Source organism: Amblyomma mixtum, chromosome 3 (genome assembly GCF_055824585.1).
Source record: "Amblyomma mixtum isolate Tamu chromosome 3, ASM5582458v1, whole genome shotgun sequence".
Lineage (NCBI taxonomy): Eukaryota > Metazoa > Arthropoda > Arachnida > Ixodida > Ixodidae > Amblyomma > Amblyomma mixtum.
Window position 1 is genome coordinate 233,133,850 of NC_143014.1, and position 129,167 is coordinate 233,263,016.

Sequence of the window (129,167 nt, forward strand, 5' to 3'; positions counted from 1 at the left end):
CGATGTTTCTTGCGCATGCCTTGAATTTTCCATATATTTGCTGGCTTTGCAGTAAATAAAATCAGATGAAGTTAGCGTGTGTCCTGTGTCAGTCTTTCTTGTGTACGTCTTACTGCAGGGCTATTACCATTTCTGTCTGTGAATAATTCAGAAGCCTAACAGTAAGAGTTAAAAGTAAAATATTCCATGTTAGTTAAGCAGCTTACCCGTTAGCACGTCTTAGCTGTATTTTAATGTACTACACTGCTCACAATGCTATGCAAACAAAAAGCGCTCTTCCCAATCAAAAACCCAATTTTAAAAATTGTGTAATATCTTAGGTGAAACACCCCGTATATCTCTGCGGTTTCCCCAATAGCTGTTCCTGGCCGCTGGCTGGCAACGATTAAAGCCGGGATTCATTGTTTGCGATGCTAAAGATCGGGAAGTTCAACGCCATTGCACAGCCGCTATAACCACTTGCATTCGTGATGGCGCAAGGAGATGACAGCCAAGAAGGGACAGGTGCAATCATGAACAATTTTTTTTCTTTTCGCCATGACTGAATTTTACATAACGAACTTCCTTTTTATTTCGCTCACGTTGTGATCGAAAAGGCATGCCGCGTCGACATGTGGGATTGGACACAAATGTGGAGGCATGAAAGAACAACCTAATCAGTGCGTATGTTTGCACCTTCAATGCCGGAGAATACATGAATACATTGAGTGTTTCAAATTCGATAGCGATTTGTCTTTTAGAAGGCGTGAAATATACATCGACGAGTTCGGTGCTTGTGGGCTGCACGGCAGTGCGGACATCAGTTGCAGGATAGAGTAATATAAACGTCCATTCATTTGTATAACAAAAATGAACTCATCGGCTTTTGCAGTTTTTAATTTAGGGGGCAAGATAACGCTGATAAATGCAAGGTCCTCAACTTCGAAAGGGAGCTCAGCTTTTATGATGTTGGAATCGACATTTTGGTTCCCGATATGGAAAGAGAAAAATACGCTTTTGAAACTCGTTATCCTGGGTTTCCCATATTGCCCCAATGATCAAATAGCGCCGATGAATGTTGAATGAAAGAAATGGTTATGCTGTTCATTTGCATCATTGCGTAGGAAATATTGACGTTGCAAGGCAGTGTAAATGCGGATTTCACGGAGAGCAACAAGAGCAAAAGAACAGTAAGAATAAATAAAATCCTGAGCTTCTGCGGTTATTTGCTTATTTTAACCGCTGCCTCACTGCGATGAGCATCGGCGTACGCACACTGACGCTCATGCAACACTTGTACCCAGACCACTGGGAACATTTCAGTGTCTGTGGCTTTTTTTTCTCGAGAACGCCTATACGGTGTGCTCATCAACAGATCTCATTTCTCCATGGCCGAGAGATATCCTCGCCGCATAGGTTAGTAGACGAGATGGAACTTCTTGCCCCAGAACAACTGGTTAAGATGCAGTCACTACCGATTATATTTGATTTTATGAAACCGTCTATTGTGATTACTCGGTTTAGAAACAGGCGCGAGCCAGGTGCATTGTGCCTTCGACTTGCTTATCACTTCGCTGTGCCGCACTCCGCGCTAATCATAATTGAAGTGCTATATGAAGTTCAATATCGAGGCAGTTACAGACATGGGGAAGCTCTTCATATGGTTCAAATTGGCTTACAGGAAGTGTATTCAAGTTTTGTACATATGTTTTGTGGATATGCCGTACTGTCACCTACAACAACTGGCTATCCGAGACAAGAGCATGGAGAAATGTTACATAAAGCAAAGTGGACAAGAGAGAGTGGCAGGTCTTCAGGCAAGTGCAATATCTATCATTGTCTTATCAACTGAAAAAAAAGCTGTTTTATGAGTTCACTGCAATAAAAATATATTACATGTTTGTTCACTTCATTGTTGAGGACCGAGCTGACCAAATCGCAACCCCTCGCGTTTTACACCAATTACGCCTAGACGACCTGTTCTAACGCTGTACCTATGCTCCACCGAGCTTTCATTTTTTACAGCGTGGTTATTGGACGTTCGACATTGTAAAAACACAATGCAAGAAATCTGCAGCCGAAAGAACAAAAGAATGGACCGAGAGGATTAGTGCTATTTATGGCGTTAATCCTTGCTGCTTTACATTAATGCGCCCCGCCGTATCTTTCACGCTTTTTAAGAGAAAAATCTTTTTAATAATATGAAACAACCTGTATACGAACCAGCCACCAATTGTCATATCGCTTGCGGCCTGGTATGGGGAAAGGCAAGCCATGCTCGCCTTCGCGTGTATATGGGAACCTATTGCTTCAGCTTGCCCCTGCTTGCCAAGAAGAGGCTGCGCCGGCAACGGGCTTATATTCTGTCCACTACATCTTCTTTATTTTTTTAACTCAATGTGGAGTGGTGTTGAACAGCCTACAAGATGTCACTCACGCTGCCGCTCAGCAGAAGTCGCAGCAGCTCTTAAGGAAACCGCGCCGCCCGGCGCTCAGTTCGCGGCGGCAGGACTGTTGCCGGCAATGCATTGGTACCAGCGCCACGACGGAGACGGCAGCCACCGCTCCCCAGGTTGCCAAGATGTCCGTAACCACTCCACCAGGTGGAGATGCGTGGAGCGCAACATCCCAGATCCCGGTCGCTGTCTGCACCAGAAACGCAATGAAACAACAGGCCCATCGGGACTGAACAAATCAAAATAGACTACCAAAGCTCAGGACATTCCTAACACAGACGTGAGTCACTCTGGATGCGCATTTTTGCGTATGGCGGCGTCATTCCCTCAACGCACGTTTTGGCAGTTTTCACTGCCTCTATACTGCAGTGTATTCTTCACTGCGCATCTTTACAATCCTGGCTCCATGTGATAGTCTTCATGTGGGGGAAAAACAACAGCGAATAGAATTTCGTGCTCATGCCAGTATCAGAATCAAAACAGCTCTCAGGCTTACTATGTGGTTCAAATATGATGAGATGTCGAGAGCGCACAATGAGAATGGTTCCACAAAACCATCACACCTAAAGCTGAAATACACGCTAAACTGTGCCACTTTGTTATTTTTATGCATGGGCGTGTTTTCTTCAGGGAACCACTTATGGACTGTGTTTTTGCTCCTAGTTCCGCCATTTCTGGGCAGCTTCATATAAAAGCACTACACATTGGCCAAAATGAGCTCGTTTCGTACAGGGCGTTCAGGTGAAATCTGAGGCGATCTGCTGCACACTGGACGCCCAACGCTCAGGAAACCCTCTCGAGCAAAGAGAGCGCATATGCACCTCGAGTCAAACTAAATATAAATTAACTGAAATGGCAAAGAGTGTACCGACACAACATTCATTTCACTTATTTTATTTCATACTGCTGATCGCATTAGAGATCCACGGAAAACAAATACAGAAGTACAAATCAGAGCTAAGAACATTGTGTAAAAATGGTCGTCTGAAAGTCGCATGCAGGATCACTATGCGCTATCAATCAGTGGCAGAGAATTCCACTCTCTTATGATCCGTGGGAGAAAGGAAAATTTGAACGTGTCAGTTCGAGCAATGCACGCTGTTAGTAAACGGGAAAAATGGCGACGTGTGAGGTGTATAGCTAAATATAGATGCAAACGTTGCAGAATTAAGTGGCAACTTGTTATTTATGCAAAGTAAGGAAAGTGTTGATGAATATTTTTTCTTCATGCCTAAAGCTAGTGTATTTCGTCACTCAAAACGGAGAAGTGAACGGTGAAAATTTGGAATAAATAACTCTTACTAGTTTCCTTTGGATACTTTTGAGTTTGTTATATTCGTTTTAGTATATGTATCCCACAGGACGCATACTTACCAAAACTTAAACCTGATTAGTGAATTATAGGCGAGAAGTTCAAATTGACTAAAGTATATTTCATAAGAAATATAGCTTGCGAAAGGCGGACGAGCACGTGTAGACGAGCAGATATAACAAAACCTTCTTTTTGGCATCTCTTTCTGCCTATGTTCCTTCTCATAGCAGCTTGCGTTCTTTAAGAGTTGATTAGTAATAATCTTTTTATAATGAAGGTACCAGACCCTTGGAGTTTCTTTACACTTTGTTGTACTGCTTTCTTGTGAGCAAATCCTTCGGATATATAGGATGACTGGACTTTCCAGCCTTGCTTTCCGAGCGTGTAGATGTGGCTGATAGACTACACTTACATATTAAATTCATCCTTTAAAGCTTCTTTATCAAGCCTTTATTTATAAAGCTGTTCGGTCTCATCGCGCATTTCATTAATAGCATAGATGACTAAATTTCAAAACCAGCTACAGCCCTCAAGAACTGTCACTTGTCTAGTTTCAAAGTTACACTTTTTCAATCGGCTGCAGGCTTGTCGGCTGCTCTCCGAAAACTGTGCAGTGCCGTCGAGCCGTTTTTCCTAAGGAGTTAACGTCAGCGTAAAGCTGCTGAATAATTGCAGAGCGAAAGCTCTACTCCTCGCGTACAAAGCCAAAGGATATGCGGCTATGAAATTTTACCTTCAAACTAGGAGGAGTGGAGGCTTGGCTCTGACGTCATGCTCGCCACAGCTGCGTGCGTTCAGCCGACGGCGCTCAATCGGCTCGCAACTATCGAATCCAGTGACTCGCTACGCCTCGCCACAGCGGCGTATGCGGAGCTGACGGCACCCTCCAAACGCCGGAAATCCCGTGTCACGCCCTTCGCTGTATAGGAGCGTGTGGCCTGTGCTTCCCTTCGCACAAAACAATAGGTGAGCAACGTGCCGGAACTAGTGCTTCAACGATGTATCGTCGCCGTCCGAACCAAGCCACAGATATGCAATAAACTTCCATCAGAGCTAAACGATGTATGACCAAGTTTCACAAAGCTTTCGCTCCTCCTACTAGCTTCAGCTGGCTTGGAGCACAGCTAATATTTTTCGACGTTCTGAAGTTGCCCTTTTAATTGGTTCATTCAATCATTCTTTTTCATCATCCGAATGTCATCTATTAATGAGTTCATCATCTTCTTATAGTTTCCAAACTGATCTCGTCTGCTTTGTCAAGGAGACATTGAGGACACCCTGCAACGTATTCATCTTCCTAAATTAAAATCTCACTGTTGTCACGGTGTATTATCCATGAACGTTTCGCCTTCAGCCTTCGACTTGCATAATACACATCTACTCAGAATGATTGCTTCTATCTGTGGTTCACAGAGCGCAGTAGAAGGTCCACGATGCCTCACATTTCTACCATAGCAACACCGCACAGCCAACGGGGCCAAAAATATCTACTTTTTTATCGAAGCACAATACACGCATATGACGTCCTAGAGTGAATCAGAGAGAGGAGAATTTTTATTTGTTTTTTTTTTGGAACGCCATTCGCTGCCGCGCCAAAAAAAAAATCGGCACGCTGTGTGCAGCAAACATCCTGCTCATATGACTTTGTCCGTCGCTTAACCCATTAACACAGACACTGCGCGGTACCTTCTTGGTGCGCGGATAAGAGCTATACCTACTCCATTCCAATATAGACTACTCTTTTGTCTGGCATGTGTGCTTCACCGCTGCGAAGCCGTGTGTTTGCGTGTAAGACATAGTAGTGAAGGGTTCTGGATTACTTTCCGCCACCTTTAGTTCTCGAGCGTCCATCAACATCCTAAGCATGCCGATATTTTCTCACGTCACCCCTACTAAAATGCGGCCGCCTCAGCCGGGACCTCGTGCGACCATGCATCTGCCGAGCATGCGCCCACAGGCAGAATGCTTTAGCTACTGCGTTTCCTGAGGGGTTCAAAACCGCTGAATTCTCTCTGCAAGTACTGTTACCCAAGCTATCTATAGCCATCCACCGGCGAGGTGCTTCTGTCTGCGGCGGCCACCGCCTAATGGGTCTCGGTCAAGGTAGTTATTCAAGGCAACTTTGGCTATTACTGTTAGAGTACATTAAAGAGAAAATACAGGTACTAGCAGCGGGCAATTTTAAACTGAAAATTGCGTTCGTTCATGACTGAAGGCTAGGCGGTATCTAAAAATGTTTATTTCCTTCCAAATGTAAAAAAAAAATTAAAGACTTAAAAAAATACGAGCGAAGAAATTCGGGGTATGCCGCTTTACTATGCATCACAATTATGAAAAGCACCATAAACCGTAGGAGGAGCAAGAGCGAAGACCATGCATTTACCAGAAATCAATAGGGGCAAAGTATTTCTAGCGTGCTCGATATGCTGCGGCGTGTTTAAGGGGAGGAAATACTATGCACAAAGGCAATGGCTAAGCATTAGAATCTTTGCAAGAGACGAGTGTCAGCCAGTGTGTGCGTGGACATCTGACCACGTTCCGTTCGCACTCCACTTCAGCCTTTCCTTTAATTCTCCTTTTCCCCGTGTGGAGTATCATACCGAGGTCATGTTTCCGCCTACCGATCTCTCCGCTTTCCACCTGATTAATATTTACTTTCCCTCTCAAGGAAAGGAAGGCCCGAGTGTTAAATTTTCCCCGTAAAAATCATGACAAGCCTTATTTGGACACCAGGAATCTTAAGGAGTTGCAGAGCGCAAATACGATTACCCCTCCAAGCGTTGCCCATAAATCTCCACCTGGCGCTAGTAACATTTTGCAGGCCATGTTCCCAAAACGTGGCGGCAGGCTAGTAAACTACAGGGGTAGTCAACCACGATCGAGGTGCCGAATCCACCGTACTCGTTAGTGGCGTATTATCCGTGCAAGAGATCTGGAACAGGTAAGAAAATTTAGTCCAGAGTTTGACGGAATATCGTCTGGCGAGGAGCGAACATAGCGTAAATAACAAACATACACTCGCCAAATTCTTCAAAAAAGGAAACGACGTTTCGGGGCCCGTACGGGTCCCCTTGATCACAAGAGCGCTGCGTGGAACGACAGTGGCTTATATATGTTTGTTATTTATGTTTATTTATTTATTTATTTATGTTATGTTTGTTATTTACGCTATGTTCCCTCCTCGCCAGACGGTATTCCGTCAAACTCTGCACTATATTGCCCTTCGCGCTAAATATGGAGTGGCAGCCATCAAAAGAATCCGACAGTTTGTAACCCTAAATTCCAGACTTGCATCTTCAGTGCCATCTGCAGTTCAACCTGCGCTGCAAGTCCCTCAGCCTAACCCTGAAGTTACTGAGGTTACCGCATCTTGTGCCTACACCGTTTAGAAGGCAAGTAACTGCCAAAGCCCAAAAGCTCCTCCTGCAAGCTCGAATCGCCGAAACGAAAGCCACGATCAAACGGTTGGAAGGGGATGTATTTGTCGCACATCGGTCACTCCAGCAGGACGTGGCAGATATCCATCCGGATGTTGTTCTGAATGCAAACAACGTCGCCTCCAGGACGAGAGACAAGAGAACGTCCGCTCAAGAAGGCAAGCTGGCATTACTCCAGCGAAGGAGCGGCCGCACGCGGTCGTCGCCAGGCATCTACAATTTCTCCTCGCACAAGGCAGAACCCGCTGAGCATCCCCTGGTCAGTCGTGGACTGAACTTCAACGTCGCTGCGGCCCCTAACCCTGCAAGAATGATCTGCGCCGTCGAACAGGCCGTTCGGCATGTTGAGCCTAGTCGGGGAGAAGAAGAATGTTCGCGTGCCATTGGAGCCCTTGGAAAACTATCACCGACGAAGATAGGCTCCCTACTGCTTCCAGAAAAGCAAGCCATCAAACGATTTCAGACCAACACCGAAATAGCAATCCTACCCGCCAACAAAGGCAATGCTACCGTCATTTTGGACTGATCCGATTACGTCGCGAAGATGTCTGCGCTCCTTGAAGATGCGGATACCTATATAAAAATCAACCGCGATCCAACAATAAAAATTTAATCGGAACTGCAGAAACTGCTGACTGAAGTGTTCACGTACGTACCTCCAGAAAGAAAACACTTGTACAATCAGCTTCTTTGCCACAACGATTCGGCTCCCGCGATCTACGGAGTTCCAAAGGTGCACAAGCCGGGTGTACAACTACGATCATTAGTAGACTACAGGCGTTCTCCACTGTACAGACTGTCCCGTCATCTGCATCAGGTCCTTGGCCCACTAGTTGGACAAACGACGACCTACATTAAGGACTCGCGCCACTTAGTGCAAAAACTAAACGAAGTTTCCATTGAAGACGAGGACATCATGGTTTCATTTGACGTGAAATCCATGTTTACGTGCGTGCCAGTGGACTTAGCAGTAAAGTGTTGCAAGGAAGCTCTATGCGCAGACGCCACATTGCCCTCAAGGACCCCGTTCGAAGTGGACGATCTGTGCCGCCTGTTGAGATTCTGTCTCGACAATACGTATTTTGTTTTCAACGGGACCTTCTACAGACAACGCTTCGGCACAGCAATGGGTGCATCTATTTCCATGGTCTGCGCTAACCTCGCATTGGAAGCTATTGAGAGCCGAGCCATTTCCGCGTTCAAACCTTCACCGAAGCTATTCCTGCGTTACGTGGATGACTGCTTCAGCATCATGCATCGCAACGACGTACAGCCTTTCCTGAGATATCTAAAGTCAATCCAGCCAACTGTAAAATTCACCGTGGAGAAGGAAATGAATGGACGAATCCCTTTCCTTGATGTCTTCGTCCAGAGGAACAACGCTAGGCTTGAATCCTCGGTGTATCGAAAACCGACGCACACCGGAAAGTACCTCAACTTTGAATCAGCACACCCCATTGGACACAAGTGTTCGGTCGCCAAATCACTGTTTAATCGCGCGTTCACCTTATGCTCGAGCCCGGAAAAGCGCCGCTGTGAAATCGCCAAAGTGAAAGCAGATCTCAAATGCAACGGATACCCCCAGCAGCTACTGAAAAGTCAGCAGCGCTCCGCCCAAGCATCCAGACTTGGCCAAAATGAGAAAAACAGGGAAACCAAGCGTGCAAGTATTCCGTACGCTGAGAGGGTGAGGGAAGCACTTGCACGCATTTTCAAAGGATATGACGTGCACATTGCTCATCAGCCTACCAGCAAGTTAAAACAGCAGCTGGTCCGAGTTAAGGACCGCCTAGAACGCTCAAGATACCCTGGTGTGGTGTACAAGATACCATGCCAGGGCTGTGACGCTGCCTACATTGGCGAAACTGGAAATTTCAGACGAAGGCTCATAGAGCTTCAGAATGACGTCATGAACGGCCGCTCTACATCTAATGCATTGGCGGAACACAACGCATCAACAGGGCACCCCATTGATTGGGACGAAGCATCTATCATTGCTACAGAGAAAAATTTGTCATCGCGCCTCCTTTTGGAATCACTCCACATACACAGCACAAAGCATGCTCTTAACAGGACACGTGGTAATCTGCCGGAAATCTATAATCACTCACTAGGAAATTTTAACCCTATACATAAGCCACTGTCGTTCCATGCAGCGCTCTTGTGTTTAAAGGGACCCGTACGGGCCCCGAAACGTCGTTTCCTTTTTTGAAGAATTTGGCGAGTGTATGTTTGTTATTTATGCTAGGTAAGAAAATCAGTTACCGTGCTGGGCGCTGGGAACACGGCTGATATATCTTCCAGGGGTATGTCTACCTGTTCGCAACTCACCGAGGCATCGGCAACCTTGGGCCTGGAGAGCGGTGGTGATGGCAGTCGCAAGCCCAGAGTTCTGAGAGAGCCTGCTCGGGGTGCCGAACCGAGACGAGGAGGGGCTTGGAGAAGTCGGCGATCCGGTCCCGTCGACAGGAACACGCAGCACGGGCCAAGGTGTGCGCGTTCCTCTCGCCTTAGGCGGCCACTGCTGATCTGATGGCATCAGTTCAACGCTGACGCAAAGGACCAAGGTCATGTCCGTGGTGGCAAGAAAATAGCCTGCCACTTAGGACCAAAGTTGAAGAAAGGTCTAGCAGCCAAGTCTGTTGCAGAAAGAGCGCCCCTTCTGATGCCTCTGCGAAGTTTCCGATCGCTGGGGCTGCAAACGTGAATGGAACGAAAAGCTCGAGCCATCCCTCTTTGTCTTTTGCCCTGTATTCTTTGTAGCTCGTGCAGGAGGAACTATGCTCCCAGGGATGACCAGAAGGCGTAGTTTTAACTACAAATACGTAACTGGCGGAAAATAATACTTCTTCAGACATTAAAGGGGAACTCCGGCGATTTTCTGCCCACCGAGATTTAACGGCTCATTTGTATTGCTGAAGGCTTTTTATCTCAGTATGCAACTTCATTTTTTACACTACGCAAATAATATTTTAGTGTAGCAAAAACCTTGAATCGGTAACGGAACTTCCGAGCTGGGCCCGGAGCTTGGCTTTTCTTGACGTCAGTGATGACGACACAGTCTGCCTAGTGAGCAGCATGCGCCCGCTGCCCAAATGCCGGGCTGCGCGAATAGCGTATTGCTGTGAGGACACCCTGTCGAAGGCTGCATGGAATATCAGCGATTCTTTCGAAATGTCATCAGGCTGTGCCTGCGACGATTCGTTGATAACGTTTAGCCTACGCGATTCCCGATTTGACGAAGACCCGCCGCGACGGCAGAGGGCTGATCATGGCAATGCTGAGCGAACGCAGCTCGTCGCGCCTCGACATGGCTTCCAAGGGTGACCCTCCCTGAAATTTCGAAGTATAAAACGGTCCAACGTATAGATTTAACAACACATGTGCAATAATTATGCACATGTGGCGAATGCCGCTCGTCGCTAAGAGACGAAATCAATCTACTGCCCAAGATTGGTTGGATCTGTAACAACCGTTAACCGGTTGTTCTCAATATTATTCCTTCACCGCAATATCGTGGACCTAAACGGACGCTAGGTACAATTTTACAACACCAGTTACGTGGTGCATCCTAATGAGAATAAGAATGCTCCGCGCCATGACGACTATATTACTGCTCCAGGATGCATACTCCGTAGAATTTTGAAGCAATTTATACGCTCTGACATGTTGATGGGTCTGGTATATCTCGTCAAACAACGACGCTGAAGTTACGATGCCGACCGATAGGTTATTGCTAGACAACATTCTATCTCTTGCGTCAATATAAACACGACTGCCTGAATTAATAAAATAATTTTGGCTGCGGTTCGCTTCTTGCAGTATTTTAGGAAGTGACGGTTAATGACCTAAAAGAACACGCATTCTAATATACTTATCTCTGCTCGCTTTCTCGTCATTCCTTCTCCTGACGCCGTATGGACGGTTTAACAGACATCATGCATGGGAACAGCGCAGCCACAGCATCCGACCTCAACCTCGGTCTGCTTTGACGTCATCAAAACTCCTCCATCAGAAGAATCCTGTCTTGGCAACGGATCCTAGCGAAATTTTCCCAGCTCAAAAGTGTTCGCAAATTCAGGGACAAATTGACGCGCTGAATAGCATTACTCTATTTGTCGCATCCTTCTTTGTCTTTCGCAATTTAGTGTTAAACGACTCTCTTGTTTTTCGCTGAGTCATTTGGATATCCCACAGGGCATCACCAGCTGCCACCCATTCCTCCAGGGACCTCAATGTACTAAACGAGAGCTAAAACTATCTGGTGAACTCACGAAGCCGGTCGCAAGCAGGCCGCCGCCAGTCTGTGCTTTGACATGCTGCTCCACATAGCGCCGCAGTCGTCCAGCCACGTATAAGGCTGTGCCAAGGATGAGCACTAATTGTAAGTGTACAGTCCAACCCACCTCTATTTCTTCGAGCTTTGCGGTCTTCAATGTTATCGGTAAAGGCGATGCCTAGATGGTTATGTGTATTGTCGCCGTCGTCTGCTCCACGCTGCTTCCAAACCTGTGGCGTCATAGAGCACAGGGTTGGCCGTAAAAAACCTCCTATTTGGTCGCATGAGTCGGGAGTGTGACAGCCTTTTTTAAAATTACATTTTGAAGAAACTACGGTGTTCTCCGCAGTGTTGTTTGCAACATACAGTGTTGACATCGAGAAGAACTTCTGACACCAATTTTATTGAGATCTGAACCATCGAAAAATCGCTGCAGTTGCCATTTTCCATCTTATCACCTGGAAAGAGACAAAAATCAGTAGTCTGGATGTCGAGAGTAGATGCAGGTGGTTCTGATGAAAAGCTAGTATTGTTGGGGACATAACCGGAAATTCCGGACTACAGCATTTTTCACCACTACGTTTCCCATGAACGTAATTTTTAAAAAAATATTGTAAGATTGCACTGCCACAGTCAGTATGTCCACAGATCTCTCCTCGAAACACTTGCATTTTTTTGCTACTGACGTTTCCTTTATCTTGAAAAACATTCCACAAGACGAAGACAAGTCCCCTTGTCGAAACGTTGGCTCCAGCAACCTGAGGTTTTCCCCTCCCTTGTTCATTTTGTGATCGCCAAGGACCATCTACCGCACCCTCTCTCTACCATGATTTCATATGACAGTTTTTACCATTCAGTGGTAGCAAAAGGACAGACTTGAAGAGAAATATACGTATCGCAAAACTGAACAGTCGGCTTCAATATCTCCATACGGTTCCTGACAATATTCTCCACTCACCTCACTATTAAAATTCATGCCCAAGGACCCTGGACTTTGGTTGGCTTTGAGACTGCGCCTAGTGTGGAAGCTCGACATAGACGAACCGCACGGAACGCGTTGCAGGTGCTAGAGCGCCACATTGATGGTGGCCGTACTCGAGTATTGGCTAAGTTTTTTCGGTGCTGGCTGGGCGGCAGCCTTCATATGCTTCCACTCATCGAATCGACCAGCCCTCATGGCCTCTCTGGCTGCTTCCAGGGCTTGAGGTGCACCGCCATCAGCGACTTCTCCTTCAGCTGAACGGCATGCCTTTGTCGCTGGCCGCAATGTCTCAGTGGTTACATAGTTTTTGTGCTCACCATGCAAGGAAGCCTATATTCAAAGGTACCGTACACTACAGTTAACCTGCTTTCATGCATAACGCTGCAAGCTGAACTGCCTAGGATCCCTGGCAATCTCAAAGAGCAATGCTGATGCTTCTACTGAAGTAATGGAGCACTTACCGACGACTGTTCGGAAATAGTAACTAATTAAAGGATGCACGGTTGTGCCAACGGAAATATTAGCGCGAACAGTTAGAAACACCCCTTTGGGACTAAAGGGACGCGCTAACATATCGTGCCCCACAAACTATATTTTCGCTTACAGGGCGTCGTGTCCGCTAAGTGTGCGCGCCTTTTCGGTCATGGCAGCGACGTTCAAATCCAGTGCACCGTCTCCTAGTTGACGTGGCGGAATGAAGGTCCACTTCTCGTCCAATTTTCGCGTGAATACAGAGCCACCCACGGTCTCATGCGTGCTTTGGGTCGCTTGCGCCTGGCCGTACGAAAAGTTTTAGTGGCATTGCTTTCCTTCGCTCGTTACCGATTGTACGCTTTAGAGAAGCCTCCATACGTGAACATTTTTCTTCAGCACCGGTGTTGCTTTTATGCTTGCATCTGTGCTGTGGCAATGTATGTGATAGGTGAGGTAGCTAACTGATCAATGTGTAATTTTCTGGAAGTCATACTGCTCTATTAAATCAACCTAATACTATATCCGCACTCATTAAATCCCGCTAATGGAGGGCTCTTTTCGGAGGGAATTTTCAATGCAGCCAGCCCAAGAGCCATAAACTCCGCTAGAAACACTGGTGTGTGATCCGGTACTCGAGCCGAAAAGCCACAGGAGAGAGACTCTAAAGAATACCAACCGCTGCCCTCTCACCGCCCTCAAACGCAGCTGTAGCATTGACACTATGGTGAGGGAAATTGTCAACGTGATCAGAGAGGAGACCATTTAGTGCCCTGGCAGGCAGACGCTTCACATTGGGTAGGAACAAATTATTAAAGGCAAAAATTTAAGGGGGCGCTTTGTTGACCTAAAGCGCGGAGAGGCGAAAGCCTTAAGCGCGGGGTTTGTGCTAATGTCCCAGATGTGTGGTGAAGATGTCAAGATTCACCTCTGAGTGTGAAACGCCATAGCGTCTTGCAACGCTGCCAGGGAGTCCACAGAACGCCGTCGCCCGTTCGGCTCGACGTCTTGCTTGGTAAATTAGTTTTTGAGGAAAGGAAATGTGTCTGCCTCGGTGGACACCTGAACCTCGCCTAAAGCGAAGGGAGGAACATGGGAGTCAACGAAGACTCCGTATTCACTAGTGACGCCTTTGTTCTTTCCAAACCATCGAGCCGGCATGGCGGAGTCTCCACATAAATGCAAAATAAAAGGGGGCTGAGGGGACAGCCCTGGCGCACCGAACGCTGCACGCTAATGGGGGCCCCCAGACTCTTGTTAACGATCAATCTCGTCGTGCAGTTCCGATACGCCAGGGCCACACCCTCGCGAATAACAGAACCAACATTAACATGGCGCAATACTGCAAACAAAAGTTCGTGGGCGACGCAGTCAAATGCCTTTTCTAAATCGATCTGGAGAAATGTCACCTGGCCACTAGTGTCATCACAGCATTCTAAGACACTGCGCGCCACGTGAATATTTGTAAAAATAGACCACCCTTTAATCCCGCAGGTCTGATGCGGACCAACTAAGTAATGAATCACGGTCTGCAACCTTCGCGCCAGAACCTTCATGTAAATTTTGTACTCGACGTTCGTGAGTGCTATCGGTCGGTATGCTGTGTGGGTTTCTACGTGGACACAGGCCACCACCCACCGCGGGTTCGAGCTTCGCGCGAGCCAAGGGCCCCGATCAGCCGTCACCACACACACACTGGGACACCGATGCGGTGCACTCAACCTCCGCTGGGAGGAGAGCGATTCGCCGCAAAGAAATAGGCCTCCAAGTTCACAAAGGAGACGTTTATTCACGCCGTCCTCCAGCTGATACACACACCCTCAATAGTCACCCCGTCCCGGGGGCGCGCGAGGAGCAAGGCTCCGCTGCGCGCACGAAGCGACTCGAGCAATGTGCGCCGCTAGCACGCCGCTGCAGGAGAATGTCCCCGCGGCAGTGCTGTGATCTCCCTCTCGTGTCGACCGTTGGGCCGGTTGCGAGAGAGAGTGGGCAATCAACGCAAGGTACGCCTGTCGGAGGTCGCTGGACCCCGGTGGACAGGCTCGAGCCGCTGCAGGTCAGAGGACACGTGCGGGCGAGCTCGAGTATGCACTGGTCCGAGCGGCAAAGCCGGCCGGGACAAACAGTAACGTACGCACCTTACGCTGTCTCGGAGGGATCTCTCTCTCTGGGCCCCGCTCGGACGGTCGCGGGGTGCGCGGCCGCCCAAAGCCGGTCCCAAATTCCCGCCAAAAGGCGCCAATGGCAAAGGCCCTTGGGGAGCCGGGGCGGAGCTGTGGCTAAATGACAGTGATTAGTCACCCAGCCGCCTCTCCACCGCCTGAGGCGGGAGCAAGGCAAAGAGGAGAAACAACGCGGGAGGCCGGCTAGCCGCGCAAAGGCGACGGCGGAAAGCCAGGATTCCCACATCCCCCTCTCCTTAAATGCCCTCCTACCCATCGGCAAAGCACGCGGCCAGAATAAAGAAATGAATAGAGAAAAAAAATAAGCTACACTTCAGTTCCAAAATAAAGAAATGAATACATACAAAAAAAAACTAGCTACACTTCAGTTCCAGCCACAACAACGTAAGAAAAAAAACAACACAAACAAAGGAAAACAAGGCAAACAAACAAACACTGGCATACGCTTCAGTAAATCAAAGCAGCCTGCAGATTATATACACGGTACACAAGGAGATGTGAATACCACTGTACAGCTGTGTTACAGGTGGATGCCAGCCTCAAAGTTCGATGGCGCGGCCCAGTGGGCCTGTCGGCGACTCACCGCTCGCAGACTTCAAGTTGAACGGGTTGGGAGGGCCGACGACTGATGGCGGTCTTCTTTCCGTTGATGACGAAGGGGCAGCGGCAGGGCACTGACCTCGCGCCCTTGGACACGACATCACGTTCGGGCACAAGACAGTTAGTACACCCCCCTTCACGCCGGCTGAAACGGGCGAGGACGTTCGGCGGGGTCCTGATGTGTAACCTTGGCCACAGCGAGGGGTCCTTCTCATCCTCGCGCTCACGCAGAAGCACACGGCACAACTCACAGGCGTCGCCTTGGCTCATGGTTACGCGCGCACACAGCCACAGCCACAAACACGCATACACCGGCACGTGCGCGGACGCTGGTCGGCGACAACGATTCCCTCATCAGAAGCGTCCAGAGGCGCCGCGGCGAGGGTCAAAGGGTGCACTTTCCGCCCCCTATCGCCTCAAACGCCCCGCCAACTTCCCCTCCATACGGGCCGCACAGAAACTCGCACCGCGACACACGGCTCCTTAACGAGCCCACCACCCACAGTCGGGCCGGAAATGAGAGGAGGCGCGCCGTACAAACGACACCCATCTTTTGCTTCTAGAAGATAAGAGCAAGCACGAGCGGGCTGAAGTTTGCCTATGTACATCTGGGTACGTTAGAACAAAAACAGACGAGCCAGCAGGAAACGAAAGTGGCTAGAAAACTGATTAAAACAAAACAAATAAATAAACTGATAAACCCACAAGGCTGGAACTGAGCATACTGCCAAAACAAAACAAAAAAATAACACACCGCGCTTTGCCTGGGTAGGGCCTGACGAGAAAGCTCGCCAGCTAGCTGAGGCTGCGTGCCTTCGGTTGCGGAAAAGTCCGCCGTCCGGCATCAATCACACCGGTGACCGTCGCCTCAGATTGTACCGGTGCTCCGTACGCTTGCGTTCCGCAGCACCAGTTGTGCCTTTGCGCTTGCCTTTGATACCAATGGGTACCGGCGCAAGCTCGTCAGACCGTGACGCGTAGGACTTCAGGTCTATGAACCCCTGCTTGCTCCTGGGGAAAGGCCCCATCAAATCGCAGGTGGCCATCTGCCACGGACGCACACTGTCAATCGGTTTCATCATTCCAGGCGGCTTGCCGCCCCGTGACTTCACCGCTTGACAGACATGGCAGGAACGGCAATAGCGGAAAATGTCACGCTTCATGCCGGGCTACGTCACCGATTGACTCAGTTTTGCAAAAACTTTGGAGTCACTCAGATGACCGGCCAGTGGTTCGTCATGAGAGAATCTCAACAGTGCGCCTCTCAGACTTTTGGGGATAACCACCTTGAACGGGTCGATGGACTCGTCATCGGTGGCTATGTATTTCAGCACGAGCCCGTCATGGTCCAGCAAATATGAATCCCCGGGGTTCGCCGCGACACACGCTGGCTTCTGCCCCCCTGCGCCCGCTACAATACAAGTAGCGTCACGGCGCTCCGTCTCCCTGAGACCGTCGCTCACCTCGCGACAAAACGGGTCATTTTGCTGGGCTTTCAGTAGCTCTTAGGGCTGAAAACGATTCCAGTCATCCCAGAGGGGAGCCTGGTCTCGTCCCCACTCAGGTTTGCAGCCAAAACTTCCGTTCGCGTCGGCAACTCCGAGGCGCTCACGAAGAGCTTTACCTCTCGTCCGCCTTGCGAAGCGCTGCTTGCCTGGTTAGCGGAATGGGTTAACCCGTTTGCGGGCTCCCCCTACTTGCCGCCCGGCGGCTCGTCCGCTGTTTCGCCCCCTCCGCCTACAGGCGTCAAGGCGCCGCTGGCGAGTGGGGCACGGGATAGCGCGTCAGCTACCACGTTTGTGCTCCCTTTTCGATACTGCACGGAAAAGTCGTAATGCTGTATCAGGAGAGCCCAGCGCGCCAGCCGACCCGCAGGCTCGCGGAGCCGCATCAGCCAACTGAGCGCACTGTGGTCTGTCTGCACCACGAATTGCGTTCCATCAAGGTAGACGTCAAATTTGCGCAGTGCAAACACGATGGCGAGGCACTCCTTCTCGGTCACGGAATAATTCCTCTCCGAGGGCAGCAAGGAGCGGCTGGCAAGGGCCAGCGGTTGCAGCACGCCATCGAATTCCTGTAGGAGAACTGCTCCTAAACCCAGATCGCTCGCGTCAGTCTGGACTACGAACTGTCTGGTCAGGTCGGGTAGCCTGAGCTGCGCTGTCTCGGCAATGGCACTAGACAGGAGGCGAAAGGATCGCTCTTGCTCGGGCTCCCATCGCCACGCGGCAGTCTTTCCCAAGAGCTCGGTCAAGGGTGCCTGCACGCGGGCACAGGACGATAATAGTTGGCCATTCCCACACCACGGCGCAGGCCGCGTACGTCCTTGGGCGCGGGAAATTCGAGTATGGCTCGAAGTTTCTCCGCATCTGGCTCAATGGAGCCCCGGCCTCAGCGACTGCGCCCCTGCCTCAGTGGAGGCTTGGGCGGGTTGCACGAACGAGGGAGGCAAGGCTCCTAGTTCGATGAGCGGCGCGGTTTCCGCAGGGAACCGGGCCAGCGCCTCGCCGTTTCCGGAGCAGAATTGACTGCTCGCGGGGCACGGCTGCTGCTGTTCGAAACTGCCGGTTGCGGCAGCGTGACACGAACTGCTTTCGCACTGGGCGGAAAGCGTGCACAGCTGAGGCATGCGACCAGCGGACGCAACGCAGGGTGCTTCCGATACAGCTCCAAAGGGAGCCGCGTGGTCGACATTTTGGGTTGTGTCGCCGTAAACCCCAATGGGGGCCGCGGCCAACCACGGTGTCTAGCTATTCGAAGGAACAGCAGCCAGCGGATCAAACGACGCTACAACTCCGTAGGGAGCCGACATGTAGCTGCCGAGTGCCCCGCTGTGGGTGGTAGACACGGTGCGCAAGCGTGATCGGCAAGGCGACCTGCTCGGCTAATGTGCCATCAAAGGCGTAAGCGCCAATGACTTAGCACGTTGGGCGCCAGTTGTGGGTTTCTACGTGGACACAGGCCACCATCCACCGCGGGTTCGAGCTTCGCGCGAGCCAAGGGCCCCGATCAGCCGTCACCACACATACACTGGGACACCGATGCGGTGCACTCAACCTCCGCTGGGAGGAGAGCGATTCGCCGCAAAGAAATAGGCCTCCAAGTTCACAAAGGAGACGTTTATTCACGTCGTCCTCCAGCTGATACACACACCCTCAATAGTCACCCCGTCCCGGGGGCGCGCGAGGAGCAAGGCTCCGCTGCGCGCACGAAGCGACTCGAGCAATGTGCGCCGCTAGCACGCCGCTGCAGGAGAATGTCCCCGCGGCAGTGCTGTGATCTCCCTCTCGTGTCGACCGTTGGGCCGGTTGCGAGAGAGAGTGGGCAATCAACGCAAGGTACGCCTGTCGGAGGTCGCTGGACCCCGGTGGACAGGCTCGAGCCGCTGCAGGTCAGAGGACACGTGCGGGCGAGCTCGAGTATGCACTGGTCCGAGCGGCAAAGCCGGCCGGGACAAACAGTAACGTACGCACCTTACGCTGTCTCGGAGGGATCTCTCTCTCTGGGCCCCGCTTGGACGGTCGCGGGGTGCGCGGCCGCCCAAAGCCGGTCCCAAATTCCCGCCAAAAGGCGCCAATGGCAAAGGCCCTTGGGGAGCCGGGGCGGAGCTGTGGCTAAATGACAGTGATTAGTCACCCAGCCGCCTCTCCACCGCCTGAGGCGGGAGCAAGGGAAAGAGGAGAAACAACGCGGGAGGCCGGCTAGCCGCGCAAAGGCGACGGCGGAAAGCCAGGATTCCCACAGCTGTTACTAATCGTAATCTGTCAATGTCGTCCGTTTTGGGAATCAGCACAGTGTGGGACGAACCATAGGATGGAGGCAATGCTTTTATTTTAAAGGCTTCATTAAAGATAACCTTCAAGACGGGGAAATTACAAGTTTAAATTCTTTGTAGAATGCCGCGCTGAACCCGTCGGGTCCAGGAGACCCTTTGTGGAGACCCTTTGTTTGAAAATACTGAAAAACAGGAGTATAAACGGATTCAGTTTGCAAGCAACCGAGGTTAAGCTCTTAGCGTACGCTGATGACATTGCAGTGTTTGCCGTGGACGAGGGAGGCATAAGAGAGACAGTTAAATGTGTACGCGATTTCAGCCAAGCTACGGGAAGCGGGTTTAACAGGTCGAAGTGCCTCGGGCTGTGGCATGGCGGGTGGGCGTCTACGCCTGAACGGTTCGCCAGTGTGCCTTGGACGACGACACCAGATAAGTACTTGGGCGTTCCGCTCGATGCGTACCGTGACAGCGAACAGTATTGGATAGGGCAGGTCAAAGAGATAAGGGAGAGAGCGGATAAGTGGAAAGGGACGACCTTGTCAGTTTTTGCCAGAGCCACTGTTTGCAACCTGTTCTTCATCAGCAGGCTCTGGTATGTCATGCAGGTGTTGCACTGTTCACGGTTAAGCATTCAAAAGCTGCACAGAATTTTCGCCGTCTTCATCTGGTCGTCTGACTGGGAGCGCTGCAGTCGGACCAACCTGTTCAGACGGGTACAGGAAGGTGGGCTGGGACTGGGCCATTTGTTTCTTCGGTAGCTGGTGAATCGTTTCTTGTTTTTTCGGGACACACGAGACCCGTTTTTGCGCACCGTATGCCAAGTTAGGCTGCGGCGCCTGCTGCCGGAGTACGTAGTCGGAACTGCTGAGGTTTACAGTAGGGTCAGCGGTTTTTACCGGGAAATCGTTGCCAGTGTAAGGTTTCTTTCCGCGCGGTTTTCGAATGACTTTTTGTCCACTGTGAAACGAAAGAAACTGTACCGTGCTTTGTGCGATGTAGTTTTCCCCGTGCCCTTGTACAGGGCCTTGTACAGTGGAGGCCCAGGCAAAGATGCTTTAAAGAGAGTGAAAAAAATGCAGGTGCCGCCAGGAACAAAAACCTTCTTTTTCAAGCTGCACACCGGAACCTTACCGGTTAAAAAATTTTTAGAGGGAAAGGAATTCTTTTTGCCCTGGGGATCTCACTGTTTGATTTGCAGGAAGCCGGAAACAATAGACCATGTTTTTTACAATGTTGGGAAGGGGTTTATTTTTGGAATGTGTTGCAGCGAACCTTAAAGAAAGAATTTCCGCTAGACCCGTACGGCATTCGGTACTTATCTGTTGAAAATGAGGATGGGGTGCCTTTCGACTTAATAATGCTTACAGGCCTCCACTGTATATGGCGCTCCAGAATGGCAGGCTACCATTGTGACCGAGACGCAAGACCTGCCAGGATTTACTTTCGAGAAAATATGGACATGTTTCTGGCCATTCAGAAGGCCGCTGCGGATCCTCCGGAGTGGCTCTCAAAACTAGAGCCGCTCTGTACATTGCCTGAATTTTAATTAGATGAAGCCAGATTTATGCTGGCTGACCACGAGTCGTATGTACATAGCGTTTATTGTGTTTTGTTGATTGTTTGGTTTGTCCAATTTTCTGTGTAAAAGACAAGCTATAAAGGAAAAAGAAGCCGGCATGGCGGAGTGGTTACCGTGCTCGTCTCGCGCTCCGGAGACCCTGGTTTGATTCCCGAACTGGACGAAATTCTTTTTCGATAATATTTTTTTATCTGGTCTGACTAGAAAGCTTAATTAAGCTAATCGGTTAATTAAGTAATGAACTACACTCAGTCCCACTTAGTTGGAGCATCACTATACGATACCTTTAATTAATTGCATGGTTACTAGCCAAAGTACAATTGGCCCCGTTTGAAACTCACGCACTATGACGTCACGATCATTTCGACCAATTGAAAAGCGTGAAATTTCTGTCAACAGCTTCTGCTTACAACAATGGGGCATTAAAGGCTTCCGCCTTAATATCCACAGGGGACGTTGAGTAACCAACTCTACGTACCAAGTTGAGATCGACACCAATGCCCGACAAAAAATTCTGAGTAAAAACAACTTAAGGGAGGCGGATTCTTCGCCAATGGTGAGTGAGAAAGAGGGTCGGGAGGGAGACAAAAATTGGTCTAGCCACACGAGGAGCAGACACAAATGCCCCCAAGAAAGTCTTGAATGTTGAAAGATGGAAACGGGAGTTAAGGTCGTGAATACGAGCCTCCAGGTGCAGAACTGAGGCGCAAACTGATTGAGAGAGACCTAGCCAGAAGCGCAGTTTGCACCTTTCTAACAGCAGCAACGGATGAAGCCTATTTTTAGGGGAGCGGGAAAAGAGTATGCAACCAAATTCACAAATTTGTACGACATAGGCTTTCTAAAGAAGAGGTAGCGTGTCCAGGCGCATGACAAATTTCCTATTACTTATCCATAGTAGCCTACCGAGTGCACGCACCCCTTTCTAACGGTAGTCTTGATGTGGGGCCGCCAATCCTTTGTAACATCGTGACTAATACCTAGATACCGCCGAGATTTTACCTGTGGTATGTTGTCGGAGCGATAGTGTAACGAGATATATAAAGGCATGTTGGATAGAAAAAATAGCATACTACTTTTGTGCACATTTAAAACCAGACTAATGTTTTCCAGCCAAACCTTGAGTGCACTGAGTTAAGCCTTTAGAGAACGATATAGCACATGAATATCTGTTGCAGAGGCAAAAAAGGTCATGTCGTCTGCGTAAATATAAACTACAACATTAGGGTGTACAGGAATATCGCACATCAGCATACTGAAAAGAAATGGCGAAAGCACAGAATCTTGTGGCACATCTCTGGTCTCTGCATGTTTCGGCTGTCAGCCCTCGTTGCGTTTTCTTCCTTATCCCTCGGTGTAGGTTTAGGTTTATGCGGTTTAACGTCCCAAAGCGACTAAGGCTATGAGAGACGCCGTAGTGAAGGGCTCCGGAAATTTCGACCACCTGGCGTTCTTTAACGTGCACTGACATCGCACAGTACACGGGCCTCTAGAATTTCTCCTCCAAAGAAATTCTAGCCGCCGCGGCCGGGATCGAACCCGCGTCTTTTGGGTCAGCAGCCGAGCACCATAGCCACTGAGCCACCGCGGCGGCGCTTCGTGTGTAACGTTGAATTGCAAGCGGTTAATGCATCAACAAGGCCATAATTTCTCTTAAAGATCGAGTGGTGCATTTGAGGTGTATTCATAGCTTTTTGTTTGCGACTCGTTATCTGCTCCCGAGTTTACGAGCAATGCATTGTGATTTAAAGAGACAGCAGAGGAAATTTTTATAAAAACCGGTTTATTAGTTAGAAAACAGTACACAATCTCAGGCTCAGAATAGTGACCCAATATGAAGTGGCTGAACTTACCCGCGAGACAAGTTACATGTTTTGCGACGGAACAGCGCAAAACACCAGGACATGAGACAAGCGTTGACTTACAACTGATTTTTATTTCGAAGAAACAGTGCTTCTTATACCTTCTTCGCACCATCAAAATACATGTGTCACCATTGTATTGTTCAAGCGATCTAAAATGACAATTTAAGACCTATAAACAGAGAGGTTTATAATCACATTTTTAACATGTCGAATTCTTTCTGTGTTAAAGCAACAGACGGCGTGCTGACACACGCACCGGACGGCTACTTGGCTCGAAAAAGACAGGTTCCTGAACTGAACGTAACCCTCGCTGGTACAAGTGTTAGAAAGGTTATTTAGGTACGTTGATGGCTACCTTGTTTTTTGTGATGGCCAACGCGCTAATAAGCTAGAAGCAGTAATGGAGGAAGTGGGTCGCTTTGCGCAGGCTTTGCAGCCACTTATTGTCACGCACGAGCTTCCTGCTCAAGAGTCTCTCAGATTTTTGGACCTGAGACTTCAATTCACTAGACGGCATGCCTGCTGGGCCTCTGAGCCCAGAGGGGAGAAAGCGCCAATGCCCTACCAATCAGCTCACTCAAAGCTGACAGAGAGGGGTATGGTGAACTTGTGGCTCCCAAATGTCTTGAGGAAGTCCTGTGTTCACAAAATGGAAGTGAGCATCCTTCGCCAGACAGAATGGCTTGGCAACTCGGGTTACCCCTCGCACCTGTTGGTATCTGTTTCCAAGCAGATGAAAAAGCACCTGATGCAGGCTAAGCCCGAGCAGCAAGATGAGGCAACGAAAAAGAAAGAAAGGAGGCTGGTGGTAGCAATACCCTACACTAACAACGTTTCCCATCGCCTGAAAAGCATTGGTCGAAAGCTGGCGTGAATGTAGTGATGACTACTCCTAATAAACTGAAAAGTCTGTGCAGACGAGTCAATTCCGACCCGACCAAAAAGAAGCAGGGATGCGCGATAAAGCGTCGAACCCCCTTTGTGGAGTGTACCGAAGGCGTTGTTTATTCGTTGCCAGTGACATGTGGGAAACAATACATAGGGCAGACTGGCAGGTGCATGAATGAAAGGCTACTAGAGCGCAAAACTTATTTCGAGCAAGCTTGCAGGAACCTGGGAATTCATTGCAGAGACTACCCTTCGAAAACTTGTGCTCCTGTTTTCCAAAAATGTTGAGCCTTGGCCAATCACAAAGAACACTTAGTTCGTGATATAATCGAGGCAGCTTCGATAGCGAGGCTGCGCGACGATTGTCGCAGCACGCCGTCTGTTGCTTTAACAAAGAAAGAATTCGACATATTAAAAATGTGATTATAAACCTCTCAGATTATAAGTCTTATATTGTCATTTTAGAACGCTTGAACGATATGGTTGTGACGGATGTGTTTTGAGGGTGTGAAGAAAATATAAGAAGCACTGTTTCTTCGATATAAAAATCAGTTGTAAGTCAGCGCTTGTCTCTTGTGCTGGTGTTTTGCGCTGTTCCGTCACAAATGAGTAACTAACATGCCCAAGCTGCTGTCCAGGCGAGTTACATGTGCAGTGGATATCCTAGTTCCTCGATGTGTATATGTGGCGTAAGATGGCTTCAAATAGCGCCGCATTTTCCTGCTGAAATCGCGGCTGCCTTTTAGAGCATATGGGGACGGTTATTTTCATCAATACTATCAAAACCTACGCAGACAAGATGAAACGTACATTGCAGCGTTCACACAATAGGAAAGCGAGGATAGGTACGGGAAAATGATCAAATGCGAAGAGAGACGCTGTGGGAATAGGAAACGTTCAAGCAATTATATCTTTCTGGATGCTACCAAGAAAGGCGAATAACACAAGTGACCTTATTACAGACTGCTCCATGCTTATCACACAAATAGAGATAGCCCCAAAGCATCCGAGATTTTGTACAGGGATAAGAGAAGTTACATTCAACAATCTCTTCTCATGTCTACAATAATAAGGCAATACATAAAGGCAGTATCCCATGAAAAACACATCAGTAAAACTCAGTGGGTACAAAATACTTTTCAGTTGCAATTTTGAGTGCTTAGCAGTATGTCTATAGCGTAAGGCTCATGTTTGCGACGGATATGGAGATAGACTTCCTCATTATCAAAGCGTTCCTAAATATTTAGAAGGTTATAAAGCATATCTATTCTTCAAATCACTCCCCAGTGCACGTTCATTGTAGTGGTTTCAGCACTAGAACTACAAATAACCCGCATGCACTATTTCACTCAGTACAGTCAACAAAAAGCATAATAATTTATTCCCACTGTAGGTGCCAGAAAACGAAAAAAAGAGAATTCACTACGGAACATCCATTTTCTTAGAAGATATCAGGCGATCATCAGAAAATAACATCCGACACTTCCCACAAAGGCGTTATAAGACACCTTTCTGGCTGGCATACACACTAAGTGGCAAGGGCATACCACACTACCAAAGCGACTGTAACACATTGCCGTTCCAGTGAGATATGAGCGGAGCAGTTTTCACTTTTCCGCTTAGGTATACGGAGCAGCGGTTCTTCGCGTGCTGCGGGCTCTGCGTGTTGAACCACAGCGTCTTTACGAATGCAGCAGCATGGAGAAAGGGATTCATAAAGAGCGGACACTCCTATAGAACCCAACTTCCGGTTTCGGTTTGAGGCGCGCGCAGTTTGGATGCTAAAATTCAGTACAGGAGACCTGTTCAGTAGGGTCTCCTATTGTTATACAATTATTTTCGCTCCAGAAAAACGAAAAATTACATTCCGAGCGGTACTGACTGGCCATGTACGCAGGTCCGCCTGGGCCCTCGTCAAACAGTGCCAATTCAGAAGACACCATGTGCTTTGCGAAATGAACATCTATTTTGCTCAATATAAATGTAATAACCAATCGATACCGTATCCGTCCTCATTTGGTAGATCAGTAAGCTCATTCCGCGCTTCTTGTGCGTCCATTGCTACCGCAACACGGACCGCAGCAGCGATGGTCGCTCCCTACGGCCACTGTCCGCTGAAAAATGCAAACTACAAGGAGCTGTCATCCTGATAAACCTTACAAAAACAGCAAAAAAAAGGACAACATGCTTTTACGCATCTCATATACGGAACGTTGATGCACCACACAAAAGATGACATATCCCAATGATTTACAGGCATTCCTCCATTCCCAGACGTTATTATTTGTCCTCTAAAAGCTATATGTCCCATTCCACGGCCAGCTGTGCGTTTTGTTCTACCGTGACCGTTACCACAGAGGCTACCAACCAATCGCTCGCTTTGGGTTGGATCACTAAGAATAAATGCGCGGGTGAGATTTACATGACATCAGAAGCGTAGAAGACTATTTCCGATACACCTGCTTATGGTTTTGAATCTTTTAGAAAGTCCTACAATTTTACTTTTTCCCTGTGGTTTTAAACAGCGCACTCCCTTGTCGTCACTGCACGTCTTCACGTTTTCACAGTAGAAGGCCGCGGAGTCTTAGATGCACAAGACTCTAGTCCTTGAGTTTTTAACGCCCTGCCTTTTTTTTTCCCCGGCAGTATTAAAAATTACGTGCCCGTACTAATAAAGGGAGGACGCTTGTTTTCAACTCGTTTGTTCATTTTCTTTCAAGTTGACCACATTTTACCCAACCGGCAACAAATATCACTTCGAAAGAAGTGTTGTAATTTTGAGGGCCATAAAAAAACTTCGAGTACCCGTAAAACTAAATGCGCAACCATGCGAAACTCAACAATAGGCAAAGCGCACAAGGCACAACGCGGGCGCGCCCTTCGCTGGCTGCGCAGCGACCGGCGTGCTGGCGCCATGGCGTGAGCAGGTAGGCGTGCCCTTCACTACTTCGCCGTATTGCGCCGACTGGAGAGCTTACAGAAACTGCTTGAAATGGAGCTCAGTTTGGGAAAAACTGGTTGGAATGGTTGGTTGGTTGGCCTCAAGCAAAGATGGCACATACCCACTACGGGGGAGTGGCCAAGACACAGGCGGTGAACTGCTGGAAATAGGAGCTTTTATTGAGGAGGAAATAGAAAAAAAAAACATTGCGCCATTCCTCTTTGTCTTGTGCCTTGTATTTTTAGTGGCTCGTGCGGGGTAAGCTTTGCTCACAGGGATAGGCAGGGGCCGTAGTTTGAGCTGCACAGAGACGTGTATTAATGTGGGCAGAGAAAAAGAAAGAAAAATAATGTTGCCCAGCCAGCACCGCCTGAGGCCCAGCGGGCGAATACGGCCTTCCAGGCCTGACCAATCAGCAGGCGCTGAAGGGGGAGCTCTATGTGAGCCAGCTTCGCCTCCCACTGCTCATAGCTGAGTTCCTGCTCATAGCTGCTAAGGCATTACTGGCGGAACTTAATACTTTTTCACTGCTTAACATCTCATCCTCCGGGAGCAGAAACAAAATTCGTCTCTCTCGTTGCCGTGAGTAGATGTAGGTGATGGTTGTGATAAGCTTGTACTGTCAGGAACATACCAGGAAAACGTGCACAAGCGTATGTTTAAACTAGAAGTGGCTTAGGAACGCAACTTTTTCATTTATCGTGCGATTCCGCTTTAACAATTATTGTATCCGAAGGTCTCCCTTTGGAATTCTTGCATTCTTTTTCCCGGGAACGTTTTTGCTCCCGTCAAAAACGTACCCTATTGCTATACAAAGGCAGTCCTAACTGCTTGATGCCAGCGATGGAGAAACTTTAAGCGAAAGGTTTTGCTACGCATCGCAAGAATGGGCCATTATCTTCTTTATTTTCATTACAGTACCTTACAATATTCTGCAGTTAGCTCACAATTGAAACTAATGTCCAGGAATCGTGGCCGTGGGGTGTCTGTAAAACTGTCCCTCTTGTGTAAGCATGAGATGCACCGCACAAAACGCGTTGCAGATTCTAGGACTCCACATAGACGATAGCCGTACTGGAGTTTCGGGAAGGACTTTTCACTGCTGGACGGGCCGCAGCTTTCATCTGCATCTACTCATCGAACCGCCCAGCGCGCATTGCCTCTCTGGCTGCTTTCAGGGTTTGAGGAACACAGCATCAGTCGCTTCTTTTGCAATTGAACAGTATATGTCGTTGGCCGCAGTGACTCAGTGGTTGGCGAGTTTGTGTCCTGAGCTCCGTATGCAGCATCAAACCGCTGCCGAGGTGGCCGCTTTTCGAGGAAAGTGAAATTCAAAGGGCGCCCTTGTGCGCTGAGCTGTCAATGCATCCTAAAGAACCACGGGCGGCCGAATTAGACTCGGAGCCCTCCGCTACGGCGCCTTTCTCTGCGTTCCTATTTTTACCTCCTTCTTCATCGCTCCTTCTCGTGGCGTGGCTTCCAACTTTCCTCACGGCCAATTTTCATTTCGGTGTGCAGCAGTAGAAAAGAAAATGATGAAAAGAGAGGGGACACTTCGCTTCGCTTTATAGTGCGAAGACATAGCGTTAATGGATTAGCACATATATATGCAGAATTGGTTATTCTCTGTTTTATATTCTTAGATCGCTCGAAGTCCTAGTCCACTCCTGGAGCCGTGGTGCAACGTTTAAGCGACGCGCCACTGCCCTGCGATGGCAGGTGCTGCCACCGGTGGGTCTTTTTAGACCCTGTTTGCTGTTCCCGAGCAACCTCTCGTCACTAGTCATTAAGTGACTGCCACCTGCCACGGCGGGCTGTTTGCTAAGAATCTGGTGGGTGGGTTGTGATGACGTCACAAGGTCACATGACCTAGGTGGCCCAGCTGCCGCCAAGGTCGATTCTCTGGGGAATTTTCGCGCATTGTTTATTCACGGTTAACGACGACGCCGGCTCTTCTGTGACACAGAGCCCTGACCGCTGTAACGTTAATAATGCTGTAGCACCACATATAGCGATTTATTTTGACTTTTGGAAGGAAACAGCGTGGCCGGATGAAAGAGAACGACAGGTAAACAGAGACGTGCACTGACTCGCAGCAACTACATGTTTGTTCAGAAAAAAAAACATTTTATAACTAACAACCACATCACCCAATAGCTCCAGCGCACATGCCCAGATTATAAAGCTTGCCCCGGGGCAGTAGATATTGAATTCAAAGGACACGCTCATTTTCATAACGAAGAAATTACCTACGTAATTTTGCCTCAGTGGTAATCTGAATCGCCTGGAATACGGGGTAAGCACCATGTAATAAAAGGCTGTTTCGTCTTGGTTCTCTCAGCGCACAGGATTGCAGTTTTCCATCTCTTCAAACTAGTATTTCTGCCTTTGGAGTCCGTGTTCACTAACGTGACAGTATTGTCAAGTTAGTGTAATGCGCAATATTGACTAAATAATACTGCCAAAATATTTTTTAAAAAGTCTCATTGCTAAATTGTGTTCTCTGTTCGGACAACTCACCGGTGAAGCCATCGATGTCAAAGCCTCGTGGTTGACGCCTGGAGAACGGCTCACTGCTCTGCCAACCTGGGCGCTCTTGCATTCACAGAGCCTAGGTGGGCAGTGACTTGCAGCTCGGCGACGTCCGTCAGCACCCCTTTGTCCTCCGTGTTTGCTATCACACTAGTGGACCGAGACGACGACACTCTGGCCGAATCGGATGACCGCTCGCCGTCCATGGGACGTCTATAGACATGTTTTTACTACTTTTATAAACGCCCGGTCGCGGTGGCTCAGTTGTTACGGTTCTCGGCTGCTGAACCGAAAGAAGCGGGTTCAATCCCAGCCGCGGCAGCCGAATTTCGATGAAGGCGAAATTCTAGAGGCCCGTGTGCTGTACGATGTCAGTGCCCGTTAAAGAACCCCAGGTGGTCGAAATTTCCGGAGCCCTTCACTTTGGCGTCCCTCATAGCCTGAGTTGCTTTGGGACGTTAAACCCCAATAAACCAAACCAATAAGTTAAACTTTTCCAAACAGGAGTACGGAGGATTAAGAATGCGCTTAAAGATAGAACTGGATAAAAAAGCGCGACAAATTAGCACCGCAACAATAAACTACCCAAATAATCACGTGATAACGCGACAATGCAAGACCTCAAAAACTTTAAGTACCTCTATACGCTTTCGAGTAATGCTGCGAGTGAGTTACGAAGGCTGTCGCAAAAGTGCTCTTCTCACTGTTCTCTCCATATTGGTTTAAAAGCAATCTTGTCGGGTGCGTAGCTTTCGCACCACTGTCAACGAGTCACGAGGCAGTGCAGAGCTAACGGTGCAGCGATAGTGCGGGACTGCGGAACACGAGTGGCCAAACGCGGGGTCATGACTCGTTAATCAGCCTAATGGACCAATGAAATTCTTTGGCCCTTGCACGACACGTGGCTTCTTCTTTGAGGCCACCTGCGTCGACGAGAAGATTGGTCATGTCGCCAGAGGGCTCGAGCACTTTTTGGTCTGAAGTTTCATCGCCTTTTGCGCTAAACTTTATCCGAATATTTTGCGAGGACGACTGCAGCCGCAATGCATGTGCTCTTTGCGCAAAATGTCAAAAACCTGGTCAGGGCCATTTAAACTGTTGCATTTTTTACGAACGCTTCCTCGAGCGCTCACGATTTGAGCCTTCTGGCTGTTACTCGTGGAATAAATTTTAGCTTTTGTTCATGACAACGAGAGCGAAAATATGGTAACACTAAACAATGAGCCTTCTCAGCCTAAACCTGGGAAGAATAAACTTAAAAATATTGACGTGCTCTTGTGTCGTGAATTTCTTTCAAGTTCGCGAATGACGTACTAAGAAACTTCTGGAATTCATGCGCATTTCCTTTGTCTAGGACCTCCTCCTCCTCCTAAAAACGCTCGGCGTATCCGAACCCAAACCTCGAGACCAATTGGTCTCAAATAACCTGGTGCACCAGCTGCGGTAGCTCAGTGATTCCAGCGCCCGGTTGCTGAGCACGACACGAGGATGCTGATCGAATGCTGGCCGCCGTGGCAGGGTTTCAGTGGACGCCAAATGCAGAAGGCACCCATGTGCTGCATTAAGGAATCGCAGGCGGTCGAAATTCACCTGCAGCAGTGCATTACGGCGCCTCTTTCACAATTCCTTCTTTTCCTCAGCGGTGGGTAAGAGTTCAATAACGGATTAGTGCACAATGAAATCTGCGTAGTAAAACAAAGTGCAATAGATAGTGTTAGATGCAATGAAGTGAAGTAGCAGTCACTGACCATAGTCGAAAAAAGAAAGACGTTCAGTGACTGCTACTTCACTTCATTGCATCACCTTGCCTGACCAGACGGATTTACGTCGAACTCTTGACTACATGAACTATCGGAGTATCTACGGACAAGACGTGGTCACCAAGATTCGTCGGTTTGTTTCACTAACTTCAAGAGTCGCAGCCTTCAAGACCCATCTAGACTTCAACCTGACATGCAAGTGGGAGAACCTGGTACCCAAGTCTCTCCGTCTCAAAACTCCCGTCCACTCCGTCTGGGGCCACCAGATCATTCAACACGCCGAAAGGAAAGTGGTACTTGCACGTGTTCAGGAATGCCGGCAGAAGATAAAGCGCCTCGAGACCGACTCGTTTTTCGCGCGGAGACAGCTCGAATACATTGTCCAAGAGCGCTTTCCGGACGTACAACTGCTCGCCAACTACACGGCAGCGGTAAGAGAACGGCATTGCAAGGCATCGCATGAGAAGAAGATTGATGCTGTTCGGATTCCAAGGAAAGAGAACAAAAGACAGGTTGTAGTGAACCTCTCCTCCTACAAGCCAAGCGCAGCAGAAACCTCTGTCCTCTGCCGCGGTTTGGACTTTAATACAGATCGCTCACCAGAAAAGAAAAAAAGGTAATCTGTGCGGTTGAGCGTGCGGTAAGCCTGCTACCTATGAACGTCCGAGATGAAGCCCGCACTCGCGCCATTGGCGTTCTCTCGAAGTGGCGGCATAAGCCCCTCTTCTCTGTGGCTGAGAAACGAGCCATACGCGACCTCAGAAGGAACCCGGAGATTGCCATCTTACCGGCAGACAAAGGGAATGCTACCGTCCTGCCCAACCGCAGTGAATACAATGACAAGATGATCGGTTTACTGAAAGACGGCACCTACTTGTCTGTACCACGCGATCCTACGGCCAGATTGCAAACAAAATTGCAAGAACTGCTGGCGGGCCTATTTAAGCTCGGGCCCCCGGATAACAAGAAACTTTACTACCGCCTCCTATGCACAAATGGTTCGGCTCCTGCTGTATACGGTCTACCGAAGATCCACAAGCCTGGAGTGCCCCTACGCCCGTTAGTGGACTTCACAAGGTCGCCACTGTATCGACTTTCGGGGTACCTCCACGAAGTGTTCAGCCCTTTATCCGGAAAGACTGGGACGTACATTGGGAATTCTTCAAATTTTGTTCAGAAACTGCATGATTTGGAATTGAACGCAGAGGACGTAATGGTCTCCTTCGACGTCACGGCACTCTTCACCAGTGTACCGGTTGACCTAGCCGTTTCCACGTGCGAGGAAGCTTTGGAGAAGGACCGCAATCTGGCAAGTCGTACGCCCTTCGACGTTCCAGAGCTGAGCACACTGCTACGGTTCTGCCTAAGCAATACGTATTTTTCCTTTAATTCAAAGTTCTACAGACAGACCCAAGGCACTGCGATGTGCGCTTCCATATCGGTCACCACAGCAAACCTCGTCATGGAAGCACTACAACACAAGGTATTGAATGCTTTCACTCCAGCACCCAAGGTCTTCTACCGGTATGTCGACGACTGTTTTTGCATATTAAGGAAAGAGGACCCGTCGCGGTTTCTGCATGAACTAAACAGTGTCGAACCAAGCTTGAAGTTCACGGCCGAGTTTGAGCAAGAAAACCGCCTTCCCTTCTTGGATGTCCTGGTCGAGCGGAGGGACAATCGCCTTTCGTTCTCTGTGTACAGAAAACCTACGCACACAGCCCAGTACTTAAATTTTCATTCAAATCATCCAGTTGCGCACAAAGCCTCCGTCGTCACATCACTGACCAAACGTGCGACACGTGTCTGCAAAGGCGAAGATGATCAAGAAAAGGAGTTGAAAAGAGTGCACGAAGAACTGTCACCCAACGGTTATCCGAGCCGCTTCATATCAAAGATACAAGAACGAGCTGCACATCCAGCTACCACTGATTGTAGGACGTATCGAACACGAGCAGGCATTCCATACATGCCTTTTATCAGCGAAGCGTTGCCTCGTGTGTTCTCAAAATACGACTTGCACGTGGCCCACATGCCTGTCAGCAAGCTGCGGAATCAGCTAATGAATGTGAAAGACCGACTACCAAATGAGCAGTTTCCAGGAGTCGTCTACAAAATACCATGCATGAACTGTAATCATGCCTACATCGGTGAGACAGGGAAGTTCTCAAGACGCATAAAGGACCACCAACGTGATGTGAAAAACAAAAAGCATGCCACAAATGCGCTGGCGGGTCATGCACACGACACTGGCCACCAGATTGACTGGGGCAATGCCTCCATCTTATCTAAGGAAAGAAACCTGACGACGCTCCTTCTGCTGGAATCGCTATTCATCCAAACAACACAAGCAACATTAAACAAGAACGCTGACCCCATGCCAGGCATCTACGCCCGATCTTTACGTCACATTCTCCGGATATAAATTCGCCACCGCTCTTGTCCTGCTCACTGTGAACAAGAAACCCGTACGGGTTTCGAAACGTCTTTCTTTTTTCGACTACGGTTTGGTTTGGTTTATGGGGTTTAACGTCCCAAAGCGACTGAGGCTATGAGAGACGCCGTAGTGGAGGGCTCCGGAAATTTCGACCACCTGGGGTTCTTTAACGTGCACTGACATCGCACAGTACACGGGCCTCGAATTTCTCCTCCAAAGAAATTCAACCGCCGCGGCCGGGACCGAACCCGCGTCTTTCGGGCCAGCAGCCGAGCACCATAGCCACTGAGCCACCGCGGCGGCTTTTTCGACTATGGTCAGTGACTGCTACTTCACTTCATTGCATCACCATGCCTGACCAGACGGATTTCCGTCGAACTCTGGACTACAGATAGTGTTAGAGGGAAAAGGTACACGGAAACCTAAATTGTGTCTAAAGATTTAAGCTTGTCTTTGAATTCAAGCGTGTATTCAATTATTGCAGTGGCATTGGGAAGGATGTTTCAATCTTTTGCTTCTCGGATGAAGAAAGAATGCGCAAATGTTTGTGTTTTTAGGCAAGGGTCTGACACCTGTTGACTGTTTCTGTGACGAGCTGAAAACGAGAAGGGTTTTGTGACATAATGCTTAACGAAAGTGAACAGTAGAAACGATGAAAGAGGGCTAAACTGGATAGTTTTTCACGGTGCTGTAATAATAGCAATCTGGATCGGTTCTTTAGATCGATTACAGTTCTCTAGGATAAATAATCGGAATAAACAATTCTAATGACGCGATTCTGCATAGTTTATGTGCTCTCAGAATGGTATTCGTGACGTGGGTTCCAAATGGCGGCGGCATATTCTACATCTCAGAGTATTAACGCGGTGTAGGCTCGTAATTTTACACGTGCTGGGGCGAAATTCATTGAGCGCTGAAGATAGCCAAGGGATCGGCTGGATGCTTCATGATGTGGTTGATGTGCGTTGACTACGTAAGGCCGTCAGACAGGTGTAATTCAAGATATCTGTACGTCTTAGTAGCATGTAAACAAGAACCGCAGAGAAAGTAGATATATGAAATTAAGTTGGAGCGTGAATGGAAATGCATGACCTTGCACTTAGGAATATTTAAAGACATTTGCCATTTTAACACCAATTTCCTACTGCTAGTAAGTCATGTTGTAAGCTAATGCTGTCTTCGTGATTAGTTATTTTAGCGTAAATTACACAGTCATCTGCAAAAAGCCGGAAGTTATTGTTTATGCTCTGGGGTACATGATTAATGAATATGAGAAGAAAATCTATGCGAGGACAAATGGGTCAAAATTTAAGTGATAGTTTGCGCATTAGTCGGCCATGAGAACTCTATATTGAGCTTTTTCGAAGTAAAAAAGATAGCATCAGATTGACAGATGGCATGGTGTGCGCCTGTCAATTTAATCCCAAAGTTGACCCCAATCCATACCCTTGGAGGAGCAGTGGGAGGCCATTCTGCTCTGCGCTGATCCTGACTACCGGCACTGGCTAGTGGGGAGGGCCAACGCGGTCACGATAACCAGTGAACTGCCGAAATTGGCGGCCCGCCCATATGGTCAAAGATTCTATCAATAAAGATATTTTCAATCAATGGGTCTTCACATTACTCATAGTCAATTTATCGCCCGTGTGCACAGTTTGGGCGAGTGATGAATTTTTATGAGTGATGATAGGGAGGTGACAGCTACGAAGGCTGTGATAGCGCCGTGCATTGAACTCGGTTTCCTTTTATTGCGAAAGCAATAGTGCTTGCACTTTTCTGCCATCGATGGTCGTGGCGCCTGCTTACACAGCGGCGCGTCACGTGACCGTTTGACGTCAGGACAGACCGAGAGACGGGGCCACAGCTCGCGCCATCGATGGTGGAGGTACAGCATTACACGCCGGCTGCGCGGCTGCCGTGAGAGGGCGCTCGCTACAGCGGGATAAAACAGGGGGGGGGGGGGGGAGGGGGGCTGCAGCTGCTCTCCTCTCAGTGCGCTATGTCGGATGATGTGTACAAGGCGAGGCTGGAACGATCTGCTGCGGCCAAGCGACGGCGCCGCGCCGAAGAAACAGACGAAGAACGGGAAGAACGGCTAGCTAAACAACGTGCGTATGCAGCAGCCTGGCGAGCACGCCGGTCAAGATCGCTTGATGCGGGTGAATCTACAAGTGCAGGGTCCAAGTTTAATGAGTGGTGTTCATCTTTCCTCATATCTTTCAACTCTCTTCTATCTGCACGTGGCAGCCGTGGTGGCTCGGCTGGAGCCAGTAGGCAGGCCCGTGCACTTTCCTTTTAATCCTTCTCTCAGTCGCAACCAACCAACCGTCGGCGCAGAGCGGCGGTAGACACGGCGGATGCGGGCTGAAAAAACGGATGAAGTTGCTTTCGCACTTTCCGGGCTTAACCAAGCTGAGCCTCTGCCAATTTTTTTGTTTGAAAATGAAATGCCCGGATCTTTTTTTTCTTGTATAAATCTTTACTCAATGGACATAAAGACCACGAGGTGGCTTGTAATCAAATTTTAGAGGTCAAAAAGCTGGGATTGTTGGTTACAGTCCTTACTGCAAAAGCGCAAAAGAAAAAGAACGAGGCCAGACACAGGGCGATGGTTGGTTGGTTGGTAGGCCTCAAATAAAATGACGTCGTTCTTTGTCTTCGTCTTTCGCGCTGTTGCAGCATAAATAGAAACTTTGGACCTGCTAATGAAATTTTTTAAACTTAAGTAAAGTTTCGCTTTTGTTTTCTAGCCCCTCTTTTCTATGGAGGCGAAATTCTAGAGGCCTGTGTACAGTGCGATGGCAGTGCACGTTAAACAACCCCATCTGGTTGAAATTTCCGGAGCCCTTCACTAAGGTGTCTCTCATAGCCTCAGTCGCTTTGGGACGTTAAGCCCCACAAAAGTAAACCAAACCATTTAGCCCCTCTTTTGTCGTTATGAGGCCTGCAGTGAATTTTAACAGTCGCTAATCATTAATACAGTGATAAATCTAGCGAATGTTATTTCTCGCGAACACGTGCCAAAAAGAGAAAACGAAGCCGATGAAAACGAACCCGCCCGTGGCCATAGGTCTGTGCAAGGCTGATCTCCCAGGTCTCCAGCGCTTTGCAAACACTGCGTCACAGTTGAAGCCGCTGATTCGAGAACCAGCTCTGCCGTGCTTCAAGGATGTGCCATCCGAACAACTACTGGGAGGATGAGTGCCACCCAGACGCTTCCCAAACCCGCAGGCGCAAAGGTTCTATCAATCCCCATGCGCAGTCTTCTCCTTCTGACCGGGCACTGGTCTTTCACCCCGTCCCGGAGGTCGAGCATATCCTTGTCCAGATCTTACGTCGCCGCAGCCAACGCTTGGCAGAGGGAACTGGTGGTGATTGCCGGCCCCAAGCTCTGGGTCGAGGAGCACAGGGCACAGGGTGGCGATCCCCGGCCCCAGTATCTGGTCTTACTGTAGAAGTGGGCTCACTTACGCTTGTGCGACGTCATGTTCTGGTCCGCCACCAATCGCCGAAAGCCTCATCGTGCTTGACTTCCAGTAACGGAGCACTTGGCTCTCCTGGCGGGGAGAGAGTGCAGTCGCTGTTTAGAAAAGTAATGCATCCAAACAGTGTGCTTATCAATATTTTGCAGGCAGTAATTGGTTGGAAACGTAGCGTAGATGTATTCCTGACTCACAACGCAGTGGACAGCACTCGAAAAGATGTAGACGTACACCCTTCCATAATAAGAAGGAAATCCACCCATCCACCCACGTGCCGCCATGGGGCTAAAGAAGAAAGCTATGCAGCTTCCACTGAAACTTCGTAGTGAAAGAAAAATTCCTCACCGTCGCGGGTTGGAACCCCAAACACGGACTAACTTTTCTTGAACCACGAAGTTTCTGTAGAAGCTGCATAGCTTTCTTTTGTAGCCGCATGGCTGTGGTTCGGTGGATGTCAGTAATTACTCCATTGCTAGATATCTACTCCATCTTAGGGGATTGCTTTGAACATTTGACCATGCACTCTTCAAGTGGTTCACGTGGCCTGTGTGCCGCAGGTATGAAGACCGGATTAAATTATTTATCTCATTTATTCCTTTCGGATCTCGAGCCATGATGGTCTTCAAACACTCCAAGCCTGGCAGCAAGGAGGCTGCGGTTGCCACCGTGGAGAGGAAGAAGGATGTCACGTCGCTTCTGGGGTATCAGGAAGGTAGCACAAAGCCAGGGGCGGCCAATCCTCCAGCTAAGGGGTTGCAGTGTGCGCTAGCAGCCAGATGCGAAGGACGAGGATATCTGCGGCGGGCCCCAGTGCAAACGAAACTGCTGGACTTGCTGCTGAGAGCCAAGGAACCACCCAAAAGAATGCCGAGGTGCTTTTTTTTTACAAGGTGTTTTTTTTAATTGACAGGTATACCGGCTACCTTGGATACAGTAAAGACATCTTGAAAAATGTCGTGTCTCTTCTGTTTTGTTCGCCCGTAGTCCTCTGCACTTATGCTATGCAGTTTCTAAATGTAATAATTTCTACTTCGCTAGCTGGCCCTCCAGCTCGCATTCCTCTCGTAGGACGGACTTCTTACGCCCATATTCACTGCTTTTATCAGCCCTAAGTTCCTGCCTGCTGGCTGCTATTGTTCTGCAGTATTATACGAAGCAAAATGTACAATCATGCAATACTACATCCGCTAGAAATATACTCGAAAGTTTATTTTCTTTTTATCCCGAGAGGCTCGAAGCATAAATATTTAGAGGTATTGCACGCCGCCCTTAGTTCGCTCTTTTGTGTTAGCATTCCGTTGCTTATGACCAGGCTTTCCGTGGCGTACAGAAAAATCTTTTTAATCATATATCCCATATTTTCCGTGTTAACCATGACGACAGATAAAAAAAACCTTCAAAGCCAGTCACACTGTGACCCCCTCGCATAGCCGCTAAGATATCCAGTTCTCTTTCTTTCGTCACGACAAGAAGAAGATGCTCTAACTCCCGCCGTCTATAGTTTTGCCATTCCTCTGGGCAGCTGATCCTCAGTGAACTGCAAAGATTGCAGTCAAGCTGCGCGAAAGGCGCAGCCTGAGTGTGAGCCCACAAGACAAGCGCCGACTAAACACAATTTTACCGGAAGGCACGCACAATATCCCACGCATTCCATCGAGGAGTTTCAAAAAGTGCCTAGATGTGGTGTACTCGAAACAAGTATTTTCATAAGAAAACTGTAAGCCGTGGCAAACGTAACATTTAAAGCAATGCTAATTACCTAGCTAAGAAACAATACTTACACTTTTTTGATAAGTCTCGCAGTTAGAGCCAATGGCGCGGGTTCGTGGTCACGATCGAGGCGACCGAAGCCTTACCTATTTTTGGCAAGAAGAAAAATTTGTTCCCTGCAGCGCGGGGAATTCCAGTGCTATTTTCCCAGACAACACCAGAAAGATGCACATGAGGCACACGTGCACCGGAAGTTCAGTGCAAACGTAGCGTCCGCTCACGGCGTGTTGCAACGCTCATGGCATCCTATTAGAACTTTCTGCATGAATTTGCTGAAGCATGGCGGTTGCCATTTTTGATTAGACTTTTACTTAGAGAGTGTTGCTCAGTTTTTACAGGGTTTACAGTTTTTACAAGCAGTATACTGCTTTAACTTTGATTTGGTTGTGTAACTGCCAGCAGTGCTAGTGGTAAGTAGAGTTTGACATCCGAAACATGCACGTTTGCGGCCTGAGACACCGTAGTGGACGACGCACAATTAATGTCGACCACTTCAGTTGCTTTATCGTGTCCTAACATGACACAGCACACCGGTGAGTTTTACAGGGCTAGATGTTAAAGCCAAGGTTCAAGGCCTCCGCGCCGTGGTCGTCGCCCTCATTCAGCATACTACGCGGCCACAGGATCATGTTAGGACGTGCCTACCCCGAGCGCATAGCCCGTTCCTCGCGCTTACTTCGTCCACTCATCTGATGGCGACTAAGCGTGAGGCGAAGGATGATTGCATGGCACGGCACCCTGCGCACCTGCGCAGTAGCAGCCGCCGCAGTTCTGACAAAGCCTCCAGCGGTGACGCACGCACCACTCGCTTTGCGGCAGAGCCATAGATGCAGGCCGGGCAAAGCGTGCCAATGCTGCAGGTATGCGGAAGGCCAGAGCGAAGAACCTGCGGTGGGTCGAACAGGGGACGAACGCTCTCGAGACGATGCCCGCATGCGCGCTGCACGAGGACAGGCTCAAGTCCGTGCCAACACATTTACCACACCATAAAGCACTCGGTATAACCTTCCCAAGAAGAACACAACCACACAACCCTCTCGCTTGACATCATCGTTCAAAAGAAGTGCAGCAATCGCAAAAGCACAATGGCGACCAGCTAGTGCTGATCATCCGCACCACCAGGGGTCGCTAATCACCATTATTTTAATGGTTAATCTTAATGTGAATTGCCAACACAGCAAACAATAAAATAATAAAGAAAAGCTGAGCATGGTGGCAATTGCCACCACCCCGTTTCAAAGGGGGCGCTCCTATCCATCCATCCATCCATCCATCCATCCATCCATCCACCCACCCACCCACCCACCCACCAACCCACCCACCCACCCATCCATCCATCCATCCATCCATCCATCCATCCATCCATCCATCCATCCATCCATCCATCCATCCATCCATCCATCCACCCATCCATCCATCCATCCACCCCCCCACCCACCCACCCATCCATCCATCCATCCATCCATCCATCCATCCATCCATCCATCCATCCATCCATCCATCCATCCATCCATCCATCCATCCATCCATCCATCCATCCATCCGTCCATCCGTCCATCCGTCCGTCCGTCCGTCCGTCCGTCCGTCCGTCCGTCCGCCCGTCCGTCCGCCCGTCCGCCCGCCCGTCCGCCCGCCCGCCCGTCCACCCGCCCGCCCGTCCGTCCGTCCGTCCGTCCGTCCGTCCGTCCGTCCGTCCGTCCATTTCTTTTTTTTTGCTGTTCGCCTTGCTAAATCTTATACAGTCCTTTGATAGCCGCATCAAGCACTTTCTCTCCCTACGCCGGCCCAGTATGCCACCATGTTTCCAGGTAGCTGTAGGTCTGACTGCGCCCTCCGCGGTCAACATGCCGACAGATGCAGCAAACTATGGGCTTACCCCGCTGATGTCCATAAACCAGAACCGCCACTCAGTACTTTTGAGCAGTGGGAGATCGCGCTTCTCGGCTCGGACATGGCTGTCCAACGCCGTGACATCAAGCGAGCCACCGAAGTCATATCACGAAGCAAGGTCTTTTGATCATCTAGCGTCGTGCCAAGTTTCGTTCTTATGTTTTTTTTGAACCAATAACATTTTTTCCTCATGCTGCATTTCACCTCCATCAAAATGCTGCTGCCATGGCCAGGATTTATTCCGGCGTTCTTGGACTCAGCAACCGAATGCTATAGCCACTAAGTCATCACGGCTAGAGGGTGCCGGCAGTAATAACTATGGAATGCCACATAAAAGATTTCATTCTTAGCTACGGAGCAGACTGACGATGTAAAGCGTTCTGCTGGCAGCTTATAAACTCACTGGGTAATAAAAACAAGTTCAGCTTTTCTTTCAGTTTCGAGAAAGAAATTTCATCTTATAATTCATACCGTTTGATTCGTTCATTACAGGAAAGCAAAATTATACGGCTTTCAAATGCACTTTTTTGTGCTTAAAAACGCGGCAACCACCTGCGCCACTTGGTCCAGTCATTGCTCTATTTTTTCCGAAAAAGGCTGCGGCGTGCCACAGCCATGCAAATCGACGGAGGCTCCCTGCACGCAATACCCGGACAAGCACTCCTCGATAGTATGAAATGGATCCCCCAACTTAAAGCGCTTTGGTTAAGGGACTTTTTTCGAGGAGCTTAGCAGTTAAAGCGTGTTCGCAGCACAGCGGTCTATTGCAGGATTTCGATATATTTTTTTAATTCTCAGTAAACATGCTAACCATGCCAGTCGGTCATCAAACTGTCACCAAAACCAGTATCATTTTCTTCTGCTACCCCGTCGCTGTGGCTCAGTGGTAATGGCACTGGGCTGCTGACCCGAAAGACGTGGGTTCGAACCAGGCCGGAGCGGGCGAATTACAATGGAGACGAAATTCTAGAGACGCGTGTGCTGTGCGATGTCAGTGCAGTGTAACGAACCGCAGGTGGCCGAAATTTCCAGAGCCTTTAACTAGAGCGTCCCCGTATACATAGCCTGAGTCGCTTTTGGATGTTAAACTCCCAAAGGCCATAAGCCATTTTTTATTCTGCACCATATATTGGTGGCCAAGTACAGGGTCCGTCAAAAGTTCCCAGGCCACATGGTCCGCTTTTCATCGGTATATCCTGGCACTTAAGATTCCGATAGAGCTATCGAGGTTCTCAGATGGTAGAACGATCCTTCTTCTATTCTCTACAGATATTTTGAGCTTCGAGCGTATCTCAACAGCCCGACTATGCTGCTCAAAAACAAACCCTGTGGCCTTGGAACTTTTGGCGGACCCTGTACATATGGCGTTTGGTTGCTGAGCCAGAGGTGACGGCATCGAACTGCGGCCCTGGCTACGCACCTTTTCGACGCGGGCGAATTGCAAAAATACGAACCTTTTATACGATGCCACGCTATCCCGAAGAACCTAGACAATGGAAATTAACTCGAAGGCCTTCAATACGGCGTGTCTAAATGTCCACGCATAGCTTCCGGTGGAAGAACCTCTTTAGCACACCGTACTATACCTCGCCTGATTCTTTATGCAGAAGCTCGCAACGCATTGCAAGGAGTGAGGCTATTACGAACCTTCTTGAGGTAGTAGTGCATGTAATGTTCTCTTCTCGTGTGAATCATCGGCAGCAGTTCCTTATTTTCTCTGGAAATTGCACAGAAGTTATGTCAACTATGCACAGGCCTCGCGTCTGATGTCGCTTGTTGTATCTTTTTTCCTGTTTCTTTTTCTGCCATAACCCAATGTACACCACGTGCGTGCCTGTTTGTTAATGCACTGTACTCTGCCAACTCCTGCTTTGGCCGCCAAAAGGTGGCTGGCAGTATTGTAAAATAATTATACTAATAACAATGTGTCACCTATTTGTAGAGCCTTTTGAATATTTAATGATATCGCTTGTCGGTCGACCATGCGTCTTGTCTGCGCCTTGTGACGGTGATAAGCGCTGAAATCGGAGAGAGTTCGCGCAAGCGCGCAAATGCCTCTACAAAGAGAGCATTTTACACTACGATGTTCCCTTCACGAAGACATACGCCCCGCCGCATTATCTGTTGTACACAAAGAAGAAAAAAAAAAGCTCGCGTGAAGTAAGAGCACGTGCATGACTAGCTAAAATGGACCGTTGCGACGAGCTTTCTCGTTTTTGTCGCCGCTGCATGTGTGGAGACCACTGTGTTCATCAAACGTATTTCCAATCAATTCTATTTTTCTCTCGTATGACTGTAGCCCGTGCATGTGGCAAGCAGCTCAGATAAAAAAAGATAACAAAAGAAATTCAGCTGCGTGCACGAATTATTGCCTGGAATGTGAACCCTTTGATATGCCATAGCGTGTTCCTATGTAGGGACACGATCACGAAGGCGTGCACCAGCTCTCTAGTCAGGGCTTTAGTCACTAGGAGGTCCTAAAGGCGACTTTCATAACATTTTTTTTACACCATCACGCTGTTTTTTTTTCTCAAACAAACAGCAGGGCGTGTGTCCTTGTGATGGGAACAGCGCAGCAGACGACGCTCACATTTGGGGCGCTTGCGCCAACTGTCGCCGATTTCCTCGTTAATAGCAGTTATGAGGCGTTTACAAGCCGTAGGGCCGACCGTGGCGCGATATTATAAAAATGCGGAAGGCTGTACGGCTTTCTTCTTTCTTCCACTTCTTTTGACTGTTGCTACCATAATCGCCACCGCCATCGTTTCGCAGACACTCACTTGCGCCATTGCAGGTTCAAGCTCCAAACGGTCAGATACCGCTGTGTGTACACAAGGCTTTTTGTTCAAGACCACTCCAGGCTCAGCATGCCTGCTAGAGGCACTGCGAGGCGCTCCTTTAAAGGTGCACTGAAGAGGAACCTGAACTCGCCTTTTTGCCGCGGGAACTCGATCTACACGTTCCGAGCATTCTTAGAAACATCGACTTATTCCCCTGTGTGGCCGATTTCTCTAATTAAATTGAATTAACGTCCGGCTCCCGCCTTTATTTTTGAATTATCCCTCGTAGGGTGGGTGGAGTCGACTAACGCGTGGAGTGCCTTTCAGCAAGCTCCTTGGAGGCTTTGCTTTCGCTTTATGTTGTTTTTTAGGTTTCCGTGAATAAATAGTTTCATTCGCAAATAATATAGCCGCCAAATAATCCCGTAGAAATAAAAGCTCTGCCTCTCCCGTAACCGAGAGTAGAATAAGCATGAAATGTTTACTGGCATAATGCGAAGCGCACGCGGACACGACGAGACGCAGGCCTGAGAAGAATGTATATGCAGCGCGTTCGAAACTGTCCGAAGTGCGTAGAGGCGAAAGCGTTTTCAGCACCACTTTGCGTATGTGACACTGGTGATGTTACCACTGGATTACGTCACACATAATTCAAGACGAAGTAATGACAAATTACTGATTAGTGTGTAATGACTGATTAATGACGAAATACTAATAAACTGCTAATTAATGACGCTTAAGCTTGGCCTTTAGGAGTGGAACGCGACAGCTTGTTGTAGCGCTGCCAGGCAGTCCGCGGAACGCCACCACCCGTTCGGCGTGATGCCTCGTCCTTTGAATGCGACGCTTTTTGAGGAAAGGAAATTACGTAGTAATTCTCTGCCATCTCGGTGGACACTCGAGCCGCACCTTACAGGAAGGTAGGAACGCCACCACCCGTTCGGCGCGATGCCTTGCCCTTTGAACGCAACGTTTTTTGAGGACAGGAAATGGAGCAGTAATTCTCTGTCATCGCGGTGGACACCCTAACCGCACCGTAAAGCATTTCATGCTTAAATATTGTGGCATGTATGTGCTTTTTGCACGCGCTATTAGAAATCGGAAATTATAATTCCGTGCATTATCAAACGCACAGCTCGACTGATACCTTGATAAACATCGAGAAGGCACTGGCAGCACTTATTTTTTGTGACTCTCGTTTGGAGACCAACCGGCGCTTGCATGCCGGTCGCGTAGGAGGGCTTAGAGAGTCTCGTTAAATCTCGTTAAGTCTCGTACGGTGCCCGGATGTTCTCGTTTCAGAGCCAGGATGGCTGGAATTCAGTGCCCGGATGAGTGGATTTCAGTGCCCGGATGATGGCTCTCGGTCTCGGCGTGACGTCACCACACTGCCGACAACGGGAGCTAAAAGCATTTCATGCTTAAAAATACGCGCGGACTATTTGCTTCTGCGGATTACTATGTATTACTCCGCCGATGGCAGTGCGGCAAGCCGCCACGGGACTGAGTGAAAGGCACTCCGCGCGTTGGTCGACTCCGCCCACCGTACGAGGCAGAATTTAAAAAAAAGTGGGAAAAGTGCCACTTGAAGGAGTCTGTAATGTCTGATTTGGGCATTAAAAAGTGCCCGTCCGTTTCCTTCGTGCACAGCTTGGCGATTCCTGCGGAAGGGATATGGCAACCTGCGCAGAACCTGAATCGGATGGCGACACCGACCAACACATGGACTTCACCACCGCGGTGCAACCGTCTTCGTGGATTGTGACCACACTGCGTGGTGCCCTGTGCGCCCTGACGTTTATCCTGCTGGCCGTCTACGACGGCGACCACCTCCTGTGCCCCAAGCCAGAACCGAAGTGCAGGCGCACGTAGATCTGCGACGGCACCCTTTGTCGCGAGATCGCAACTGCGCTGAGAACCAGCCTGTCAAGAGTGGTCAAGCCGTGTGACGAAACCTACAGCTACGTGCGCGGGTCACAGGAAGGAAAGCACATGGTACGTGCACCCCGTTCTGGCTGCCTACGCTGTAGGAACTCACTTGGTGTGAGAGTGGTCTTGTTTGTGCGTGCTTCTCAGGATTCCGTGCAGGATGAACTCCTCAAACGGACGGTTCGTTCCATGAATGAGCTGAAGAGAAAGATTGTGACCTCGGCGTCATCAAATCAAACAGCTGTGCACAAGGCGGCCATGCCATTTCAAGTCTGTGAAGACCTGGCAGCCAACAACCATAGCTCCATGGAGATCATCAGACGCACGCTCAAAGCTATCGTTCTGTTTGCTCCCCCTGAGTGGACCGGCCCGAAGGTCGCTTCTATACAGCTTGCAGCGGCTGACACGCGCTGCGCGAGTTCTTCCTGCCGTTAAACTCGGAGCCTCCAGAACCTTTTATGCATGTCTTCCGAGGGGCTCATAGCCGTGGACAGCCAAGTCACGCAACAGCTTATTGGGCAGCTTACTTGACCGGCAGCCAGTGGCGACTATCTTCTCTTGGATGCAGACACCGTGGAAGTTTTTGTGCCGGGAATCGACAAGCACATGTAGCGGCAGCTCGTGTACGGCTGCCTTGGCCACGATGGGCCGCTCGAGGACGATGTGTCCAGTGCAGAGTTCGTCCGAATGGTGCTGTCTCTTCCGGTGAAAATAGGAGCACCCGCGACGCAGCAGTATTTGAGGTGGTACGTAATCGAGACGATGGCGCCCAATTACCACGGACCGCGGGTAGTCTAGACGGCCAGCAGTGCCAACATCGCGATCCAGAATCAGTAGCTCAGATGCCACCGCGACCTCCAGAAGTACGCGGGCCGAGCTCTCGTGGTGCCGTACGTGCGCGACTTACGCTAAGGCGTAGAGGTGTACCTGAGAACTCTGTGCCATGAGCTGGTGGATGCCTACGTGCACGTGCTGCAGGCGCTGCTACCATTCGTTGCGGCGTTCAGCTTTGCCGCTTACAAGGAACATCACGGCATCCAAGGAATTGGAGCAGCAGCAGAAGGAGGACCTTTCGAACTGGTGGGAAGATCTTGCGACGCTTACCTGAACGACGCGTTCCGAAACTATAGCGACAAGTCCACTGACGTTTTTCACTACACACTTCAACTGGAAGTGGGCCTTAAGAAATCCGAAAGAGACAATGTCACTTTTGCCCACTCCCTCCACACAAAACTGCGACGTCCACCGTTTTACGAGCTCGTTAACAATGCTGAAAGCACCGAGGATCACTTTCGCATTCTTTCTGACGCGATAGCCGTACCGTTCTACCATATCGACGGCCCCCTTGTCGTCAAGCTTGGAGGACTGTGATCTGCGATGTCGTCGGCACTACTGAGGCTGGTGACAGCGAAGGGCTCCACTGATCGCAACAACTCGTCGCGGGTGGAAGAGGGAAGTAGCCGTAGCCATCCTCACGTCGACTGCGCCCAGCGTGTGGTGCGAGAGTTAACAGAGGAGTCTGAGGTGACAACTCGGCTTTTCGAAAGGCGTCTCTACTGCACGTTGTCGGGGCTCGTGACTCAAGCGATTCCATTGCCCTGGTGGAGCTGCCCGAACTGTCTAGCCCCCCCTCCCCCCCCCCCTTCCACACCCCGGCTGCTGTATACAGACTGGTGCTACCTGCAGTGTGGCGAGAGACGAGGTTGTCGTAGGTGCAACGCAGCTCTCAGATAGCTGTCATCGTTCGCCGATGCCTTCGGCTTTCCAACCTCAGCGCCAATGAAAAAAACCGAGAACCTGCCCTTCTGGCTGTCCGCTTACGGTCTAACCATCGACACGGCTAAAACACAAGGATGATTTGTTTTGCTTCGAGAGCTAACGTGGTTAATAAATAGGGAGTCCTGCTCATTGGTTATATTGCCGATTCAAGTTCGGTTTCCGGTATGCGGGGGCCCGACAAGCTCAGCGCCCTGTGCGTGTTAGGCGCGCAACTGGCTCTTCGTGTATGGGAATACAACCCTGATCGCTTGCTAGTTGTTCCTGGGAAGTGTTAAGGCTAAAGCCTTTAACGGCTCATGCTCACAGGGTCCGTCCTTGCTTGTGGTGTCCATCCGTGCACTGGAATCGTACCAGCTGTGGCCTCTCCTCCGCGCAGCAGCGCAACCTCCTCCCTTCCTTAGTAACCGGCGCGCGGGTTGGGGGCGCAGCTGTGCATAGAAACTTTGACGTCACACAGTTGCTGTAGAACGATGGCGCGCGCGTCGGCGGTGGCAGCTGCACCAAGGTAGATGTACTATGGTAGCGTAGGCTGCATAGAAGCCCATACGTTCAAAACATGGCGGCTTGTGGTGCGCAGCCAGCGCCGTCTTCGAAATGCGTGGACAACTAAAAAGTGTCGTCATAATTAAAACAAAAACTCGACGTCAAAGTCACGTGTTTTAGTGACGTCATATTTGTGACGTCAGCGTCACGTGCTGCTTGGCGGGAAAAATAAACTGCTGAACTCCGCGACGCTTCAGCGCGACACCCGACACGAGAACGAAGAAAGACACGACGAGTGCCGACCACCAACGCTATTTTTAGGTAGTCAGTTCTCGTTGTGCCTTTTTCCTTCGTCCTCGCCTCAGGTGTAGCGCTGAAGCGATGAAATGTGACGCCGCCAGACAGGTTATCGCTCGCACATCGTGCAACCGCACACCTCTTTTTTGCGTACGGGGTCCCCATGGCCACAGGCGATGCCCTTTTGGGGCAAAAGCGACAGAACCGCAGCCAACCGAACCAAACTACACAGAAGCGCTGGCAAAAGGGAAAAGCGGAAACTGTACACGAACGATGCACACCAAGAACTCGAGCAACAAGCAACGAGGAAAAAGTAGGGCTAGCAGAATCGAGTTTCAAACAAAAGAAAGCAGAATGGTCAAAAGATATGACCATGGTATTACAGCACAGCACCGTCAACCTTGGCATCGTCCCGCTGCCATTGCCGCTGCTCTGAGCGAACGCTGTCATAAAATTTTTACAAAGCAAGCGCTATACTTTCTAACAAAATGCACACAACTAAAACACTTTAAAACTGAATCACTGCAATTGTTTTTGAATGTTTTTGAAACACAAAATATGGCCTAATTATTTCCCTCTTCTAGTCGTGTTTGTCCACTCATTTAATTTGGCGCTTTAGTTCCACCACTAATTTGATGTCGCTAGCACTTGGTTCTGGACCGCATTCAAGCCCCGGCTTCGCGACCTATTTCAATTGACCTTGGCTGCACCGCCACCCCTTCACCAGACGTCTCGTTGCAGTCGACTGGGTGAGACGCATGGCTCCGAAGCGGTCCAGTGATTCCGTGCCAAGCAGTTGAGGGAAGCGGCAGTGGGTTGTCCACAAGGCTTTCGCCAAGCACACTTTAGAATTTCCAAAGTGTCTTCGGTAATTTTTTGCGTGATATCGCCAGGCTCGTCTGAGCTCCATATGTTGTTGGCGTCTATCTCGTAGCAACCTCTAGCCGTGTGGGATTATTCAAGCGCACTTTTGGGCATCTTCGGGAACCAGTGGCTTTTCATATTGCGCTTTTTTTCTGAGAATTATTGGTTTTGCGAATGCTTACTCAGTACTGAAATTTAGCGGAAACGACAGGGCCAGGTGTGGCGTTTTCTTTGCACATAACAGAATTGGCCCCGCAGCCCTTTGTTCTGTAGTTCGAATCCAATCCAACTCGCTAGCAACTCAAAAGGAAAACGTTCAAAGCAGTTTAATGCCCACCATAGGGGCAAGGTTTATAACCACTTATCGCAGTAACGTGATCGGGACTGGTTACAGTTTAGGGGTCTTTTCCAGTCGAGGCCACTTATAACAACCGCAGTTATAACGCACAAGAACGGTATGACCGTCAAAATATGTATTATGGCTGCGGCGCTTCGTCTCAGATGATACGAATAATCGTGACCGCACCAATCGGTAATAACGGAAAAAGCAAGCTACTATAAAGTCACCCCCGCAGCCTAAAAATCCTGCTTCCCGCGTCGCGGGAACCGAAGAACGTCTGCGGGCTCTGATGTTCTCCTCTAGAGGTGTTGTTCACGCCAAAAAAACAATGAAAAAGGCAGCATCCAAATTGAAGTTGATGGCCTGTCAGACGAGCCGCGATAGGCTACAAGATCAGTCGGTGCGTGTGTGTGTTCCAGCTGGGCAAAACGCCTAAAGCGGAAGGATGCAGAAGCGTAGCAAGAGCGGCAGTGGCAGCACCGAGAGTGAAATTACTGCATACGGGTGCTGAAAAAAAAAATTAGAGATCACGGCGGCTTCCCGCATTAGTAGAATGCTGGAGTCCCTCCTCGGGACTCCTCGCCTCTCTTTGCCTCTCTTTATCATTTTATTTTTGTTTGTTAATTTAGCTACAGAATTAGCGTAATTAAATATTAACTTATTTACTCTGATTGTACCTTCTTTAATCTCAATCAACCATTTTGGTTTTTCAATTTTTACGCCGTGGTTGTTTTCCCGTCAATTTACTGTATCCCCGTCAAGCCTAATGAACCGTCCAATGATTTTTGCTTATAATTGACTAATTATTTTGTGTGAATTAAACTTATTGTTCGATTAATTATCACTCATCTAGTACATTTAAATTTGTTCAAAACTTTATTTTCATTCTTTTGCCTATTTTCCAATATTTTGCCGTCCACGACTGTTTTCCCGTCCATTCACTATATCGACGACCGCGCTATTTCGACTGTTTTTTGACATTTTTGACTCCAATTAATTAACTAATTATACTATCGACTTTTTTTCCGCAGCATCCTCACGTCATCCTCTTTGGATTACAACCACCCGTTTGATCCTACCTCTTCTAAGAACGTCACAACTGCTTAGGACACGTTTTGCGGACACATTTTGCTGATACGTTTTGCGGACACGTTCTGCGGACACCTTTCGCAGACACGTTTTGGTGACACGACCCCGCGGACATAGCCTGGAATTGTTTTCGCATAATAGTAGTATCGATTTTAGAAATTTTATTATTAGTCCCGAGGTACGCTTGCGGCACAACTCTCACTTGGCGTGCGTCTGCTGCCCAGTCAGATCTCCGCCTTTTTCCCTGCTAACACGTGCAGGCAACGCGCAGACGGCAGAGATACTACAGACTTTTAGCAGAGCGGGACAGCAGCCAGCGGAGCGGAACGGACTAGAGGGGACACCGCTGCGCATGCGCAGAACGCTCAAGCGGCCAGCGGGCTTACGGCGCGGCACGCTCGCCCGCTCGTCTGGCCATCCCCGCGGAGAACGCCCAGCGAAAGAGCGAGAGGTGCTTGTGCTTCACTTGACCATTGCTGTCCCAAAGCTTTTTTTTTTCTAACACGACATACTTACTAATAGAGTGTAAGGTCCACAATGTCAAACAACATACTAGAAAAACAAGTAATGTCTTTTTTAGCAATTTTAGTCTAATAAAAGCAACCCTGATTCATATTCGTTTCAGCGTAACTCCACTTTTTACCAACAGGTGGAGAAGCAAAGGGCTCCGCTCTACTACGCTCAGCCCCGCCGCGGTGGCTCAGTCGTTACGGCGCTCAGCTGCTGACGCGAAAGACGCGGGTTCGATCCCGGCCGCGGCAGCCGAATTTCGATGAAGGCGAAATTCTAGAGGCTCGTGTGCTGTGCGATGTCAGTGCACGTTTGTCACCCAGACTTCGCGCACTTTTAGCGTGAAGCTCCCAGACACCCTTAGAGCGTTTGGGGGTAGCGGTCTCCGACTCAAAGGAGATGCCCTCGACTCAGCGTGGCAAACTCAGCGGAGACCCGCTACCAAGTGACAAGAGGTTTTTGGGCGTCTGGTGCCCAGATTTCGCCGGTCGCAAGCCAGAGAATGGGTCGGAGCCAAAGGTTCACAAACAAAACAATGTTTATACAGCAATGAGACGATACAGAGGATTTCACAATCACTAGTACAAACACATACAAAGTGATTAACGAAACAATGTAACTCCTGCAAAGTTAAACTCGAGAGAGAATACAATACAAAGGCAATATTGCACCTAAAGTGCACTAACACAAGAGAGAGAGGTAAACAAACAAAACACAATTAGTTCACCGGGCACTGCGGCAGTCCGACGACCAGAGTTCCACGACGATGCCGTTCCGTAGACTGGCGACCGTTGCCTCGTTGGTCCGATGCTGGCCGAGTGGTGTTTTCCCGGGAGTCGAACGGGCGCGCTTCGATGAAGCTTAAACGGCGGTCCGGACAAATTTGACAGCGGTCAACGTCCTTCTTTTACAGGCTCGCTTTCACGTCTGTTTGTTCTACGCGTCAAAGTAGGCGCGCACATACACGCCGCATTTCCCACGTAGTTTCCCTTCCTTACTCTCGCCGGCCGCGCGTCCTCATTGGTCAAAGTCAGGAGACGTTTCGCGAAGGTTCGGGCTAGTTCTGGCGTGGCGCCGCCGCCGACGGGCGAGGGGGACGTGTCTCAGTGCACGCAAGGCTACGCCCTTTTTCCCCCGTCAGCAGTAGAAGCGACTCGTATGTTCGAGAGAAATCTTCGGCATGGATGACTCATTCCCTCGGCGCACGCCGTGTCGGTGAGCGGTGGTGGAGGGCAAAGGGAGCCACGCGCTCAGCGGGGGTTTTCTGCCCCGTTCGGCTCGCGCCGGCGAGACGCTGTGCGCGCGGCGGTGTTTTTCTTTGTTTGTTTCAAAAATGCGCCGAATTTTGTGACAACGTTAAATAACCCCAGGTGGTCGAAATTTCCGGAGCCCTTCATTACGGCGTCCCTCATAGCCTGAGTTGCTTCGGGACGTTAAACCCCAATAAATCAATAAACCAATCTATTAAGCTCATTCGGGCGTTTTAGACGCGGCCCTAAAACCGTTTACTCGCGCTACATTCCGCCGGCGCTCCGCTGGGAGGCGTAAATGCGCTCAGCTAAAAGTCTCCACTCCGTCGCGCCCTCGTTTACAGCGGTCGAGTAGTGCGAAGCAATCAGTGGAAGTGAAATCAAAAAGAGAGAAAAAACATTTATCCCCCGACAATGATAAAATCAGACAGTAGCCTTTAATTTTCGCACAAGGTGCTGTTTCCCACCTGGCTTCTGAGTCTACGCGGCTCAGCTTCAGCGCAAACTTTCTAGAACCTAGTACCTGCGGCGAGCTGTCGCTTTATTTGGAGCCCAACGCACTTACATAAGTGTGACGCGTACTATAGGTGTTCTGCGCGCATATGTGCAACGGTTGCTTCGTTACTGCATCCTTGAAACTTTGTCGAGGATCCAAGACGAAGATGCCGGCCTACCACCAGTTGCTGTGGACACGTCCGTCGCGATCTGTGTTGTCGCTTCACTAAAACGGCTTGTGCGCAGCATAGGTCTCGGCCAAAATATGACTGCGCTGGAGAGCTTTAAAACGCGACTTGATAGGGTCTGTTGTGAAGAAAGAAGCGTGGACAACGAAATGTTTAAACGAAATAAACACCACTTTCTTTCGGCTCCATGGTACGCCTTTATTAGGGCAAGTATTACGAACTTAGGATACAGAGAACGCCATACGCGTGTTCGTCATGTCTGTGGGCTTGACTTCACTAGCGAATTCTTATTGGGCTGCAAATAAACACAGTATATACATATAGCTCTTTCTCCCTTCGAGAGCACAATACTGCCCATTGTGTTCAGTATTCGATCAGCATCCGCTTTTTACAGCAAAAACTGTGTTATCTACAGTGATGAGCACGCGCGAGGCTGTCATAACACAAGGCAATGCACCTCACAGCAGTCACGGCGTGAAGAAGCAAAAAGGTATAGAATGGGGACCAAACGAAGAGAACTAATTGCCCGAGTGCGCATTTACAAACTGAGTGCCGATACTCTCCAGCAGCCGGCTGCGCGCTTATGACGACGCCACGTACTTTCAAGGAACATGAAAGCTCATGACACTCTTTAGTATCCCAGGAAAAAATTTTCTTTGATTTCAAAACTTGTATCTGATCCGATGACGACCCAGAGCCTCGCTGCCTCGCTGACGCCTTTGACGACTCGGCCATCACCGCTGCCTTTTTTAACGCATGAAATGCTTTTAGCTGGCGTTGTCGGCGCGCCGTAAGTGCCGTTGGCGCCATAACGGAGGGAGAACACGGAGGAGAACCTAAACAAATGTTGGCAAAACTTTCAGCTATCCCATGGTGCCTATGTGCTGCTGCGCGGAAGCGGCTCAGTGTCCAGCACAATCGTTCGCTCGTAGTCATATTTGTGCTGACATGACATGCAGTGTTAGGCCACTGCGCTTTGTCTGACATCCGCTTTGTGCTGCTTCGTTTTTCAGGACGTTTTTTTTTTGGTTTCTTCAATGTACGACGCCGAGCACTTCCAGCAGAGGATCTTGTATACCACGCCTTAAAACCCCCATTCACAGAATGCGTTTTCACTTGCTGCTCTGCCAACAGAAAGGTTTAGTGCGTGGGAAGACGAATCAGTCGGCCCACATTGTATTCCTTTTATAAAAAAGGAGGCTGATGCCGCTTAATCTAAATGAACCTGAAGCCCCAACAGCGACCACGAGCTGTTGAAATCGAGTATAGTTCTCGATTGGGTGCAATGGTGCATACTATTACACCATTCTACCTTTCTCGACCTGCTCCTCGCGATAACACACCTGCTAGGAATATGAAAGGCGAAAGAGTGAGTAATGTGGAAAGCTAGTGACCTGTGCAGCTGAGGGGATGCGACCATGGTGCCCTGGAGTCAGCGGAATGCTCTCTGCGCTATTCTACTCTGTCCTTTCAAGAGCTTCCCTCTCATACAGATAAACAGGCAACCGCACCCTCCTTTTCGAACAAGGCGGCGACAATGCTCTCTGTGAACGAGGCTTTTCGCTGGCTGCGGCTTTAATACGTCTCCAGTCGACTCCAGCCGACAATTCAAGTGCCGATGCTGTACGGACAGTGCTCTTAGCGTAATCTATGTGATGGGACCAGCCGTGCTCTGAAAAAGAAAACAAGCTTCGCCATGGTCGCAGAAATGATGCGATGACAAGCTTCTCACGACGGCCTGCCTTTGGTCTTCGGCTTTCAGTGGGCAAAATTTCAAGTCCATAGTTCCTGGAACCCAACATCGCGGATCCTCGGCTGCCGGTATTGACAAAAACCTGCATGGTCGTCCCCCCCCACCCCCCCCCCCGGTTCTCCTTTGCGCCCGCCTTTGCCTACGTTGTTTCCTTAAGCCGTGCCTGCTAAACCACCGCTATGCCGTCGGTTAGCAATGAAGAGGAAGCGAGCGGAATTAGAATGTGTCTCTTTTAGTTAATTAAACCCGAGTTCCTAAAATTACAGCAAGAGCGCCACAAACAAAATTATTGACGGTAATTGAGGCTAATTGAGGCTGTTGAGTCGGTGTCACGGCAAGAGAGAGAATGTGGACTAACACTGACGCTCGGTTGCGATCTTAATCGCAGCATCGTTGTTTGACGAGATACGAGGTCTGTTAGAAAAGTATCCGACCTTTGGCCGTAGAAAAAAAACTTGCATAACTGGAGCGTTCCAAACCTAGTCACCTTCAAAGTAGTCTACTTGGGACTCCACACACTTCTCCCAGCGGTGCTGCCATTTTGGGAAGTATTCCGAAAAGGCCCCTTTCGGAATGGAGTTTAGCTCAGCTGTCGTTGCAGCCATAATGTTAAGCAGAATACGTTTTCGTAATTATAAGAACTGGTAAGGATATTTCTTATCATGAGTTACAAGCCTCTCAATACATAAGGAGCCTAACTTTAAAAAGTTAACAATTCAATACTGCTTAACCAGCCTAATAGTTATCACGTCTTACCTCTATTCAGATGCGTTTCACACACTAAGATTGCTTTACGAAAAAAAGAAGGCTTCGAAGTGAAAAAGCCTATCTTTAAAAATTGCTGACCATCTTATGGGGAATACCCGGTATGTAACACCTTTGATTTCCCGCTGCCAGTTAATTTATGCTTCCAGTAAGCACATGTTTTGACAAAATCAAGCTTGTGTTTAATGTGCATTATAAGCGCCGCTGGCGTAAATAAAGAAAGCCTCCAAAAGTTTCTACATATACGGCTGAGTTACCAGCGCTCCCGATGTCAAGCATTGGATCTGAAGTTTTAGGAGCAGAGATATTTAGCATCCTAAGCAGCACTGACAGAAAAGGACATAATGTGTTTATGTATATACACTAACAGGAGCGGGCTTGCAACCAGAGTAATTCGAAAAGAGGAAGCGACAATACGACTGAGTGAAGTCCGTAAAAAGTGCGCCGTACGTACTGCTACGGTAATGAATTGCGGCTTTGCCTGACCGCTGCGCTTGATGTCCATAGCTTTAGTTCTTTGAGACAGCAGACTGCCACTCTATCAGTACGTCGACATTCCTCGAAATCCACATTCCTCTGAACTGAATATTTCCAGTAAATAATTAATTATTCTAATAAAAACTACATACTCGCAGAGATGCTCTTGAAACCGCAATTTGGTTTCAAAAGTGCAAGACACTCAGCATTCCCAACACTACAGGTTACGATGGTTCTGGCATCACCGCACCTAGACACTATCGGCCACGTGAAGGACTGAACTCATATTTATCAATCGGCTTCACACAGCGGGGCGTGCATCTCAGTAGAACGGCACCCCGAGCTGCCAAAGAATGGTTTCTTTGGAAGCGGGCAATCGCTGATCCCCATTCGATCTCATATTGCCGCTGCAAACGCGGAGGACCTTCTCGCATACGGAACACTCCGAAGGCGTCAGGGGCGCCAGTATCCCCTTACATCTCTTCTGCATTGTCTATCAAAGATCAAAGCGTAGGAAAGCAATGAATTCCTGGCCTTCTAAGCGCAGTTCACGCACGTAAGCAACACCATCGAATCTACCAAGATTTTAGAAACACATAACGAAAACGTACGTGACTGCCACGCACTTGTGTAAGATGTACGGCGCCCAACGGGACGAATTTCTCTATGACGTAAATCCGAAAGCTAAGTCGAGCGGCTGCACCATGCAGCCTTGTCCTACTCGCAGAGGAAAGGTAGTACAAAGACGCGTCTCAGAGACCCTAAAATGGGATCTTCATGTTTCCTAACTCACCGCGCATTACCATAAGTCGGAAGAAAAGAAGTACCTCACACTTCCCCTATCCCACGTCACCGCATGTTCGGAACAAAACAAATGAACTGTAAGCTGGTGCCAATCAATAGATCGTGAATGAACAAAACTGACTAGTTCTTATCAGATTGCTACCGGCGAAGTTAAGTCCAAGTACCAACAGTCTTCAAAAGAACAAGTAAACCGCGTCCAAAAAAAAGCTCAAAAATGTTTCACAATTGTTGCCGCTCTAGCACTACAGGCCGCAGTCGCGCATATTCCCGGGATCTGTGGAGCACAGTCGTGACTTTGAAGCGCGACAGATCGACAGGTGTTGACGCGCCTGTCTGCGGATAAGCCAATGTATAGACCAGAATCCAGAGCCGCTCCTGGGCGCGGCCATTTTCCGCCGACTAGTGCGCCGCGGTGCGAGCGTTTCTTTGGAGACTGCGGGGCTGCGGCAGCTCCGGGGGCGCGCCTGCATATAGCCGCGCTTCGGGAGCTAAAAAACATTGCCGAGTATACTTCCGCAGCGTGGCTCTGTTGCAGGAAGTATTCACGTTATCAAAGGGAGGACATTGATGCGTTTTAATGACATTTAGTTTGACGTTCACGTGAATTGTGCCGACGCTTGGAACGCGCTCGTGCTTATATCGCTACCGTCTTGGTGCTCCACTGCAAAAAAAAAAAACTTTTCGTTCAATATCAAGTATTAGGTGAGCGGCTAGCACGCAGTTCCAATTCCCATGCCCTCTTAATCCTTCGGCCATAGAGTACCACCCACAAACAGGGCTTTCTTGTAGCATGCGTGGTGCGCCCGTTTATCAACAAATTACAGCTGTCAGCTTAACTGAGTCGCAGAGCCAACAAAAAACAAAATTTGTCATGGTTTATACAACCTGGTGCATAAAAAGGTACTTTTGCTCAAATTATCAAAGCTTGAATAGGTATTAGCAACGGATCCAGCTTTCACGAATTCTGAGGTCCGAAGTCGCGTTCATTTTATTCGGTAGCTCTCGCCGCGTGTGACAGCGTTGCGTAGGCGTGTGGCTATGCGTGAATGAACGTATTAAAACCGCGCATATTTTCTTATGATTAAGGTAGATAGCAAAAGCAGAAAGACACTACGGGAAACCCTTTATCACCCCCCCCCCCCCCCCCTTTGATCCCTATAACATGCGTGCGGAAAGAGCAACTGAGATCAGTAGCGGTCGTATTCTGCTTAAATATGTAATATGACCTGCAGTATGAAATAAAATAAACAAAACAAATGTTGCACGGGCCGAGTCAGTGCAACTTGAGGTAGTTTGTTTTTTATTTGACTCGAGGTCCACAGGCCCTGGCTCATCGGGAGAGGGCTTCCCGAACGAAGGGCATGCAGTGTGGAACAGATTGGCTGAGATTTCATCAGAACGTCCTGTATGAAACGAGGTCATTTAGGTCCATGTGTCTTTCTTTTACGTAAAGCAGACGAGGAATGGCGGAACTGGCGGCGACAAGGGAAGCACTATCCATTTTTTCCTTTCCGGAGAAAACACGCCTAAGGCTTAAAGGGAAGCTGAAACGGTTTTTTGATAATTCGAGGTTATTCAAGAATTCGAATCTATCAAGCTTCTAGATGAACCATGCAAAGTATTTTTGCACCAGCATTTAAAATGGTGACATAATCGCCGAGTAAAACCACGACGATGTTCAGACTTCTCCTCACTACGTTGGAGGAGTGCGAGGAAACTCGGCAGTGACGTCATTATCGTCGAAACTTCAGATGTCCGCTGCTTCCGCCTGCATGCTGCTGTGCGTCGTCAGATGCCGCCAAACAATGCATTGTGAGCTTCACCTTCGATGGCGTCGGTTTTCTTCGATGGAACAACCGTTTCTTCGCTGGAAACGTAGTGCCGTCATACGTGACGTCATTATCGGGGCCTCTGACCGTCGCTGTGTACTTCAGAGAAGCCTGAACACCGACGACGACTTTATTTGGCGATTACGCCACCGTTTGAAATGCTATAGCAAAACGATTTCGCAGGCTTTACCAGCACATTTCGCACATTCGGCAACCTTAAACTCATAGAATTCTAAAACCGCTTCAGTTGCCCTTTAATACCAAAGGGGATGAGTGTAGCTTGTATTAGGGCATTTGCTTTTGACAGTTGTATGAATACATTTTCTTTGTGTGTCGTCGAGCTCCCATGGTATGTTTGACCACGTAATAAGATTGAGAGCTGTTTTGATTCTGATATTGCCAAGACCCCGAAATACTAGGTTCCGTTGATTACCACCATCTGAAGAATATCAGATGGAGGCAAATTTATCGACATGCACTGTTAAGACTACAACGAAATAAAGTGGCATTGAAAACTACCGAAATTGCGTTCTGAGATGGACGCTTGCATATCCAAACTGGCGCATCCGTTACTACAGGGATTCACATTTGTGGTGGATGTGGCCATTGCTTTAGTAGTAGCGTATTTTTTTTTATTTACTCGCGATGAACCCGTTGTCACATTGCATATCTGGTGCAGCTAGTGACCGGGGTCTGGAATGTTGCGCTCCACGCATCTCCACCCTGCGGAGTGGTCACGGACGTCTCGGCAGCATGGGGAGTGGTGGCTCCTGTCGCCGTTGTAACGCTGGAACTAATGCATCGCCGACGGTTTACGACCGCAGTAGCCTGAGTGTCGGAGGCGGTGGTGCTCATATGAGCTGCTGCGACTTCTGTCATACGTCAGGGTGAGTAACGTGTTATGTGCGCTTGTACACAACTCCCCGTTGAGTTTTAAAAAAAATATGAGATTGCAGTGGACAGCATACAAGCCCCTTGCCGGCGGAGCCGCTCCTTGGTAAGCTGGGGACAAGCTATATAGAGAGCAACAAATACCCAACGAACATATGAAGGCTCCCTGCACACCTGCTCGGGAGCGATATGCCGGTTGGCTTTTTTATATATCGGGTGTGTCAAGTTATTCGAATAATTTTTCTTTTCCAAAATTGGCGGGGGCTTAGCTTTAAGCCTGGTAGGTTGCGAAAGCGCCTCTAACGGAAGGAACGCGGCGCGCCGCGTCTACAGGTCACGCGTGGCTACCGGCAGCCGCTGCGCGACGACTCGACTTGGGAGCCCATCTCTCATCCTGGTATGACGTCTCGCTATGACGTCACTAGGCATAGCATGACGTCACAGGTCATTCTAAATGTCACGCGTGGCTACCAGCCGCCGCTTCGCGACGACTCGACTTGGTAGCCCATTTCTCACCCTTGTATGAGGTCAAGCTATGACGTCACTAGGCATGGCATGACGTCATAGGTCATTTTAAAGGTCACGCGTGGCTACCGGACGCCGCTGCGCGACGACTCGACTTGGAAGCCCATCTCTCACCCCGGTATGACGTCAGAGGTCATTCTAAAGGTCAAACGTGGCTATCGGCCGCCGCTACGCGAAGGGCCGTTCATGAGCGTAGTATTGCTTACGCAATAAAACTGTGACAGATACATCGGTGCGATTTACGGGCAGGCAGCAAGTGTTATTCTGATCCATGACATTTTGCTCTTCCGGTCCTTATTTTTGTTTCATTGGTGGCATATTTTTTGCTCTGTTTTTTAAAATATCTAAGGTGCCGTACCCTGACTGTACAAATTAATGCTCGATGGTGCAAGCATTAATAGATTTAGTGGTATGTTATTTTAATTAATTATTAATATTGTAGGCTTTGACAGGTTCATACAGGAGTGGGATAAAAAAAACACATATTTCTAGCAATACTACACATTCCAAGAATACATTAAATATATATAAAATACAAAAATAAAAACAGTACAGACTAACTACACGTTATTCACATCTAATTAACAAAATGAACTACGAGCAGCATTCACAGGAAAAGGTACACTGCTTTTTGGCCACAATAAATGTTTTTTTTTTACAAAGACGCATCCTATTCCTGAAAGAAACTTTCAATCTTAGCGACAAATGCATCAGCAGATACCGAGGTCAGAAAGTCGCGTGGCAGTTTATTCCATAATTCTATGACTGATAGAAAGAAGGAATACTTAAATGTGTTACAGTGGGAAATGAATGGCTGGTATGGCGGTTTTAGGTACTCGTGTTTGTTGATATGAATGCCGTCACGATGAAAGAGGAAAAGAAACTTTGGTTTGGTTTATTGGGGTTTAACGTCCCAATGCGACTGAGGCTATGAGAGACGCCGTAGTGGAGGGCTCCGGAAATTTCGACCACCTGGGGTTCTTTAACGTGCACTGACATCGCACAGTACACGGGCCTCTAGAATTTTGCCTTCAAGAAATTCAGCCGCCGCGGCCGGGATCGAAAAAAGAAACTTTAAGGCAGCAGCTCGTCGCTGGATCGCCAAAGTTTTAATCTTAGCTCTGTTGCGTAGTGCGGTTATGCTGCGCCATTTGGTCTCTCTCTCTCTCTCTCTGCCATTTCTTGCGCCATTTGGTCAATCTGCGCCATTTGGTCAATATGCAAGCGGGAAACCCTAGATAGCGAATTTTAAAAGCCTGTTTTTCTCGTCCAATAACTCGAACCACAATGCCGATACCAAAATTTGAAAACTGAGCAAACTTTCGGTGTTGAGGGCCTTGAACTTCGCAGGATAATCTTGTACCCTAAATAAAAAATGATAAAGTTGGTGAAATAGATTTGGTTGTAGTGAATCAATGATCTTTCAAACTTTCTGGATCACGCGTATCATGCCCGCCTTGCCGCACATGATATATTGCCACGTATCATTGCAGTGTTTGTTCGTTCACGCTCAAGGCAGCAGGAAAGGGTCGTTATCACTTTTGTTCGTGGTGCGAGAAGCGACCAGACTAATCTCGATTGTTCGCAGCCTTGAAAGGCTGCATCTAGGTTTTTCCAGATTACCGTAGATGATCTTGACCTGTTATCTGGAAGTTTCCTTGCCGGCTTTAAATTGAGCGATGCCGCGAGCGGCGGACATTCGTAGTTCGACGATTGACGAGCACGCTTGTTGCTTACGCCGCCACCGAGTGAGTCAGTTCTTTTGCGGGCGCAAGTCAGCCCAAATAAAGAGCTTCGTATGCAAGTATTTCTGGTCTCTTCCTGACCGCTGGACTGCCGTCACTACAACGTGACATCTGGTGGAGGTGCTGGGTAGCCTTTCATGTTCCGGACACCCCCTACAAGCCGTGACGCCAGCCCTCTCAGTCATCAACCGCAGGACCTGAGTCCAGTCCACCGCGCTAGCCGACGCCTGCAAGGGGACGCACCAGAGTTCGGGAATCTGCCGGACCCTACCCGGAAGCGAAGCCAGCAGCAACGTCCACCATGAGCTTGCCCCAGACGACGACTCCAATCATTCTGCAGCAGCCCCGGGTGCCACCAACCTTCGACGCTTCGCCTGGCGCCGACCCCGAAGAATGGCTGGAGCAGTTCGACCGAGTGGCTGTCTTTAACAACTGGGACGATGCCATGAAATTTAGGTACGTCTTCATTGCCCTGGAGGGACCAGCAAGAGTCTGGTTTGAGAATGAGGAAGCCAGCCTCGCGAATTGGGCAACCTTCAAAGAGCAGCTTCTCAAGACTTTCACAAACGTCGTGAGAAAGGAGAGAGCCCAGCAGCTGCTACAGTCTCGCATACAACACCCAAACGAGACCGTTGCAGTGTACACTGAGGAGATGAAGCGTCTCTTCCGGCGTGCCGACTCGAACATGAAGGAAGAAGAAAAGGTCACGCTGCTTATGCGAGGAGTTAAAGAACAACTCTTTGCCGGCCTCGTACGGAACCCACCGAAAACCATGGCGGAATTCATAGAAGAGGCCTCCACGATGGAAAAAACACTTGACGCCCGAGCCCGCCAATATGAGCGCCAGCAGCGCGTTTTTTCAGCAAACTGCCTGGACGCCGCTAACAACGATAACCTGCGGGAGGTTATACGCCAAGTGGTACGAGAAGAGCTCCGACGATTGCTGCCAAATGGAACGCAGCCGCAGGTTTCACCACTTACTGACGTAATCCGGGACGAAGTTCAACAGGCCTTGGGTGTGACGCCGACACCCACGCAGCCTCTGCAGCCTCCAGCCATGACTTACGCCGCAGCTGTGCGCCGTCCTGCACCTCGACGACGGGACCCAAGCCCCTATCGCCCTCAGCCAGCTGCGTTGGACCGCCGCCCACTCGCCCCAACCCGCCCATCCTACGAGCGACGCGCGCAGCCGAGGAAATGCGACGAGTGGAGAACTCCCGACCAGCGCCGCCCACTATGCTTCCACTGTGGCGAAGCCGGTCACGTCCTCCGGCACTGCCCATACAGGAGACTGGGCATCCAAGGGTTCTCTTACGACGCTCCACGACCCCGACCCCGACCCGGCCAGCGACCAGCCGAAATCGAGGAGTTTTTGCGTCGGGAAGAATACTAATCGCCGAGCCGCCTATCACGTTCCCCGTCGCCATCGTCCCCGCGCTTTGTATCTCCTCGCCGAGGCTACGCCGTGCGTGGACGCTCCCCCAGCCCCCGAAGGTTAAACTAAATAAAGCAGCCTCTGGAGGTGAGGTTGCTTCTAAGCGCAATGACAAAGATCCTCCATCGACGAGTACTCAAGACCATGCCTCAACTACGACGACGACACCGACGACGACGACACCGACGACGACGACACCGACGACGACGACACCGACGACGACGACACCGACGACGACGACGACGACGACGACGACGCGGCCAGACTTGAAGCTTTTACCGCTGCCCAGTGAAGTAACGTCGCAGTACGCCCACCGCAGCCTCACTACTCGACGAAGCCGAGATCGGACACCGAAGATAACGTACAATACGAGAACGCGAACAAGTGACCTTGAAGTTACGGTCGACGGTCACGCGGTTACTGCCTTGGTGGACACGGGAGCTGACTACTCTGTCATGAGTGGCCCACTCGCTGTCCGACTCAGGAAGGTAACAACAACCTGGGATGGCCCGCTGATCCGCACCGCAGGTGGCAACCTGATTACGCCGTCAGGACGCTGCACCGCGAGAGTTACTGTAAATGGGAGAACCTATGCGACAACCTTCCTGATCCTACAGCAATGCTCAAGAGACGTGATTTTGGGAATGGACTTCCTGAACGAACATCGGGCGATCATCGACCTTCGTTCTAAGTCGATCAAGCTTTCCACGGAAAAAGCCATACCTGTTGCGACGGGCGCGACTCATCACGTTGCCTTAAACGTCCTCGATGAAGCATTGAGCGTGCCGCCCCGATCAAGTGTTCTCGTCGGCATAGGTACTGGAGACATCGAAAATGCCGAAGGCGTTATCGAGGGGAACACGCAGTTACTCCTGGATCGAGGATTGGGCGTCGCGAGGGGAGTTACCGAAATCCGAAATGGCCAAACCCAGGTGTTGCTAACCAACTTCACGGAAGAATACCGGCATCTAAACAAAGGTACGACGATCGCTTTCCTCGACGAGCTGGCAGACATCAGAGGCGTATTTGCACTACCCGACCAACCCGCAGAACCATCTGACCAAGGCCATCAACCCACGTTCGACATCAACCCGGCATTACCCCGAAGCAGACAAGACCAAATACGCAGTCTTCTTCAAAGGTACACCGATTGCTTCTCATCAGCATCCAATGTGCGACGAACCCGGCTTGCCAAGCACCGCATTGTCACAGACGAACACGTACGACCACTGCGACAGAGCCCCTACCGCGTATCGCCGCTAGAACGCCAAGCTATCCGCAAGCAAGTTGAGGAAATGCTTTGGGACGACGTCATACAGCCATCGAGGAGCCCCTGGGCAGCACCGGTCGTTCTAGTGAAAAAGAAAGACGGCACCCTTCGCTTTTGCGTCGATTACCGCCGCCTGAACAACATTACGAAGAAGGATGTCTACCCCCTCCCCCGCATCGACGATACACTGGACCGGCTGTGCAACGCTAAGTACTTCTCATCGATGGACCTGAAGAGCGGCTACTGGCAAATTGAAGTCGACGAAAGAGATCGCGAGAAGACTGCGTTCATCACGCCAGACGGACTCTTCGAGTTCAAGGTGATGCCATTCGGCCTCTGCTCTGCCCCAGCGACGTTCCAGCGAGTAATGGATACGGTGCTCGCAGGCTTGAAGTGGCAGATTTGCCTAGTCTACTTAGATGACGTTGTTGTCTTCTCCTCAAGCTTTGAAGACCACCTCAGAAGGCTTCGGATAGTGCTGGAAACGATCAAGTCTTCAGGCCTGACACTGAAACCAGAGAAGTGCCACTTCGCCTACGAGGAGCTGCTGTTCCTTGGTCACGTCGTAAGCAAGGATGGAGTTCGCCCAGACCCCCAGAAGACGGCTGCGATCGCAGAGTTTCCACAGCCTAATGACAAGAAGGCTATCCGCAGATTCCTTGGATTGTGCGCTTATTACCGACGATTCGTCAAGAACTTTTCGCGCATCGCTGAACCTTTGACTCAACTTACCAAGGCTGACGTGCCTTTTAAATGGGAAAGGCCACAAGAGGAAGCTTTCAACGAGCTGAAGCGCCGCTTACAGTCCCCTCCTGTGCTCGGGCACTTTGATGAAAACGCCGAAACCGAAGTTCATACCGATGCAAGCAGGGTGGGCTTAGGAGCGGTCCTCGTTCAGAAAAATGGCAGACATGAGAAAGTTATCGCGTACGCTAGCCGTTCACTGTCGAGAGCCGAAGCCAACTATTCGACGACAGAGAAAGAATGTCTCGCCATTATTTGGGCCACGTCCAAATTCCGCCCCTACCTATACGGACGACCATTCAAGGTTGTGAGCGATCACCATGCTCTGTGCTGGCTGGCCAATTTGAAAGATCCCTCCGGCCGCCTTGCTCGTTGGAGCCTGCGTCTTCAAGAATTCGACATAACTGTAGTCTACAAATCTGGCCGCAAGCATTCCGATGCAGACTGCTTGTCACGAGCTCCTGTCGACGCAGCACCCGAAGAGGAAGACGACGACGCTTTCTTAGGACCGGTAAGCGCCAGCAGTTTCGCGCAGAAGCAGCACTCGGATCCTGACTTGCAAAGCCTAGTTGATTATCTGAAAGGCAAGACCGCATCGCCTCCCCGAGGGTTCAAGCGGCAACTATCGTCCTTCGTCCTTCACAATAATGTCCTCCTGAAGAAGAACTTCGCGCCGAACAGGACAGTGCATCTTCTTGTCGTGCCCAAAAATCTCAGGCAAGAAATTATGCAGGCATGCCATGATGAGCCGACTGCAGGACATCTCGGGATTGCTCGCACGTTGCACCGCATCCAGGAGAAGTACTATTGGCCACGGCTAGCTACCGACGTTTCCCATTACGTAAAAACGTGCCGTGAGTGTCAGCGACGCAAAACGCCTCCGACTAGACCAGCCGGACTCCTGAACCCCATACCACCGCCAACTAAGCCCTTTCAGCAAATAGGGATGGACCTCCTCGGCCCCTTTCCGACCTCTTCATCAGGAAACAAGTGGATCATCGTGGCCACCGACTACATGACCCGCTACGCAGAAGCAAAAGCGTTGCCTAGTGGTACCGCAACAGAAGTCGCAAAATTTTTTGTCGAACAAATTCTCCTGCGACACGGCGCCCCGGAAGTGCTCATCACAGACAGAGGAACGGCGTTTACAGCGGAGCTGACGCAAGCCATTTTAAACTACAGTCAGACAAGCCATCGGAGGACCACTGCCTATCATCCACAAACCAACGGACTCACAGAGCGTCTGAACAAGACCATCGCAGACATGCTCTCCATGTACATCGACGCCGAACACAAGACGTGGGACTCCATTCTGCCCTACGTGATCTTCGCTTATAATACTGCCGTCCAGGAGACAACCAGGTTTACCCCATTCCAGCTGGTATACGGCAGGAAGCCCACGACAACACTCGACGCAATGCTCCCGCACGTTTCCGACGAAGACAACCTCGACGTCGCCGCCTACCTTCATCGCGCCGAGGAAGCCCGAAGACTTGCGCGGCTTCGCATTCAAGACCAGCAGCACACCGACGCCCGACGCTACAATCTGCGCCGACGAGACACGCATTACAAGCCAGGTGATCGTGTTTGGATATGGACGCCAGTTCGCCGCCGTGGATTGAGTGAAAAGTTGCTGCGACGCTACTTTGGCCCGTACAAGGTTCTCCGTCGCATCGGCGACCTCGACTACGAAGTCATCCCCGACGGCACGACAGCATCTCAGCGACGCCGCACACGCCCGGAAGTGGTACATGTCGTACGCCTGAAGCCATATTATGAACGCTAAAGGACTGGAAGTTTTCATTGTCCGTGTTTATTTTCATTTTAAAGCATCGAGACGATGCTTCTTTGGAAGGGGGGTAATGCCACGTATCATTGCAGTGTTTGTTCGTTCACGCTCAAGGCAGCAGGAAAGGGTCGTTATCACTTTTGTTCGTGGCGCGAGAAGCGACCAGACTAATCTCGATTGTTCGCAGCCTTGAAAGGCTGCATCTAGGTTTTTCCAGATTACCGTAGATGATCTTGACCTGTTATCTGGAAGTTTCCTTGCCGGCTTTAAATTGAGCGATGCCGCGAGCGGCGGACATTCGTAGTTCGACGATTGACGAGCACGCTTGTTGCTTACGCCGCCACCGAGTGAGTCAGTTCTTTTGCGGGCGCAAGTCAGCCCAAATAAAGAGCTTCGTTTGCAAGTATTTCTGGTCTCTTCCTGACCGCTGGACTGCCGTCACTACAACGTGACAATATGCACAGACCACGTCTATGTCACGCCTTCTAAAAGACAAATCTGCATATAATTCCACACCGGATGTATTCTCCGGCGTTGCACGTCGGAGCAGACGCTCTAAGTTGTTCTTTCATTCCTCTGTGCCTGTGTCCAGTCCCTCGTGTGGATGCGCCATGCCTTTTTCTTCAGAATGTCAGCCGAGACAAAACGGATTTATAGTTACGTGTGATTCAGCCCCAGCTAAAAGAGAAAGCACCTTTCTTGATTATACCTTGCCTATTTTGCCTGGAGTCTGCTAGCGCCATCATGAAGGCAAGTGGTTAGCGGCTGTGGAAAAGAACAGAGCATTCAGAGCTTTAGCATTGCGAGGAATGCTCTCTGTTTCAAAATATCTGCGGCCAGCCCATGTCATATTCGCCCGCACTATTTTTTGGAGCCTATATAGGGACAGCGAGATAGGGTAAGGACCGCGCAAATATATAACGTCTGTGCTGTGAAGAGCAGTGTGACATGCTACGCTCCCGCTGGCTTTCTAGCATGTATAGCTAAGAGCATTTCCTATATATTCACATGCTCAATTCCACGCGCGCACAGTTCTGTGATAGTATTGTCGTGGGTTAGTGCCACGTTAGTGCCCAACAAAGCGATCTCCGCACAGGGTAGTTTTACCCAACTTTCGTAACATTTGGTCTGTGGCTAGAACCATGCAAACGTTAAGGGGCGCTGTCTGCAATCAAGACAGGGGGCCAATGTTGAGTCGATGAACAGCGGTTGCGTCTGTGCCGAGACCGGCTCCTGGTACGTACCATCTCATCGTCATGATCATCAGTCTGATTACGCCCAATGCGGGGCAAAGGCCTCTCCTATCTCTCTCCAGTTAACCCCGTCCTGTGCTAGTAACGGCCACCATATCCCCGCAAATTTCTTAATCTCATGCGCCCACCTAGTTTTGTTGCGAAAGCGCGAGTCGCCGAGCCATTTCGCTGAGCTAACGCAAGGCCATACTGCGCATGCGCGAGGACGGCGCACAGCTGGCCCGCCTGCCGCCATCGCTCTGCGGGTGAGCTCTTTCGATGTGACGCGCGGCACTGCCACGTCACGCTGTCCAAAGCGAGATCCTCAACCACCGACGTCTTCAGCTGCTTCGGCGCGCTCTGATGGTGGTGGCGTCGAAATGGCGTCGAAATGTGCCTATTCTGCGTCGGGTGCGCTGAAGCCGCGAACACAGAATGCACCGCAAACGTCGTCTGCGGAGCGCGTAGCCGCTATTCCGAGGCAGCAGGCCGGACGAATGCATTTCTGCGCATGCACGCCGCTTGTCGCTAAGCGCTGTGTCGCGTCGACGCGGTTGCAGTATAGGGGGGCGAATGTCAGCCCGGCGCAGCGTCGCCAACGTGACGTGTCCGACAACAACCGCCGCGCTTGTGCGCGTCGAGAGCGTCAGAGCATAACAGAGCCACCACAGGTGCCGCCGCCGCGTTCGCCAGTTGCGCATGCGCAGTGGCGGCGCATAGCTAGCGTGCGGGGCCGCCACCGCTGCCGCGCGCTCTCCATGGCCTCTCTCTCTCTCCTCGTTGCTTTCGCAATCATCCAGGTTTAACCAGAGCTAAACCACTGGCAATTTTTTTCTGCCGCTCCCTGCTAGGCGTCCCTTCCCATGAAATCCAGTCTGTTACCCTTAACGACCGTCGGTTATATTGCATTCGCATTACATACCCTGCCCAATCGCATTTTTTCCTCTTGATTTCGACTAGGATGTCATTAACGCATGTTTGATCCCTGTCCCACTCTGCCCTCTTCTTGTCTCTTAATGTCACACTCATCAATTTTCTGCGTGTCTTGAAATGAACATTTTTGTTAATAAATATATCACAATGAATTATATCTGTAGATGTGTTTATTAGTACGGTTTTCAGGAGTGAATTATTAGCTTCAGTACATCTAAGTTACTTCCCATATTACACGAAAATAACTCAAGCCTAAATAGTTATATTCTTACGCGCCGTTAAGTCACTTTATTTTGTATGTTTTGGTTTCAATTGAAATGGGGCAGCAGCCAACAAGCTTCCACCTGGAGCTCTGATAATTATATTCTTGTTCAATTGCATCATCATATAAAAATGGTAAATTTTGTTCAAGCGCCAAAAAAAGTTAAAGTTAGATGGCAATATGGTTCAGGATATTAGAAATGGTGGACTGAGCCAAAAAAACGCAGCATAGCTCCACAGTTTAGTTCTTTCTGAAACTTTATAAGATCATTCAAACTTCACCACAAAAACGTAAGAAAAACTTCCGTATGGCTTGTCAAGTTAGCAAAAAACACGAAGCTGAGAAAATGGGATTCGAAGTGCGCTCTCAAGCCATTCGTAGGTCGTTGTAGAGGCCCTAAAAATGGCGGGATGCGGTCGTTCCAAAAATATTCCAGAGCAGTGAGTAGTGACCAGATAGAGAGGAAGAGGTCCAGCTGTCAAGCAAAACCAAGAAGGATGCCATCGGGGTCAGCCATTGCAAGTGACGAGCGCTTAGCCTTGCCGCATTTCACTCCTAAATGGCGATTTCCGGTCTTCGTAGGCGCGAAATGTACAGATATTTAGTGGTTGGAGTTCAAATTTAGAGCTTGAAACATTTAGAGCGGAACTTCAGACTATTGATTGCTAATGTGCCATTTTTGCGAAATTGAAGTTTCCACATTTTTTATCATTTCAAGACCTGTGTCTGCCCTGAAGTTGAACCCTTTTCGTTAGCCTCCACGTTAATGTCGCATGGGTGAGTAGCGGTAAGATACAACTGTTGTAAATTTTTCTGTAAAGTGATAGTGGTAAACTACAATTCATGATCTGAGAGAACCTGCCAAAAACCGCAATCCTTTTTTTTTCTATCACTCCGGTGCCGCCGCGGTCGTTCTGTGGTTATGGCGCTCGGCAGCTGACCTGAAAGACGAGGGCTCGGTTCCGGCCGCGGTAGTCGAATTATGACGGAGGCGAAATTCTAGAGGTCCGTGTACTGTGCGTTGTCAGTGCATGTTAAAGAACCCCAGGTGGTCAAAGTTTTCGCAGCCCTTCACTACAGCAACCTTGACAGCCTGAGTCGCTTTGGGACGTTAAACTTCTATACACCGTAAACCAAACCACTTTACTCCCGTGATTCGTATCAGCGGTCAATACCTGCCCTAGCGGACGCATTTTTTTACCACTCCTACCACCTGGCTACAAATTGCAAAATGTTGTTGCCTAACGAGACTGTTGTATTTTACTTTGGTGTTGTACATAATTTTATACTGCTGCATTGATGACCCGGCCCGAAAATCCTCTCCTGACTCTCGCTCCTCGCCGCAACCTTCTCGATATCTGCGTGGACGGTGCACCAGTTACCGCTCTTATTGACACTGGCGCCCAAATTTCTGTCCTGAGCTCCTCGTTTCGCCGTCGTCTGAAGAAGGATGTCTCTTTCCCCTGGGGCCTTGACTAAGCTCGCTCCTTCACGGCACTTGTTGCGGCCCTCACTGCTCCACCTGTGCTGGCCCATTTCGACCCATCTGCGCCTACGGAACTTCGCACAGACGCCAGTGGCCTTGGTATTGGCGCCATTCTTGCGCAGCGCCAACACGAGCACTTTCGTGTGATTGCTTACGCCAGCCGCCTGCTCTCTCCTTCCGAGCGTAACTACTCCATGACGGAGCGGGAGTGCCTTGCTCTTGTTTGGGCGTTAACAAAATTCCGCCCTTATTTGCTTGGAAGGCCCTTCTGCGTAGTTACGGATCACCATGCTTTGTGTTGGCTGTCCTCTCTTAAAGACCCTACAGGCCGTCTGGGTCGCTGGGCCTTGCGTTTGCAAGAATACACATTTAATGTTGTCTTAAACGCAATATGCTACCATGAACGAACATCATTCTCAGCTTGGAGGTCAAGTCTGTAGTGAGTAAACTTCGCAGTATCAAGAAATTGTCATTCTTCTACGCAGGGTGACACTTGGATTCGACCTGGCCAACGTGGACGGAAGTGAAGGGTCCAGTTTTGTTGGAGTGGGCGTATAGTGGGATATTCTAAGTCTTCCTTTGAGAAATTTTCAGTCACTAGCAATGGTAGTATAACTGATTAAAAGTAAAGTAAGCGCCATCTTGTTTGGACATTTCGTTACAACTGCAGAAACCTTACGTAAAATTATAATAGTGTGTTGGATTTCATTTTCACCTAATCTCTGCCTTAACGTCACCGCCACATCGTGTCTTCGATGGTCCCCGCGAAAGTGGCTAAAATATTTTTACACGTGTCCACTGAAGAGGTCGTGGAATTTTCTGTGAAAATAAAAATTTGTATTCTACACTTTACGGAGGTTGTAATTCGTCTGAATTTCTTCGAATGTCGTTTACCAAATATACGCAAGCTTAACGAGGGTAACATTTGTTCGCCACTTTGTGTGTGTGCGTGCGTGCGTGCGTGCGTGCGTGTGTGTGTGCGTGCGTGCGTGTGTGTGTGTGTGCGTGTGCGGTGCGCGTGTGTGCGTGCGTGCGTGCGTGTGCGTGCGTGTGCGTGCGTGTGTGCGTGCGTGCGTGTGTGTGTGTGTGTGTGCGTGGGTGCGTGCGTGCGTGTGTGTGTGTGTGTGTGTGTGCGCGTTATTGCCTCTCTTCTACAGAGGCATTCATACTAACTCTGCTTTTTTAATGATGATATTCTGCTGGCTCAGGATTCTAAACGCTGGCACCGCAGCGGCGACGCTGCTCCACCGAGCCGCTCGTGCGGCGGCGCTGCTCAGGGAAATTCTGGAATAGTATTGCAAACAGCAAGGATTTTTCCCGCTGAGTAGTCGGCCAGGTAGCGTACGGAATGGACACCGGCATTTCTAAGTAGATTTCTGCGCTGGCGTGTCGTTGCCGTATTTTACGTGCGCTATCATCTATGATAATTTTAGGCACAGGAATGTGGATTTATTGATTTGATTCAGTGGTGTAGTAACTGGATAGGCGAGCTGCAGACTGAAGGTTGTCCCGACGAAGCGCGTGTTTTCGATCACTTCCCTGCGCTGACCTTGCTCTAGTTCCCATTAAACACATTTCACGCACAGGATTGTAAGCACGACCGCTACTGATCTCAGTTGCTCTTTCCGCACGCATGTTATAGGGATCAAAGGGGGGGGGGGGGTGATAAAGGGTTTACCGTAGTGTCTTTCTGTTTTTGCTATCTACCTTAATCATAAGAAAATATGCGCGGTTTTAATACGTTCATTCACGCATAGCCACACGCCTACGCAACGCTGTCACACGCGGCGAGAGCTATCGAATAAAATGAACGCGACTTCGGACCTCAAAATTCGTGAAAGCTGGATCCGTTGCTAATACCTATTCAAGCTTTGATAATTTGAGCAGAAGTACCTTTTTATGTACCAGGTTGCATAAACCATGACAAATTTTGTTTTTTGTTGGCGCTGAGACTCAGTTAAGCTGACAGCTGTAATTTGTTGATAAACGGGCGCACCACGCATGCTACAAGAAAGCCCTGTTTGTGGGTGGTACTCTATGGCCGAAGGATTAAGAGGGCATGGGAATTGGAACTGCGTGCTAGCCGCTCACCTAATACTTGATATTGAACGAAAAGGTTTTTTTTTTTTTGCAGTGGAGCACCAAGACGGTAGCGATATAAGCACGAGCGCGTTCTAAGCGTCGGCACAATTCACGTGAATGTCAAACTAAATGTCATTAAAACGCATCAATGTGCTTCCTTTGATAACGTGAATACTTCCTGCAACACAGCCACGCTGCGGAAGTATGCTCGGCAACGTTTTTTTAGCGCCCGAAGCGCGGCTATATGCAGGCGCGCCCGCGGAGCTGCCGCAGCCCCGCAGTCTCCAAAGAAACGCTCGCACCGCGGCGTACTAGTCGGCGGAAAATGGCCGCGCCCAGGAGCGGCTCTGGATTCTGGTCTATACATTGGCTTATCCGCAGACAGGCGCGTCAACACCTGCCGATCTGTCGCGCTTCAAAGTCACGACTGTGCTCCACAGATCCCGGGAATATGCGCGACTGCGGCCTGTAGTGCTAGAGCGGCAACAATTGTGAAACATTTTTTAGCTTTTTTTTGGACGCGGTTTACTTGTTCTTTTGAAGACTGTTGGTACTTGGACTTAACTTCGCCGGTAGCAATCTGATAAGAACTAGTCAGTTTTGTTCATTCACGATCTATTGATTGGCACCAGCTTACAGTTCATTTGTTTTGTTCCGAACATGCGGTGACGTGGGATAGGGGAAGTGTGAGGTACTTCTTTTCTTCCGACTTATGGTAATGCGCGGTGAGTTAGGAAACATGAAGATCCCATTTTAGGGTCTCTGAGACGCGTCTTTGTACTACCTTTCCTCTGCGAGTAGGACAAGGCTGCATGGTGCAGCCGCTCGACTTCGCTTTCGGATTTACGTCATAGAGAAATTCGTCCCGTTGGGCGTCGTACATCTTACACAAGTGCGTGGCAGTCACGTACGTTTTCGTTATGTGTTTCTAAAATCTTGGTAGATTCGATGGTGTTGCTTACGTGCGTGAACTGCGCTTAGAAGGCCAGGAATTCATTGCTTTCCTACGCTTTGATCTTTGATAGACAATGCAGAAGAGATGTAAGGGGATACTGGCGCCCCTGACGCCTTCGGAGTGTTCCGTATGCGAGAAGGTCCTCCGCGTTTGCAGCGGCAATATGAGATCGAATGGGGATCAGCGATTTCCCGCTTCCAAAGAAACCATTCTTTGGCAGCTCGGGGTGCCGTTCTACTGAGATGCACGCCCCGCTGTGTGAAGCCGATTGATAAATATGAGTTCAGTCCTTCACGTGGCCGATAGTGTCTAGGTGCGGTGATGCTAGAACCATCGTAACCTGTAGTGTTGGGAATGCTGAGTGTCTTGCACTTTTGAAACCAAATTGCGGTTTTAAGAGCATCTCTGCGAGTATGTAGTTTTTATTAGAATAATTAATTATTTACTGGAAATATTCAGTTCAGAGGAATGTGGATTTCGAGGAATGTCGACGTACTGATAGAGTGGCAGTCTGCTGTCTCAAAGAACTAAAGCTATGGACATCAAGCGCAGCGGTCAGGCAAAGCCGCAATTCATTACCGTAGCAGTACGTACGGCGCACTTTTTACGGACTTCACTCATTCGTATTGTCGCTTCCTCTTTTCGAATTACTCTGGTTGCAAGCCCGCTCCTGTTAGTGTATATACATAAACACATTATGTCCTTTTCTGTCAGTGCTGCTTAGGATGCTAAATATCTCTGCTCCTAAAACTTCAGATCAAATGCTTGACATCGGGAGCGCTGGTAACTCAGCCGTATATGTAGAAACTTTTAGAGGCTTTTTTTATTTACGCCAGCGGCGCTTATAGTGCACATTAAACAGAAGCTTGATTTTGTCAAAACACGTGCTTACTGGAAGCATAAATTAACTGGCAGCGGGAAATCAAAGGTATTACATACCGGGTGTTCCCCATAAGATGGTCAGCAATTTTTAAAGATAGGCTTTTTCACTTCGAAGCCTTCTTTTTTTCGTAAAGCAATCTTAGTGTGTGAAACGCATCTGAATAGAGGTAAGACGTGATAACTATTAGGCTGGTTAAGCAGTACTGAATTGTTAACTTTTTAAAGTTAGGCTCCTTATTTATTGAGAGGCTTGTAACTCATGATAAGAAATACCCTTACCAGTTCTTATAATTACGAAAACGCAGTTACCATCGGCGTTGTGGCCCACTAAATTTTGTCTTTTTCGAAGAGTTGTACGCACTGGACGTGTTGCGTCGCCTACAAGCTTTTCGAAGGCGCATGTATTTTGTCGTGATATTTGCAAAATGTTATGGACCATAGCGCAGAGGGTAACTGCGTTTTCAAATTTCTAAAAAGTGAGATGGATATTACTTTGTGTAGAAGACACCCCCCCTCAGTAAATAAGGAGGCTAACAGTCAGTATTAGCTAACTAGCCGACTAGTTATCAGGTCTTAGCTGTAATCTGATGCGCTAAACCGCTGAGAATTCGGTAAATATACCTGGAGGTAAAACTCCCTCTATATTTTAGCCGAGTGTTTAAACTGAATTTGATGGGGTTTAATTTTCTGCAATCCCTGATGATTTTTGGCGCCTTTAGGTGATCACCTGGTTGATAAGGAAAGGTACTGCATAAGATGAAGTGCTAAGGTAGGGCTAATGCGCTGGATTACGAAATTTTGGTTAACAGTAACGCCTCACCTTTTCTGCTGCAATGTTTTTGTTACTTCATTTATGCACCGCATCCAACTACCTTTTCCTCTGCTCGTACAACTGTTCATGCGGGGAAGTTCTGCAACTTATTATTGCGTCACTATTCACAGTCGGAGCTTGCGTGGTGATCTTAATGAATAAACGGGTTGTTATAAAATCTGCGCTGCTGATTCTTCGTCAAAACGCATTACTAGTAAACGTGGGTGCAGAGAGATAGCTCGCCAGCAAAAACCTATAAATATACCTAAAAAACGTACGTCTCGATCATTAAGACAAAGAGCTGGCCCAGTTGAAAAGTTAACACCATGCCATTCAGCGTGACGTACGAGGCGAAGGAAAGGTAAAAGAGACAACGATAACTCACCACCGAAAAATGGCATTTGTAGTCTGCACTTGTGTTGTCCGCTTCTCCTTTGTCTCGCGTGCCGAACCTCGAAGGCGTTCGAAGATTTTTTACGAACAAAAAAGTGATGGTTGTGATGCCACGGGGTTTTTGCTTTTTAGTTATGAGGTCATTGTTTAGTTCGCCTCACCCTTCATAGACGGCGCTGGCTCCGCACCATAAGGGGCCACGTTTTCAACGCATGGGCTAATATGCAAGCATCGCTACCACTCTACATATCTACATATGCCTTCTAGCATTCGTTTCATCTTCATCCAACTGCAGCCACCGCGGCAGCCGCAGACAACAACGCGACCCCCTCGATAGCTTGCGCAGAAGGAACGCGTACCGACCGCTAACAGAGTCCTATGGCTTACAAGCAGCTGTCCCAGCTGATGATTAGAGAGATCTGATCAACCAACATCTGTGGGTTACTACAGGTACACATGTGCTGCCACAAGTCATCACATTTCTTCTCATAGCCGGCGCCATTTTGCACTAGAAGCTGCGGCCGTCAGACGACCGAAGTAACTACTCGCGGCCTTCTGGGAAATGATTTTGTTGTCACTGTAAACATCATGACAGAAATTAAGCACCCGGTCTTATGCACTCTTTTTTTTTCAGCTCGTCGCACTAGGTTTGTCACCTCGCAGTTTGGTATGTTTTCTTTACCAGCTTTGAGTGTGTAGGCGGTGGTTTGGGCCGCTTAATTCCAGAAATTTTGTTTTTATTGAAAAGGCGTGCATTTCGAATTTTAGAGTACTTGAGAAAAATTGAGTTATAAAGCTATTGGTTGTCCACTTATTTTAAACAGTGATTTAGCGGCATTTTGCGAACTAGTAACGCCTACGTTAAAGTACAAAATATGCAAGCATTTTCATCCCGTGATTATTTTCGGAAATCATTTCATTAACACTATACAGAATTTTTCAACTTCTGCCATCTCAGCCTTTTAGTCACGAAAATTTCCGCTTTCCATATTATCATTTGTCCTGCGCAGGGTTCCTGATTGAGCTTTCCCTGCAGTGATTCAATGGTTTATGGTTTATGGGGTTTGACGTCCCAAAGCAGCTCCGGCTATGCGGGACGCCGTAGTGACGGCTCCAAAAATTTCGACCACCTGGCGTTCTTTAACGTGCACTGACATCGCTCAGTACAAGGCCGTCTAGAATTTCACCTCCATATAAATTCGACCGCTGCGGCAGGTATCGAGCCCGCGTCTTTCGGGTGAGCAGCCGAGCACAATAACTCATCAGCCACTACGGCGGACAGTCAGTCAATGAAGTAATAAATTTATGTTACTACGGCATCAAGGTTTGATATTCGTCCTGGGTTATGTTAATTTCCTACGGCGGTACAGAACCTTTCTCATCAAGCTCTTTGGTGACAAGCTGTCGCAATTCAAGTTCAGCCATAGTCTATCCGCGCATAGGACTCGCTGAAAAATACTCACTCTATGCACTCTTTGCAGTGAATACAGGCGCACTGCAAAAGTAAAACGGAGCGCGTATATGAAAAAACTGTGATGCTCCGCCTGCGCCGCTTCTGAAGTGAACATAAGAAGTATGATATTAACCAGACCAATGTGCCAGTGTATGCGTGTGGATGTGCTGCTAGACCTCGCCGCGATTCCACGCGATTTCCTGCTGTCGTGCTCCGTTCTATTTTCGGGAACTTGTACGTAGGTAATAATTTAGTTATCACCAAACGGCAGCGCACCGCGGGAGTCGCGACCGTCATTGGAGGCAGCGATCGTCTGTTGTGCACGAATAATCTATCATGCCATGCGTTCGCTAACTTCCAAGTGGCTGTCTCAACTACTGTTTAGCGAATTATGCTTCATCGGCAGGACGGTTTAGTACAGATAAAGATGCGCTGCTAGGCCGCTAGAGTCATGCTGCATAAAAAGCTAGAAGCATCAGACGTCAGAAATATCTTGTATACAGGATATGTCTGCACTGCCGATGAGAACCTGCCGATGAAACATCATTGCTGCCGTACTGCCGATTAAACATCATTCGCTAAATATTAGCTGAGACAGCCGCCTGGAAGTTACCGGTCGCGGCTCCCGCTGTGGCTGTCGTTTGGCGATAACTAAAATATCTGACCTACTGCGATCAATTTTGCTGGCAGCGAGATTGCACAAGGTCGGTCACGTCGCCGTGCTCGACGTTGCCGCTGTGGGTGAAGGCATTAATTTAGAGCATTTTACGGAACTTTTTAATGCTATCGAAATAGTTGTTCCGCATTGAATCTTGCTCGAGCAAAATTTAATATTGAAGCTATTATTTGCATGTCGTTATACATTTAGACGGAAACTTTGCTGCATTTTGTGAACAATTATCTTTCACATCCGATTTCAAATGCGTAAATCACTTTTAATCTCTCGATCATGGTAACTAAGCAATTGCTGTACTACTAAATGAACATATCGTCAACTGCACCTGTTCTTCCTGAACTCTCTTCATTCTGCACAAAAAGTTGCAGCTGTGGCAATTGCTTCACGTAGTCCTCGTCTAGCATGAATTAATGATTGCAGAGTTAGTCACTGAATGGAGAATTGCGGATCCTTTACTACATCATCATAACTTCCAGAGCACTTCACAATCAAGGAATAGCTACATTCTCACCACATCCATTGCGCAGAGCAGGTAGTAACAAGGAGACAGCACGGGCCCTAAAGCAAAATATGCCCGTAAGGAGGCTTCTCTAAAGCATACGAGCGGCAGTGAGCGGAGGAAAGCAATGCCACTAAAAATTTGCCGCCTGGCCAGGCGCTAGCATCCCTAGCGAGCCCTAAGATGGTGGGGCGATGCTGCATTCCGTCAACTGGAAAACGGTGCGCTATATTTGAACCGCGGTGGCAGGATCGAAAAGCGCGGACATTTTTTTTTTATTCGAGCTGTTTGCCATTAGGCATACTGAAAAAGGAAAGAAAGTTATAAAAAGGAGTGCGGACACTTAGCGGACATGAGGCACTGTAGGCGAAAATATAACTGTTGGGGTGCCGTTTTTTAGCGCACCGCTTTATACATAAGTGTGTCTCCGTGACTATCCGCGCTAATAATTTCCGGTGGCACAAGCGTGCATCCTTTAATCAGTGACTCTTTTAGATAAGTCGTCGGTTAATGTTCGTTTACTTCAGTGGAAACATCAGCATCGCTTCCTGAGCCTGCTATGGCTCCCAGACATTCCATCAGGCAATGTTATGAATGAATCAGGTTAATAGCAGTGAACCGTACCCTCCATGAAAACATTTTTTTTTGCAGGGAGAGCACACGAAATTGCTAACAAACGCCAACGTCATAATGTTCAGCTGGAAGAGAAGCAACTGATGACCGTTCTCCTCTAGCCTTGAAAACATCCAGAGAGGCCTTGCGCGCTACTCGATTCGATGAGTGGAAGCAGATGAAGGCTGCGGCCCGTCCAGCAGCGAAAAGAGCTAGCCAATACTCGAGTACGGCTACCATGAATGTTGAGTGCTGTTACCAGCAACGCGTTCCGTGTGGTGCATCTATTTCATGCTTACACACCAGGAGCAGTCCCACAGCCACCCACAGTCTAGGATTCCTTGACATCAGTTTTGAATGTGAGGCAACGGTGAGTTATTGTAACGTGCTGGTATGGAATTATTGAAGGCACTGGCCCAGTCTTCCAATGCGTAGCAAAATATTTCTCTTAACGCTTGCGCATTGCTCGCATCCAGTAGTTAATACTGCCTTAGGAAACCAAGTGCAACTTTTCGTCGACGGGAAAAACGTTAATAACAAAAAAATGTAAGCGTTCAATTGCAGGAACTGCGGACATACTGATTGTTATAGTGGAGTCTTACGATATCTGAAAAGTTGCTTTGATAAGGCAGTTCAGGGTGAAAAATTTGGTAGTCTGGAATTTGCGGATATGTTCCTAAGAATAAAAGTTTACCAGCACCAACTAAATCTATCTCGCGAACGAGAGCGACAACGAATTTTTTTTTCCAGGTGACGAGAAGTTAAAGGGAAACTCCGGTGATTTTTCGATGCTAACAGATGTACACGAAATTTGTGTCACAAGTTCTCAGTGTCAAGATAGTGTGTGCCAGACAGCAAAGCTGAGAAGGCTTTAGTTTTTTCATCAAGTAATTTTAAAGATAGCTCCCCGCGCAAGCGACTCGCGCTGTCCGACCGGAGTTCTTTACGGTCAACCCTATGCTCGATGACGTAGCCGTTTGGAAAGTAGCGTAGAGCCAACGACGGCGACAATGCAGATTTGCGAGTGCGTGTGTGCGCTCGGAACGTTTCACATAGATCTGCTGCCAAGACAAGATGACTGTGATGGAAGAGTTCGGTCTCGCGAATAGCAGGCGGTGGTTGAAGTCGGACGCTGTGCCTACGTTCATACAATATATTATTGACCGGCATAATTTCATGTGTAAGATTCGCCGAGGAAGGCAGTCGTCGCTAAGACATCAGTGTAAGAGCATGCTCCCGAAGGAATACCCATGCTCTCTAAATCCCAGAGAATATCCGACAAAACATGTGTCTTTTGTTCACAGCAAGAAATGTCCTGAAAAGATTGCCTCAGTATTATATGGCTCTTATATGTGGTAGTCTACAAACAGAGCAAACGCATGAATGCAGCCTGAGGGGGAGAGAATTGTCATAAGGCATCCAACATGTCTACACATAGAACGCAAACGCAACCCAAAGAGAACGTCAAATGCAATGCATACAAGCACGAGTATATACAACAAAGTAACAATGTGGAAAATAGCGTGTTACTAGAATATTTACTCAAGTTAACACAAACGAATTTATACGCTAATCTACAGTTGAGACAGACTTCATCGTAACATGAGACTTTGACGAAGGTTTCAAACGCAGTCCCGAAAGTGGTTGATCATTTCAAATTTGCTTGTTCTACTGCCTTAAAGAGGGCGTCTGCGTGAATTTCGCGCTAAATTAATAAGGAGAGACTCAAAACTGGTTCTGGTGGCTCAGTGGCTATGGCGCTCGGCTGCTGGCCAGAAAGATGCGGGTTCGATCCCGGCCGCGTCTGCTGAATTTCGATGGAGGAGAAATTCTAGAGGCCCATGTACTGTGCGATGTCAGTGCACGTTAAAGAACCCCAAAGGTCGAATTTTCCGGAGCCTTTCACTACGGCGTCCCTCATAGCTTGAGTCGCTTTGGGACGTTAAACCCCATAAACCAACCCAAAACTGGTTCTTAACGCAAGCTATTGCTGAAGAAAAGGTAGAAGCACCCGCCGAAGCCGGTGATGGCTCCTAGTGGCCTGCATCGTTGTCTTCAGGATGGGAAGCTTTGAAAACATCTGGTCACATGAGCATCAAGTGTCAGGCGCTACTGGAAATCCTTTGAGGACTTTCAATAGCCCCTTATAAACTGGTGCTCGCGCCCGTTTTCCTGCAGCCAGTTCCGCCACTGATTCAAGTTAATAACCTTTGCTTGCTGTGTGCTGACCTGCGATTTCCAGAAACGGAGTTCAAAACTGTGAGACTGTATGTAAGAATAATCCGTGACAACGTCTATTTTTTCATCACTGCCAGTTACGCCTGAAATGCTCATAACGGCAGATATAAGAACAAGGGTTTCCTGCATGAATCTGGCATAGATTGCTTCACCAAAATCTTCGTGTCCGGCATATGCCTGCAGTATCGTGAAAAACCTTTGCAAAAGCACTCTCGTCTATCCTGTCTTTTTTTTTTTTAGTTTTTACTGCGGATTTTTTACTTCCTAGAATGCAGTAAGGAGATTTATTTAGGGGGCCTGTAGCGTAAGGCTAACCTTGAGGGCCACCTGCGGCGCAGGGTGAGCCATTTCCATGCAGAATAGAAAGCTGAAGCTTGCGAGCGGTGCAAGAAGTCCTTTTGCTTTTCGACAGGTTTTCGTATCTGGCTGTTGTTCATGTACAGTGTCTACCAATGCAGGGTAGTTATCCCGCATTGCTTTGACCGCTTCTGCTCGACAAGCCCGTCTGGTTATGGACAAAGAGTTCAGCGTCCTTAACCCTGCCATGAAGCAGTGCCATGAAAGCAAACAGCTCATTGACGCTCACGGGATATTAAGGGCACCGAGAACACGCTCCAGTGCCGGGAATATTGAGCTGCTGTCCGCACCTAAAACTCGCTTAACTGGAGTGAACACTTCTACGGGTCGATTCCTTTCTTCACTTAAGTCTTGGCCACCGCCTTGACGCATCGTTGCAGCGAATTTTTCTTAAGATCTTGTTCGCGATCTCAACACCACCAGCAAAGGGGAGATCGGAGATTCCCTGCTTTCAGGGGTTGGCATCGCGTCGTCACGTCTGGTTGAAGACATCAGTGACACCCACGGGTTTAGTGTGTTTTGGCCGGAGTTGGGAACAGCTCGATCACAATAGATTCAAAAGGAAACGTTCGACACTGACGTCTCTAGTTGAGAAAAGAATTTAAGAACAGTTAAAAAAGAACGGTGAACAAAATTGAAAAAGAAAATCCACATTTCAGACTGGATTTCTTCATCAGGTGTGAGTGCGGGCCAGTTTCAGCTTGCCTTTTTTTTAAGCCATTGTTTAGACATCCGCCGGGTCACTGACCACCGATCTTAGGTGTAAGAGGGAGGGGAGAAAATCTTAGGAAAAGTTCGACATTCCCCCGTGTCTGCTAATGTGGCAGACACACTTGCAGATCCTTTGAAGACACACTTGTGGTCACATGCCACGCTATGTTAGGCCACTGCGTTTTGATCCCTGTTCATTTGTTTACATGTGCTTTGTGTTACTTCTTTTTTTCGGGGTATTTCTAGGTTTCGCCAATGAACGACGCCGAGCACTTCGAGCAGATCTTGTATACCAGGCTTTAAAGCCCTCTCTCACAGAATGCGTTTTTACTTCCTGCTCTGCCAACAGAAGGGTTTAGCGCGAAAGAAAATGAATCAGTCGCCCTCCATTGTATTCTTTTTATGAAAAAGGAGGCTGATGTCGCTTAATCTGCGTGAACCTGAAGCCCCACCAGCTACCACCAGCTTTCGAAATTGAGTATAGTTTCCAAGTGGGTACAGTGGTGCATTCTTTGTAACTTTGTATCTTAGTATCTTTGTACCTTTGTATCTTTCTCGACTTGCTCCTCGCGTTCACATACCTGCTTGGAATATAAAAGGCGAAAGAGCCCGCAATGTGGAAAGATAGTGACCTGTGCTGCTGAGGGGATGCGACCATGGCACCCTGGAGTCAGTGGTAATTCTGTACTCAATGTAATGCTTTCTGGGCTACCCTACTGTGTCCTTTAACAACTTCCCTCTCATACAGATAGACAGGCATCTGCCCCCTTCTTTTGAAAGAAGACCGTGAAAATGCTCTCTGTAAACGAAGTTTTTCACTGGCTCCTGCTTTAGTTCGTCTCTAGTCTACTGCAACCGACAATACGAGTGCCGATGCTGTACTCACAGCGCCAGTAACGCAATTTACCAGATGGCGTCAGGCTTGCGCAGAAAAATAAAACAATTAAAATGATGCGTTGATGCGCTTCTCACAACGGTCTGCCTTTTGCCCTGGCTTTCCGGGGGCAAAGGTGGGAAGTAAATAGTTCTTGGAACGCAACATCGCGGGTCCTTGGCCTCCGGCAATGTCAAGGTAATGGAAAGGCTGGGATTTTATCTAGGCGACGCCCGGAATGGCACTCTACATGTGGGTAGGGTAATAGAGGGAGAAAATGAAAGGGCAGAGAGAAAGTTAGATCACTTTTCCACGTGTCCGAAGTCCATAAATAACAGGGTACACTGGACATACTCTCAAACTTTACAACCTTGAACTCAATTCTAAGTCCTTCAAGAACGGGAAAAGCGCTTCCTCGGGTTTCCTCTGCTATTAAGGTTTATTCCAAGGACCCCGAATTCTTGCTTCTGTAAGGGGCAGAGGATCTAAGCGGATGAATGTTGCAGGCAGGACGACACGCTCACGTTCAAAGCGGGGACGCTCACAAAGTAGGTGCTGAATTGTCTCGTCGCACCCGCAGTTCTCACACGAAGGAGAGTCTACCATTGCGATTAAGAGGGAGTAGGCATTTGTAAACGCTGCTCCCAGCCACAGGCGGCACAAGAGCGTAGCATCGCAGCGGGAGAGGCCGGATGGAGGATTGAGATGAAGTAAAGGGTCGAGGTGGTGCAAACAGCATGCCGAATTTGCTGCGATAGACCATGACGCTACAATCTCATTCCACCCAAGCAGTCGCAGATGTCTTGCAGAGTCGCCTCCTGTCAGTGGTATCCGGACAATGCCGGTGCTGCCGAAGGCCGACCGAGCTGCAGCGCCAGCTGCGTCGTTTCCGACGGTGCCACAGTGTCCTGGTAGCCAGTACTAGATGATGCCATGACCCTCTTCTAGTACATGGTGTTTAAGATATCTTATCTCCGCTTCGAGTTGTTAAAGCAGAATTCAGACATTTTAGGGCAGCTTTTCATTCGCACAACACAGGCCATTTGTGGCGTATTTGTGCACCTATGTACTGCACAGCCGCACAAAGAGCCGCCAATTCTGACCCAGTGGGGGTTGTCCAATGTGAAATTAGCTGGTTAATAGTGGCCTGTCTCGCAGGAATGACCACGGCGCAAGCGGAACTAGAGATGAGACAGTGCCTTCTGTATATTGATGAGTGCCGTCATTACATACGGCGTGGTGTAAGTAGAGTGTCAACTGATTAAGAGCCAGCGTCGATAAGTTCAATTTCTTTGCTAACTCCGTAATTGTAAGTCGCACACTTGGCTCCTACAGAAACCACAGCGCAGAAGAGCGCCATGCGGCTGGGGTGAATTGTGATGAGAAGGACGACAGGTGTGCTGCTATCACCTTTGAAAACGCTGCGTATGGGATCTCTACCGCCCCTGAAACATGGTGATGCATGTATTGTGAAAAAACCTGGACAGCCGTAATCCTGCTCTTAAGGGGCATGTCCGGCAGAGTAAAGGTATGGGGCACACTTGGCATCCTATTAAGATAATTAGGAAAGCCACTCCTCCTTCCTCCCTTTGGGCACACGTATGCCTACGTTGTTTCCTGACGCGATGCCGACTAAACCGCCAATATACCGTGGGGCAGCAATGAACGGGAAGCGAGCAGAGATGGGTAGATTAGAATGTGTCTTCTTATCGTTAATTAAAACCGACTTCCGAAAATTATTGAAAGAAGTGAACCAACACGAAAAGAACGGAGCTAATTCAGGCTGTTGCTGCCCATGCAAGAGAGGAAATGTGTACTGGCATTAACGTTCGGTTGCCATAATAATCGTACTTTCGTTGTTGGACGTGATATCTCACTTGCATCAAGGTGTCAGAGCGTATAAATGTCTTCACAATTCTAGCGAATATGCGTCCAATGGCAGTATTTTAGCTCTCATGATGGAGTGCATACCAGTTCTCATTGGGGAGATTCAGGTAACTGGGTTGTAAAGCTGTAACTGGCATCAGTTTATGTCCATTGTCTCGCGGCCAAAGCCCTACATTGTCAACAGCCGGTGGTGACATACACAAGCGATGTTGGGCACCAGATTGTCCATAGCGGTGATCTGCCGACAGCACTGCATTTCCTCTCCAAGCGACGGCTGGCATTCGCCGCACGTGCACCTCTAAGGGTAGCGTAGGACGTATTAAATCTATACGTTGTACGTTTTATAATGCGAAATTGAAGTGAGGAATTGCCCTTCGCAGTCCTCTTGAAGCGCGGCGCGCTGGATTCGCTAAGCTCCCCCCGCTCCCCCCCACCCCTCCCCCGCTTCCCACCTGGGCGTCGCTGCGAGGCGTTGGCAAATGGGGCATTGCTTGCGCTAAAACAACTTATTAACCAATCGTCACAGTCACTGCAAAATTATTACTGAAGAATCGCTGATTTTCTATGCTCCCTTAGACATGGTGCTCGCACAGAGATTCGTTTTTTTGCGCAGCGCGGCGGGGCGATTTGCTTGCCAGCCTGTGCCGTCATCAGTGACGTCAGCAAAGCGATTCTGCAGGCCTCGCGTGGGAGTATCCTTTTGATTCAGGGTATCTGCTGATTTAATAACATTGTTTGCGCGGTGTAAAAAATGATGTCACGTGCTGTGAAGAAAAGCCTTCCCCAGTATTAATCTACCATTAACTCCCTAAAGCAAGACAATCACCAGAGTTGCCTTAAGATCCGCACAAGTATTATTTTCAAATACTAACGTATTTTTAGGTATAATACGCCTCCTGCCTATCCCTGTGAGCATAGTTCCTCCTGCACGAGCCCCGAACAATACGATGCAGAAGACAATGAGGCATCGCGCGAGGTTTTCGTTCTCGTTTGCGCCTCCAACCATCGGAAAATTAGCAGAGGCACAGTGAGCAGCCACTCTTTCTGCAAGAAACGTGGCTACCCCTTCTTTGATCTCCCGGGGTGCCTAGGCTGGTCCCAGGCGCATCTCCTTGGCATCATGGATATGGCCTTCCTTCTTGGCGTCGACGGTAAATTGTTGCCATGGGATCAGCAGCGGCCGCCTGAGGCGAAAGGAACGGGCACACTTTGGCCCGTGATACATGTTCCGGTTGGCGGGAGTGGATCGTCTACTTCTCCAAGCCCCTCGTCGTATCGGTTCGGCACTCCGGGTAGGCTCTCTCGGAGCGCTGCTCCAGGGACTGCCATCACCACCACTCTCCAGGCCGATGACAGCCGATGCTTTGGCGAGTTCGCAACTGGAAGAGCTCCCTGCCTGGGAGGTCTATCAGCCGTGTTCCCAGTGCCGACCAAGGTAGTTTATTTTAGAACCTGTTCCAGCTGGGGTGCGGGATGATAAATCATTCTCGAGAAATGCGGGCTCTTCTTCTCGACAGTGGTTAATTTTCGTGACCACACAGTATACTACCCTAAAGCCAGATTTTGGGAATGTGGCCTGCAAAGCTGGTTAATAGCGCTAGGAAGGGATTCATGGGGAATCCTTGTAGGGGCAGTCGCATTTGCGCGCTGCAATTGTTGAAGATTTTTGGTTCCCCATTATTAATGCTTTTCATGATTTTCCTACGAAACTTTCACGCTTAGCTAGCAGGTCCCCCCTTTCTAACCCTGAGACATAAAGTAAAACTTTAATGAGAGCAACAGCGAAGAGGCCGCCGACAGAAGCATTACCCTGGCATGGTACTCTACGCGGGAAAAAGAGGAAAGGAAGGAAAGAGAGAGGTAGGGGTGACGTGCGAAAATGTCGCTGTGGTTAGCGATGTTGATGCACGTTTAAGAATTCCATGTGCTCGAAATTAGTCCACAGCTGTCCACTGCTGTGTCTCTCATATTGAACACGGAGATTCGCGGCGATGAAGCACGCATACTAGAGAAAACATTTGTGCATTTCAGCTTGTTTTAGCTATTACCCTCGCACCAAGAAGGTACGGAACAATGCGCAGGGAAATGGTTTCAGCTATGGCAAAGCCGTATGACCAGAACGTTTACTGCACACAGAGCTATGCAGTTTTGTTAGTGCGAGAGTGAATGCCGAGTCCTTGAAAAAAACTATTTCGTCTCGCTGGTGCAGTCTAAATTGCGAAGCGTGTATTTTGTGTTGGAGAAAAGAAATTGATATATCTGGCCCTACTACCTGAAGCTAATTCAAACCAGGGTACAGACTGCTGACATTTTAGCATATAACCAATTTTTCTCTGTGGTAAATTTCTGGCGCGCCACTAGTGCGACTTTGCTGCGGGGTGTACGCAAACAAAGAGTGCCCGCTTTCTAACGTACATTTGTTGGGAAGCTTGCAATTCCGACAACGTTGTGTGAAATACAGATGGAAGCAATCGACTGGCGACGGATGTTGAGTCGATGTAAAACTGCTTAGTGTGCGCCGGCCGACTCGGGGGACGTATCATCTCTTCATAATGACCATCAGGCTGACTGCGCCCACTGCAGGACAAAGACCTCTTCCATATCTCTTTAATTAGTACTTTGCTGTTCTAGTTGCAGCCAACGTATCCACGTAAACTTCTTAATCTCATGCGCCCACCTAATTTTTTGCCGCCCCCTCCTATGTGTCCCTTCCCTTATAATCTAGTTTGTCACTCTTAAGGACCGTCCGTTATTTTGGCTTCTCATTACATGCCCTGCCCAAGCCCATTTCTTCCGCTTAATTTAGACTATAATTTGATTAACTCGTGTTTGATCCCTGACCAACTCTGCCCTCTTCCTTTGTTCTTTCTAGGGGTGTAATACATAGATATTTTAAGGTGTAAAAGTCTAATTTGGAACTTGAAATTTATTAGGCAGGAATTTTAGACTGCATTGATCCCGAATATGCCATTTTCTCAAAATGAACTTTAGCATTTTTTTATCATTTCAAGACCTGCGTCTCCCGTAAAGTTGAACCCTTTTCTCCAGCGTCCACGTTTTAGTCCCATAGGTCAGTAGCGCTAAAATACAGCTGCTATATACTTTTCTCTAGAGGGATATTGGTAAACTGCCGTTCATGATCTCTTAGAACATATGAAATGCGGCTCACCATATTCTTATTTTTCTGTTAATTCGCTCTCGTGATCCGGATCAGCGGTCAATACCTACCCTAAGCAGACGTATTCCCTTACCACTTCCAGAACCTGACTACCAATTGTAAACTGCTCTTGCCTTCCGAGGCTGTTGATTACTTTGGTTTTCTGCATAATTAATTTTTCAATCCACAGTACTGTTCTGCCTATCAAACTCATTGAGTGACATAGGAAGGCAATGCCACTTCCCAGCATTTTGAGTAGGCATGATGTCACCCCTGGGGTGTGGAGCGATCAGTGGAAACCAAATGTCGCAGTCAAAATCGGTAGGGCTGGGTGAATGATTATTTAAAAGCCTTCAGGCGACACCGGAACCTTTTTTTTTCTCGGAGTAATTCTATGGGCTTGGGTAGCGCGTTTTCAGTGGGAGTATACCTATCGCGATACAGCTTTCTCCAGCAAAAGAGACCCTGTCCACTTTCATGCCAACAGAGATCCTTCTTTTTCGGGTGAAAATTGAGCATGTTGCAGAAAACAGCCACTTTTTGAAAATATTTTTCTTAACATTCTCGCTTGGGGTCCAATTTTTTGGTAACTTGTTGGCTGCTTCTGTGAGCTTCGAACCATGCGCCTCTAGTGTCCCTATGCTCAAGACTGTCAGATTCACCTCTGCCAGCAGATGACGTGAGTATACAAAAGCAGCAGAAGTGGTCTATGGATATCATACTGACATCCGCAAGCACCCAGCCTTATTCGTTTGCTTTCATTTTAAGGCTATTTTGAGAAGTATAAAGTGAAACAAATGTATCGGGCTTTTTTAGTATTAGAGAAACTGTTGAAGTTTCTACCGTCGGGCTCACGTGATGCTTGAATGTGTTAGAAACCAAGTGTGCAGAGCTTTCGAAGGTATTGAAAGTGTAAGCTATAGAGAGACGCAGGGCATAGAGAGCACAGAGAGAAAATAAAAGCTGTGCAATGAATACCGAGCAACGCACTGGAGGCGTAGCGCATCTACGTATTGGGATTTTGATCGGGCCTCTTGAGGCCGTTTTTCTGAAATACAACGCCTCTGAAACGCAATATGCCACCATCAGCAGTAATCATTCTTAGCATGGGAGTCAAGTATACAGCGAGTCAGCCTCGCAGCATCAAGAACTTCTTATTCTTCTACGCAGGGTGACGGTTGGATATGTACTCGCCACCGTGGATGGACAAAAATGAAGAGTCCCGCCCTGGTGGAGTGGGCGTTTGCGGGGAGATTCTACTTTTTCCTTTGAGAAATTTTCAGTCATAGGCTATTTTAACATAATAAAAGTATAGTAAGCTCCGTCTTGTTTGAACCTTCCGTAACAACTGCCAAATTCTTTCATAACTAAATACTGGAGCGTTAGATTTCATTTTAACATAATCCCTATCGTAACGTCATCGCCATACCACCTCCTTGATGTTCCTCGCGAAAGGAGCTGAAAATTGTTTTTGCATCTCTCTACTAAAGAGGCAGCGGAATTTTCCCTGAAAGAAAAAAATCATATTCTACTCTCTCTGGAGCTGGTAATTCTTCTTAATTCAATTTTTGAAAATGTGGTTTTTCAAATAAGTGCAAACTTTCAGAGCTTATTAGTTCGCCGTTTTTTTTTATATGAGCATCGTTGCTCTTCTACAAAGTCCTTTATATTAACCCTAATTCAAAACTGGAGAATAAAAAACTCGGAGGGCGGTTACAAGTCGGAAACACAGATGTTCAGTGTTAGCTGGGACTGCAGAAGGGAGGAATTTCAGAAAACGGTGTTCAGTTCAGTGGACGTGGGTAGTGATTGTGCGGGAGCCACAGCCATCGACAGTGGCTCTGGCGCAGGGCATTCCATGTTTGTCGCTACGTTCAAAATAGCCAGCCTACCATGTGATTCGTTTTACAAAGGTTTCCATTTTCAAAATGAATGCTTGCGTTTCCTTTCCTGTTTCCTGAGGCTGAACTCATAACGGTGCAGGCGCTGTCTGAGTTGATTCGGGACACGTAACCGTCGGTTACTTGCAATTCGACCACGTCAGAATAAAAGAAAATGGGAGGCAATTTGCATCGGTAATCAATTGTTAAGTGCGCTTGCATTGCTTTCCCCTGATATAGTATGCAGTGCATTGTTACAGTGAGTTATGCATGAGCAAAGCTTATGCTCTAGAATTTCGGCATCACCACGTCTGGAGCAGTGTGATGAAGTGCGATAATCCATGAGCAAGGAAGCGGGAATGAAGCATCGCGTGTACGCGTCTGCTGTCCGTGAAGGGTTAGGGGCAGGGTGTCCAACTGGAATTTATTGCAGGTTCGTATCAGGTTCGGGTTCACGCCTTTCGGGTTCAGTTCACTATTCGGTTCGGACCGTATTGGACCGGTTCAAACGGGTTCAAGATAAGAAAAATAGAGAACGTAGATGGGTTTTAATCAACTTTGTTATGCTGTTTGCTTTTTTCTAGCGCATCGATATATAAAATAAAAGTGCGAAAATTTGGTTAATGCGAGATGTTTTCACTTTACCCACTTTATTTATTGTTCGTCGAAAAAGACGAATTTAAGAGAAGAGCACCAAATTGAAATGAACTCGAAATTAATGTAAACCACCCTATAATCCGTCTGATGACGTATAAGGTCAGAAGCCGCTGGATTTAGCATCTTCAAAACCTTCCAGCTTGTGCAGTTTCTGAGACCCCGTAGAGCGAGTAATTGTTCTCCGCTCAAACTCGAGTCAGTCGGGAATATCTCGTACGCAGTGCACTTACGTGGCCGCCAACATGACCGCCGCCGCACGTGGCCTCTACGTTCCCACGGACTATTGAGAAACGAAGCTCCCATGTATCAGCAGCTATATACAAATACATTTCCTTCGCCCCAAAATAGACTTACCAGTCACCCCCCCCCCCTCCGCCCCCTCCCCCCTTTACTACATCGCGCGAGAATATGCGAAAACCCCTACATCGCCCGTCTTCCACCTAACGAGAGCCTCGAGGGTGGGCACTGGTTCTCCCTAAAAACCAGAGCTTACCGAATATATGGTATTTAAATCACGTCTTCGATATCACCTTTGTGATTACCGTTATATATCTCGGGCCCCTGCAGCCCAGTATCTTCAAACACACTGCTAACCGTGGATTCTCGCTGGTACAGTGAGAAATTATGACTTTGCCTTTTATGATGACGGCGAAATCTTTTGTTCTGATAAAAAAATATGACAAAGCACGCTTGATTGGGGTGAGAACGCATCGTTTCTGCACGGACACAAATCAGCAACATCTTCGTTGCGATGTTGCTTCGCAACATTTTGCTAGGAACAAGGTCTGGGGCGCTATCAAACGGAGCCTGTGCTTTTACAGAATTTTTCGCGCCCTTGATAGAATCTGGTGGAACTGTCGTAAACCATTTGCCCACCAACTTGTTTCAGGGCATTTATTTTCAAATCTCGCAAATTATATTGTTGAAGAATGACTGATTTTCGATGCTCCCTTCTACATGGTGCTCGCAGAGAGTTTCGTTTATCGCGCAGCACTGCAGGGCGAATATGCTGCCAACCTGTGTCGTCATCAGTGACGTCACGCAAAGCGATTCTCCAGGCCTCGGTGTAAGAAAATGATGTCACGTGCTGTGAAGAAAAGAGTTCAACAGTATTATTCTACCATTAACTCACTAAAGCCAGAAAATCACTGGAGTTGCCTAAAGATCTCCACAAGCATAACTTTCAACCAATAACGTATTTTTAAGTATAATACGCCTCCTGCCTTTCACTGTGAGCATAGCTCCTCCAGCACGAGCCACGAAGAATACGAGGGAGAAGACAAAGAGGAATGGCGCGAGGTGGCCTGTGTCTTGGCCACTCCCCCGTAGTGGGTACGTGCCATTTTATTCGAGGCCAACCAACCAACCCGTTTGCACCTCCGTGTTACCCATCATCCCGGCTACAGCGTATATCGCAGCATCTAGGTTCCGGCGACGAGCGTTATTAAGTTCGCAAAACACAGCACTTTAAACATCGGCGGAATATCAGCATCTGAAATATTCCCGGAGCAGGAAAATTTGTCAATCTCAGCAGCTAGAATTATCTCTGACGAGGTTGCGCTTCCGCATCCCCCCTCTAAATTTCTATCTGCACAGGTCTGGTTTGGCGTTAGCACCCCTCTGTACATTTTGCCGTGAGCCTAAATCTATCGATCATTTTTGGCTCCATTGTCGTCGTTTCACCTCTTTGAGAAGAAGACTGCTGGAGTTGCACAAGCATAATTTTCAATCAGTAACGTATTTTTAGGTATAATACGCCTCCTGCTTATCACTGTGAACATAATTCCTCCTGCAAGAGCCACGAAGAATACGAGGCTCGAGGCAAAGAGGAATGACGCGAAGTTTCTCGTTTGCACCTCCAGCAATGGGAAGATTCGCAGAGGCACAATGACGAGACACACTTTCTGCGGGAAACGCGGCTACCCCACCTTTGATCCCCCAAGGTGTGTCGGCTGGTCCCAGCTTCGTCCTCTTGGCACCGCGGTCATGGACTTTCTCCGTGGCGTCGGCAGTAAATTACCGCCATCTGATCACCGGTGGCCGCCCGAGGCGAAAGGAACGCACACACTTTGGTCCATGTTACATGTTTCTGTTGGCGAGAGTGGATCGTCGACATATTCAAGCCCCTCGTCGTCTCGGTTAGGCACTCCGGGTAGGCTCTCTCGGAGCTCTGCGCCAGGGACTGCCATCACCACCACTTTCCAGGCCGATGGCAGCCGATGGATTGGCAAGTTCGCAACTGGAAGAGCTCGTTGCCTGGAGGTCTGTCAGCCGTGTTCGTAGCACCGACCACGGTAACTGATTTTCTTACCTGTTCCGGCTGGGGTGCGCGAATTATACGTCATACTCGAGGAATGCGGGTTCCCCTTCTCTACAGTGGTTCATTTTTGTAACCGCACAGTCTACTACCCTACAGCCAGATTTTGGGAACGTGTCCTGCAAAGCGAGCCACTAGCGCCGGGCAGGGACTTATGGGAAATTCTTGTATGGCTGTCGCATTTGCGCGCTGCAATTGTTCGAGATTTTCGGCCCCCAAATATTAATGCTTTTCATGATTTTCCCGGCGAAAACTTCACGCTCAACTAGTAAGTCGCCCCACTTCATTCCCCTGAGAGAGAAAGTAAACTTTAATGAGAAAAAAGGCGAAGAGGTTGGCCGAGAGAAGCATTACCCTGGCATGCTACGAGACGCGAGGAAAAAAGGAGGGAAGGAATGAGAGAGGTAGGGCTGACGTGCGAAAATGTTGGTGTCGTTAGCGATGTTGATGCACGCTCAAGAACTCCAGGTGGCTGAAGTTAATTCAGAGCGGTCCACTACTCTGTCTTTAATATTTAACACGGAGATTTACGGCGATGGAGCTCGCATACCAGAGAAAACATTTCTGGATTTCAGATTCGGGTAGTCCTTGCTATTACCCTCGCACCAAGAAGGTACGGAGCAATGCGCAGTAAAATGGGTCGGGCTATGGACAAAGCCATGTGAGCAGAGTGTTCACTGCACACAGAGCTATGTAGTTTTGTTGGTGCGAGAGAGAATGCCCAGTTCTTGAAAAAAAATTTCGTCTAGCTGGTTCACTCTAAATGGAGAGGCGCGTATTGTGTTTGGAGAAAAAAAAATGATACATCTCGCCCAACTACCTCCAGCTAATTCATACCAGGTAAATTTCTGGCGTGCCACTATTGCGAGTTTGCTGCTGGAAGTACATAAACTAAGAGTGCCCGCTTGGTAACTTGCAGTTGTTGGGCAGCTCGTAATTCCGACAACGTTAACCACAGAAAGAAGAATTGCCGCGACAAATATTAGTCAGCTGTCAAAGCTGATAAGTACAAGCGCAACCTAAAAATGTAAAAGATTAAGATTACCTATGATCAATGGATCGCCATTTTCTGTTACCATTTTGTGCTGGTGGCGTCAGAATCGCATAGGTCGAAAGCACAGTGCAGCGAGGACTGTACGCAATCAAATATATTTACCACGGGGATATGAATGTGGAAAGGCGTTTCACAAAACAAATGTTTTAGTGGGAAAGAAGGAATATTGAGTGAAATACAAATCTAAAAATTTGCTGTTCCTCGGCTTCTTCAGCCATACTTATCGCACTTTGCTTCTGCTTCCTTCGACCGCGGAGCTTAATGCAAAATGCGAGAGCAGTGATGCCGATATCAAGAGGGACTCCGGAGCAAAATGAATGCTACTTTCGTCATTTAATGGGGCGGCAGGGGAACATTTGTGTTGCAGTGTCAGTCGAATCCACGAGAGCCAAAAGGACTAAAAGACCATGGATTAATTAAAAATAACTATTCACCTTTTGAAATGGTTTTTCACGGGAAAAGGTCGTGTTTTGTAATCCTATGTTTTACGTCAAAAGCGAGACCACTTTTTGAAATTGATGAGTGGACGAAGGCGTTCCAGATATTTAACGAAAGAAAGATATCTTCCAATACTCAAGTTGGCTGTATCTCGTACAGTTATCAAATGGCGTCGTTGCGTGTAGTACCGTCAGGGAAACATCGACATCTTCTACGCCATAATATGAACAGCGTAAGAATTTTTGCATTCAAATTAAATGGCAGCCATTTGGTCAATGTGCGTTCCGGAAGCCCGATATTACGAATTTAAAAAGCCTGTTTTTCTCGTCCGACATCTCAAACCACAATGCCGATTGCAACATGAGTGGAAGTGGCCAGCGGCTTTGCGAAAGCGGACAGTTTTCGGAGCTTTAGCGTCAAAACATATGGCCGCCGCTTCCAAACGTCTTCGGCCAGGTCATGTCAATTTTCGCCTGCACTACATTTGAGCATTTATAGGGACAGAGAGATAGGGCGAAGACTGCGCAAATTTATAAGGTCGGTGCTTTGAAGAGCAATGCGACGTTGTCTGCTCCCCTTCGCTTCCTATCATTTATAGCTAAGTGGACCTGTATTCACATACTCATTTCTGCGCGCGCTCAGTTCTGCAACAGTATTGTAAGGGGCTAGTGCCTATCCTGAAGCGATTCTTGCAGAGTGGAGTTTCATCCTAGTTTTGTGACGTTTGCTCTGTGTGTAGAGCAATGAAAAAGTTAAGGGACGTTGTCTGTAATGAAGACGGGGGGCCAACGTTGAGTCGATGTAAAACTGCTTAGTGTGTGCCGGCCGACTCGGGGGACGTGTCATCTCGTTACGGTGAACATCAGGTTGACTACGCCCACTGCTGGACAAAGGTCTCTTCCATATCTCACCAGTTAACACTTTCCTGTTCTAGTTCCAGCCAACGTATACACGCAAACTTGTTAATCCAATGCACCCACCTAATTTTCTGCCGCCCCCTCCTTGGCGTCCGTTCCCTTGGAATCCAGTCTGTTACTCTTACGGACCATCCGTTATTTTGGCTTGGCATTACACGCCCTGCCCAAGTCCATTCCTTCCACTTAATTTCGACTAGATTGTCATTAACCCATGTTTGATCCCTGACCACCTCTGCACTCTTCTTGTCTCTTAACGTTGAACTTATTTTTCTTTCCACTACTCGCTGCGCTCTTTTTATATTAGCGGTAGACGCGGGCCTTAAATTTAACATCACTACTATTAAATTTACCGCAATAAAATTAGGTGTACAAATATGTTTTTCTTTTTTGTTCCCAAAATAATATAATTATGTTGGGTATTTCTGAATTACTTTCAATAACAAAATAAAATAACTGATTCATAATTAGTTACATTCTTACAGGTCGTTAAGACACCTTCTTTCTATATCTTTTTGCTTGGAATTAAATGAGGCTGCTGCCGAAAATCTGCCATCTGGAGCTACGCTAATTATACCGTTGTTCACGTGCACCATTCAGTATAAATGCTAAATTTTTACCAAGCACAATAGTTATGGAGTATAGGTAGGTGACATTACGGTTAATAAAATTCGAAATGTTTACCGTCGGGAAACAAAAACAGCATAGCTCCAAAGTTTAGTTTAGCGCCAGCCGTTCGGAGGTCGTTGGAGAGGCCTTAAAATACTGTCGAATGCGGACGTTCGAAAAATATTTCAGAGCAGTGCGACATAACGAAGTAGTTGGTAGCAGTGCCAGATTTAAAAAACAAGATGGCGGCCATCAGGTACACGGTCGTGGCAAGTGACGGGTGCTATGTCCTCCAGCATTTCGCTCCTAAATCGCGATTTCCGGGCATTGTAGGGCTCACGTGATGTTTGGATGTCTTAGAAACCAAGTGTGGAGATCTTATGAAGGTACTGAAAGTGTAAGCTATAGAGAGACGCAGGGCATAGAGAGCACAGAGAGAAAATAAAAGCTGTGCAATGAATAACGCGCAAGGCAATGGAGGAGTAGCGCATCTGCGTGTTCGGATTTTGGTCCAGCCTCTTATTGCCGTTTTACTGAACTAAAACACCTCTGAAACGCAATATGCTACCATCAACAGTAATCATTAATAGCATGGAAGACAAGTATAGAGCGAGTCAGCTTCACAGCATTGGGAACTTCTCATTCTTCTACGCAGGACGACGGTTGGATTTGTATTCACCACCGTGGACACAAATGAAGAGTCCCGCCCTGATGGAGTGGACGTTGGCGGGGAAATTCTAATTTTTACTTTGAGAAATTTTCAGTCACAAGCTATTGTAACATAACTTAATAAAAGTAAAGTAAGCTCCGTCTTGTCTGGATTTTCCTTACAACTGCCGAAGCTTTTCGTTACCAAATACCGGAGTGTTGGATTTCATTTTGACATAATCCCTACCGTAACGTCATCGCCCCATCCCCCCCCTCGATGTTCTTTGCGAATTGTTCTGAAGATCGTTTTTACATCTGTCTATTAAATAAGCCACGGAATTTTCTCTGAAAGTAAAAATTCGTATTCTACACTCTCCGGAGCTGGTAATTCGTATGAATTCAATTTTCGCAAATGTGGTTTGCCAAATATATTCAAAGTTTCAGAGGTTAACATTTCTTCTCCGTTTTTTTTTATTGCCTGCTCTCGTTGCTGTTCTGCTTCTGCTCTTGTTTCTCCAGAGCTAATATGCGATTCCTCAAAATTCCTAAAAATATATCGTTGAAATAAATAACTCCCATCCTCGGCGGGTGAGGGTTACGATAAAAAAGGAAGATAGCATTTAACTAAGACTCATTACCTTTTTAATTAGCCCATTCTGGTGGTTAGCTTCAACTGAGTTCGAAGCCACAGACATGAGGATACCATGTATATTTTTGAAACAAGAAAGTCTTAGTATAAAGCCCTTCACAGCGAGAAAGTTCGTTGCATTTTCCCCCACAAAACCGGCACTAAGTGCCTCATCCGCGGAAGAAGCTAAATTCTGACTAAACTCCCGCCGGGAAGTCATGGAGTGCCTACGGAGCCTAATTCGAACTGTCGGCGCTAATGCACCGGACCATAGCGTTATTTTATTTTACCGCTAAGAGAAGGCAAAGCATGGCAAATGACGCTAAACGTTAACAAGTGCAAATTCCTGCGCGTATCAAGGTCATCTAGCAACTCACCTACATATCACCTTAACAATGTAGCTCTCGAATCAGTAGCGTCATACAAGTACCTTGGCATTCATATCGCTTCTAACCTTAGCTGGAACAGTCATGTCGAATTCATTGTCAACAAAGCTAACCGCATGCTAGGCTACTTAAAACGGAACTTTCGCTCGGCCCCTTCTAGTACCAAGCTTCTCTTTTACAAAACGTTAGTTCGTTCGCAACTTGAATACGCATCTTCAGTTTGGGACCCGGGCACTACTGATCTCATTAACCAGCTAGAAATGATTCAAAATAATGCAGCTCGTTTCATCTTCCATAATTATCACCGCACCGCTAGTGTATCCTCAATGAAATCTAATCTCAATCTGCTACCCCTCACATTTCGTCGAAAGCATGCACGGTTATGCCTGTTTCATAAGATATTTTACCATGATGACTTACACTATAAATTGCTCATTCCGCCTTCATATGTATCATCACGCATTGACCACGCTCACAAGGTTGGCATAAATTCATGCAACACTAAATGTTTCTCTGATTCATTCATACCCCGCACATCTAAAGACTGGAACCGCCTTCCCTCTTCCGTTGCAACAATTGAAAAATTTTGGTTATTTCAGTCTGCCGTGCGCAATATAGACCATGCGAGTTCTTCTTAACATTGTATAAAACCTACCTCTTTCCTGTGTGTTCATATATTATTTAATTTCACCACTGTGTACACTCAAACGGTATCGCGAATTTCATTGTGTTATATTAAGTGTTATGGGACTTTGTTTAGATCATTTTTAACCAAACTTAACTGTCACTTACAGTATTACTTGCATGTTCTTGTTGCTGTGCATATCTTTTGTTTGTTTATTGATTAAAACCCACTCCCCTCTGTAATGTTTATACCCTGAGGGTAATAATAAATAATAAATAATAAATAAATAATAAATAAATAATAAATAATAGTTATCACTCACTTGGCTGTAGTTATTTTTTAGTGCGACGAAGCAAAACAAATGGCACCCTGTAGCACAGTAATGCAGCCAGTTCGAGTCTCGAGCAGTTGGCACGACAACGCAGCACTATAGGTTGTTGCGTTCGCACCGAGCTTCCTGCGCGCCTAACGTGTTCAGTGGGGGTTTTGTTCAGAAAAATGCGCTCGATTTCCTCGCTCTGAAAGGCTTGAAACAGAGATGCTCCTAATTAAAGTGGCAGGGGAATTACATACTTCCAACGGCATGATGTTGAATTCGTATACCCCGCCCGTTGTCCCAAAAGCGGTGTTGGAGCCGTCAGCGTCAGAACTACTTGCCAGTGCCCGCTGCGTAGATCTACAATGGAGAATTCAGCTTCCTGCAAACAGTCAAAAGCGTCGTCAATTAGGTTTAAGGCATACATGCCTTTGCAGGTTATTTTGTTGAACCGCCTGTGCTTTCACAGTCCTTTCTGCCAGCCCGGGAATATTCACGAAAGGGGCCGATGACTCGGTCCTTGAATATGCCGCAAAAGTTTTCACTGTGAACTTTTGTTGTTGTTTTGGATTCGAAGCCAGTTACGGTTCACGTCAGCCTAGCAATGGGCATTTGGCAGGTTGACAGAGATGCGACGCAACTGTGCTTCATCCGTCCAGATCACTCTCTATAAAGAGCCAGGATCAATGTCGAAGTGAATAACAGCCAGGTTATAGAAATTCTGCTTTCGTTCAAAGTCTGCCGCACTCAGCTGCTGGTGCAGACTCATACGAAAAGCACGTATGCAGTGCTTGACAAGACTCTGTTTGCGCCAGCACAGTCGACTGTTTGTCGAATGCTGGCTTCCGTTTCAGTCTTACAAACGCCAGCACGCCAATTTCAAACTCTTTGTACCGAACATACGCTTTAGGGCACCTTGTTGACGCCAGAGAAGCTGTAGAAGCAAATTTTAGAAGATCCTCACAAATGATGTCTCTGCTGGAAGCCGATGTTTCCAGTGCTTGGAAGCGTGTAACTACGCACCAGACGCTTGCCCTTTCTTATTTTTGCATACGCGACTACCCTGTCCTCTTTTTCATCCGTGGGTAACCTTTCTCACACAGCGATGCCCTTCCGAGGCCGATGCTGCCACACGCAACGAGGATGACTAGCATAAGCATCTAGCATCTAGCCGCTGCCACAAACGACAACAGGCATGCAGTCACTCCGAGGTCGTATCGCAAGCGCAGTGACAGCGCGCAATGGGTTCTGGCCCGGCGGCAATGCGAAAAGTCGTGCAGGGAAGCAAATCTGGAAGCGATACCACTGGCCGGCCGTATCCCTTAGCAAAAACTAATACGTTTGGAATATACGGTGGGCTATTTAAAATGTATTTTAAACATATTTTGTATTCATGAATGCACTAAAAATATGTCGGAAATACGTTTCTGAAATTTCATGCTTGCTATTCGAAATATATTTTTAAAATGTGCCAAAAATACCTCACTTAAAGCATACTTCGAGCAATTTTCAAATACGTGAAAAAATATGTATGCAGTTTTAGCATGTTGGCAGTGTATTAAAAGTGTATTTTCGGAAATATGAAATTAATTCATCGAAAGTATACTTCAATTCTAGAAAACGGGCAGCCCTTGTAAACGTATATGTATGCAGTTTTAGCATCTTGTCAATGTATTAAAAGTGAACTTTCGTAAATATGAAATTAATTCATCCGAAATATACTTCAATTCTAACAAACGGGCAGTCCTTTTAAACGTCTTTGCACACTTCTAGCTGCCGTTCAACAGTCGAGTGCTCGAAATCGCGTTTCGGGAAATGGCATTTGCGTGTCGTCAATGTATTCGAAGTGTACTTCCGTAAATACGCAATTAATTCGTCCAAAGAACACTGAAATTCTAGCAAATTGGCAGTCCGCATTAGCATGTTTGCAGCGCACTACAAGCTGTCGTTGAACAATCTAATGCTCAAAATCGAGTTTCGGGACATCGCATTTTGGTGCTGGCCATCTATTTAAAGTGTGCTTTCGTAAATACGCAATTAATACGTCTGAAGTATATTTAAATTCTAACAAATTGGTTGTCCGCGTAAACACATTTGCATTACACTTCAAGCTACCGTGGAACAATCTAGGGCTCGAAATGACGTTTCAGAGAAGAGTGAAAACTTTCCCTTTCTTGTCATCCTTTCGTTTATAACTTCTAGCAGGAAGGTGATCACCACTTATAGCCCTGCTACACGGGCGCTTCGAATGCCTTCCAGCCGAATGTCATCTAAAGATGCTACACGTGTTTTGTCTTAGGGAATGCTTGAAGATAATATTACGCCAACGAATATTAACCGCGTCAGCATGAAATTTCCCTGGGAGTGCGCCGATGAGGACGACTGCACTCATACTGTTGTTTACATGGCTTGTTTACATAACATAAAACGCAATCTGCGCTTTCGTTCTATTAAACAATCTGTTTTCTTTTTTACTGGTTGTACTCGTGCTTGCTTACGCAGTGCGACAATGTGTGGGAAGCAATGATGCGATCGCACACCTGAGAAAGCCGGGTTGTTGGCATCGCGCAGGACTGGCGCTTCTCGCTTCTTGTCCCGGCTTTCTCCGACGTGACCAGTACTTTTTTTTAAACTACTTTATCGAGAAGTATGTCTGGCGACTGTTCGCTTTAACTGAAACGGCCTAACTTGTTATCCACAAGCTAGCGACGGCGACGACTGCTGCTGGCCGTAAAGCACGGCTCGGCAGTCTGGGTCACACCGGCGATTCCCGTTCATCGTATGCGTGCCCTGCGATGTAAGCAATAGTTGATTTCAGGTCACTGTTGCCAAAACTACACCTGGTGACCATTTGCATACGCTAAAGCTTGTGATTCGCTCTTGACAACCGCCGAAATCACAGATCCAACCCTGCGAACTCGCTGGGCCTAGCCGTCGCGGAAGGGAACAGAGCCGTCGTCGATTGAAATTGATTTGGCAAGCGCTTATCGCTGGTGAGTGTTCAGGTGTGCACACGTGAAATATAGCCGTTCGTTTCGCTCATTTAGAAGCGCGAGCATATACACACCGCCGCCTCATCACCGTGCTCTCGCTCAGCCGCCGACAAGGCTGACCGTCCGCCGACCGGATTCGTCGGTGTCGTTGGCCTGAAAAACGTGTCCCTCTAGAATCATATTATAGTAAACTAGATATTTCACTATAATTACATGCTGTTGTTCAGCGTGATATATACTGTCGTTGTCGGACTAGTGTGACCGCCGTCGTCGTCGTTGCTGTACACTGAAAACGAGCTGAGGCTTTCGAATGCGTCTCGAAAGTGTCGTGCAGCACCGCGGCAGTCCGTCGAGTCCGAATGTCATTCCTATTCTCGAATGTCATTCCACTCAATGTCATTCGAACATTTCCGTGTGAGAACGTGATAGCATTATACCAGCAAAAGCGCCTTGGGTACTTCTGGGTCCGAATAAGCCAGCGGAAAGGATCCCGTCTGGCAGGGCAGACCGGCTCCCTTACACGCCCATGTATCTGTTAGTTGACAGTTCGACTCCTGACCTGTGCCTGACGCAAATTTCAACTAGCAATTCCGTTCTCCATTAACCCCTCGAACGCGACCAGTAGGGTACTTCTGCGATAATGTGGCAGCCCACAGTATTTGCGGAAAAAAAGGCCTCAGCGTGCAAAATAGTGCGTCGCTTTCGCTGGGTATAAATAAGGCAAGCCAAGCATAGCGCTTGTCGTAGGATTTGTTGTTTGCTGTGTCACTGTCTTATTGGTATGCTGTGTGTAGGTATCTGCCGTTCCCATTCAATCACGTCACCTTATAATATTAGACTCCTGTTGATTAATGTTAAATACCCGTGTACGATTTGTTCTGCAGTTGAAGAATTAACCCGTGTCATTCCATGGAGCCGCCCAGTAGACTTTTTTTAGGCCCGAGTAAACACATTTTTAATGTATTAGATGTATATTTTTAGTATATTTCTAATGTATATTTTGATTATATTTTTAATGCATTATAAATATGCTAAGCGGGCAAAAATGTACTTTTCACGTATTTTTAAGAACGTTTAAAATATTATTCCTAGTGTACTTAGAAAGCATTCGTATTGCAGTTTAAGCATAGGGACGAAAAAATGCGAAATAAATATGAAATTAATACAATACGTTTGAAATGCATTTTTAGCACATCCTCTTTTTCGCTAAGCGATGGGCCTCAGGTGACGTCATTAACGCAGTGCAAAGCGCAAGGTGGGGCGATCGACGTCAGAGGCGCTCATTAGTCATATTCGATTTTCCAGTCCCGGACTACTTGCTCATAGGTCTCGGCTTCCTCCCTAACAGGAAACACCGTCGTGGTCCCATCACCTACTTGCCAGGGGCTGCTTTCGGGCTCACCGCCAGAGCCGGGGTCCCTCTCGGTTTCCGTACACGGCCGCTGTCATCTGAGAGCAGACGACGCAAGCCACGGCCACCACCACTGAGTGGCAACGCTATGCGTTCGATCGCAATCATTGAGTCGATTTGAAAAGCATGCTGCCAGCTTAGCGTAGGTGATTACAGAACTCAGCTTAGAGGGGCTCGCCGCTACTGCTAGCGGCAAAGTTCGAAAAAAGTAGCCCAACTCGTTGCGGATAGGCAGAGAGACGAAAGCCTTCGGAAAAACGTTTAAAATAAGGCTAGCTGCTCCAGTATACGAGTGGTTCACCTGTGATGCTTTTAGGTAAGCGCGCATACAGCATGTCGCAAAACAAGCGAAGAACCACTTGACGACACGAGCAAACTATACGCGTTCGCAGCTCCGAACACGCGTTCGTGTGAAGCGGATTTCAAGAAAATAAAACGAAGATGCAAGAACTCATGTCGAGGTATAACTCATGTGAAGATCTTGTGAAGAGCTCATGTGAAGCTTTGAAGCACGACATCGTCCTCCAGGAACAAGAAAAAAAAACACTCAAAATGCACACAGCAACTCAATATGGCTGTCGGCGCTGCACGTCACTGACCTGGCAGCTCTCGTCTGCTGCCTTCCTCGCAGCCCCAAGTATCCCGTGGACTGGCAAAGGCGATAAATTAACGCGTTGCTATGGCGTTGCAAGCAGCTTTGTGAGTGGTGGGCGGAGCTTTCGGGCTGCCCGAGAAAAACAAATTCCGGTCTCGAGTCCGGAAGTAGTCCCGGACGGTCCAGGACTGAAAATTGAATATGCCCACTGCCGGTGAGTTACGATGTGAAGCCGCCAACCAGGGGCCGTATTCTATAAGCTCTCCATTTAAAAATGGCCATTCCGCGTCCGTCTGGTCCTCTGTGATTGATCACCCAGATACACCCGCGGCTTTCTAGCGGCTATGGTAAGCGACCCGGCCATTGGATGATTGGCGACCTGACCTCACCGTTGGCTGCATATCGCAGCCAATGGCAGCCACTGGTGAGGTCCGGTGTTGACAGAGCGCTGCGATGCACCTCACTAGTGGTTGCACATAGCAATCGATGCCAGCCAAAGGTGAGGTCCTGTCGCCAACCACCCAACAGCCGGTCGCTTTTCACAGATACTTGAAAGTCATGGGTATATCTAAGTGGTGTTACGACTTGGTGCGTCCCAGTCTGCTGCCTCTGTTCAGCAGACCTGAGCGAAGAACGGTCGATGCGACGGTTAGTGAACTGACGTTTATGTACAATATTTACAAGGCTTTTTACATTAATGTACAAGGGCCGTTAGCACAACGGGCTAGGACGAGGCCCTGTGGAGAGCGTCTCTCTGGCGCGATGGCGTGTCTGCTGCCCGTCTGCTACCGCGTCTCAGTGCGGCTCTCCTCTTATAGCCGCCGGTGACCGTTGCGTTCCTCTGCACCCGGCGTTCCTCTGCTCCGATAAGGTCACGCCACAGGCCACCGCTCGGATTAGCTCGATCCGACGCTAGTGAGGAGGAGGAGGAGGAAGGGTCAGCCGGCCAGCCAGGATGACGCCGCGCCATGGCGGCGAGTACGTGCCTGCTTTGCGCGACGGCGGGCGCACAGCTCTGGTTCCCCGACAGGCCAGCGGAATGAGGGTTCAGGCACAAAGCACCCCCGCCGCCAGACAATGCGCCACGAAGACGAGCTGCTTCCGCGTGGCTCGGATGCGGGGCGCGCTCGAACACCAGGCTCCTCCCAGTTCCCGTCCGGTGTTCAGCCGCAGGTGGCTCCATGCTCCTTTCCGTGAACAGGCCCCGCTCGCAGGACAGGATCGCTGTGCCTCCGCCTTGTCGCCCAGGTGTCTGAACCAGCTTTGCTCGGTCCTCCGGAAGAACTTGCTGCTCGGCACCGGTCGTGCATGATTCTGCACCTTGCCAGGAATCGACCGACAACAGGCAACACACAACACGAGCAAGTGCCCTCTGCCACCCGTCAAACTGCCAGACTTTAATGCCACAAAACTCGGCTGGCTACATTTATGCCCACCCTTTTGTTCCCTCTTCAACAAGAGACACATGTGGGACAAAAGAACTCTAAAGTAATTAACTCAAAGTGCCAAACGCATGTCACACACGAAATAAATGAATCGACAATCAATTTGGGTCTCTTGAGATCACTTGGGCAGGATAACCGTCGGCTGAGGTCACCAATGAGGACATCAATTTTGCCCCAATTTACGAGCGGACTTGACAAGTTCACGAAGCGACAAAAAGTGTCACGAAGAGGTCTAAGGTAGCCTGGCTCAGAGCGCACGGCTTAGTGCGTCTGCATTCGCGTTTAACTTGCCCTTCTTATAACGAACGACAAGATTGTGCTGCTGGAGCGTCATACTCCACCTGAGCAGCCGGCCGCTCTTAGACGGCATATTATTTAACCAAGTGGGCAGTGGTCAGTTTCTACAACGAACTTGGAACCGGCGACGTAGCAGGCAAGCTTCTGAATGGCCCATACAAGGCAGGCGCATTCTTTTTCAGAGGTACTGTACGCCTCTTCTCGGCATGTCAACTTACGGCTTAAGTACAAAACTGGCCTTTCATTGCCGTTATCATCCTCTTGGCATAGCACAGCTCCCATTCCCCGATCACTTGCATCACACTGAATTATGAAGCCTTTTGAAAAATCAGATGCCATTAGAACTGGCTGCTCGCTCAAGGCTTGTTTCAGCATTTGAAACGCGTTCTCTTTCTTTTGGTCTCATCTCACCTTCACGGACTCTGACTTTCGAAGCGCGTCTGTGAGAGGACTGGCGAGCGCCGAGTAATCTTTCACATAATGCTGGTAATATCCAGCCAAGCCTAGAAAGCTCCTTATCTCGGTCTTAGTAGTTGGCCGGGGGTAGTTTACGACAGCGGCTACTTTGATTTCAGACGGTCTATGCCGGCCACGCCCCACCACATGCCCTAGGTAAGTCACTTCGGCGCAACCTAGATGACATTTAGCAGGTTTGACTGTAAGGCCTGCATCTTTCAGCTTGCTCAGCACGACTCGTAAGTGATCTACATGTTCTTCCCATGTATTAGAGAAGATGGCGACATCGTCGAGATACGGGAGTGCGTACTCGGACAGACCATGGAGCACTTGGTCCATTAGATTGGAGAAGCAATATGGCGTGTTTTTAAGTCCGAAACTCAACATTACTGGGCGGAACGTCCCGAATGGGGAAACGAACGCGGCGTAGCGGCTGGCGCGCTCTGAAAGGGGGACTTGCCAATAGCCTCGCACGAGGTCTAGCGTGGATATGTAATTCGACTTTGACACTGTCTCCACCCTTTCCTCAAGGTTTGGTATCGGGTAGGTCTGATCCCGGGTAACCGCGTTTAGTCGCCGGTAATCAATGCACGGTCTGGGATCTTTTCCTGGTACTTGGACTAGTATCAAGGGCGATGTGTAATCGCTCTCACCCGGTACTATGACTCCCAGGTCGCACATTTGCTTGATCTCACCTGCTATGATTTCTTTCTGTATGGGAGAACAGCGGTATGGCTTACTACGGATCGGTTCTTCACACGTTAGCTCGATATCGTGCGCAATTTGCGCCGTCTTTCCGGGACGATCCGAAAAGACCTTTTCGAACTCAGAAATAATCCTTCTTAAGTCTTCCTTCTGGGCTTGGCTTAGACGTGGTTCTAAGTTGACCTGTTCTAACAGTACATCCGAACCGCATCCTTTCATGTCCACAGAGGTCAGAATTTCTGCACCTTCCTCTTCCGAACCATTCAAAATCACATTCACAACAGCGTGCCGCTGAATTTACGGTTTCATCAGATTACTATGATAGATTTTGTTATGCCTTCTACCTAGTTTAACTTCGTAGTTGGTACCAGAAAGTTTCGATACTACGTTCGCTGGCCCCTCCCACTGGACCTCAAGCTTATTTTTCTTAGACGGTCGCAGTATCATTACTTGGCTACCCACTTCGAAAGTACGCTTCTTTGCTGACTTGTCGTAGTACTCTTTCGACAATTCTTGTGCAGCCTCCATATGGCTCTCGACAAGATCTTTCGTTTTTCCAATCCTTTGAAGTAGGTTAAGGACGTACGTGACCACGTTTGGGTCTTCCTCATCGACTTCCCAACACTCTCGCGGCATGCGCAGCGGTGTTCTTAAGCTCCGGCCGTATACAAGCTCCGCAGGGCTGAAGCCTGTGCTCTCATGGGGAGCGGACCGTAAAGCGAACATAGCTGCAGGCATGCAGGCTTCCCAATCGCGGTCGCGCTCAATGCAAAGGGCCCTCAATATTATTTTAAGCACAGAGTGCATTCGCTCTACTGGGTTGGATTGCGGGTGATTGATCGAGCTGTGTACGACCTTGATACCGCACCTTTCGAAAAAAGTAGAGGTTAGGCAGCTGGTAAAGACACTGCCGTTGTCACACTGAATGTCCGAAGGAAATCCGACACGAGCGAAAATTGAGAGAAGGGCGTCCACAACCTGAGGAGAATTGAGCTCCTTGAGTGGTATCGCTTCAGGGAACTTTGTCGCGACACACAGAGCAGTCAGAATGTACCGAGAACCGTTCTTGGACTCGGGAAGTGGCCCTACAATGTCAATTACCAACCGGCGGAAGGGTTCAGTTATGATTGGCACCAGCTTCATGGGCGCCTTCCACTTGTCGGTAGGCTTGCCTACTCTCTGGCATGTGTCGCAGGAGCGCACAAAGCTTTCAATGTCCTTCCAGCAATGAGGCCAGTAATACTCTTGGGCGAGCCTAGCTTTGGTCTTTTTCAAGCCGAGGTGCCCTGCCCACGCATTTTCATGCCCAATGTTCAATGGCTGACGGCGATACTTTTGTGGGATCAAAAGCTGTTCCTACTTACGACCACGGGCGTCAGTGTAACTGCGGTACCACAAGCCGGATTTCTCATGAAATGAAACATTCTTTTTCTTTTTTCCCAGTTTAGCGTTATCCAGCAAAGCTTTTATCGAGCTATCTTCCTGCTGTTCCCGAACGAGAGTACCTCTGTCAACCTGAGTTAGCTCGTGCCAACTGTCAGAAACTGGGGTCAATGTTGAGTTTACATCGCTCAGCGGTGGCACTGTTACCTTCTCGTTGCCACTAGCGGTGAAGATGTTTTCAGTTACGTCAACAGCGAGCTCTCTGCTTCCCCGAGAGTCCTCCACGTGAGCATCTACCGACGTCGTACCCAAGCTACAATGCTCATCCGCCTTCCCGAGCGGTGTTTCTCTCTCCGGTGCAAGGTCCAGTTTCTGCGAAAGCTTCCGCGCTTGAGAACGCGTAAGGGCCATGCATGCCATACTGGCAAAGAACGATTTGCCTCTATCCTTCAGAAGCTGCTCTGAGCTGTTCGAAAAGAGGTAAGGAAAATGCTCATGGAGGGCGGCAGACACGGCCGCCTCGGTGTTAAGCTGACCAAAAGGACCCTCAACGATCACTGTAGCGATCGGTAAGCAAGCACATTGCTCCTCGGCAACTTGCCTTATCCATGCGCATTCTCCTGTAAAGTCATTCGGAGAAACTAAAGACGGGTGGACAACGTCCATAGTTTCCGCCGAGTCTCGAAGAGCTCTGCACCTCTTACCGTTCACACTAATCTCCTGCAGATAGGGTTCCAACAACCGCATATTCTTGTCTGTCTCCCGAATCGTTGCAAAAGCAACCCTTTGCCTACAGTTTGCCGCGATATGCCCTTCCTTTTTGCAGTTGTAGCATGTCAAAGGCCTCCGTGACTCAAATGCGCGCGCGGCATCAGCGCGCTGCCTAGGAGCATCGTCAGATTTCCTTCACTCCTTTTGTTCTTCGCCCACCGCCTCCTTTAAAGCAGACACATCTTTTCGATAACCGCGACGCGCGAACTGTTTCTTTCCATCAGGCTTCCTTGGAGAAGCGTCCTTTATTTCCGCTTTTTCGATGCGTAATGCCCTGCTGTGCAGGTTTCGGCGAGTGTAGTACTCCTCAGCCAGCTCGGCTGCCTTATTGAGCTTAACCTCAGTAAGCCTATCCTGCAGCCACAGCCTTACATCATCCTGGATGCAGCGATAGAATTGCTCTAGCGCAATGCATTCTACCACCTTATCTCGATCGTCATAAACTCCCTCGCCCTTGAGACATTCATCTAGGTCGGCTTTCAGCTTAAACGCAAAGTCAATGTGCGACTCACTGCCTTTTTTTGCGTGCTGGAACCTTTGCCGGAACGCCTCAGGCGACAGCTTATATTTCCTCAACAGGGCCTCTTTGACCTCTTCGTAGCTCTCGAACGCCTCCTTCGACAAACACGTTATCACGTCAGATGGTTCCCCGGGAACCAGAGCTAGCAAATTCTGTGCCCAGAGTGCCCGTTCAAGGACATTTCTCTTGCAGACATGCTCAAATTTTACAAGATATTTTGCCATGTCCTCACCGATACGAACGGTGGTAGTTGGTCTCGGATTCTTTGACCATTAGCCTGCGCCGTCGTTGATGATACGCTAGACGCCGTCGAGCTTCGCCGCAGTTCCAACTCTTTCATTTTTCTCTCGTGTTCCCTATTTTCTTGGCGTTCCTTTCTATCTGCGTCTTCGCGCTCACGGCGTTCTTGTCGCTCTCGCTCTGCGTCTTCGCGCTCACGGCGTTCCTTGATCTCATCCCAGGCCTCGTTGGCTTCCTCAGCCGTTACTTCCTGAGCCCGATGCCCAGCTCTTTACAAATTTCGATGAGTTCTTTCCCTTTAAGGTTCTCCATCGCACACAAAAGCCTCTTGCTGTTCGCCCTTTGCTTAGAATTCCCTTGCCGTTCTCTACTATAGCACTACTAGTATGAAACGCGCAAGCAATTCTTTACAACAAAGCCTTGTTAACTCCCTCTTGTGCTAAACACAGCCCTACTCTAAACTACAATCACGTGTGCTAGAGCAGTCTGGCGAATTGAGGGTAAAACATCAGGCACTCACCGCGCCGAGGTAGCTGACGCCGGTCGATCCCGCAGCTGCCATCCACTGTTACGACTTGGTGCGTCTCAGTCTGCTGCCTCTGTTCAGCAGACCTGAGCGAAGAACGGTCGATGCGACGGTTAGTGAACTGACGTTTATGTACAATATTTACAAGGCTTTTTACTTTGATGTACAAGGGCCGTCAGCACATCGGGCTAGGACGAGGCCCTGCGGAGAGCGTCTCTCTGGCACGATGGCGTGTCTGCTGCCCGTCTGCTACCGCGTCTCAGTGCGGCTCTCCTCTTATAGCCCTCCGGTGACCGTTGCGTCGCAGTGACCGCGTCGCAGTGCGGCTCTCCTCTTATAGGCTCCGTGCGCTGGTATGGTGGAGCCACCAGCGACCGCGTCGCCAGAGCCCCCGCACGGCACTCCCCGCGTTACCTGGATGTCCAGTGTGTTTCCGTCAACCCGTCCGCATAGCAGACGCGCAGTGACATCGTTGCGAGAATGGGACCTCGGCGGGAGACCTGCTTTTATGCGGATTTGTGCAATGTTTGAAATTACAGGCCTTTCCCCGCTGAAAATGAGAAGGCGGGAAATGGAGCACACATTGGACAAAAGAGAGATGTTCTTCTATAAAAAAGGTCGTCCAACAAGATCTTGATGAGGCAATCGAAATTGCCTTCATTACAAAAGGCCTGGCAGCAGTTCAACGGTTTGTTTTTGTTTGGATTGCTTTTATTTATGTTCCTGAGCAGAAGTTATGAATCGTTGATGAAGGTGGCACCAAGAACGAAAAGTGCCCGTGAGCAGTTCGACAGCACACCGCATAAAAACAAGAACTTCCGACTTCCAGTATATAGCCATGTCCTTACGTCACCAAGGATGTTCTGGTGGTTGGTTGGTGGTTTATGGGGTTTAACGTCCCAAAGCGACTAAGGCTATGAGAGACGCCGTAGTGGAGGGCTCCGGAAATTTCGACCACCTGTGGTTCTTTAACGTGCACTGACATCGCATAGTACACGGGCCTCTAGAATTTCTCCTCCAAAGAAATTCTAGCTGCCGCGGCCGGGATCGAACCCGCGTCTTTCGGGTCAGCAGCCGAGCACCATAACCGCTGAGCCACCGCGGCGGCCAAGGATGTTCTGTAGTGCTGCAACTTCTTACGGTAAGCTTCGTGGCCTGCTTAATGTATTTGGCCTCTGAAAATGTGCTGTACAGCGGTTTAAATTGAGCACTCTTTGTAATCCCTGTCAGCTTCTTTACAAGTCTTTTTTCTCAACCAAAAGGTCTCGTTCCCCGAAGACACTCGTATTATTCGAAGAAACGAGAAAAGGCAAGTTCCTCCTTCTATGTTAACTCAGGAATGTTTCCAGTAGACTGCAAGATGACTCAGGGAGGGGTGTCCAAAGAGTGCATGGATTGACTACCACCCATTTATCAGTGAAATAGAGGGTGAACGGGAGAGTTCAGCGCCTTGCTTTTCCAGCATGACTGGTTTCGGGCCATTTTTCAGGCTTCAGCCTTGAAGAGCGACTCGCAAATGTGAATGCGCCGTAAAGAGACGCCTGCCGCTTTTTGTTTCCGCGAAGACTGCGAGAGTGTCATCCGGGAAGGAGAGCCTTCAAGGGAAAACAAACCTTGCAAAGAAGGTGGCTTACAAATTTCCCCAAGTGGTTCATAACATCTGCAGTAGTAGTGTCTTTGCAAGATGCGATGCAGTTCTGCTCCAACGTCCCCATGACGATGCAGGAAAGAAGATGGAAAAAATAGCTAGACAGGAAGGAGTGAGCTGGCACATGGGACAACAATTCACGAAGTAACTTCAGTACAAACCTAATGATGGCATGCTGCATCTAGTTTATATTGCTTTCAGGTTGGGCTGATCATCGATTCTGAGCAACCATGGCTGTGTTGCAGTCCCGACGGCAGTGTGACATCGGGCGGCACATTTCAACTTATTAAAATTAAGTGCCCCTACAGTCAAAGAAACAAGTGTCTGATTGACCCAGACAAATCAGCTATGTGACATTCATTATGTGAATGGGCACTTACAATTTCGTAAAACCCATTCGTACTACACGCAGATAATGCTGTATATCATGAGAATTGACACTGCTTTACTTTATGTGTATTCTCCTCAGAGAAGCATAGCTCTAACAATCACCCCGCCGAGGTGGCTCAGTAGTTACGGCGCTCGGCTGCTCAGCCAAAAGATGCGAGTTCGATCCCAGCCGCGGCGGCTGAATTTCGATGAAGGCGAAATTATAGAGGCCCGTGTACGGTGCGATGTCAGTGTACGTTAAAGAACCCCAAGTGGTCGTGATTCCCGGAGCCCTTCACTACGGCGTCCTTCATAGCCTGAGTTGCTCGGGGACATTAAACCCCAATAAAACCAAAAACCAAGCTCTAACAATAAAAAAGGACGAAGCATTTCTTGACGAGTATATACCAAAGTTAGAGGACTTTTATTTCAGCTATTTCCTGAAAGCACTGATTAAATGAATGCCCAGCGGCATTTTGCAAATAATGCACAAAGCTCCCCCTGTCCTTTCATGCTATCGCTACCGCTGACTATCGCCGTCTGCAAACTGAACGAGAGTTGCATCCACCTTTTGCCCCACGGCCACCCTGGATCGAGCGCGCGGCGCGCGCGCGTGATCGAGGCGGCCGTGTTTGCCCCCACCTTTCGCCCCCGCTGTTAACCAGATGGCGCCACGCGCTCTCCCCAAACTGAAGCGCACGGAGCCTATAGCCGGCGGTGACCGTTGCGTTCCTCTGCACCCGGCGTTCCTCTGCTCCGATAAGGTCACACCACAGGTCACCGCTCGGATTGGCTCGATCTGATGCTAGTGAGGAGGAGGAGGAAGGGTCAGCCGGCCAGCCAGGATGACGCCGTGCCATGGCGGCGAATACGTGCCTGCTTTGCGCGACGGCGGGCGCACAGCTCTGGTTCCCCGACAGGCCAGCGGAATGAGGGTTCAGGCACAACAGTGGCCAATGATAGAGGACCAGACTGACATGAAGCGGCCATTTTAAAATGGGCAGCTTATGTCTCGAAACGCGCGCTAGAAGTTTGCCCCTGCATTTTTTTCCTTTGCTAGACTGTCCTAGGACGATCTCCAATTCTAACAATACAGCATATCGCCAAAATGAAAAATTAGAAAACTTCATCTACTTACTTAGCCGGTTAGCGAAATAATTAAAGCACTCTGCTTCACAACCTGGTGCCCGTAGTATCCCCCGATAGAGCTCCAGGGCTGAAAACAGCGTAAAGCAACTTACCTCATTAAAAAATCTTTGGGCGTTCTACAAGAAGCACCCAGTAAACGTAAGTTACATCCTCGAAATGAATCAAGTGTTTTTTAGCGCCTTTTTTGCATTCTGTATGCAGCTGTTTCTTTTTAGTGCGAAAGCGCTACTTGATGAGGTCCAACCGGCTCACCGAATTTGTGTGAAGGTTGTCCGTGAAGGCGTCCTTGGGAAAATCTAGCTGAACCAGAGTCCATGCCGAAATAAAATATGTATTGCTTCGACTGGGTTTAGAAGCAACGGCGGCACGATCAGACCAACTTTGCTGGCTACTGCACGAGGGCACTACGCTATCGTCGCTGTCCATCACGCCTCGTATTAAACTGCGACACAGTCTCGCTCTGTGCATTGCACATAGTCGTGTTCTTGAACTTTCAACTGCGGCGCGAAGTGATCAGACCAGCTTAACTTATCGTTGCTAAACTGACCAATGACCCAGCAAAGCAAATCCTTCAGCCAACCAGGCTAAACGCTTATTTCACACGAATACTTGCTTTAGCTACGTTGAAACCCTACCACATATTTTGCTATTTGGATGTTTGCGATTACAGGTGCAGCCATCATCTCCATTTTTCCTTTTGCACGCGACGCGCAGTTCACAAAGCAGAAGAAAACGAAGAATAACTCGCGTTCGTTACTCTGCGCCACGTCTCTGCTCACCGTGTAGGAGAATTTTCACTGAAGTCACGACCGAGAAGCGTTTCTTCAAGCGAGAAAGACCGGGTATGTGTCACGCGCCCTTCCTTTTGAACTGGCCCTCACTACGCCACCAGGGCTGTGCCCAGTTGGAGGTCGGGCACAGCATGCGCAGCTGGGTGCTGGTGGCAAAGGAGTCGGTTTCTGCCGTGAAAGCAGCGGGCACAGCTCGGTCCGTGCGACGGGATCCTCTGGACAGCTGCCAGTCGCCGCATTCGCCAAGCGCCTCGTCGTCTCTGTCCGGCGCTGCGACAGCGCACACGGAGCACTCGGTGCTGGCGGCTTCCTCCAGCCCCGCCGTTGGGATCAAGAGACGGTGGGGGAGCAGCCATGGCTACTTACCGTGCATGGAAGAGCCTCCAGTCGACCTTCCAACTGTCACTACGGTAATATTTCTTCAGAAGAGGCTTTTCTTCTCAAATCCTATAGAAACATTCGATGGTCCAAATGCTATCAGACCTAAGAAGTATTTCTTATGCTCTCTCACGGTATCTGCTTAATACTGGCGCACAGAACATTTAAATTAAAAAGGTGTAGATACCCTATCAAAGCAATGTGCACGGTGCTTAAACTGGTAATGTGGCTTTGAACGCTTTCTTTTAATTTAGGCAGTCTTTTTGCACATACTGACTGCAATTAGGTTCATTTAGGCTCTTTCCTTCGTTGCTGTGTCCTTCGGTAGCCTGCGATGTGAACCGTTAAGAGGCACTCAACCACCTCTCGTTGCTCATCGTTGTTAAGTTCTTAAGCGGTCCGCAGTTTGTAAGCAAAGTGAACACCAGTGATAAGGAAGTAATAATAACAATGATAGAAGCAGTAACATAGCGCCATGGTCCAGTTTTTCACTACGTTAGCAGTATTGTCCTCGATCAGCGAAAACAGAGGGCTGTGTGTGTGTGTGTCTGAAGCTTCCACTACCGGTCGCGCCCCCGCCGATCGAAGTAGATTGAGGAATCTTTTCTGCACCCTCCGAGCAGGGAAAGTCTCTTCTGGAGCACCCTCTGGTGGGTGCACCTCCGGACGCCCCCGGATAAAAATGCATTTCACACCTACAAGCGCCCTTGAACCCAACCCTGCAGACAGCCCCCACACACTAGAAAAACCATGGCGAAATCAAATTGCAGCGCAATGGGAAGACCAACGTAAAAGCTAGCTGTACAACCAATGCTGCAAAGCTGTTTCTGTAACATTACACCATATTTATTTATTTATTTATTTATTTATTTATTTATTGTACCCTCAGGGCCCGAAGGCATTACAGAGGGGAGTGGGAATACATAAAAATTCAGCCTAAACAGCAACAACAATGAGAGAAAACAAAAATAAACCAGGAATACATAAAAAGTGAAAACACAGGAAGGCAATGGATTAGAATGCAGTGGGGATATATTAAAACAGTGTGTAGACAGTGAAAGGCAATTTTTATACAGTAATAAACGACACATACTCAGAAAGAAACATTAAGGACTTTACGAAATGCGTTGTTATCAGAAATACCTGCGATGTCGTGGGCAAGGTGATTCCAGCTGACACAAGTTCGGGGTATGAATGAGTCATGAAAACATTTGGTGTGACAAGATGGGATTCCAACTTTATGACGGTCATCAACGCGTGCTGGTATGTAACATGGTCTTGACAGTAACTTAGGATTGAGAAAGCTGTTGTGGTAAATTTTATGAAAAAGACACAATGAGGCTATTGATCTGCGGTGGGAAAGAAGTGGTGGGGACAAACTTGATTTCATGGCGGTTACACTGCTTGTTCGGTGATAATTAGAAAGAATGAAACGGCATGCGCGGTTCTGCACAGCTTCCAAATCTGAAACGAGTGAATCGATGCCAGGGCTCCAGACAGATGCAGCATATTCTAACTTGGACCGTACCAATGTTTTATAAAGTAATAATTTTATTGAAGTAGATGAACGTGAGAAATTTCTGCGAAAGTACACAAGCATGCGATCAGCGTTATTTATTATGTATTCAACGTGAGTTTTCCAAGACAGGTTACAAGAAACGTAAACACCCATATATTTATAACATGACACGGTTTCGAGAGACACGTTGTTAATGTGATAAGAAGAAGGGGCATTAGAGAGACGAGAAATGCGTACATGCTTACACTTATTAATGTTTAGTTGCATGTTCCAAGTAAAACACCAGTCAAGAACCTTGTTAATATCGGATTGAAGACAAGAGACATCATTACCATCTTTAATTTCGCGGTAAATAACACAATCATCGGCAAAAAGATTAATTGAAGAAGAAATGTTAGCCGGTAAGTCATTTATATAGATGAGAAAAAGGAGGGGCCCAAGAACTGACCCCTGAGGCACGCCGGAACGGACAGGCAAAGAATGAGAGTTTATATTGTTCGCTGTTACGAATTGTGAACGGTTAGAAAGAAAGCATTGTAGCCATGCAAGGACATTAGGGTCTATGTTAAGATTGCTTAATTTATGGAAGAGAAGCTCATGTGAAACAGTGTCAAACGCTTTCGAGAAGTCCAAAAATATGCAATCTGCCTGAGACCCGTGGTCAAGGATGCAATGAAGGTCATGTGTGAAACATATTAGCTGAGTTTCGCATGAAAAAGACTTACGAAAACCATGCTGGGCAATGCTGAAAAAGGAGTTAGATTCTAAAAAAGAGATGAGATGAGAGTATATGACGTGTTCCATGATCATGCACGGAATACTAGTACTCGGCAGTGAATTTTTATCTACTTCCTAACACTGCTTTGCTTAGGGGTGTTATGTAGTTAGTACTGCAATCGGAAGACCGAACCACGAGTAATTAAATCATACTTCTGGCGAATAATAACCCTGGTGGATTGCCTCATAATGAAACGCAGCGAATCCTGCCGGTACCTGTCTGCTTCGCGCGTGTTAAAAGCTGACCCATTTTTTTTCTGAGCGAGTGTGTTTGCTTGTGTAGCTCTCAACTTATGCAATTTTGTCGCGTTTTAATTTCCTATGGCAGCCAACGACCGGCACGGGCTTCACGCAGAAAAACTCCTTTCTTGCGCTTCCTGTGCGTTCCCCTGGACTGTGCGTGGTACCTCTGTGGGCGGTGTCATCTTTGGCGCCTCTCACCACTCACGCCACCACCGCAGAGTTGGTGCGGCTAAGGCCTGGATGCGCTTCTTGCGCGCTGATCGATGCAGAGAGGCCCTCTGCAGGCACCTGCTGCAGCCCATGACCTGCGTGAGTTGACGTCTCACAAGCTGCTCGATACTTCTTTTATGTGCCGGATCGGATGTACCGCCTAAGGATATTACCACAGCAATGCATGGGAACGACTCCCTTCATTCTAGGCCCCACGTGTTTGAGCGGTCGTATGTAAAAACAAAATTTAATTAGCACTCTTGCATCACGTTTTTAGATTCTCACGAAACCGCTGCTCACGAACTGCTTGCTTCACGTAATGGTCACCGAAAATGCACCACTTATACATGTGCTACGATCCCGATTTGTGTGGGCTTGAATGGATCCTCTCGTGCCAGCACCAGGGGACGATCGGACCAAGCAATTCAAGACAAAAGCAATTTTTCAGCGCGAAACCATTTATGAACGCAATTTTTTCATATGATAAAAGATTTAATTGTAATAATAAATACATCCGGAGATCACAAGACGGGAGTTTTACATTTTTTCTATTAACGTTTCTGCTGTAGTCAAAAGCGTCCGCCATTCGTTTTCTATGCCAGTCTTATCTTTTCGACGCCATCGAGGGAAAGGCTTTAAAAGGAAGATTTTAGTAAATGAGAGAATGATGGACCAATACGTTCAATATTTTCATAGCAGTATCATACAATTTTCCCATTTTCAAAATTTTTGGTCGAGAAATTTGGACATGGTCCCGCCAAAGAATTATACTGTGAGAAGAGCGAACATTTGGCACTTTTTAAAAAATCTGGATGGGGGTGACAAGCAGAGACCTTTTTCATCCTCGCGGAGATTAAAGCGGCGCAGAGGGTGAGTCGTGTGGAGGTAAATGTAGTGCGATGTGGTCGGTTCCTTTTTAACGCATAGTTTACACAACAGCTGCACTCCCTGAGGCTCGTCTTTTTTTGCAACAGTTTTTTTTTAATTTTTATAGCAAGGCGCGAGGAGGGGGACAGTGGTGTTTTGGGGTTGGCACATCCTGAAAATTCCAAATAAGTGCTAAGGCCGTCTAAGGTTGCGAGCGGAATGAGATTCCAGGAGTAAGTACACGACGGGCAGACGTTAAGGCGTACTGCGCCTCGTGTCCAAAGATTTTTTGTTTGTGTTTACATTGTTTTTAAAATCAGAACGTGCGCAGAGTTCTGAGAATGATGTAGCATCTATTACTTTAAAGTTTTGTGCGATGATTAAAGATTAGTAATGCGGCTTGTTTATATGCCTTGGAATTGCTTAATAAGAAAAGCGTTGCAATGCTTTTAAGTGGTAAATATGTCTGCTGAACGGACTCCCACTTTAACCGACTGCGCTTAACGGTTTCAATAAGCGGCAGGGCATGTCGAGAATGCATCGGAAAACGAGCTTAGCAAGGAACAACTGACACGCCTTGAGTGCTTCACTTGCGACCAGTCTTGTACATGCGGCTGTCCGAGCTAAGTTGGACCAAGATTTTGAAAAAAAAAAACGTAAGCTTTCTTCAGAACTGAAATCGCACGGATGTTGTTAAGGTTTATCTAAAGTTACAGTACCGTTCTTTTGCTCGTCCTACTTCAATAATTAGTCGAGATAAATAAATTAACTTTTTAAATATGGCTTCAAACGTTCAGGCGTCAATAGGAAGGTTGTGGCGCTCCACAAATATTGTCCAACCCAGGCACTTCCATCGAGATAGACTTAGCGTGGCCATTTTTATTCGGGAAAAACGAAAGTCCACGGAGTTAAAAAAAAATACCACGTGACAGCGCGCTCGGTGCACCCGAATGCGCCGCGATTGCAGCGCTCTCATCCATGCTTCGTAAAAAACAACACTCGCTTAGCGCCTTTCGTGCCGCCAAGGTCAGACATTCGCGTTGTGCTTGGTTCCAAGATAAGCGCCAGTGGGTTCGGGCGTCAGTTGAAAGACAGCGGGGCTCCCGTTTTTCAGCGTACTTCACACCACGTTATCAAGCTTGTTATAATGCGTCTTTGCTTGTTGGGGTCTTGCACCCAAATTTCGAGGTTTTTTTCTTCCGCATGCATTTAGCTAACGCGAGAGCGCAATTATTGCTGCAGAAACAGGAGCCGCGCTTCCTTTCAACTGCCGCCCGAAGAACCAAGCACAAGGCGAAGCTCTGTCTTAGGCAACACGAAAGGCGCGAAGCGAGTGATGTTTTACGAAGCACGGATGAGAGCGCTATAATCGCAGCGCATTCGGGCGCACGGAGAGCGCTGTCACGTGGTATTAAGGCGAAGCCTTTAATGGTTCATACTGTCGTCCGCTAGCAGAGGGTGTCACACCTCTGGCAGCGTTTAACTCATGTTAACTCGGGAACTAAAAAAAATAGGAGAAAACGAATGGTTGCTTCAGATAGAAGAGGAAAAAATTAACCTCTTTGATGACTGTAGATTAATTAATTAATTATAGGCAAAAATGTCAAGATTGCGTTCCAATAGCGCGGACGTCGATATAGCTATGGGAACGATGTGACGTCACATCCACCGGAAGTCATGACGGCATAGTGAAAATTGCCACAGCATGGTCGGAAAAACGACGGATTTGTGTAAAATTAGAATTGAAAGTGTGTAACTAAGTTTAATTAACACTTAAGATTCCGAGAGATGTATAATTTGTGTATCAGTATAGGTATCGATTTTGGTATTGATTCGCTTTCTGATGTTAGGAAACCCAAGCTCAGTAAACTTGGCATTCCTCTGTGCCGTCGTGGTGAAATGTGAAATGCGAAGTGTGGATCGCAAGACTAGAATAACTAGAGCCTCTCGGGCTCGCATATGTAAACACTGTCGACCGCACGGGTTCTCTGGAGTTAGATGGCGTTTGCTCTACCACGAGCTGCACCAGTGTTCGTCCCCGAGGACAGGAGCTCGGAATTATACCACTGGTATGGTCTGCATCACCTATTCAGAGAGCGTATACAGAGTCTTCATCCTGTACGCAATCCGAGGTCTTCCCTAGCGATATGTTTGTCATGACAACTTACACACACAGCGACTCTCTCCGTCGCATTTACTTGATGATCAGCACACTTGTCGCAGCGCTGAACTCGAGCGGGTTGTCTTGGAAAGATATGTTGAGGTAGTGATAAGTGTGGAAGTATATTCAGGTAGTGGTATGTGTGGAAGTGTCATCGATTTTATTACCTAACAATTTTTTTCTTTCTACGCAGTTCATGCGACATCGAGGTCGTAGAAGATCTCGTTGTTGTGGACGCGCAGTCAAGGAGGTCCGCTGGTTCCAGGGACACTTGGAATCTGTTGAATGCGACGTTTTCATTGTTTTGAATTCACTGAATGCGAGAATCTGAGAAATTTCTGAAGAGGAATTAAATATTTATTTCGTGCATTTGGGGTTTTCAGCACATTCCTAGTAGCATATCTGCTTGTGGGAAAGTAACAACTCTTATGGAATTAAAATCACGTAGATGCGACTTTTTTGCAGACCCCTCACCCATATCCATAGTGCCTGTGCATGGGGATTATTTCAGTGATAGCTAACGCGCCCAGTGGACTTTACATCAGTGCCAATAATTGTCTGAATTAAAAGGAGTACAGCACTGTTCAAGAATACTCAAGAAGTGCTTCATTAAGAGTGCCCTGGAAAGAAAATGCAGTGGATTAGAACAGGTTAACTGTTTGACGAAATTTATATTTAGAAGGTGATATGTGGACCTCATGTCATCAGTACACGCATTCTTCCGCACTGAACTCGAGAGTGCAATAGTTACTCAAGATAAGATGGTGCCACTTTCAATACCGCAAAGGCACCTTTGTCAAACTGCGCCATAAAACGAGCCTTTTACCTACGTAACGAAGCATCACGGACCCACTACCTCAATCATTTCACCCCAGAGGAGCCAAGGAACAGTCAAGTGCAAAGCTTGTACCCATGATATAAACGCTGGGTGCCCGGCGGCGCGAGTAATTGAAGCGAATCGAGGGGATCTCCCGCACACACAGAGGCCGGATGTTTAAACCTCTATAGTCCTTTGCTGCATGACTTATAAAAATGTCGTGAAAGAAGTGTGTCTGTAATCAAGAAAAATGGCATTAACTCAGAATCTCAGACGTGTTAGGTGTTGCAAAGGTGACTGACATTAGACAATATAGTCGTTAGTCTAGCGTTTTTCAGTCTAGAACTTGCGATGGATTTCCGGCAAGGAAATAGGCATACCTATTTACACGATTCTAACGCCCCCTCGACTGTAATCTGCAGCCCTTTTTTAAGGTCAGAAACAAAAAAAAAACAAAGTACAATAATTACGATTGTAACGGCAACCAGATTTCCATGCCTCGATAAAGTAACGAATCTTGACACATAGACAACCAAGTTTATTTCAGCCGCTCCAATGTAGCGACGTAGCTATACCGCGCCAATTCCTCATTAGGCTTTCTGGCATACGCTTGTTAGATTACGCATACCACAAGCAAACCCTAATTTTCGCGTCTGTTTTATTCTAATTTGTGATATTAACTTTTTTATTTATTGATAATGCTGACCCTCGCTTGAGCGTCGTTACAGGGAAGGTATACAATGCAATGTACAACAAACAAAATTCATATCTCATAACATCAAGTTGGACGCCCTCGACACAAAATATCGATTGAACGTTCGAACTTGTGCACTGTGTCCTCTGTTTCCTTTTCTTTTGTGCTCGTCTTCGTTCGCGCTGCTTTTTCAAGACTTTGTAAAGATTATCGTCAAGAAAAATGATATCCACTCGGCGTATCGCTTTAAACACTGGTTTGGTATCCCATCCAGCGCGCTAGCCTTTTTAGAATCCAAAAGTGACAATTGATTAAACACGCCGGCCTGAGTCACGATTAGGTCTTCTATCGAAGATGAAGGGGAGTAAGGCGGATACGCGTGACAGTCATCATTGCTTGGTTTAGAAAACAACAGACAGGAAAAAGTGATTCAAATGATCTGCTGTTTCTGTTTTTTCTGTTATTATTTTATGGCTAATTTGAATTTCCACTAAGGTGAAGCCACTTTTTATGGCCCCTAAGGTAAAGCCAAAACTTTCGAGGTGCCGTTTTGACAAAGCCATTTAATTCTTGATTAAAAAATTGCTCTTTTGATTTCATCAGAGCTGTTTTTAAACTCCTTCGCAATTTCATACCTCAGCTGAGCTGTTTTTTCTCCTGCGCAGCCGCTTTATCTTGCGCTTGATAAGTATAATAGGTCGATCAATCCAAGGATTACCGGGTTTTATTTTCTTTTCTCGAGTTGGAACGAGTCTGTCAACGCAATGTTTTATAATATTCTTGAAACGTTGCCATAGGTGTTCAATCGGTTCAGAATTGCAAGCAAGTTCAAATTCACTAAATGACATTTCTAAAAAATCATGAATGGATGTGTCGTCTGCCTTTCCATAACCCTTAAGTTGCACAGGTACAAAGGGTTGGCCACGAGTGCTTGTTCTGATCAGAATGTGCACGGAAACCCTTTTATGACCAGATACCCTGCCTTTAACAGACACAATATAGCCACCCACTCTGCCCGAAAGAAACGCCAAGTCCAAAAGTAGCCGGGATTCGAGTGTTACCCTCGTGTCTTCTTCCACGATTTGTTTCAGATTGTGCGAAGACATCATTTGCAGCAGTGCTTCGAAACTAGAAATTTCAACGTTCTCAGGTAGCAATCTGTCCAGTTAATGCTTCCAAATTAAAATCTCCGGTCATTATTAGTCTGGCGGTACGGTTCAAATGAGCGCATAAGAACATATTAACGTCATCCAAAAACCCTGGTGAAGTGGCTGGTTTACTATACACTGCGCCAAAAAGGTAAGCAACATTCGCATAAGTAATTTTGCACCAGACTGTTTCAGGTAGAGTGCACTCGATCATTGCTGCATTTATAGATCTTTTCACAATGATTGCAACACCCCCACCAAGAGTATCCCTATCCCATCTGAGCATCTGGTAGTTTGGGGGTACTATACACTGACTAGGCACACCGTTTTTTAGCCATGTTTTGCTCACGACTAGCACATGTGGGCTTTCCGTCAGTAATACATATTCTAACTCGGTTACTTTGTTAAAAAGGCTACGAGAATTGAACGATAAGATTCGTAGCTATGACGGGGTGGGTTCAGGCGTGGATTCGCCAGAACTATCCGAGGTGTCAGAGGCATCATGCGTGTTGCCTACATTTCGAGTGCGTTGCTTGAACTTATCTCGGGAGTTCAGAAGCAAGCGTGCATTCTTCTCCTTGTCCCATGCGTGTAACTTGTCATTTATTTTGAGTTTGTCGTCAATCAAAAACACCTTCTCGCCCTGCGTCCTTTCAGCACAGGCACTTTTCCACAATTTCCTTCGCACCGCTACCGATTTCTTCGCATAGTCATTGCTTACACTAACCGATTTTCCTTTCAGTTTGTGGCAGTTCTTCAGTACGTGTTGCTTTTCTCTGCTATGATAAAATTTCATAAGAATTGGCCTCGGCCGTTCTTTGTTCTTTTTGCCGATGCGATGAATTTTTTCAACGCCTTTTACTTCAACCCCCCGCGTATCATGAAAAATTTTGTCAATGACAGCTGCCTTCAAACCCGTCTCTGAATCGCCGATTTTTTCAGAAACACAAAAAACCAGCAGATTGTTACGACGACTGTAGTTTTCATAATCAATCAGTTTTTTGGCCTGTTGCTCAATTGTTACCTCAATATATTCAATTCTTTTGTTCAATTCTTGTATCATTGCAAGAGAATCCGTCAGTCTATCAGTCTTTTCATTAAGTTGACCAATGACCTTGCTGATAATATTCAACCGGCTGTCAGACGCTGCCTGATTATCTATAATCGCCTGTAACACATCAGCTGTCTTAAGTCCCGGGTTTTCTTCTATGTCTCCCGACATTAGCAGTATCAGCATTGACCAACAGTCAATAAGACTGCAATGAAGCTTACCAGGCACGGCAGGACAACTAAAAATCTGTTGTCACTCCGGTAACAGCACGTGATGATTAATGGTGAATAGTAAGTGTAATCACTTAATGGCGGCAGCAGTTTCCAGGTGTGGCGCTCCGTTCGTCCGTCAGAGCGACGCGGGTGATTCTGCTACAAATGCAAGGCTTCCAATCATCTCCATGGTGACGAAGACTGCCAAAACTAATGTGGCCATTGTGGAGCCACTACACCATACGTGGAGGTGCCTGGTGCGCAATGCTTATGTCTTCCTCCATAGAGGGTTTCGAGCTGCGCCTTGATTGCTGACTGCCCCAGGACCGTCCGACTGGCCGCTAATTTCTCACAGAGAAGCGATAAGACGTCAAAAATGGTAGCTACAAATAAATGTCGAGACGGAATTTTTTCGTTCCCTAGTTGATCATTCTTTCGTTCGCATTCCCTTCCATTTAGTTTCTGAGACACCAAGAACTCGCGAAATGTTTCACCTGCCTCTATGGGTGAAGTACGCAGAGAAGCCCGGAACGTTTATCGGTTCCTGTCTGATGCCGGCCCTAAGGAAAATCCTCCTAGCAAAAGGGGGCAGCTTTTTCAGCTGTCGCTTGAGTGGGATGGCTACTAGTGCACGCAGATCATTTTTGTTTTGCTAGACCGCCGGAAAATGTCCCGCCAAGTGAATGACGTGCTCAAGGTTTTAAAGAAAACGGCCTTGCCCTTTCTTTTGCATCATAGATGCCTGAGGAAAATTATCTGTGTTTTCTTGGCATTAAACTCAGCTTGCTTCCAGATCATGTTTCCGAGTCTATGATCCTAGGTCGCAAAAGCGATCATCAACTAGAAATCTGACTGTTCTGATATTACGAGGAGTGGCATTGCCCTTTCTGTCTGAAAGCTCCTTCGCATGGTGCTCACGACAAGACACGGCCGAGTCGAAATGCTTTTGCTACTCCAATCGAAGCAGCTATTTCAAATGCTAGTGGAATCAGTCATGGCATTTTTAGTGAATATGAATGTTCGACATCTAATTATGTGCTTATTTTATAACCTTGACAAATTCAATTGAGCTTTCGTTAATTTTCATGTCCGATAAAAAAAATATAGTTTTTCGTGCTGGTTAACAGATACGCAACTGCTAGCAGCTGGACTCCCTTGAAATTCTTTTGGCTGATGGCTGAGCAGTTCGCAACGTTCGTGCCGATGGTGCAGCAGTGCGACCAACTCGTTGGAGGTTCATTTCAAAGGGTGTCTGACAACACCTACGCGCATCTCACGTGTGAAACTCGCATTATGTGAAAATGGTCTTTCAGAGTGCCCCTGTAAAAAACGTGTATGCATCGCATGGTGTATAGTTTTGGGGATCAGATTGTTAGCCTGATGGCGTTCGGATTCCAGTCTTCTATAATTCTCTCCGTATTGGAGACACTGCTATAAAAAAAGTTAAGGGCAGCACAAGGACGTCTGCGGACCGAAAGACCACGGGTTGGCATCGGTTCACAGCAATCGCGTATACACACACGTTGATTCATTACTTAAAAAACGTTCGCGGCAAGTTTGGTGTTGAGACATCTCACTCGCGTCCAGAGCTGGGCTGCCCCGGGATCTACAATCGGGGATTTCTTCCTTCTCCGCTCTTCGCGTCCGCCACCGTCATCTCTCCTAAACGTCACAACGTCCTCCAAAACCCTCCTTCTTCGCCTGCCAAAGCAGCTGCACACCTGGGGTTTCTCTTCCCCATGCCATTGAAATGGCTGGCTCATCAAACGGATTGTTACTGCTCGTTTCCTGGGAAGTGTCCCCGACTCGGGACACCGCTCCTTTTCGTCTGAGCCGGGTTCAGTTAACATGTCTGCCTTATCTCAATCACGCCCAAATCAACAATGAAACGTTGTCGATCTTCAGAACTTGTGTGTCAAAGATAATTTTGATACACTGCCCATGAAGTTGTAAATTGCTGGCACGGTAACCAATGATCCGAACAGCAGATGAACTTTCGCAGGGAAAAACTGTCGATTTCTAGAAGGTGTGCGCAAGTTCCGCAGGAATGAAGCGCTGTTCACCTTTCAACGTGCTTGGATTGCAGCAAACTTACCCGCCGATCTATTGCGGGTCTAGGCTATCGCTCAGTGCGACCGGAAAGCTAATGAAAAGCAGAGTACATTAGTGTATTTATGCTAAATGCACAGAAGCATGAATGCGTTCGTGCCAAATCGTTTTAAACACAAGAACTCGCACAATACTATGCCCACTGGGATTGAAAGAAACTTGCAAATTCGAATCCTCGCGTAAATTCTTAAGAGCCACTTTCGAGTACTTTTTCCACTGCCATTAAAAAGACGGTCTGATGTGGAAAAGTCGGTCGAATCGAGGGCAGATACTCTCGGAACACTAGCCGATTGCACGCTGTACGACAAAATGCTGAAGCCTGTGTCCACACATTTCTCACACCATAAAGCATTCTTTGTAATCCCAAACAGAAACAAGCCTGACATACCCAAGCGTGGAAGATGCATTCAAAGAAAATGCTTGGGAGCAAAGTAACGCTTATCAATCGCATTACCAATGGTGTAAGCGCAATGAATTTTTTTCCTATCTCAACTCCGTTAAGGTCCTCACACCCGGCCCCACAATAAACCGATTTTGCTTAGAAGTGATCGCCCAAAACACAAAGAACTAATGATAAACAGCGTACGCTAGAAGAATGACTTAAAACACTGTGACTATCTAGTGCGGTGTGTGTCGTGAAAAAGTAAGGTTGCTAAAGGAACGCCTTTAGTGCAATGGCTTGCTCCCGGGATGCTATCGAAATAAAACGGAATTCATGCGTCGGGCGGAAATCGAACCCGGGCCACCCGCGTGGCAGGCGAGTATTCTACCACTGAACCACCGACGCCTGCTTGCTGGAGAGCTTTCGCCCAAAGAATGCAGTTTGCACTACTCGCTCATCCGGTTTTCCACCGACATCCCTTGGACGCAAGTGCCTTGTAGATAATCTAAACCGTGCCTGCCGTCCGACGACTTCCTTTATGGGTGAGCGCCAGGGGCTCCGGTTTTTCCGGCCACGTTCACTGGAGAGAAAGCTTAGGTATTGAAGTGTAGCAATCCAGTCAATATAAAGGGCCTCGATAGCAGACATGCGTAGCGTAATTTAATGGGTATTCCAAAAGTGGTACTCCTGATTACTTAGAGTTGTCGGTGCGCCAGTAGCTTTCAAGTTTCCTGATTGTTCTAGCGCGTACTATGCACACACCCTGTGAATGAAGCGGAAAAATTAACCAGAAATAGAAGTATCAGATGTATGCACCAAATGGATTGTAGAAAAGGCGCAGCGAATCCTAGGACGGCTCAAAGGTGATGGTTGCCTCACTAAAGTCTAGGGCCTCCGTCATCAGCCGCTTTTGCTTGGTTTTCGTAGCGAGCGACAGAGCGCACGGCTACATTTGACAAGAGCCGACAAATCGAAGAAAAGGAGATGGTGCAAGAACACTCTACAGATCGCAGTTTACTGCGCCTTTCCGTTCCTCACAACCTATTTTTCACTGAGCTGTCCTCGCAAAAATTCGCGGTGCAGGGCGAACGCATGATTGATAATGAAGACGATTTCCAACGGACAATGCGACAGGCTGCCACTTTGGACCTGGTTCGATAGGCTGCGGCGATGGCCGAGGCACGTCATACGCGGTACTGCCGGCGTTCTTGCAATTTAATTTACATAATGTTTTGCCTATCTTTAATGTGTATTGTAATATTTGTAATCGTCCTTGTTTACGGCAGTTGGTCCATAGCGTCTGCTTTTACAGGTTCGCTTTTCTCCTCAGTTCTTGAAAGTGTCATTGAAGCAGTTCTACAACCATTTGATTTCTATTATTTTTCCTTCGGCTATGTCCGCTCTATATCATTAGGCTGGCGTTATAATAATAATAATAATAATAATAATAATAATAATAATAATAATAATAATAATAATAATAATAATAATAATAATAATAATAATACTAGCATCCGACGACGTGCTGAGTCATACCTTCATTCTAATGCTTTGTTGCCTATGCGTGTCTTGATTTAATCCGGATTTCATATTGCTTCCTAAATACTTTGCGGATACTTTGTATACACCGAATATTATTGCACTGTAATAGATACTATGTATAAGGGTAAAAAAAGTGATGGCTGGGAGATCTAAGGCCGCGGTAAGAGTGGCTGATCAGTTTGTGTCGCCGCCTTTTTAAAACCCCTCGTGGCAGATTTTTGCTGCTGGAGATCATTCGGGAAGAAAGGTTCAAAATATCTCGGATAAGTTTGCCCTCATGTTCGTAGTAAGGTTCTCCTTCATATTCGACATCAGATACGGACGATGTTTGAGCTTATATGTGCACAATGGCAGCCGAAAGTATTTTATGCTTAAAACGCTATTTCTTTTCCTGTGGGTGTAGGCGCTTTTGCGCTGCATTTACACCACGCAATACCAACCAGCCGGTCAAACCACCCTCCTCCTGTTTACTGCACGCTTGAATCCAATGGAAGCTATGACATCAGGATGACGGCTGCTCAGCTTATCCGGACATATGCTCGTCCGTGGTGTGCCTTTCCGGCCGACGCATCCTTCTTTGCCGGCGAAGCTGAGACGCCCGACGTCGCCTTACTTGGGTGAGTGCCAGTAGGCGCATTTGTTTTTCAGTCCCGGACTGTCCGAGACTACTTGCAGACTCGCGTCCGGTATTCGTTTTTCTGGGGCAGCCCGAAAGCTCCGCCCACCCACCTGCATCGCCATAGCAATGCGTTCGTTTTTCGCCTATGGCAGTCCGCGGGCTACTTGGGGCTGCGGGGAAGGCAGCAGACGACAGATGCGCGGCGCGCTGCCAGCCATATTGAGTTAGACTCCGTGTGCATTTGGTGTTCCTGGAGGACGATATCTTGCGTTAAATTTCACATCACCTCCGTAGCTGCTTTCTGAGCCATCGTGAGCCTTTTTTTCTTCCATCTTCGTTCTATTTTCTTGAAATCCACCGCGCACGGATGCGTGTTCGGAGCTGCGAACGCGTATTGTTTGCTCGTGTCGTCAAGAGATTCTTGTTCGCTTGTTTTGTGACATGCTGTCTGTGCGCTTACCTGAAAGGATCGCAGGTGAACCACTCGTATACTGGAGCAGCTATAGCGCTGCTCTCAA

At 48.1% G+C, this 129,167-nt stretch overlaps 1 pseudogene; it reads right to left on the reverse strand.

The window, feature by feature from the left end:
* Positions 1 to 10,403: 10,403 nt before the first annotated feature.
* LOC149354028 (uncharacterized) lies at positions 10,404 to 107,159 on the reverse strand (annotated as a pseudogene).
* Between the last annotated feature and the right edge of the window lie 22,008 nt (positions 107,160 to 129,167).